This window comes from Cnephaeus nilssonii (assembly GCF_951640355.1).
Source record: "Cnephaeus nilssonii genome assembly, chromosome: 6".
Lineage (NCBI taxonomy): Eukaryota > Metazoa > Chordata > Mammalia > Chiroptera > Vespertilionidae > Cnephaeus > Cnephaeus nilssonii.
The window spans coordinates 81,199,748-81,343,926 of record NC_137077.1 but is presented as its reverse complement, the minus strand read 5'-3'; the positions used below and the strand labels follow the sequence as shown (position 1 = coordinate 81,343,926).

The 144,179-nt window shown below is 41.1% G+C and overlaps 1 protein-coding gene and 1 pseudogene across 3 annotated transcripts; one reads left to right on the top strand and one right to left on the bottom strand.

Moving 5' to 3' along the window:
- Positions 1-29,683: 29,683 nt before the first annotated feature.
- On the bottom strand, positions 29,684-40,022 carry LOC307101098 (small ribosomal subunit protein uS2-like; annotated as a pseudogene). Its single transcript has 2 exons — positions 39,948-40,022; positions 29,684-30,339 (listed from the first exon to the last, which is right to left on the bottom strand). The product of its transcript is annotated as a small ribosomal subunit protein uS2-like (transcript).
- Positions 40,023-46,310: 6,288 nt separating this feature from the next.
- KITLG (KIT ligand) lies at positions 46,311-136,396 on the top strand. 2 transcript variants are annotated; one of them, XM_079775193.1, is made up of 10 exons: positions 46,313-46,585; positions 83,738-83,851; positions 95,451-95,513; positions 109,867-110,037; positions 113,356-113,515; positions 114,234-114,317; positions 121,308-121,417; positions 122,121-122,188; positions 123,223-123,299; positions 131,882-136,395. In XM_079775193.1, the coding sequence occupies exons 1-9, from the start codon at positions 46,571-46,573 to the stop codon at positions 123,260-123,262; spliced, it is 825 nt and encodes a 274-aa protein (XP_079631319.1). In that variant the 5' UTR covers positions 46,313-46,570; the 3' UTR covers positions 123,263-123,299; positions 131,882-136,395. The 2 variants fall into 2 exon arrangements, with proteins under 2 accessions (XP_079631320.1, XP_079631319.1); XM_079775194.1 differs by lacking the exon at positions 114,234-114,317 and having other exon boundaries at positions 46,311-46,585; positions 131,882-136,396.
- Positions 136,397-144,179: the final 7,783 nt, after the last annotated feature.

Here is a 144,179-nt window from a genome sequence, read left to right as displayed (position 1 = left end):
TTTTTTGGGAGGAGGGGTGTTCCTGGATCTTTTAAAAATTTTACAGGAAAAAATATATGATCTGTTTCACAGAAAAAGACATATATGCACTTTTTTTTTTAATGTCATGGGATTTCAAGGTCTCCAGAAGCCTCTCCATCCATATGAGAGTAAAGACCCTTAAGGAAAATGAGAAGCAGCTCAAGTAGAAAGAAACAGCCAGACTGGTGGGCTTTGTAAATAACAAGAGCAAAAATTACTTCCAGAAGCTGAGCGAGTCCTCCAGCAGCTGAGCATCAGCAGTTGGGAACTGAGCAAGTGGCTGCCAGATGCTAAAAGCTTTTGGTGCTCCAAGCCAGAGGCAAATAGACATGTAGAACTACATGAAATGAGCCTGAGGAAGAGGTGACCTATTTAAATGGGATTGCCTTGGGACCGTTTCTAAGTCCATGAATGGGAATGGCTCTTCTTCTCTGACCCTCTCAGAAAGCTCTTTCAAGAGACTTTGCAGGGAGGGAGTTATAGCCAAACATAGCTCCTGTTGACAGTCTGATGAAAAGGCTAACTAGGTGGCTATATTAGTCAGGGTTCTTCAGAGAAACAGAACCAACAGAATACATATACATATACATATACATATACATATACATATACATATATACAAATATCCTATATAATAAAGAGCTAATATGCAAATGGTCATCATGCTCTCACACCCTCATGCCCTCATGCCCTCACACCAGAACTGCTCAGACACTCAACACTGGGGAGAGAGAAATGGGGACCAGCCAGACACAAATGAGCTCACGAGGGAGGAATGGGGACCAGCCAGGCTGTGGCCTGGGAGAGGGACAAGCTGCCCACCCTGAGGTCCCCTGGTCCACTGCAGCTGCGGCTGGCCTGGGTGAAGCTGGCCTGGGTCCTGGGTGCCTGCGGCCAGCCAGAGGGAGGGAAGCCCGGGTCCCAGGTGCCTGTGACTGGCTGGAGGAGGGAATCCTGGGTCCCAAGTGTGGGGTGAGGCAGAGGTGGTTAGGGGTGATCAGGACAGCAAGGGAGCAGTTAGGAGCAATCAGGCAGGCAGGCAGAGGGGTTAGGGACAATCAGGCAGGCAGGCAGGCGAGCAATTAGGAGCCAGTGGTCCTGGATTGCGAGAGGCAGTTGGACATCCCCCAAGGGTTCCCAGATTGGAGAGGGTGCAGACCAGGCTGAGGGACCCACCCCCACCCCCTGTGCACAAATTTCATGCACTGGGCCTTTAGCCTATATGTACAAAAAGCCAGTGACTGGAACACCACAACCAGAATGACTGGTCACTATGACGCCCACTGCATCCAGTGAACCTGCCCGATGGGGATTGGGGCCAGCCAGCTAACCTCCCACGGCCCTTCCCCCCAGCTCGCCCCATCCCTGATAGTCCCCCTACCTCAATAGAGGGCGGGGCCAGCCTGCCAACTTCCTGCAGCCCCTCCCCCTGCCTGGCCCCACCCCAGATCAGTCCCCCTACCCCGATCAAGGTCAGGGCCAGCCACTGACCACTGATCAGCCCCCACAACCCATTTGGAGGCTGGGCTGCCTGACCACCACCCACAGACCCTCCCTACAGCCGGCCCCACCTCCAATCAGCCCCCCACCCCAATCAGGGGAGGGACCCGCCTGCCAATTGCCCACAGCCACCCCTCCAGCCAGCCCAGCCCTGCTCAGCCCCAATGAGGGTGGGCCGGCCGGCCAACCTCTTGCCTAAAGGCTGGGCCCCAATCCATCCCAATTGGGGCTGGGCTGGCCAGACCCCACCTGTGTACGAATTCATGCACTGGGCCTCTAGTTTATTATAAGGAACTAGCTGATGCAGTTCAGAATGTGGAGAAGTCCCAAGATCTGCAGTATGCAAACTGGAGACTCAGGAGAGGCAATGAATAGTTTGGATCTGAGTGTGAAGGCTTGAGAACCATGAGAGCTGATGGTGTAAGTTCCAGTCTGAGTCCAACTCCATGGGCAGGAGAAGACTGATGTCCCAGCTCAAAATCAGTCAGAGAGAGCAAATTATATCTTACTTAAACTTTTTGTTCTATTAAGGCTTTACACAGATTAAATGAGGCCCACCCACATTGAGGAGAGCAATCTGCTTTACTCATCTATCCACTCAAATGTTAATCTTACCTAGAAAACACCCTCACAACCAGAATAGTGCTAACCAAATATCCGGGTACCCAAGACCCAGTCAAGTTGACACATCAAATTAACCAACACAAAGACCTCAAGTGAAAGGATGAGCAAGGAAACTTTTAGGAGAACCCAACCACAGTCTAACAGCAGAATAAAAAGACTTCAGATGCTGTTGCTCACTATTTAAAATGTGATTAACAAAAGCAGTCAAGAGGACATAGTGATGTAATAGCATTCCTCTCTACCATAAGCAAACTAAAACAACTTAAAAGTGTGGGTGAGCTGTTTTTTAGATCTTATCACAAAATATAAGCAAAAATGTTTTCTTTTTATATTCCATTTAAGGTAAGTATACGTTGAATGTCTATTAAGAATACACTGCAGCCCTGGCCAGTGCGGCTTAGTGTAGAGTGTTGGCCCACACACCAAAGGGTCTCAGGTTCCATTCCAGGTCAAGGGCATGTAACCAGGTTGCAGGTTCCTTCCCCGGCCAGGTGCGGGAGCCAATCTCTCTCTCTCTCTCTCTCTCTCTCTCTCTCTCTCTCTCTCTCTCTCTCTCTCTTTTCTCTCTCTCTCTCTTTCCCTTCCTTCCTTCCACTCTCTAAAAATCAATGGAAAAATTATCCTCTGATGAGGATTTTAAAGAAAGAAAAAATGGATACCCCCTACCCATAATGTCATTCTGCTCTGTACATAAAAAATAATAATAAAAATCCTATAAGACTCCATAGGCAGCAAAATAGCAGACATATGTCATAGCAATATCTTTACAGACACAGATCCTAGGGCAATGGAAACTAAGGAGAAAATAAACAAATGGGACTACATCAAAATAAAAAGCTTCTGCACAGCAAAAGAAACCATCAACAAAACAACAAGAAAGTCCACTGCATGGGAGAACATATTTGCCAATGTTATCTCCAATAAGGGTTTAACCTTTTGCACTTGGATGTCGAGTGTGACTCGACACGGTTAGCAATAGAATAAAGGAATCAAGAAAAAAGCAAGCAAGTGCAAAGGGTTAATCTCCAACATTTACAGAGAACTCATACAACTTAACAAAAGTAAGATAAACAACCCAATCAAAAAATGGGCAAAGGACTTAAATAGACACTTTTCAAAAGAGGACATACAGAAGACCCAGAAACATATGAAAACATGCTCAAAGTCACTAATCATCCAAGAGATGCAAATCAAAACAACAATGAGATACCATCTCACACCTGTCAGAATGGCTATCATCAACAAATCAACAAACGACAAGTGCTGGCCAGGATGTGGAGAAAAAGGAACCCTCTTTCACCACTGGTGGGAATGCAGACTGGTGCAGCCACTGTGGAAGACAGTATGGAGTTTCCTCAAAAAGTTAAAAATGGAATTCCCATTTGACCCAGTAATCCCACTTCTAGGACTATATCCCAAGAAACCAGAAACACCAATCAGAAAGGACATATGCACCCCTATGTTCATAGCAGCACAATTTATAATAGCTAAGATTTGGAAACAGCCTAAGTGCCCATCAGCAGATGAGTGGATTAAAAAACCTTGGTACATCTACACAATGGAATACTATGCTGCTATAAAAAGGAAGGAACTTTTACCATTTGCAACAGCATAGATGGAACTGGAGAGCATTATGCTAAGCAAAATAAGCCAGACGGAGAAAGATAAATATCATGTGAAATCACTCATATGTAGGATATAATGACCAACATAATTTGATGAACAAGAATAGATCCAGAGACAAATGGTAGGGGAGGGGGGTGGTTTAGAGAGCAACCAAAGGACTTGTATGCATGCATATTAGCATAGCCAATGGACACAGACACTGGGGCGGTGGGGGCTTGACTGGGATGGGACTGGCTGCAGGGGGTCAATTGGGGAAAAGGAGACATATGTAAAACTTTACACAATAAAAAAACAAAACAAACAAATAAACAAAATAATAATAATAATACATTGCAGCCCTGGCTGATGCCTCAGTTGGTTGGAGCATTGTCCCATATACTGAAAGGTCCAGGGTTTGATTCCTGGTCAGGTCACATACCTTGGTTGCAGGTTCAATCTCTGGTTGGGGTGCATATGGGAAGCAATCGATCAATGTTTCCCTCATATCAATGATTCTCTCTCTCTCCCTCCCTCCCCCTTCCTCTCTCTCTAAAAATCAATAAAAACATATTCTTGGGTAAAGATTTTAAAGAAAAGAATACATTGCAATGTCTGCTTTGCTGATCATGCTTTTTGCAAAAGGTTGTTTTCTTTTTATTTGTAAGTTTACTTCTGGGCCATTATGATAGTCCAGGGGGTTACACAATATTCATCTTGGCAGAGTAACCTAATTTTTGCAAAAATGTGTATGTAATACTCTAACCTACCATATCGTAAGTACAGAAAATGAGAATCTTTTGAAAGAACAATTTTTTAAAAGCTATTGCTTGGATTTTAAAATGAGATCAAGGGTGATTTTAGAAAAGTTTTGAAGGTTTGGTCATTTAAGAAGGCATCTGTCAGTGATTTTATAGTATTTAATAGTTTTCTTGTTTATCTATGAGTTTCAGACACCAAAATTTGGTCAATTGGCAGTTATCACCACTAAGGAGTAATTTCCACAACAGAAATAATCTCAAACCACAGACAATCTAAAGCATACTATATTTTATTTTAGATGTTCTGTGATTTTGAGTTTTCTTTTTCATAACAAACTTCCCTATGTTTTGCTGACACACCCCACAGCCTTCTTCACAGTCTTCTTCATGATTACATTTTAACTGCACAATGGGGGGAAGTTCAGACCCTAAAACCCTATTTATATATTACATTTAAAAGGGGCCTTAGAAAACCCTTGAAGTAAATAAATCTTTTGCACTTAATTTAAAATTGAATATATACAGTAAATCCAGCTCAAGAAAAGTGCTGGTGGTGACTTTAGTAAGCTAAGTCCCATGGGGGCAGTGGAGAGTAGAAGCATTTTCATCCCTTTTACTGCAAGTTTCCTCACCAGCATCTCTCCAATAGATTCTAATGCACTTTAGTCCACTGACACGCAAGGCTGTAATGGCAGAAGAGAGAAGGACAGGTGTTTTCCTAAATAATGATTTAAAGGTAATTTTCTGAGGCCTATCCAGGTTCTCAAGACTGGATAATGGGGAGGGGGAAGGAAATTGGATTTTCACATCTAATAATTGAATTCTTCTGTGAACTTTCATAATACATATCTTTACATATTTAGTTATTTATTGGGAATACCTCTGCTTTGAAGCCTGTTAAATTACAGAAAGTTCAGGTCTGAGAAAAGAATGAGTGTATACTTGTGCGTAGGGGAGACTCTGATATGGTCGCTAGCACATGGCTCTTTCCCAACCTCTTACTTTCCTTGTTATCTCTTTCTCGCCAATTCTCTCAGCCTGACTTTCTTTGATTTTTTTTTTTTTTTCAGCTCTGATGGTTTTCTTCCCCAGGTAACACCCATACTGTCCCTTTTTATCATGATATCCTCGAGAAATCCTTCAGCTCCCAAATTTTCTTTCTTGACACCTTGTTCCTCCTTTAAGATTCCCTTTCTGATGTCCACATCTTCTGAGGTGGTGCTCTTTCCAGTTTCTTGCCATCGGGAGCTTGTTCTTTAATTCTCTCTCATCATGCCCCCTCAGAAAGAATTCTTAAGAGCTACTTTCCACTTTTAACTACTGATAAGGTAAAATGAAGAAAGGGAGGCCAGAAATGTAAGGGAACACAAAAGCAAAAAAGACCAATTAATAGCAAGTTTATGCAATGCTGGCTGTGATCTCAGGGCGGGGGATAGGTCACAGGATCCAGAAATCACTTTGACAGCTCAACATTGGTCATGACTGAGAACCAGGCCCTGTCTGTGCCTGGCGCCAGGCCTGTGGCACCAATTTATATCTTCCTTTAAGGCCCCTGACTCCTGATATAATCACTGACGTAGGGTGTGCAGTGTCTGCCGCAATAAATACCCCAGTTCATCTTCTAATCCCAGGATCTGTACTATTGACCAATAACAGATTATTTTTCCCCAAAGATGAAAAGTAAGTATGCTTAAGGAATATTATCTATAAAACCCTCACTGTTAGGGTTGGAATGAGGCAAATGTGAATGAGATGATATTTAGCTTGATGCCAATAATTTGAGACAATTAATTTAATCTTCCCAGAAGTGTCTCTACTTATCTTTAAACTGAAAAGCTCAAGAAAGAAAGAAAAAAAATCAGACCTCTAGAATGACTATAAATTGTGAATTTTTTAGTCATGAATCACTGTTACTGAGTGTGGCTTTGTATTTCTGAAATTGAAGAGAATTTTTGGAGAATAAATCAGTGACTAAGACAAAACAGATTGCAAAGCAGGCATTATATCAATGAGGGAATTTTAGGGTGATAGTGGAAACCAACACTGTAACTGATTACAAAGTCAGATTGTTTTTCCATCAAAATTCTCCTTTATGAGATCTGTCAATCAAGTAAACTCCATCTTTTATAAGTTAGATGACCTCCAAGAGTTCAGTCTAAGTCCAACTTTACTCTTTTATTTTTTCTTTGCAATCAAATAGTGGTCATTTATATCTGGATAAAATGTAATCCCCATACATCACATAGGATATAATATTATATGATATCACTTTTAACAGGATATCCCCAAACATAAAGAAATTTTAAAAATATTAATTTACAGCATGTATAAGTATGATATTCAAAATGGATAATCTTAAATGTGTGGAATTTTGAAAATGCAACATACTATGACTAACCTGGGAGTGCTCAGGTTTGCAAGACTCCCCTTTCCTTTCTTTTTAAATATATTTTTAATATATATTTTATTGATTTCAGAGAGGAAGGGAAAGGGAGAGATAGGAACATCAATGATGAGAGAGAATCACTGATCAGCTGCCTCCTGCACACCTGCTACTGGGGATCGAGCCCATAACCGGGCATGTGCCTGACCAGGAATCAAACCTCCTGGTTCATAGGTTGACACTCAACCACTGAGCCACGCCGGCCAGGCTACCCTTTCTTTTAACACCCAAATACAAATTATTCAACTCTCCATCTTGCATAATTCCAGATGTCCATGTCCCTTTCAGATGTTCTTTCTTAATTTTACAGAGAACCTTGCAGAAAGCATGCACACACTACTAGCCAATCTTGGGTGTTGCTACTAATTTCTTGATCTTTCTTAAGACACTATCTTTGTTGCTGACCAACTTATAGAATTTAAGGACTGATGATATCACATAGAAGGATGTTATCACCTTCACATTAGCCTCAGAAGAAGAAATAGCTATACTCATATCATGAGCTCAAAACAACTGTGGTCAAAGAACCAGCTCATAACTTCCTTCAGCAAAGTTCAATTCAGGCTTCAATGATTAATAAAGCTTAATTGAAAATTTAAATGTAAATAAAGGGATGAGAACAATGAAAGAAATTCAGATGAGATATTTATTAGTGCTCCTAAAGTTCATGGGCCAGGCCCTTCCATGACAAGTTCCTTACCTGTAAGTCTCTCTCCTCTTCCACTGGTCCTCAGAGCTGAGACTTAGACATCTGCCAATCAAGGTCTTTCACTCTTGTCTCTCATCCACTCTTGTCTCTCATCATCCCTCAATGTCACTGGTTCCTATCATCCACAACCCAGAGAAAGTAGTCAGTTAGCCTAGCATTCTCTCAGAATTGCCTGCTTACCCAATGAATACTGTTTTAGGTTTTTGGTTTGATTTTGTTTTTTTCCACAATTTAGCATAGCAATTGTTTGGTCATTGTACAAATCTCTCCCATCAGACATATTCTGGACTTGGCCTTTACATAAGCAATAGTCCTGTTAAGGTGATGTTTCCAAACAAAAGGAGAGTCTCCACTCAAAACTGAATCCTGCTTACTCCAGCCTCCCTCACCACAGTGTTCATAAATAGTTGTACTTTTAAAAATGTTGTCCCAGTGCATGTATTAAATCACCATCATCTATGAAAAAGGTGCTATTGGGGCTCAAATATATTAGACATGCCAATTTTCAAAGGAGGAAGGAAGATATGAAGAGAAGAAGGGAAAATGGGAGGGCAATTGTTTTCTGGCTGGAAAAGAAAAAGGCAACATAGTAAAGAAGGGACACAATGTCTTGCAAGATACAACTTGGGACTTTGATATCCTACATACAATTAGGAAATGTCAGGGTATTGTTTGCATGTGTGTGCATGGATGTGGTTATTTTCATTGTGGTTATGATATACTAGGCTTTGCCAAGGTCAGTATTCTCCATTACAGTGAAGCCACATTTGTATGTCCTTAACAATTGTAATTTTAAACAATTGTAAGAAATTCTCATGTATTTGTGTACAGTAAAAACCAATAGTACAGTAATCTTTCTTCCTTTTTTTTTTTTTTTTAGGTTAAAAGCAGAGCCAAGGTCAGCAGAAGGGAGAATTCCTATCCAGATATTCTCCAATTGCTTGCCCCAGCTTTCTCATTAGGGTGTAACTCAAAGGCCATCTCACCAGTTAACTTATCACTGTGTTGCCCCAGACAGGGAGTCTGATCCAAAATGCCAGGTCAGAGGCAAAGCGAGCTTGCAGGAGACCCAGGTATCTAGTTACAAAGCATAGAAATGAGGTAGAGGAAGGAATCACACCTGCACTAAAGGCAGCTTAGGATTTGAACAACCTCCGTGCTAAGAAATTAAACTTTTTATGTTTATAACACTCCCCCTGTTCCTCATGCCTCCTCCGCCAACCTCATCCCCTACCCCAGCCACTTTACAGACTCATCACATCTAAATATTTACAAATTAAGAAGAAACAGAGGAACGTTTAATGACTGATATATTACCAACCTGGCAAGGGTCCTCCCATGACTGACACTCATAACCGTTAGCAGGAATGCCTGTCACAGATAAGCACCTCAGGGTTTGATAATCTTAAATTTTAAAAGTTTGAAACGATAAACATGATCTCTTTAAATGCATCTTCTTAATTGGTAGGACCAGGCACAAGCATAAACATGATAATGAGAAGGTTTGTCTCAAGGAAAGTTTCTTTTTCACAGTGCTATGTCACACTCGCAGTCATACAAATCAGAATCCTAGAGCAAATCCCAGAATCCTAGAATCCTAGAGGGAATGTTCAATTCTCACATGAGAAAGTGAGGATCAAGAAGATAAGCTATTTGTGCAAGGCCACCCAAATGGTAAGGGTTGGGACTAAAACTCTGACCCTCAGATTCCCAAGTCAGTATGCTGTTCTATGTACCAATGATCCTCCAATGTTGCTATACCCAAGAACCATCAATAGTGCTCTTTAAAAATGCAAGCTCCTAGGTCTCAGCCTCAAAGCATCCCGTTTGTTAGATCAAGAGTGGGACCTGGGAATATGTATTTCTATTAAGCGCCCCTCTGTGACTCAGATGCAAATAAACTACATCCTGGGAAAATGTACTACACCTATTTGGCTGCTGAAAAGTAAAGTCCTACCTTTATCTCTCCGCTAATCCTTCTCCTCTACTCAGAGTTACTCAGTGCCAACCATTAGATGGGTGTGCACCCTTCATATTTTTCTATTCATTTATATACAAAGATACATAAATATGTCTGTACTTTCTGACCTTTTACTTGTGGAAATTTCTGCTTATAAAATGATCTCAGCAAGTTTGTTTCATCAAATAGGTGACAGAGGATACTGTCACCAGCACAGAAGCAATCAAACTTAAATTGAGGCCACCTCAGGATGTGTGACTGCCCTGATTAGTTTAGAAATGAAGACTTCCTGGACCTTACTCACTTCAAATACATTTTGGTCAGTAAGTGATGTTTCTCAGTCATATAAAAAAAATATCTGTGAGGTTGCTAAAAAAAAAAAAAAAAGTAAATGGCTGGCAGTCACACTGTGTAAGCTTGTGGATACTATTATAGAGTTCTCATGCAAATACAAGGTGCTAAGTTAATTCAACTCATAAGCCCTGCATGACTGAGAATCTGTTTCTGTGAGAAAGGTTGTGTGGGGTGGGGCTGAGGGTGCAATCGGGTTGCTGCTACACATTCATATAAAATGTACAGCATTCATTCTGCTTTCTCACCTTTCAGACCTTGCAACCCAGCTGTCACCACAAGCACCCAACTGGAAAGGCTCTTGTTAAGGTCACCAAGGTCACCTAAGGTTCCTAATTACTGAACCTCATTCTTTTGACTTCTGCAGCTTTTTTTTTTTTTTTTTTTTTGGTTAGCTGTTCTTTCTTCTGCAAAATAACTCCCTCTCTCTTCCCTCTCCTCTGGTTTTGGTTCTGGTGAAAATGACTACTCATTCTCCATCTTTGTCAGTTTCTCTTAAATATTCACATACCTCAGGATTGCATCCTATGAGTGCTTTTATTCTTGCTCTGTATCCTCTATATGATAGAGATCATAAAATCCTATAGCCTCAGCAATTGTCATCAGAAAGGAACCAGGCCCTGAGTGGGTCTGCCTCAGGCAGGCCAGTAGTGTGTAGGTTCTTGACTTCCTGCAGGAAAGATTTCACAACATGAGTCCAGGTGATTTTGAGAGTATATTTTTTAAAGCTGGGGACAGTAAAACAAACGAAGGGCATAGGGTAAAAGGAGCAATCAGAGAAAGCCTAGGCAGTGCTCTGCGTTGGATCTCTAGAAACATTATAGGAAAGAAGTGGGCCACACTGGGCTGCGTGGACTCACTGAGAAGTAAAAGTCACAGTGAAAGAAGTGAGCTATAGTTAGCTCACTGAAAAGTCAGAGAAAAGGGGGCCTTGGAGACAGGTTCAGGGGTAAGCCCAAGATGAGCTGATACTGCTCATTGTTCCAGTGGTTAAAAGTCTCCTGGGAATCCTTAGAGTTTAGAAGAGGAAAGTAAAGATGCATGCCTGAGAGGGAAGAAAGGTATGGGTGTGCTCCAGAGAGAGCCCATGCTGAGTCTTTGTCTTGAAGGTTCTCACCTATATTCTAAAGGTGGGGATTTTAAGGGAGGTCTTAAAGGAGGATCTCAATAGAATATTCATCAGCTTTAAGCTGATGCACCAAAATGAAATTTATTGCCCTGACTTGTCCTTGAGTGTGGCTAGCACAAATGGCACTAATTGGGTTCCTGCTATCTAACTCCCTGAGTAGAGTTATTTAAGCTATTTACCCTCTGGTTGAGTAGGAGAAGTGTAAACCATTTACTCTTAAGTGTCCTTGGTTAGGGAAGATAGGATTTTATAATTTACTAGATGGCTGTAAACTGCTTGGTTATTTAACTACTAGAGGCCCGGTGCACGAAATGTGTGCATGGAGGGGGGTTGTCCCTCAGCCCAGCCTGTACCCTCTCCAATATGGGACCCCTTGAGGGATGTCCGACTGCCCCTAAACGGGCAGTCGGACATCTCTCTCACAATCCAGGACTGCTGGCTCCAAACTGCTTGCCTGCCTGCCTTCCTGATTACTCCTAACCACTTCTGCCTGCCAGCCTGATCACCCCCTAACCACTCTGCTGCCAGCCTGTTTGCCCCCAACTTCCCTCCTCTCCCGGCCTGGTCACCCCTAAATGCCCTCTCCTGCAGGGTTGATCACCTCCAACTGCCCTCCCTTGCAGGCTTGGTCCCTCTCAACTGCCCTCCCTTGCAGGCCGGGTGCCTCCCAACTGCCCTCTCCTACTGGCCCTCTTGTGGTGGCCATCTTGTGTCCACATGGGGGCAGGATCTTTGACCACATGGGGGCAGCTATATTGTGTGTTGCAGTGATGATCAATCTGCATATTACTCTTTTATTAGATAGGATAGAGGCCTGGTACAGGGGTGGGGACCAGCTGGTTTGCCCTGAAGGGTGTCCCGGATCAGGTGGGGGTTCCCTTGGGGTGTGGGATGGCCTGAGCGAGGGGCCTGTGGTGGTTTGCAGGCCGGTCACGCCCCCTGGCAATCCAAGCAGAGGCCCTGGTATCTGGAATTTATTTTCCTTCTACAATTGAAACTTTGTAGCCTGGAGCGGAGCCAAGCTTGGGGCTCCCTCTGAGGCCGGCAGCCATTTCTGTTGGGGTTATAATTGAAACTTTGTTGCCTTAAGTGGGTGGTCCCGGCCAGGGTGTGCGGAAAGCTTTGCTTCCCCTGTTGCCGGCGGCAACCCTGGCCTGCTCTCTCAAGCTCCATTCTGCCGCCATTTGTTTGAATTTGTTTACCTTCTATAATTGAAACTCTGTAGCTTGAGTGGAGGCTTAGGCCTGGCAAGGGCAGGCGGAAAGCTTGGCTTCCTCTGTTACCTAGGAAACCTTGCTCTCTGTGGCTGTAGCCATCTTGGTTTGGGTTAATTTGCATACTCGCTCTGATTGGATGGTGGGTGTGGCTTGTGGGTGTGTTGGAGGTATGGTCAATTTGCATATTTGTCTATTATTAGATAGGATCTGTTTCAGTTTCCCTATTCCACTTTTCCTGGCTTAACAACCAGTCTGACAATGACACCCAAATCTTCATCCACAGCCCCATTTTATACTAATCTCAGAGCCCACCTTCTTAATAGTGTCTGGCAACTCAAGCATTGCAGGTTTAACAGCAAACTGGTATCTCCCTCCCCATCTTTCCATGAAGCCTGTTCCCTTTACCCTGTATATTACTTATATCAGTTAGAGATAAAACCATTATCACCATTACCCATTCCTCCCTTTACCTTATTCTTCTAATCAAATCCTATAGGTTCCACCTCCATCATACCTACTTGCTTTATCGCTTCCTCACTCCCATTGCTATTACCTCAGTCCTTACCATCTCCACTTGGACCAAAGATGTGGCTCCTTTGCAGACCCCTGTATGAAATCTCTCTCCTTCCTCAGTCCCAACATTCTGCACCAAAAATGTTCATGTTTCTGAAACAAATAACATATATGTCACTTCCTGCTTAATAAACTTATGTGGTTTCCCATAACCTACAAGATACACATATCTTAAAATCCTTAAGATACTTTCTAATCTTAATCTTTAATATACTTTCCTATCCCAACCTACATTTCCAACCTCATCTCTGGTCACAGCAATTCTTGTGAAATCCCAAAAGTTCTCATCTGTGGTTTTAAACATTCAGTTCCCCTTAGCTCATAGGGAACTCTGCCAATAACTTCTTCAGTATGTAAAATAAATGCTTTCTCCTTTGTAAATTCACCTCTCCACAAACCTCCTTAAAACACTCCAACTCCCACTTTACATCTACCTGTATAAGAACACTTATTCCAGCATTCATTCACATTTTCCTTCAGCCAACATGTGAGTAAATATCCATAAAGTAGATTATAATAACACACATCATTTCTAAACCCTACCAACCCAGAACTCTGCACCAACTTCTAACAAAAGGTCCTCAATAAATTTTTGTTGTTAAATAAATGGATGAATGAATGAAGCATATATTCCCAATATGTAATAGCCTTGCATGGAAATTATTTTCACCTTATTTCTTGTGAAGCTGGCCACTAGAAAGCCCTAGCTCTGAATGCTATTGCCAGCTCTAAGCCCTATCCTGCAGAATTTGTTCATTTACTCGTTTATTTATTCATACTTTCAATAATTATCTAGTGCCTACTATTTACCAGCCATGGCTCTAGGTGCCAGGGATATAGCAGTAAGCAAAATAGAAAAAAACCCTGATGTGTCTTCCAATTCACATTCTAGTGGGGGGGAGAGACTATAGACAAATACATATGTAGAATACATGACACTGCAGTCAGTGATGAACATTAGAAAGGAAAAATAAAGCTGAAAAGGGAATAGAGAGTGCTGGGAGCATGATTAAGGGTTTGAGGAAGGGCAAGAAATGGTTTACAGTGGCATAATTCTAGTTTGTTTTCTAGAGGTAGCTTCCTACAAAACCCAGGGAAATAAGATACCAAACCTAACTTCCCAGTCACTTTTCAGGAAAATGAAATAGAGGACTAAATAGTAAACAATGGTGTGGTAAACAAAGAAACCTATAATTCTCAAAGAGGCCTACAGCATGCCACCAGGTTCTGTGGATTCATAAGGAACAGGACAGCAATGTTGTCAACCTGGGCACGCAGCTCTAAGCTCATATTTCTCTTGGTAGAGGCTCCGGACTTTATAAGAAAGAAAAAGCTTGAAGCCCCAGGGCCTTGGGGGTAACTTTAGAGGAGAGGCTCAGGTACGTTATCAGAGACAAGCTTGGACCTGAACTCTGCAATCAGGTCGAGGCAGGCTTGATAGCATGAAAAAGTAGGAGTAGCCCAGGATTAAGAGTTATGGAATGAGAAAGAAAATGGGCAGTAGGCCTGGGTAGGATGCCTTTTAAATTCAAATTTAAAATTTTTGGTTTTTTATCTTTTTCATCCTTCACAGGAGACACAGAACCCAATCACAAACTAGTTTCAATTCCATGACTTCTGATGATTTTACATAATTAATTTTACCTATACCAAATTGTGTCACCAATTTTTGTGGTGAAAGGGAAAACACTATTTCTACCGTATTTGTTTTGATTCTGAAAAGTTTATCTGGGCTTCTCTTACCTTATAACCAATTGACAGAACTTAACAATGGGAGTATCATTACTAAAACTGTACTCTATAGGTGTACCAGTTAATAATGGCGGATTTTGTAATCAAAGAAAACACAATAATTTCAAGCGAAACATCAAATGTGCTTTATTCAAAGTAATGTCCATCGCTAGCTACACATTTCCCCCATCTTTCAGGTAATTTGTGGATACTGTCCCAATAGAACTTTTCTTGTTTTGAGGCAAACCATTCAGACACAATTTTCCACTTCTTCGTACGTTTTCAAGTGCTGCTCAGAAAGTGCGTGTGCCATTGATCAGAACAAGTGGTAATCTGAAGGATCAAGGTCTGGTGAATACAGTGGGTGGGTTAATACTTCCCAGGCAAGATCTTTTAATGTGTCTTTAACTGGCTTTGAAATGTGTGATGGTGCGTCATCATGAAGCAAAATTACTTTGCCATGTCTTCTGGCACATTCTGGTCGTTTCTTGATCAAAGTGTGGTTCAAATTGATTATTTGTTGTCGGTAGCAATCAGTATTAATGGTTTCACCTGGTTTTAGAAGCTCATAATACGCCACACCTTCCTGATTCCACCAAATGCAGAGCATTGTCTTCTTTTCGAAGCGATTTGGCCTTGCAGTTGATGTTGATAGTTGATCTGGATTAACCCGTGATTTTGTGCATTTGGGATTCTCAAAATAAATCTACTTTTCATCGCCAGTCACAATTTGATGCAAAAAAGACTTTCTTTGAAGCAACATTTTACTGGTGACTTTTTGATTTTCCATTTGTCTTTCGTTCAGTTGATGTGGCACCCATTTTCCTTCCTTTAAAATCTTTCCCATTGCTTGTAAAAGATTGGAAATTGTTTGCTTAGCAATCCTATATAATAAAAGGCTAATATGCAAATTGACCGAACGGCAGAACTACCAGTTGCTATGACGTGCACTGACCACCAGGGGACAGACGCTCAATGCAGGAGCTGCCCCCTGGTGGTCAGTGCGCTCCCACACGGGGAGCGTTGCTCAGCCAGAAACCGGGCTCACGGCTGGTGAGAGCAGCAGTGGTGGCGGGGGCCTCTCCTGCCTCTGCTGTAGGCAGGTGGTAAGGAGCGAGGGGGTCCTGGACTGCGAGAGCCCTGGACTGCAAGAGGGATGTCTGACTGCTGGCTTAGGCCCGATCTCTGAGGGATCCTGGACTGCAAGAAGGTGCAGGCTGGAGTGAGGGAACCTCCCCACCGCCCCCCCCACCCCAAGTGCACGAATCTCGTGCACTGGGTCTCTAGTGTTTAATATTTCTGCGAGTTGTTTTTGAGTATGACATGCATCTTCATCCAATAATGCTTGTAATTGTTGATCTTCAAACTTTTTTGGTTGACCTGGATGTTCTTTATCTTTCACATTGAAATCATCACTTTGAAAGCATTTAAACCAGCATTCACAAGTACCTTGAGATGGAGCATGTTCACCATAAGCTTCCTGAAGTAAACGATAACTTTCAGCAGCACTTTTCTTCAAAATAAAGTAATGAATTAAAACTTGCCGCCAATGCTCTTTTTTTTTGGTACAAAATTTGACATTTTTAAGCGTAAAAATATCTATGATGTTAACACCTTCAGCAAATTTGGCATATGAAGTTTTGAAGCTTGCTGTCAATACAACAAAATAGCATACATATCAAATTGTATGTATATCAACATATGTGTAAATCCATCTATTGAAAAAATACACATTATTAACTGGTACATCTAGTAAGGCCACAGACTCTTACAAAGGAATTGAAATGTTAAGGGCACCCCCCCCCCCCCTTTTCTTTTAAGGATTCAGTAAGTGATGAAAACCACAATCATTATGTCATTTTGGTTGTAAATCTCTACTGGAAATGAAATAATATAAATTCATAGATTTAAATACTGACACTTCCCATTCTAGAATGTAAGCCAAAAATACTCTTATAATGCTATATTTGTTAATGTTGCTACTTGGAATGAAGATAGCTTGGAGCAAGACAGAACATTTATCAAGGAGAGAGAGAAGGAGAGAGAGCGAGGGAGAGAGAGGAGGCTAGAAGACTTGGGCTAGATCCGGACCCAGCCATTCCCACCCTTGTCAAGCCCTACCGGGCAAGAGGTGCAGCCTCAGGTCCCCAGGCCTGGCACCGGGATGGGGGGGCTCAGCCTCAGGTCCCCCATCAAGCCCCGCTGGGCAGGGGGCATGGCCTGAGGTCCCCTGGTCCAGGGTGAGGGGAGCAGCCTGAGGTCCCCCGGCCGGGTGCCAAGACAGGGGGCATGGCCTGAGATCCCCCTGCAAGCACTGCTGGGCGAGGGGTGCAGCCTGAGGTCCTCCAGCCTGGCGCCAGGGTGGGGGACGTGGCCTGAGGTCCCCTGTCAAGTCCCATGGGGGAGGAGGGGGCATAGCCTCAGGTCCCTGCTGATTGCTCGTTAAGGTTATGGGAACTCGGCCTCTGCTGTGGGTGCAGCCATCTTGTGTTACAGAAACCCCTCCTCAGCTGGGCACAGCCATCTTGTGTTATAGAAAACCCCCCCACCTCTGCTGTGGGCGCCACCATCTTAGTGGCGGGGTGACAGTCAATTTGCATATTCCCTCTTTATTATATAGGATGGGCCACAAAAAAACAAAAACTTCAGTTTTCATAGAAACGTAGGTTTATTTCGGCAGAGACCAGCTGAATACAAAGGGCTGAAATAAATGAGTAATCGTTAACATAAAATAATAGAACATTTTAATAAAAATTAATATTTTTTCTTGAACATTAACTTCCCAGACACTGAATAACTGCACAAATTAATAAGTGTAACACAAATAAGTCTATTTTTCTTGTTCTCCGAAAGCGAAATATTTTCTGTTGCACACACTAAACAAGTCAGTCCAAGACTAATGACATGGCAATCGGCTGCTAAAATATTCACTGCTAGTATTAGTGGAGAGAAATGGTGCACCTGAGGGTAAGGCATGTAAGAGAAATGAATGCAACATGCTTATAGTAATCAGTCATTAGCAAACATTGTAGTTTGTTATTAATAATTATGTATAACAGGATATTGTAAAAATTAAGTTATCAAATTTTTATTAAGATGTTTCTTACATACCGTTATATTGGCCGGGCCGCAAAAATATTTGTTATGGGTTGCATGCAGCCTGCGGGCCAGGAGTTTGACATGCTTGCTGTACATGTCATCCAGATGCTTTGCCTGGATCAAGAGTACTTCTCACCCAGTCTCTTTGCCTATGTCTATGATCCCTGAGCCATGACCCCACCTGAGTTATAAAATCTCTGCGGCAGTAGTGGTACATGCTGGAGCTGGCTCAAATGGCTGAAAAAGATGGACTGTTAACATTTCCAAAATGTTACAAGCCCATTGATCACACTCTGATAGCTTGATCTTGATTGGTCATGGTAGGAGTATATGCATGGGGGAAATTGGCACATTCCACATATGTCCCTCTCCTCCCCTAGCCCCCCATCACTGCTTCTAACCCACTGCCTCCTTTAACTTGGAGGACTTGCATGCTGATTCCTACTTTATCTAATTTCTACAGATGTATAGTAAGTTCTCATTTTACATCTATGTGTTCTTGGAAATACATGTGAGCTATGCATACATTTCAGAAAGATTAATATAAGCAAGTAAGAGAATGATTTTCCAATGCATTTATTTCAGTTACAGGTAGTGGTGGCCAGACCCTCTCCCAGCAGCTCAGAGTGCAAGGCCCTGGAGAGGATACTCTTCCTTTGCAGGGTGCACTCCCACACACGCACCCACACTCACTGAGACAAAGACAATTCAGACACACCAATGAATCTAACGGGCACATCTTTGGGTTGTGGGAGGGAACTGGAGTACCTAGAAAAACCCAGACATGGGAGAATGTGCATATCCACACAGACAGTGTTTTGTTTTGTTTTTATCATCAACATTATATCATCTGTTTTATCATCATGCCCACCTGATCCTTTCTGTTTGCTAAATTCTTAGTCCTGTCTCTTTTAACTTACCCTATCCTGCTTCAATTACCCCTGGTATGAGATTTCCTTCTTTCTAGGTCCTGAACATACCCCTCCCACCTCCCCCTTGGGACAATCCTGAACCTGGAAGTGGGGTTTAACTCTCTTTCTCATCCTATTCCAGTCCTCCTCTCTTACACCCGTAAGGAACTTTCTCACCTTCACTCATCTCGAACAAACACTTAACCTTACCCATTCCATCCTAAACCAGACCAATCCAGTCTCTGTCAGCATATACCACCATCCCTTTACCAATCAAGAGATGGATTCAGGCCAAAATCACTCTAGCTTATAAAAAGGAAAAGGGGAAGTCGAGGAAGATGGCTGCTGACAGGAAGGCAGGCTAAAGGATAGAGTGTGAGTGAGAGAATGAAAGGAGAGTATGTGGACGTATGGGGAGTGTCTATTTGTGAGTGAGGGACAGCTATATTCCAAGGGACTATTGGGGACTGCCAGACCAAGCTCCCCTGATCGGGCAGCCTCCACTTCTGCTGACATTTCTCCCGGAGCGACCAGCTCTGCCACAGAGACCACGCCATCTTGAAGGGGAGAGTGGCTGTGATCAGAAGCCTAGCCTTACCTTCAACCAGGCAGAATTGGTTACCTGCTGGAACCCTACACCCACAACACCCAGGGACCAGCTGTGAACCCACGAACACCAGGTCTCAAGCAGCACAAATACGCGGACTTGGACAAGCTTTGCACCTTCTCATGGAAAGGTCCGATTTCGCCCAGAGAATGGTGAGGTCTGCAATCCAGGCTGGAGGGAGAAATACATGAAGCGGAATCTAGAGGTTCAGAGGAAGTCTGTGCCCCACAAAATCCCTGGCCATTGGGGGCCAGCATAATCCGTGAATGTGGAAGGGGGTCCACAGGGCTGCTAGCATAAGGGAACTCTAGAAATCAACCCATAGCTGGGCTGGGCACAAAAAGGCAGCCTGAAGTTTCACCAGTATACCACCTGCAACGTGCCAGGGGAAAAAGACATGCACAGAGTCGTGCACAGTGCTGGGGTGAAAAAGTCGCGAGTTCACGTGCTTACTCGGGCTCTTTTTTTCTCTTTAAATCCTTGCTTTTGATTACTAAGCCCAGTACATAGGATCACCCAATTAAAAACACTCTCAGAGACTGCAAGGGAAAGTTGTTTTTGTGGAACCTGGTGATCAGAGTGGGGAGAAACAATCAGAAAACCAGCTCTGGGGCAGTCCATTCCCCCAAACCAGTATTAAGTGCGGCAGGGAAAATAAAATCTAAATACTGGGTAGAGAGGACTTATAGACCCGGATGTCAATACAGAAACACTGCCACCCAGGGGTTGAATCACAAATTGACTCTTGTGTAAATACAACTAAAGGCAGGCTAAGAAACAAAGAAATACCACCTGCTTGAAAACAGGATTGTGATTTACAACACAGAGGAGCGGTGGAAAATAGGGAACTTTAATACTGTCCTGACTACCTGACAGGAAACAGGTGTGCCAAACAGAACAATAGAGGAAGTGAATGACCTTCACTACTGCACATTTTTATTTTTTATCTTTTACTTAAGAAACTAATTTTTTTCTTTTTTTTCTCACTTGATTTTACCTTTTTAATTATTATATTTTTATTTTTAATCAATATTATTACTACTATTATTTTACCTTTTTAAAGTTTCATTTTATTTTCTCTTTATTTTATTTTATTTTATTTTGGGATTAATGTTCTACATTCTATTTTCATTTTTCCTTTAGCATCATTTTACTCTATCTCAACTTTACCTTTATGCCAACACTCTCTTCCTCACTTTTCCCCTTTTGTTGTCCTGTTTCTCTTACCCTATTCCTGCTTTAGATTTTCGCTATTCCTTCTTTTTACCCAGTGTTAAAAATTCATCCTACTTATATATCTAATTTCTGATCCTTTGCTCTAAGTCCATACACACCTCTCTCTTCTCTTTCTTCACTATCCAATTTTTTCTCTCTTCCTTTTTTTTTGTTTTTGTTTGTTGTTGTTTTTTTATGGTTTTTTGTTTTATTTTGTTTGGTTTTGCCCTTCTTTCTTTCTGTCTTATTGTTGTTGTTTGTTTGAATATTGATTAGATTGGTTTTTTTGTTTGTTTGTTTGTTTATGTGATTGTTTCTCTCTCTCTTTTTTTTCTTCTGTTTTGCCTCTCCTTGCTTGTTATTAGTTGTTATTTGTAGTTTGCATTCATCTCTGGGTGTTAGTTGTTTGCATTTTTTTGGATTAGTTGTTGTTCTATTGAGTTTTCTCCCCATATACATAGTTTTTCCCCCCTTCTTTTTTATTCTCTTTCTTTTATCTTACTTTTTTCCTTTCCTCAATATCATTTTTGCACTCACTTTTTTTTATACCCTAATTCTCTTTTCTCTGGTGGTAACCTTTATTTGGGGTTATTAGTATCGTGAATATATTTGTATTCAGTGCCTTGTGCATTGTGCATTGTTGTGTTGCATTTTGTGCCTTTAAGACAACGCAGGATACAGAGAGCTACATAACCAGACACCCGGAGAGGAGAGATCATGGGGAGACAAAGAAACAGCCTGCACCAGAAAAGGAAGTAAACAAAATGGAGGCAAACAATATGTCAGAGAAAGAATTCAAAGAAATGGTCATAAGGTCGCTGAAAAGGTTGAAAGACAAATTCCACAATATGTGTAAGAACCAAGAGTAAATGAAGAAGAACCACGAAGAAATGAAAAATGACATCACTGCAATAAAGAACTCAATAGAAAGCATCAACAGTAGACTAGAAGAAGTGGAGGACAGCATCAGTGAAATAGAAGACAAGGTAGGAAAAAATACCCAAGCAAAGCAGCATGTAGAGAAAAAACCTTAAAAAGCAGGAGGAGAGCCTAAGGGAACTTTGGGACAACACAATACAAAACAACATTCGCATAATAAGGATGCCAGAAGGAGAGGAAACTGAGCAAGGAATAGAAAACCTGTTTGAAGAAATAATGACAGAAAACTTCCCTGATATAGGGAAGAAAAACCCCACACAAATCCAAGAAGCTCAGAGTCCCAAACAAAATGAACCCCAAAAGACCGACGCCAAGGCACATTATAATTAAATTGGCAAACACCAACAACAAAGTAAGAATCTTAAAAGTGGCCAGAGAGAGACAGAAAGTTAGCTACAAAGAATCCCCCATCAGATTAGTGACTGATTTCTCAACAGAAACAGATCAGGCCAGAGGGAATGGAATGAAATATACAAAGCCATGCAAGGGAAGGGTCTGAACCCAAGAATACTGTACCCAGCAAGGCTATCAATCAAAATTGAGGGTGAAATCAGGAGCTTCACAGACAAAAAAGGACTAAGGGAGTTTATTACCACCAAACCAGCAATGCAAGAAATGCTGAAGGGTCTGCTGTAAAAAGAAGAAATAGGAAGCAAAGAAGGAACATATTACCTATCAATAATAAAGAATAAAAATGATGACAAACAAGTACCTATCAATAACAACTTTAAATGTAAATGGATAAATGGATTAAATGCCCCAATCAAAAGACATAGGGTAGCTGAGTGGATAAGAAAACACGACCCATATATCTGATGTCTACAGGAAACCCACCTCAGAAAAAAAGACGCACACAGACTGATGGTGAAGTGATGAAAAAGGTTATTCAGGCAAATGGAAATGAAAAAAAAGATGGGGTAGCAATACTTATATCTGACAAATTAGATCTCAAAGTGAAGTCAATAACAAGAGATAAGGAAGGGCACTTCATAATACTAAAGGGAGTAATTCGACAGGAAGATATAACTCTGGAAAACATATACACAGCCAATACAGGAGGACTCAAATACATAAATAAACTTCTGGAGGATATCAAGGGAGAGATTGACAGTAATACAGTCATAGTAGGGGACTTTAATATCCCCTAACACCACTGGACAAATCCTCTAAACAAAAAAATCAGCAAAGAGCCAGGACTGGTTTGGCTCAGTGGATGGAGCGTCGGCCTGTGGACTGAAAGGTCCTGGGTTCGATTCCGGTCAGGGGCATGTACCTTGGTTGTGGGCACATCCCCAGTAGGGGGTGTGCAGGAGGCAGCTGATCGATGATTCTCTCTCATCGATGTTTCTAACTCTCTATCCCTCTTTCTTCCTCTCTGTAAAAAATCAATAAAATATATTTTTTAAAAAATCAGCAAAGAAACATCAATCCTATATGACACACTAGATCAGATGGAATTAATTGACATCTTCAGAATATTTCACCCCAAAGCCACAGAATATACATTCTTCTCAAGTGCACATGGGTCATTTTCAAAGATAGACTATATATTGAAACACAGGCAAAGTCTCTTCAAATTCAAGAAGATAGGAATCATATCAAGCATCTTCTCAGATCACAATGGCATAAAACTAGAAATCAACTACAATAAAAACAATTTAAAAAATCAAACACCTGGAGGCTAAAAAGCATGCTATTAAACGATGACTGGGTTACCAAAGAGATCAAAGAAGAAATAAAAGCATCATGGCAACAAATGACAATGAAAACACAACAATCCAAATTCAATGGGACCCAGTGAAAGCAGTCTTGAGAGGGAAGTTCATAGCTCTACAGGCCTACTTCAAAAAACAAGAAACAATGGTAATAAATTATCTAACCCTGCAACTTAAAGAGTTAGAAGGAGAGCAACAAGAAAAACCCAGCATAAGCAGAAGGAAGGAAATAATAAAGATTAGAGTGGAGATAAAGGACATTGCGACCAAAAAAACAATACAAAAGATCAACAAAACCAAGAGCTGGTTCTTTGAAAGCATAAATAAGATTGATGAACCTCTAGCCAGGCTCACCAAGAAGCAAAAAGAGAGGACCCAAATTAAAAAAATCAGAAATGAAAGAGGTAAAGTAACAACAGACCCCATAGAAATACAAATGATTATGAAAAAAATACTATGAACAATTCTATTCCAACAAAATGGACAACCTAGATGAAATGGACATATTCTTAGAAAAATACAAGCTCTCAAAACTCAACCAAGAATAAGAAAACCTGAATAGGCCGATAACTATGGAAGAAATTGAAACAGCGATCAAAAATCTTCCAGCAAACAAAAGCCCTGGTCCAGACAGCTTTACAGGGGAGTTCTAGCAAGCATTCAAAGAAGAACTAAAACTTATCCTCCTCAGACTATTTCAAAAATATCAAGAGGAAGGCACACTTCCAAGCTCTTTCTATGAAGCCAGAATTACCCTAATCCCAAAACCAGATAAAGACACCACAGAAAAAGAGAACTACAGGCCAATATCCTTGATGAACATAGATGCTAAAATCCTCAACAAAATTCTAGCAAATCAGATCCAGCAATACATTAGAAAGATCATACATCATAACCAAGTGGGATTTATTCCTGGGATACAAGGATGGTACAATATCCGCAAATCAATAAATGTGATACATTGCATAAACAAACTGAGAGACAAAAATCACATAATCATATCAATAGATGCAGAAAAAGCATTTGACAAAATCCAGCACCCTTTCTTCATAAAAATTCTCAGCAAAGTGGGAATAGAGGGATCATACCTCAACATAAAAAAAGCCCTATATGACAAACCTACAGCCAATATCATACTCAATGGGCAAAAATTAAACCCATTTCCCCTAAGAACAGGAACAAGACAAGAATGCCCACTTTCACCACTCCTCTTCGACATAGTACTAGAAGTACCAGCCACAGTGATCATACAAGAAAAAGAAATAAAAGGCATCCAAATTGGAAAAGAAGAAGTAAAACTGTCCTCATTTGCAGATGACATGATACTACACATAGAAAACCCCAAAGACTCCATCAAAAAACTACTAGACCTAATAAATGAATTTGGCAATGTAGCAGGATACAAAATTAACACCCAGAAATCTATGGCCTTTTTATACACCAATAATGAACTCACAGAAAGAGAAATGAAAAAAACAATCCCACTTACCATTGCACCAGAAAAACTAAGATACCTAGGAATAAACTTAACTAAGTACGTAAAAAGACATGTACTTGGAAAACTTCAGGACATTGAAAAAAGAAAAAGAGGAAGACATAAACAAATGGAAAAACATACCATGTTCATGGATTGGTAGAATCAACATCATTAAAATGTCCATATTACCTAAAGTAATCTATAGATTCTATGCAATACCTATTAAAATACCAATGGCATATTTCAAAATATCTAGAACAAATTCTCTAAAAATTCATCTGGAATAAAAAAAAGACCCCGAATAGCCAGAGCTATCATGAGAAAGAAGAACAAAGTTGGAAGGATCGCAATACGAGACATCAAGCAATATTACCAAGCCACAGTTCTCAAAACAGCCTGTTACTGGCACAAGAACAGACATATAGACCAATAGAACAGAATAGGGAACCCAGAAATTGATGCAAGCCATTATACTCAATTAATATTTGACAAAGAAGGCAAGAGCATACAATGGAGTCAAAACAGTCTCTTTAATAAATGGTGCTGTGAAATTTGGTCAGATACATGCAAAATAATGAAACTAGATCACCAACTTACACCATACACAAAAACAAATTCAAAATGGCTAAAGGACTTGAATGTAAGACGGGAAACCATAGAAATTCTACAAGACTCCATAGGCAGCAAAATTGCAGACATATATCATAACAAGATCTTTACAGACACAGATCCTAGGGCAAGAGAGACTAAGGAGAAAATAAACAAAAGGGACTATATCAAAATAAAAAGCTTCTGCACAGCAAAAGAAACCATCAACAAAACAAGAAAGCCCACTGCATGGGAGAACATATTTGCCAATGTTATCTCCAATAAGGGTTTAATATCCAACATTTACAGAGAACTCATACAAACTTAACAAAAGGAAGATAAACAACCCAATAAAAACAATGGGCAAAGGTCCTAAATAGACACTTTTCGAAAGAGGACATTCAGAAAGCCAAGAGACCTATGAAAACATGCTCAAAGTCACTAATCATCCCAGATGCAAATCAAAACAACAATGAGGTACCACCTCACACCTGTCAGAATGGCTATCATCAACAAATCAACAAATGACAAGTGCTGGAGAGGATGCGGAGAAAAAGGAACCCTCACTGCTAGTGGAGAAAAGGAACCTTCACTGCTGGTGGGAATGCAGACTGGTGCAGCCACTGTGGAAAACAGTATGGAGTTTCCTCAAAAATTCTAAAATGAAACTGACATTTGACCCAGTAATACCACTTCTAGGAATATATCCCAAGAAAATGGAAACACCAATCAGAAAGGATATATGCACCCCTATGTTCATCGCAGCACAATTTACAATAGCTAAGATTTGGAAACAGCCTAAATGCCCATCAGCAGATGAGTGGATTAGAAAACTATGGTACATCTATACCAAGAGTCCTCAAACTTTTTAAACAGGAGGCCAGTTCACTGTCCCTCAGACCATTGGAGGGCCAGACTATAAAAAAACTATGAACAAATTCCTATGCACATTGCACATATCTTATTTTGAAGTAAAAAAACAAAACGGCAAAAACACCCGCATGTGGCCCACGGGCCGTAGTTTGAGGACGCCTGATCTACACAATGGAATACTACGCTGCTATGAAAAAGAATTAGTTCTTACCATTTGCAGCATCATGGATGGAACTGGAGAGCATTATGCTAAGTAAAATAAGCCAGTCAGTGAAAGAAAAATACTACATGATCTCACTCATTTATGGATAATAAAGAACATTATAACCTGATGAACAAAAAGGTAGATACAGAGGCAGAGAAACATCGAACAGACTGTCAAATTACAGCAGGAAGGCTGGGGAGGGTTGGGGGGTGAGGTAAGAGATCAACCGAAAGACTTGTATGCATGCACATAAGCATAACCAATAATGCAAGACACTGGGGGGGGGGGGTGTGTGTTGGGTGAGGGCATGTGTTGGGGTATAGGGGAGACTGGGGGAAGGTCAATGGGGAAAAAAATGATACATGTGTACTACTATTTGTAATACTTTAAACAATAAAAAAAGGAAAAGGAAACTATATTTCTTGAAAAGGTAGCCACCCTTCTAGGTAATTATCCTACAGTCTAGGCGAATCAAGCCTCCCTTCTTTTCCGTATCTATATTCTATCTCTTTCCGTTATCTATATTCTATCTCCTTCCTCCCTCCTGGTCTCAGGTCCTATCACTCTCCACACCCCACTAATTGCCCAAGCCCCTTTATGCTTTACAAGGTCACAGGGCAATATAACAATAGGCCATCTCTCATCATCAGCTTACAACACCACAGTTAACCTAGAACTACCAAACGGCCATTGGTCCCAATGGGTTGACTACCAGGTCTCCCCAGAAGCCAATGGTTATTTCCTATAGTCAGCCCATTTTAGTTCTTATCCAACCATCCAGGCCCCAGGCTTCAACTGCTCCTTTCCTTCCCTTTCGCTTTTCCTTTGGATAATTGCCCATTCTAGTGTTCCTGCCCACTTGCACTGCAATAGACTCTCAACCACTCACCCCTTATTGGTATCGCCATGGCGACTACCCCCTCATCTTGGAGTATGGAACCGGGTAAAGGAACCTTGTACCCTATAGTCCACCTCTTCTCTCTATACCTTCCAGCTTGTCTCCATGATCAGGGATTTTTCTTCCTCTATGGGGAAAGCACATACATCTACCTCCCAACCAACTGGACAGGACCCTGTATTCTCATCTATCTCTCACCCAATGTAGATGTAGCTGCCAATAATCAGTTTTTACCTGTCCCTGTATCCCATCATATATGACACTAAAGGGTAATTCAGATAATCTGTCTCCTCATAACCCTCGGCATCACAGCCGGTGCTGGGACTGGCATGGGGGGCTTAACCACTGCTCTATCCTATTTTGAAATCTTATCTCAGAACCTACAAGAAAGCTCTGGATGTCTAGCAAGGGCCAGAACTGGGAAAACAGGAACCTCAGCCCCAGGGTAACCTATCCTCCCCTTTCATATCACTAGTCAGGCAACTTAGATCTCTGATCTTTTCCTCCCTAAAGATGACATCTAGGCCTCAGTTGTATTTTAGCTCCAGGCCCAGAAAAGCAGCAAAACCAGACAGGTGATGCTGTGGCAGCTTCAGGACCAGCTTTTACCTCCTAAGTCACTCAACAGGACTGCTTCTGAGCCTTCATCAGGCAGTCTCTCAGGAAATCATGCTGCTGCAACCCCTTGTTCCAACCATGAGAAATCTATACAGTGTTCCAGCCAACTATTATCAAAGTTCATCCCCCTGTGATCTCAACATCCCATCTCAGCAAGAAGTAACTATGGAAGATATGGCCTTCGTCTCTATTCCATAAAACAAAAAGGCTGGAATGTTAGATCTGATCAAATAATTGAATTGATAGCCCCTCCCCTGGGAACTGAACGTTAAGTCACTTCACAATGGACATTCCACTTGATTAGACCACATTTTCTCTCCCCTCTGATCTTTCCCAGAATTCAGACCTGCTCATGGAATTCTCTGCCCAGAAAAAGCCCGCCTAGAGTACTTTAAAAACCTGTGACACCCTGTCTTTGGGGGCTGGTGCCATTTTGGGGTTCAGCCCATCTGGTATCCAGATGACCTAATAAATTTATAATCCCTTACCACTTTGGCCTCATGCGTTCCTCCTTCAGCGACCCTAACACTTTTTATGACCTATTATCAGAAGTCCCATAAGGTCCCTTCTGCTGTGTTCTATTTGTTGTGGCAGTCATAAAGGCCCACCAGGTTAGAGAAGGGGGAGGGAAGACATGGACTCCACCTCTTGACTGGGAAGTTTCAAGGGTCTGTGGGATTGAAAATGTTGTTGTAGCCATGTTTTGGAAAATACAACCCACAACAACAGAGCTGGTTTTTAAAAATATAATTTTATTGATTTTAGAGAGGAAGGGAGAGGGAGAGAGATAGAAGCATCAATGATGAGAGAGAATCGGCTGCTCCCTGCATGCCCCCTACTTGGGATCAAGGCTGCAACTCGGACATGTGCCCTTGACCGGAATCAAACCAGGACCCTTCAGTCTGCAGGCTGACATTCTATACACTGAGCCAAAATGGCTAGGGCCAACAGGGCTCTTTTTGAATGTACTTGGAATGACTTTTAACTCATAGTACAAATGCAGATATTTTAGTCTATATAAATGCATTTAAAAACCAGGTTGAATGCATTATGAAATTTTAGTTCATCTAAAAGAGAAACTTAATTAAATGCATTTTAAAAATGATTTTAGCATGGTGAAAATGTGATTTTGGTTATTCATTTGGCCACATTTAATTGGTAAATAAATACATACTTTTGGTTGTAAATGTGTGAGTGAATAAAAGGTAGATATAACCACAGTTGTCACTCTATCTATTACCCAAAAGCATCTATACTAATAAAAGAGAAAGATGCAAATTGACCGTACCTTCGAGACACCCACCAGCCAATCAGGAGTGAGTATGCAAATTAATCCAACAAAGATGGCAGGTTAATTTGCATATGCAGGCACCAAGTGGCTGGGGGTGGGGCGGAACACCTATGTCATTGCCATGGTGACGGGGCAGGCATTCTGCACCACCCCAGCCTCTCTGGGCCTCTGGGCAGCGTGGGAAGGTAGAAAGGTGGCTCCGGGCTGGAGCAAAGGCAGAAAGGCGGCTCCAGTAGGGAGCAAAGGCAGTGCCGGCAGCCAGGGGAAGGAAGGCCCATTCTTGCACGAATCTTCATGCATCTGGCCTCTAGTATAAATATATGTGTGCGTGTTTACAAACATGCTCGTGCGCACACACACATACACACACACACACACACACACACACACACAATGTACTAATTCAGGAAGCTAATTCAGGAATGTCAATTTTTAAAGAAACTGTTTTTTTCCCAGCAACCTTATTTCCCTTTTCTGTTCAAGACATTCAGTGTTGCTCCTACCCTTTCAGTGCTCTGAGCAGTGAAGGCTTCAGTCAAGTCTTTCACGGAGGGCTGAGCACTCTTCTTCAGAAGGGAACTGCTGAATAGGCACCAGGGCACCCGCAGAGGAGTTTGATGCCTCGGTTAAGTGGCAGTGAACTCGGGAGCTGCAGCAGTCCATTCACCCTGAAATTCCTCCTTGGTCGCAGCCTTTTTGGCAGTGCTCTGCTCTTCCTTTTCAATCTCTGCAGAAGCAGAGGTCAGGCATGACCTCCCATGGGTGTTCACACATGCACAGAGCCTCCCAGCCCCACATGGATGGCATCAGACCCACTGGGGAGCTCCCTATTGTTGCACAGGATGGCAATGTGCACACAGTACAGAGGGAGTCTGAGTTACACAGAGTGATGGCTGGCAGGTTAATGTAAGGCATCTGTGAGAGGCTGGTGCTCAGCCCTGGGATCAGTAGCCACCGAAGTCTCAGCTCCCAGGAGCTGCCTGGAACTGGTTTGTGAAGGTTCCAGGAGTGAGGCGTCAGCAGTGGGAGTGGCTCCAGGGGCAGCAGCAAACCTCAGCACAGCTCGCTGGCCCGTGTTCCTGGACGACATGGCACTGACATCAGTGTGGTTTTCAGGGGCAGCAATGGCAGGAGCTGGCGCAGAAGCTCCTCCAGGTTTCTTCAGATTGATGATGCAGACGCCATCCCTTTTCCTGTTGCAGCTGTACGGCTCCATTTCCAAGTCAAGGTCGGTGCCACCTAAGAGTGTTCCTGCTGCAAGGAATTTGAGGACCTCCTCCTCCTTTATAGGACATCAAGGGCTCTGGGCATTGTGAAAGTGTCTCTATTAGTGACAAGGGGAACCCAGAACAATATTCTATGATCCCTTCTTTTGGCAGTACAGAAAAGCAGGAATGTCATTTGTAATAAATAAAGAAAAGCATATCAGTAACATAGATTGTGGCCAATTTATATACAGTGAAAAATTTGAAGAAGATGCACAAAATTCTAGATATGGAAGAACTCTCAGCTCTTTGCAGCTAAAGGTCACTGCTATAGGCTGAATTGTGTCCCCTCAAAATTCATGCTGAAGCTCTAGTCCCCAGCACCTGCCATCTGACTGCATTTGGAGAGAGGGCCTTTAAAGACATAATTTAGTTAAAATGAGGCTAATAGGATGAGCCCTAATTCAATCTCACTGCTGTCCTAGTAAGAAATTCGAACACACAAAAAGACACCCAGGGCACACGTGCACAGAGGGACAACCATGTCAGGACACAGCAAGAAGGGGCCATCTGCAAGCCAAGGAGAGAGATCTCAGAAGAAATCAACCCAGCTGACACTGTGATCTTAGACTTCCAGCCTCCAGAACTGTGAGAAAATAAATTTCTGTTGTTTGAGCCACCTAGTCAGTGGTAGTTTTGTTTGGCAACTTAGAAAACTAATAGTCAGTCAATCTACTATTAAAATGCATGAATTATCTCTAATATTTTTCTAATTCCATCAAGAGTTTTCTATCTAAAACTTTAATTAGAATTGGCAAAGAAAGTCTAGTCTTCTTAAAGACTCATGTTTCCCCTGAAATTCCCTCCTATACTTGTGCTCCTCTTACAGGACCTCATACATAAGGTCCTAGTGTGCTTGTGCTTGGGATCCTTTTATTTATTTGTATATATATATATATATATATATATATATATATATATATATATATATATTAATATATTTTATTGATTATTCTACAGAGAGGAAGGGAGAGGGATAGAGAGTCAGAAACATCGATGGGAGAGAAACATCAATCAGCTGCCTCCTGCACACCTCCCACTGGGGATGTGCCCGCAACCAAGAAACATGCCTTTGACCATAATCGAACCTGGGACCCCTCAGTCCGCAGGCCAATGCTCTATCCACTGAGCCAAACCAGTTAGGGTGGGATCCTTTTATAATAAACAGTTCTGAATATCTTCAAAGCATGTTTTAACACGATTTCCTAGAAAGAACACAAATATGGTTGAAAATCAGGCGTTTTATTATGAAGACAACCTAAAGTTTAAATATCACTTAGGCAATAATTTATCTTTTTTTTAAAAAAAAAAATGAACAAACTGTAGTGTTAGGGGCAGAGCACTTGAGAATTAATTTAATAGCTAGGAAAGACTTTTGCCCTCCTTTGTGATTGTGAATGCTTTGCCCTTCTGCACAATGATAATACTACTATCACTAATCCTTATTTAAGCATAAGCTGGCAGGAGAAACAACAATAGCAACAAATACCTTTCTCTCAATTACAGAAGAAAAAATATATTCATATTTTAAAAAATAAAAGTTGCAAGTATTTGTGTTTACTTATGTAAGTAGTTTTGTTTCTGTATGTATATCCATGTTAGCATATCAAGTGAATTATTAATTAAACCACTTCTGAGCCATGTGTCTGTGGATAAATTTCTTAATCTAAGGTACTGTTCCCTCATCTATAAAATGGGGCTAATAAAATGCTATGTCCCAAGGATTTAGGTGGAGGTATTAAATAAAACGTATTGCGAAACTCTTGGCAGTGTGGCTGATACACAGCAAAATATCAATAAAAGTTAGCAACTATAAGCTTTTATTTCCATAAAGCTCATACAGTGAATTCCTCAAAGGCAGACGCCTTAGTTATCTTAGGGCCAGCATCATGCCCTGGAGAGCAGGCTCTCTATGAGCATCGTAGGCTGACTTATATTATTATAGGTTAGACTGAACTGGAATAGATAGTAAGTACATACACTTACACAATGCTTTATGTTTCTGTTACTTTTTAAAACTATTTTAATATTACAAAGGAAAAAGTGTTAAATCGTAAAATATTTAGCTGGATAAAATAAGCTATATTAAGGAATCTAAGTCAGTTTGGGCATGACTCTTATAAGTGCAATGCTTCTAAATAATATCATCTACACTAATAAAAGAGAAGCATGCAAATTAATGTCACTCCGCTACACCCAACAGCCAATGAGAGTGAGTATGCAAATTAACCTGAAAAGATGGGGGCAACCCCGCCCCCCAGCCGCTCCGGGCCTGTGGGAGTCGGAGAAGTTGGATGCCAGCGCCTGAGGCTGGCTGCAGCCAGGGAGACCAAGAAGCCACCTGCCCCATGACCCCAGGCCTCAGAAAGCAGCAGAAGCCTCATGTCTGCCTGCCCCACATCCTGGGGGAGACAGAGAAACTGGGCCCCAGCGCCTGAGGCTGGGTGCAGCCCGGGAGAAGTAGAAGCTGCCTGCCCAGTGATCCCAAGCTGCAGCCAGCTGGAGAAGCCGCCTGACCCATGTCCACACGCCCCATGTCTTGGGGGAGACAGAGAAACCGGGCCCCAGCACCTAAGGCTGGCTGCAGCCTGGGAGACAAAGAAGCATCCTGCCCCGTGATCCCAGGCTGCAGCCAGCAGCAGAAGCCTCACGTCTGCCTGCCCCACATCCTGGGGCAGATGGAGAAAATGGGCCCCAGCACCTGAGGCTGGGTGTGGCCCGGGAGACGAAGAAGCTGCCTGCCCCATGATCTCAGGCTGCAGCCAGCCAGAGAAGTCACCCACACTGCATCCCAGGGAAGATGGAGAAGCTACCCGCCTGTGGTCCAGGCACCAGCACCTGCGGCTGGCTACAGCCTGGTAGACAGAGAAGCCGCCCACCCCACAGTCCCGGGCACCAGTACCTGCGGCTGGCTGTGGCCCAGGAGACAGAGAAGCTGCCCACCCCACGGTCCTGGGTGCCAGCACTTGCGGCTTCAGCCCAGGCAAGCCACCTGCCCACCATCCCCTGCGGCTGCAGCTGGCCTGGGCGCCTATGGATGACCAGAGGGAGGGAAGCCCAGATCCCAGGTGCCTATGGTTGGCTGGAGGAGGGAATTCTGGGTCCCAGATGTGGGGCCGTGGCAGAGGTGGTTAGGGGCAATCAGGCAGGCAGGCAGAAGCAGTTAGGGGCAATCAGGCAGGCAGGCGAGCAGTTAGGAGCCAGCAGTTCTGGATTGTGAGAGGGATGTCCGACTGCTGGTTATCCCCTAAGGGGTCCCAGATTGGAGAGGGTGCAGGCCAGGCTGAGGGACACCCTTCCCCCTCCCCCTGTGCATGAATTTCATGCACCGGGCCACTAGTCCTATCTAATAAAAGAGTAATATGCAAATTGACCATCATTCCAACACACAAGATGGCTGCCCCCATGTAGTCAAAGATCCTGCCCCCATGTGGACACAAGATGGCAACCACAAGATGGCCTGCAAGGGAGGGCAGTTAGGGGTGATCAAGCAAGCAGGGGAGGGCAGTTAGGGGTGATCAAGCAAGCAGGGGAGGGCAGTTAGGGGTGATCAAGCAAGCAGGGGAGGGCAGTTAGGGGTGACAGGGCTGGCAGAGGAGGGCAGTTGGGGGAGACCAGACCTGAAGGGGAGGACAGTTGTGGGGGACCCAGGCCTGCAGGGGAGGGCAGTTAAGGGCAACCAGACCTGCAGGGGAGGTCAGTTGGGGGAGATCAGGCATGCAGGTGAGGGCAGTTGGGGGTGACCAGGCCAGCAGGGGAGAGGAGTTAGGGGCAACCAGGCTGGCAAGAGAGGGCAGTTAAAGGTTACCAGGCCAGCAGGGGATGGCAGTTGGGGGCGACCGGGCCAGCAGGGGAGGGAAGTTAGGGGTGACCAGGCCTGCAGAGGAAGACAGTTGGGGGTGACCAGGCCTTCAGGGAGGGAAGTAGGGGGGGACCAGGCCTGCAGGGGAGGGCAGTTGGGGTGACCAGGCCAGAAGGGGAGGGAAGTTAGGGGTGACCAGGCCTGCAGACGAGGGCAGTTAAGGGCAATCGGGCCAGCAGGGGAGCAGTTAGGCGTCAATCAGGCTGGCAGGGGAGTGGTTAGAGGGTGATCAGGCTGGCAGGCAGAAGCAGTTAAAGGCAATCAGGCAGGCAAGCAGGCAAGCGGTTGGGAGCCAGCAGTCCTGGATTGTGAGATGGATGTCCCAGATTGGAGAGGGTACAGGCTGGGCTGAGGGACCCCCCCCCATGCATGAATTTTGTGCACCGGGCCTCTAGTATACTATAAGTAGACATGTTTCACAGAAAATTTAATAATTTTGTTGATATTCCAATTTTCATTATTTTAATCAAAATATTTTTCTTTAGCTATTTAGAGTTGATAAATTTGATTTGTGCTCTTAAAAACATCAATTTTTCTTTCTGAAAAATGACAAAACATTTTGCTAATTTTCAACTTTCAAGAACTTAAAATCCATTCAAAGCTCAAAACTGATAGAGGCCTAGCAGGTGTGGGTCAGTGGTTGAGCATGGACCCGTGAACCAGGAGATCACAGTTTGATTCTGGTCAGGCTCCATCCCCAGTAGGAGGCATGCAGGGGGCAGCTGATGGATGATTGTCTCTCATCATGGATGTTTCTATCTCTCTCTCCTTCTCCCTTCCTCCCTGAAATCAACAAAAACGTATTTTTAAAACACCTGATAGCTGCAATAGGTCACTCAATTTAGCAAAAGTGTGTACTCTCTATTTCTAAGTGTTACAGAGAACTCATTATCTTTTTTTACATATAAAGAATGACACAATAAGCCAAGGATATCAACACATCATGAACTCTTATTTTGAGGATTTATTTCTTGCTCTTACAGTTTACCCTAAGAGAGGATTTCTAGAAAGGTATGCCAGACCAATTGGACAGTGTCAGTGTGGTATAATGGAGAGATCACGAGAACAGAATTCAGGAATCCAGATTCCAGGCCTGACTCCCCTATTTTAAAACTTATCATTTCTAGTCAATATCACTAACTTTCTCTGGATCTCAGCCTTATTTTCTGGAACACAGGAAGTATGCTGTATGTGTGTCTGTCTCTGTGAGGATATGATTATGCTTTAGGAAATGGAGAACAATTTAAAGATGAGACATTTTTGCCTCACATATTGTCTTCTCTGGCGTATAGTTTTCTCTACAAAAGCAAGTACTAAGTAAGCCAATGTCACCAACAGATCTTGAGTGAATTTCATATGTAGTTCTAATATTTACTGCATGCTTTTTGTGCCATTTATTGCCTGGCTACTATGAGCTAGGACTTGAAATACATTACTGCCTAATCTTTAGATTAGGTAGTCATTACAGAACAAAAAACACCAAAAGTGTCAGTCCTTTATGTTTTGTGCACACATGCAGGGAAAAGTTCTAGATTTGAGCCATGGAGATTTTACGGATGGAACTTCTGGTGCCCAGAGAGGTTGAGTTGCCCAAAGTTAAACACAAGGCTCATGACATATATAGGCTGAAACACTACTGGGAACTCCACTTAACACTATGGGAACTGAGGCTCAGAGAAGTTAAATAATCTGCCTTAAATTTCCCAGGCAGAAAGCGGTAGAGCCAGGATGTAAACCCAGGTCTGTTGACTGACTGCAAAGGTAATGTTCTTTACATTACGACACAGCATAAAAGGAAAGCATGTTAGATAAGCGCAATGCACCTCCTTCTTTCATTTAATTAACAGTTGTGAAATAAATCATCTAGTGTTTTACAACTTCCTTGTTCTCTCCTCCCTCCTTGGCTGTGCAGCCTCTCTGCTCTTCCACTTGAGTTAGCTGGTCTCACAAAATCAAACTTGTTCTCTTCTCTTTGAGGTAGGAAGGTTATGGAGCATTATGCTCTCTTTTCTTTTCTCTCTTCTTTTCTTTCTTTCTCTTCTTTTCTTTTGCTCTCTCTCTCTCTCTCTCTCTCTCTCTCTCTCTCTCTCTCTCTCTCTTTCTCTTTTCCAGCTTTCCTTTATATAATGCTAAAAGTTCAAGGATTATCTTCCTTAACAATGCCAGATCTTTGATACAATTGATTTAGGAGAACAGTTTCAGCATAAGGATGAACTGACAAAAACTCTTATTGAAGCAGGGAAACTTTGTTCCACTGCAAATAATCAAGATTATAGAAAACCCTCTTTGTTCGCAGTGTCCTATGGTGTCGCTATTCTTTAGTGAACCTTCTCCCTAGGAAGGCTTCCTTCTTCAAATGCCTTCTTTAGGTTCACTATCAGTGCTTTAATACCTTGACTACTTTATTTCTGCTCAATGAAAACTTTTTAGCTTCCTTTTATTTTTTTTCTAGTTAGCACCATTGGAAACCAGATGAAAGGCGGCTTCTCACTTTGCACTGATAGTTGATCAAGATAAACCTACAAACACAAAGGTTACAGAGATGATATTGTACAAGCTATCCTAAGGTCGAGTAACGAGAAACCCAATAACGGGATTAGGGGGAAATCAGCACAGATAATCTTCAGCATCCAATGTTCATGCTGAAAAGACTCAGTGCTAGCCTAACGATTTCCTTTGGTCTTCATAAAAGAACCTTGTTCAGTGTTCTGAGCCCTCCATTGTCATGAAATCAGTCATTTGAATCAAAGTCCTTAAGGACATTTTCCACGCTGAGAGTACTGCTTTGAAAGGTGTCTAATTATCTTGTAGCTACCCAGCATGCCCTATGACTTGACAGGTTATTTTCTACCTTTCAAGCACATAAGAAAACTCAGCAACATAAATACTCTTTCTAAGGAATATTTAACTCACTTCTTAGCCATAAATTCCTCTATTTAACAAGAATCATTAAGGGTTGCAGTAAAGCATCGTGGTTAGAAGGAAGGGCTTTCAGAGTCATGCAGGCACTTTCTAGTTCTGTGACCTTGAGTAGTCACCTAACTGCCCTGTGGCTTAGTTTCTTCATCTATAATACAAGGTGACTGTACCCACCACATAGGTGGATGTGATGATCTTGTTTCTCTTTCTCTAAATAATGATAATGATTAGCACCACCCTATGCATGGATAGTTTACTAAAAACCATAACAAGCAATAACAGTTGTGTAAAGAGCATTGTGAGGATTGTTGTATAGGTTATCATAAAGGTTAAATAATATATGCAAAGTACTTAGCACTTTGTAAGTGCTCCATAAACAATTATGAACTGACCTTAAGCCAATTTAACATGTACAACTTGGGTTCTTTATGATAGACCAGGGGCCCGGTGCATGAAATTTGTGCACAGGGAGGGGTTCCCTCAGCCCAGCCTGCACACTCTCCAATCGGGAACCCCTTGGGGGATGTCTGACCGCCAGATTAGGCCTGATCCCTCTTGCAATCTGGGACTGCTGCCTTCTAACTGCTCACCTGCCTGCTTGATTGCCCCTAACTGCCCTCATCTGCCAGTCTGATCTCACCCCCAAGTGCCCTCCCCTGCCTGCCTGGTTGCCCCCAACTGCCCTCCCCTGCTGGCCTGATCTCTCACCTAATGGCCCTCCCCTGCCGGCCTGATCTCATCCCCAATAGCCCTCCCCTGCTGGCCTGATGTCGCCCCTAACTGCCCACCCCTGCAAGCCTGATTGCCCCTAACGGCCTCTGCCTGCCTCATTTCCCCTAACTGCCCTCCCCTGCCAGCCTGACCTCACCCCTGACTGCCCTCCCCTGCTGGCCTGATTGCCCCTAACCCCCTGCCGGCCTGATTTTGCCCCCAACTTCCCTCCCTTGCCAGCCTGATCACCCCTAACTGCCTGTTCCTCGGCACCCACCACCATGGCTTTGTCTGAAAGGAAGTCAGATGTCCAGAAGATGGCCAGTAGACCCGGTCTAATTAGCATATTACCCTTTTAGTAGCACAGATAGATTATATAGGATAGGATTGCTTAAATTGGGGAGGGGGAAGCCTTTTTCCTTTTTCAGCAGGAGGAGATGCTCTTGGCAGACAAAACACATAATTCTTATATCTGGACTGATAGCCAGCTATATGCACTATACTGCCAAATCGGTTATTAAAAAATTGAACCACTATCTCACACCTTACACCAAACAGCTGTTGCCTTTAAAACCCCTCTTTAGCCCCCACCTTAGGTTCTGCCTTCGAAATTCACCCAGATTAGGTTCTGATTATTCAGTTTCTATTCCAGTCAGCATCAAAAGCTCTGCCATTGGCTCCTGGCACTTCACCCAGACTTGGTTCTGATTGGTCGGTTTCTATGCCAGTCAGTGTCTCTGGGCCTATCTCTGGGCCTGATCAAAGAGGCGGGGCTGATCAGCAGTCCCGAGGAGGCCCAGAGAGAAACAGAGGTGGGGCTGCTGGCAAAGCTGGGAGAGAAAGAGAGAAGCAAGTGCTGATCAACAGCTGCCATGGAGGCTGGGGATCAGACCCTGCCTCTCTCTTTGCAGGCCTCTCTCTGGGCCTGATCCATAGCCCCCTCGGCAGTCAGTGCTGGGTTGATACACTGGCACTGGCTGCAGTCAGTGCTGGGTCGCCACAGCAACCCAGCACTGACTTTCAGTGTTCGGTTGAGCCTTGGTCATTACAGACCGTGGCTCTTTATGTATATAAATTATTTAGCTTCAGATCATAATGAAAGCCAATCATAAACCAAATTCTGCAACACATATAGAACAATATACTAACAAATAGACACATTTCAGTTCATACAAACTATTCCTTAAAGTTTGATAAATTTCTAGCTCTTGGTACAGTTACCAATAAATGCTCCCATTAACATCTTGCATGAAATATTTACTCAAAACAAACTCATCATAAGAAATCTTCCCACACCAATGGCTGAAATCAATCTGTTTAGGGCTCAAGTTCAAGCATCATTCCTACTGCTAAAGGCTTCAGGTCTCCTTGAATTCTTATGCTATGTTCATGTCTATGTCTCTAAAACAATTTTAGCCAATGCACATATTCTGAAAAACTTCAGTTTTACCAAGGAGAGCTTTCTTACATTAAGGATGTTGTTCAGTAAGTTACTTTTTTTCTCCTCTAAAAAAAGTATTTTGCCATAGAGCAGTGATGGGCAACTTTTTGAGCTTGGTGTATCAAACTTCGCCAAAAAACTGAGCATAACTCGGGTAGTGTGTCACTTTGAGGAAAAAACATTATTTCGCAAATGTTTCATCCTCAGGAGCAGCAAATGTTTCATCCTCGGCATCCGGCCGCCTTAGCGGCCACGTGTCATCAGAAATGGCTACGCATGTCAGTGTTGACACGTGTGTCATAGGTTCGCCATCACTGCCTTAGAGTATGCTATTAATGGATAATACCTAACACTCTTATTTCTAACCTATTTCCAACGTCTATGAATGAGCTAGATTTGGACGGCATAGAGATGAATAATAGAAGTGCTTGCATTCCTCTCGAGCATGGAACCTCTATTGAGGAAGCTAGCTGGCAGCCCTGGCCTAAAATTCTTGAGTAGAATTCTAACAGCAGCTGGATGCACCCTCAATCAAATATCACACACCTAATGCCATGCTGCATATTTTAAGGTCAATGAAGAATATCATAGCAATAATCGCATTTAAATATGTATCATTTACAAATGACAAAGAAAATATGTATTTAAAAACCAATGGTTATGACAATGATGGCTTTATTTTCATATCGCACCTTGGGTGTGTCTTCAGGATGAGAAAGCTGGTTTCTGGGATTTGCCAGGGGAGCCTCCACAGCATGGAAAGACATCTTTGAGTGAAATTGGAATAAAGCAAAGGAAAGTGGGTAGGAGTGGCTGATGTATGTGGCTGATGGTAGCAATGTCTAGGATTTACTAGCCATTCTAAGTTTGGATCTCTAAATTTTGAAAACCAACTCTTCCCTCAAGGCCATCCCTCAAGAGTAGGTTAAAAACTGGTCAAGATCCTCATAACCTCTGAAGATGGCGTCACAGCACACAGTTCCTAGCTGAGGGAAAACATTGACAATGGGGTACATTGTGAACAAATGTCTTTTATCTAAACTTGATAAGTGGTCTGATGACGCTGAAGGAAGACACGAAAGCACAAAAAAATCTGCTACTTGTCTAAACCAGTTGCACATGCAGTAGAAAAAAAAAAGTAGCTTATTTCAGACTGTGGAACACACAATATGAAGTTATTTGGACCCTAGCTACCTTAATGTCAAATCTATTCTTTATCACCCAGTACTCCCAAGGAAAGAAAGAAAGAAAGAAAGAAAGAAAGAAAGAAAGAAAGAAAGAAAGAAAGAAAGAAAGAAAGAAAGAAAGTCCCAAATATGTGACAACTGCTATGCTGTCCTGTTTATAATTGCTGTAGAAGAGATTGTCAGGGGAGTCGCATTACCTCTGTGACAGAGCTTTTCAAAATAGCATATTTGTCTGTTTATGCACTCTTTATTAACTGTGCCATCCAAGAGCTGTACAGAACAAACATGTCAATTAGGAAATAAGCCATGGTGTAGAAATTTCTCATTTAAATGATTCATTAGAGAGCATGCATTTCAAAAGTAGAATGTAAAAAAGAACATTGCCACAGTTGAGGCCACAAATCTCTTTTAAAATCAGATAACTAAAGAGAATAACATCACTGCCGAAAACATCAACCTGAATTAATCTATTTAATACACATATATGAAAGCCATAATCAGGAAAAATATGCAAAATGTACAATTAGGTAACATATTTTTTAAATGTCATGGAGAAGAGGGAACCTTGGTCAAATATATAAAAGTTGTGTTATTTCATGTTATTTGAGCATCTAAGCTATAAATCAATAAGCCAATACCTTCTTGATTATTTGATAAACATGGAATTTAATTATCTATTTGCATTATAATTATATCCACAGAACACAAATTCTTTTTTTTGCAATCAAATTCTATATGATGTGTGATCAATATTTATTTATAACACTAAATAGAACCTTCTGAATTAATATTATGAACATTTTTAGAATTTCACAAAAAAGTAAAAAAGTATCTCTGATTAGGTATTATACAGGTTCAACTTTCTTCATGAATGGAATTATTTATTGTCGATTTTTAAATTGGACCTGTGATTAATTTTTAGGCACAGTATAAATGCAAAGTATTTAATGCAAATAATTTAAGTATTTACTATTGTTGGCACTATTTGCTAATCTTTATTCTGTAATTTAAAAACAAGTGAGCTAAACAAATGGGCTTGATAGTATTCCCTGAATACTAGAAAATTTGGGTTATTCAAAGAAAATTCTGTGAACTGATGTCTCTCATTATTTTTAGGGATGATAAAGCCACACACCTATAGGATAAAGGAAGCTTCACATTTTTGTAGCTGGGCACACAATAAGGAAGAGGTTAACTTTCGAATTAACTTGAGCAGATGAGTCCCACAGTAGATTCTGACTGGCACACCTCAGGCGATGTATCCACACCTCACCAATCAGACAACTGGCTGGACCCAGATCCAGTTGTGAGGGGAACAGAACCTTGTGAATGACAAACCCTCCTGAGAGGCATGGAATCCAGTGTGAATTCTACAAAAGAAAGTGGGGTTCTCGTAGAAGAAGAAGAAGAAGAGGAAATTGTACTGGGCAGATAAAGAGTCCTAACCATAGCCCATATGCCTGGATTATATCATGATTTTTCCACTTAATGATGGAAGAATCTTAAATAAAAAACCTTACCTTGTTGGTCCTCAGTTTTCTTATTTATCAAATAGAATAATTATCTCACTTACATAATTGTTGAGAGAAGTTAGTGACATAATATAAGCTAAGGGCCTAACCCAATACCTGACTCATGTCTGGTATCAGTAACCTAATTAGAACAATATTTAAGAGATTCACTATGTTCTGTTCACTATACAAGACACTGAAGGTAAAATTATAAGTGATAAACGTCATAGTCAATGACTTTAATCAAATTATCACACAAAGAAATGTCAAATTAGCAAATACTACAAATGAGAGGGAATTCCTACTTGTCCTATATAATAAAAGCCTAATATGCTAAGTGTCTGACTGTTCATTCAACCGGTCGACCAGTTGCTATGACACGCGCTGACCACCAGGGGGCAGATGCTCCAACCATTAGGTTAGCTTGCTGCTGGGGTCCGGTTGATTAGGACTAGGTCAGACAGGTCGGACACACCCTGGAGCCCTCCCGCGGTTCCTCCCCAGCCCCGACTGTGCACTGGTAGGGTCCCTCAACCTGGCCTGCACCCTTTTGCAATCCGGTACCCCTCGGGGGATGTTGGTGAACTGGTTTAGGCCCGATCCCCCACAGGCCAGGCCAAGGGACCCCACGGGTGCATGAATCCATGCACTGGGCCTCTAGTGTTTATAATAAGGAGTTGACAAAATCAGAGTGTTAGAGAAAGCCTGCCTGAGGAACAGAGGGAATATTGAGTTGAGATCTAAAGAATGAGAAAGTATTTACTAGGCAAAGAGCAGGGGGTTGAACAAAGTGGTCTAAGCAGAGGCAGAAGGAAGGGTATATGCAAAGGTTCTGAAATGAGAGGGAATTGTGAGGAATAGAAAGAAGGCCCTTGTCTCTTGAGCAGGGAGGCACAGCGTGAGTTGACTTGGAAGAGGCAGCGAGGGGCCAGACCCTGGAACTCTTGAAGCCTTTCCTAAGGTATTTACTTCTTTATCCCAAGAGCAATGGCAGGTTACCAGTTTTTGGCAGAGGAGTTAATACTCAACGTGTGATTTTTCTCCTTCTCTTTTTTCACCTTCCCCAAAGGTGAGAATGGATGGCCTCCCTCTGGTCTGGTCTGGCCTTGGCAGAAATACGGGCTTTAGTTTGGGGTGCCACTTTTTTAAAGAAGGGTACTGAAAACAACCTGTGTTTCTAACAGGGGCAGCCACAAAGTGGTGGAAAAAAAAAGATGTTTCATGTGCACAAAACAAGACTGAGATTTAGTTACTAAACGAAACCTGTTTCTTAACAAGAACAAATGTTAAAGCTTTTTAAAAAAAGCTATTCAACAATTAGATTGGTTAAAAAAACACCCCACCAGCATGGTAGACCAACTAGCATTGAAAGTATGCAAGGAAAGACTAGATAATCATGGAGAGACTTTCTTTCTAATGTATCAAATGTTGAACTCTCTGTACCCATTGTGAGTGTCTACTATTTCTAAAAGAAAAAATTCCCCATGCCTCTTATCCACTTGGGCCATAGCTGTGCCACTTGTTCACTTTTAAGTACCTCCTGCTTTTGTTTCTGCTAGGGACCTGGATTCTGGCCCGTGTCTCCTCTCCAAGGCACACTTTAAAGAGAAATCTCAGTCTTCCTGACCCACCTCTGACCTTGCCTACTATGGTTGATTTGCATACTAACTCTTTTTAATCCCTTTGACATGTTTTCTTTATTCTCTTGACTAGATTTCAAGTAACATGATCATATAGCAACTGTAGCACAGCACAATGAAAGAAACAAAAGATACAGAGTTATGGCTGGGCTGGTGTTGCTCAGTGGTTGAGCATCAACCTATGAACCAGGAGGTCATAGGCTCGATTCTTGGTCAGGGCACATGCCTGGGTTGTGGGCTCGATCCCCAGTGGGGGGCATGCAGGAGGCAGCCAATCAATGATTCTCTCTCATCATTGATGTTTCTATCTTTCTCATCTTTCTCTCCCTCTCTCTTACCTCTGAAATAATATATATATATACACACTAGAGGCCCAGTGCATGATTGAATCATGCACGTGTAGGGTCCCCTACACGCTTTCGCTTTTGATCACGGGGGAGCTGGGTGCCTGTCCGCTGGTGCACCAGGCCTTTCAGAAGCCTCTGGCGTGGCGGAGGCTTCTGAAAGGCCTGGTGCCTGAGCGGACAGGCACCCAGCTCCCCCGCTTTTGATGGTCCGCGGTGGGACGTGAGCTCGCTGCCCCAGAGGCCCCTTCTGTGCCGCAGCACAGCCATGGCGCAGACGCTGAGCTCGAGCCGCTGCTGGTGACACAAGCTCAGTGTCCAGCTGGCCCAGTCGGCCACCCCGGCCACCCCGAGTCCTGCCCCCCCGCACCTCCTGGCCAATCGCGGGCATAGCGAAGGTACGGTCAATTTGCATATTTGTCTATTATTAGGTAGGGTGTGTGTGTGTGTGTGTGTGTGTGTGTGTGTGTATACATATATATATATATATATATATATATATAGAGAGAGAGAGAGAGAGCAATTACTTTAAACTTTTCTTGTGGTCCTTTTTTCAAACACTGATTTTCCTAACCTTGGAGGTAGTCTTCTAGCTGGGAGCTCCAGAGCCACACGGAGTGAAGTCCTGGAAGGGTGCACAGTGACATAACTAGTCCGCATTTCCACTCCATGTTCTCCCCAAACTTATGCTGTTAAGTGTGGTAGACTGAGTAGGGGCCCTCCGAAGATGTCAACATCCTAATCCCTGGAACTTGTGAATATGTTATGTTATGTTATGTTATGTTATGTTATGTTATGTTATGTGGCAAAGATGGAATTAATATTGCTAGTCAGCTGACTAAAATAGGCAGGTTATCCTGGATTACCCAGGTGGGCCCAATGTACTCACAAGGTGCTTAGAAAAGGAGAGAGAGGCAGAAGGGAGGGTCAAAATGGTTTGAAGTGAGGAGGATTGAACTCACCATTACTGACTTTGACAATGAAGGAGGTTATGAGCCAAAGAAGCAGACAGCTTCTGGAAGCCAGAAAAGGCCAGAAAAGGCAAGAAAAGGGATTTTCTCCAATATTTAGCCCAGTGAGATTTATGGCTCCAAATGGTAAGATAATAAGTTTGTGCTGTGTTAAGCCATTACATTTATGGTTATTTGGTACAGCAGCAATAGAAAACTAACACAGTGAGCTTCAAATTTTGCCTAGTTTCTTGTTCTCTCATGGTTATACTAGTTCATTCATTTTTAACAAAGGCACACTCAACTGATGAAGGCAAACTTGGAATCCTACTCTCTAATTAAAATACCTAATTCCTACATTTATCCATTATTCTTGTTCTAACCCATTATTGATGTTAATGTCTAGTTAACATTTTCTTTTAAAAAAATTAAAATGCCTTTTTAATGGTCTCCAGTTATAACAAACATACAAAAGGGTTTTGGAGAATCAATAAAACATTTATTTTATGTAATTTTTAAAGGTTGTATAGCCAGAGCACTGGATTCAAATGAAGGTCTGCTATCTACTAGCTGTGGTTTGGGAAAACTGACCTCTGTGAGCCTCCCTTTCACCATCTATAAAATGGGAATAAAAATGAGAGGATCTATACAATAGCTTGAGGAAAAGATTTAATTATATAATCTATGTAAAGTCCTTGGCATGACGCCTAGTATGTAATTAAGTGCATCACATAATGGTGTTCCCTAATATTATCCTTACATTATCTTTCCGATTTCAAAAACTTCTCTAACAGAAAGCTGTTTCCAGAACACTTGCTGTGTCTGCAACCTGCATAGTGAATAATCTACACTTCCTTTCGATCTTAATTTCTAAAGAAGCAGCAGTGAACCCTTCTGAATGTAGCACCTCCCTTAGCAATACTTAACCCTGAATGAACAATTCGTTTGATTATTAAATATTTTTTTCACTAAAGTAATTGTTAAAAAAAAAAATTAGAGGGGTAAGACAATGGTCTAAATCCTAATTGAGCCCCTGAGGGGGACAGGGTGAATTATTTGCGAGGCTCCTGAGTCCTCTCCCCAAACACCCAGGGCCTTCGCCAAGCGGCCAAGTATTTCGCTTGTCCTGGCGGTGCCAGGTGAGCCCCCAGCCGCTGAGAGGCCGCGCTGGAACTGGCCGCGTCTGGCGCGCAGTGGCAGCCGCGGCTGCAGGTTGTTACGCTTCGCCCTTGGAGCCCGTGCGCCCTCGTGGCCTCCTGCCGATGCGCGTCCGGGGCCCGCAGGCAACGGGACGCGCGCTTAACCCGATCTGTCCAACTTCTGGGCCATTCCCGCGGCTTCTGAAGCCCTCCGGATCTCCCCACCCTCCACTCCCCCACACACCGCGCCAGGGCCCGGACTCGCTTCTCCGGGGCTCCGGAAGGGAAGGAGGCGTGTCCGGAGCAGGCGGGCGGGAGCAATATAAAAGTGCTGGCGGCGCGCCGGCCGGGGTTTCATTCGCCGCCTCGCGCCGGGACCGGGAGCGCCGCGGGAAGCACGGGCCGTGGAGAGGGCGCTGCGCTCGGGCTACCCAATGCGTGGACTATCTGCAGCCGCTGCCCGTGCAATATGCTGGAGCTCCAGAACAGCTAAACGGAGTCGCCACACCGCTGCCTGGGCTGGATCACAGCGCTGCCTTTCCTTATGAAGAAGACACAAGTGAGTAGGGCGCACCCGGGAGCTCGCCGGCTCTCCAAGAAAATCGCGCCCGGAGGCCGGCGCGTCCCGGCACTAGCTGCCTGGGCGTACCGGGCTGTGCCCGCCGGACCCGCCGAGGAGGTGCGGGGGAGGCGGGCGTGGCGTGCGAGCCCGAGCCGCCCGGGCCGGGTGAGCCCGGGAGAGGAGGAGTGGGAGTGATGAGAGGGAGCCGGTGCCAAGTTCGCAGCCTCAGCCGCTAAGTTTGGAGCTGTCAGTGCGAACCGCAGTTCCTGTAAGGAGGAAGGCTCTGCTCTTTGGTCGGAGAGTTTTAAGTTATCGCGGAAAGGCATGTCTTTGCACGGGAGACATTTTCCCTCGGATTCCGGGAGGTTACAAAACAGCTCCCCGTACGCCACACTTCGCTCGCTCGCCCTCGCACCCAGATTTCTGTGCAGTCCCCAAGTGGGCTCGGGGCTCGGGGGGATGCGGGTGCCGCCGCAGGAGCGAAGCCGACCTCGAGTTCCTTAGCAGCGCTCCGCGGGGCAAAGAACCTGCCTGGCCCACCGCGGAAACTTGGTTCCCGCAGCATTGGCGGGTGTGCAGCTCTGGGGGAGCTCTCCGGAGAGCTCTGGATGAGGTGATACCTCCACATTGCGCCCACCTTCTTTCATTACAGAATAGAAAGTTTTTCTTTTTCTTTTTTTTTTTTTTAAATGGGCACCTCTAATGATAGTTGTTGAGGGAATTCTCAGTGCTGCTAAATTGTGATTATACACTTAAACACTGGGTACAACACCGCCCAGGGGTACAATTAGATACCCCCCCCCCCCAACCCCGTTGAAGCAGATATGTGGCTTGTCATTTAGAAAGGACCCCCACGGTGCTCCTATCCACAGTTCTTTTCACCCCTGCAGTTCTTCCTTACCCCTTCCCACTTCTCCCCTTTGGGATTGTGTGTGTCTGTCCCGGGCTGGGTAAGGCTGCGCTTTCACCCCCCAGAGGTTCTAGCTGAGATTGCAATTCCTGAAATGTGTCGAAGGGGTAGAAGTGTTGGGGGATGAGGGAAACCGTCAGTGAAGAATGAAGGCATCAGTGTGGGGGAAATGCTGTATTAAAGGATGCGCTTCGTATCATATGTTAAATAGATGTCTAGGCTTGGGGGATGTACACATTCAAAAGGAATCGGGAAGAATCAAGGTCGTTGAGCCCGTGTGGAAAAGAGCAGGGGGAAGGGGCATAGCCTGGCAGAAAGGTTCCTAAGGTTTCTAGGGCAGAGGCCTAGGAGGAGGGGAAGGGAGTGCATTTCCCTTCTTGCAAGCAGGCTGGTCTACAGGCAGAGCATTGGAGGCCACACCTGGGGTCTCCACGGTGTGCTGCTGACATGCAAGTGGTCAAGGCTGGCGAGGAAAGAGAGGTTACAATGTAATTACTTGATTTGTACACGTTTTCTGCTTTGCAGGAATGATATGCACGAGAGCATAGAACCCACTCCCTGTTATAGTCGCATCTGCTCACATGAATGGTAGTGGTGAGATCTGGGTGGAGAAATCTCTATCTACCAGTTCAGAAAAAGAGCCTAAACCTCCCTATTTAAACAAGAGCACTGGAGACAGATCAGGTTAATGACCAACACTCCAAAGGAGGGCGACATACTATCATGTCACTTTGAGTGTCAGTAGGATTGATGATCCTTGCACCCTTGCTTTGCGAAACACATGTGAGCTCTGTAATCTTCTTTCTCACTCTGATTAAATGGCTGTGTAAATCTGATTACATGGAATAATTCCATTGGAAACTAGAAAGAGGTCAATCTGGCCCGAAACGCCATGGTGTTGGTGACCAGTGCTGCCAACCAGGGTCATCTGAGATAGCTAAATATTTTAGAAATGTGACCTGCTCAGACCAAGTTAAAGTGCAAGCCCTTTGGGGGAACTTGCTGATGTTAAAGGACTCGCAGGCATAGGAAGGCAGTGCCCTTGTTGAATGAAGGCATTCATTGCCTGGGATCTAATGACCTTCAAGGTTTCCTTTAAGGATACTTCTAGCAATTCCACATTCTTGCCACTGAAAAGGGGGACACTAGAAATAGTATGAAATCAATAACATAATCTGTGAAAATGAGGGGGAGAGGGATTAGATCCTCGTCAATATCACTAAATTTTCTAATCCAAAAGGTACAAGAAATTTCCTGTGCAACTCTGTATGGATGGAGAGTAGCATGAGCAAATCAAATATTAAGAAGTAAGATGAATTGCCAGCAAGGGATATCTACTAAATCAATAGTTTCAATGGTCATTTATAAAGATAGCCTCAGTAAGAGAGTTCTATTTTAAGGCAAACAGTTTTTTTCTCTCTCAGTATATATTACCCAAGATATAAAATTAGAACTTAATAAAAGCAATAATAATAGTAAACTTTAATTGCAATTATGTAGCTCTCCAAGAATCACAGGTCCACCAGATGTTCTGGCCTTTCAGTTAAGCTAAATAAGTGTGAAAATTCCATCAAGAAACAATTGGGATTCAATAAATGATTCTTTCACTTATTTAACATTTGAATGGACTTTAGCATTAAGAAAATAATTACATGGACAATAGCTATGAGGAGCAATTATAACAAATTTAACCACAAGTCTACAGAAATGAATGCATTTTTCAGATTTCTGATTGCATTTTATTTATATTGTACGGTTTTGCAGTTTGAAGGAAATTGTGGCTTAGGTTCAGAAAGAACATCTATTTCGATCAATAATCATTTATTTTAATGTAACACTCTGTATATTAAATAACAATTGGACAATATATTTTGCAAGACCATTTTAAAAAGTGCTATCAACTTAATGGGCCTGATGCCCGATTTATTGATATACTCACATTTTAGTTTTGAGATGGTTTGTGAGAGTTTTTGCTACTGCTGTCAGTTTTAAAAATATTAAGGAAAAAAATCCATCTTGCTAACAGTGTAAAAAAGGCCATTTTAGGCATACATTAGTTCTCAGAGAAGCAAATAGACTGCTTTTTAGCTTTTGTTGTTCCAAGAAAACATCCCTCTTTTGTCTGTATGAGGATGTCATTTGGGTGATAATGCAAGTTTGTAGAAAAAAAAATTATGAAAAGAGCATTTTCTCATCTTATCCTTAAAGTCACTCCATTTGGAATGTATGCTTTGAATAATTCTATTTTGTGGAGCCTTTAATTGATACATTCTGCCAAGATTTTAAAACTCAAGTGCTAAGTCAATTACATTTAACATAAAAACAAGGAAATAACCATATGGAAATCTGAAGGCCTGAGCCAAACCAATTAAAATTGCTAAATTTTATTTATGTCTAACTGCTGATTTGAACATAGCAAATTGTGAATCACATTTGTTCTTTAATGGTAGGTGATGGGCATCTTCCCATCACCAGGGGGGAAAAAAATCCCTGCCCAAATGGCTAGTCTGAATATTGGAGGTTCTATGCACAGTCTGCACTCCACGTGCCCTTCCCACCCATGTCCGGGGAGCGCCTCGATGTAGTGGACACACAATGTGTGTCATGTAGCTCTAGCTTTTGAAGACTTAGATTCTAATTCCTGGTTCACCACCGGTGAGACAAACGACCTTAGGCAAATGGTTAAACTTCTTGGGAATCCCATTTTGTTAACTGTATGATGGTTATAAAATAGCCATAAAGAGTTTTCTCACCTGGTGGTTGTAAGGATTAAAGGAGATTTTATATATATCTTTATCCCAGCACAGTGGCTTACTGTAGTTACAGTCTGAATGTATTGTTCCTGAGAATAGAATTGCCTGCTGGTTAACTTAACAACCAGAGAAAAACGGACTATTGCAGGTAAATGGTGCTTCACCAGCAAAACAGACAGACAAATCTGAATCTGTGGATTCAGTGCTGCCCATTGCAGGCGGATGTCTGTTTATAGACTGTAATGAACACAGAGCAAACTAGGAATGTATGAAAACAAAGGCTATATGTGGCATCAAGGATGTTAAATCCTTTGAAAGTAAAAATGAATGAGAGAATTAGAATTGAAAATAGAAATAGAAAATGGACATATCACCGCCATCTCTGATTCACTTCCATATTTCCACACTCTTGCTTTCTGAGTTCCCCTTGTAGGATGCTGAGGGTTTATTTTGTTAGAGACTGGAGACTTAGCTTCCTATCCCTGGTGTTCCTGCACTTGCTCTTCTGAGTGAGGCCATGCATTCATTTCTGCATGGTGTCCTTTTTGTCTTTCCCAGGCAACATGCAGTGACATTTTTATCCATTATGCAAGTTTGAGAGATTTTTGTTTTCCTTTTCTTGATTATCTTAATGTTCCCTTTTGTAAATTAGGGTAAGGCATTTGGATGTAAATCAATCTTAGGAGTGATCTTTTATCTCTTTTTCTAGTACATGAATCCAACAGCTGCAGGGGACTGCTTTTGGGTGTAAGTCACCTGTGTAGTCAGAACATTTATGAAACAAATTGAGGCAACACCAGGATGCTTTTGTAATGTATGCTGTTTTCAAGGTTAGTTTGTATAGACTTTGTCTCATAGAAACCATTGACTCTATCCTTACTGATTTTTAGATGCAGCAGAATGTGTTCTTCCTTTTTCCTTGACTATGGGCACAGGAAGAACTGTTTACAGGGGCTGGGAGTTTGAGGGAATTGTTATTATCACATCTCTATCTATTTCCTCTGTCCAGAAAAAAAAAAAAAAAGGAGGTAGTGGGGTGTGTTTTTCTTATAATTAGGCCTCATGGTTCTTTTTTTTTTTGAGATCTCAATGTGTGTCATCTAAAGGAAGACTGTTCTTTTTTTATTTTTTTTATTTTTTATTGATTTCTTACAGAGAGGAAGAGAGAGGGATAGAGAGTTAGAAACATCGATGAGAGAGAAACATCAATCAGCTGCCTCTTGCACACCCCCTACTGGCGATGTGCCCGCAACCAAGGTACATGCCCTTGACCAGAATCGAACCTGGGACCCTTGAGTCCACAGGCCGACGCTCTATCCACTGAGCCAAACCGGTTTCGGCGGAAGACTGTTCTTTATGTTGCTTACATTTTACTGTTTTCCTAGGCAGCCACATTGACTTGGATATTAGGGGATGGAGTTCTTTTATTAGGCTGGATACTAAGTTGCGTGACTTTGGAAAGAGATTTGAATCTCTTCCAACCTCAATTTCCTCAACTGTAAAACGAGAAAGTAGGACTAGGTGATTTCCAAGTGCCTTGCAGTTCTAAAATTTTGAATGTACTAGTAAAATAGAGGCTGGAACCAGATGGCATTTAAGCATCCCTTGGTTCTGAGATTTATGTAGCCATTGCTTTGGTGTGAATACAAATGATAACCATTGTTTTATGATTATGACCCAGCCAATGGGGAGAAAGAGATTTAAATTTAGACTGTTCTGCTTTTAGCCATTCCACCTGCTCCTTGGCATTTCTCTCTAACAAGAATGGTATTTACACTTTGCTATATTAGCAGTATCCATTGTTGAAGAAGATCGTTACCTTCTCTCTTGTGATCTTTAAATCCTCTAAGTAAGGAAGGATCCTAAGGCAAAGTCAGGCGACCAGAGGACATAGGCTAACAAAGGCAATGAGTGCCTCCCCGGGCCTGCTTGTCTCTTCTGCTCCTGCAGGCTCCAGTGTCTGGGTGCATGCAGTAGGCATGGAGAGAATCTGATCATGTAGCAGAAAGGCATTGGTGGGGAGCATCGGGGGAATGGGTCCTGTGCTTGGCTCTTGCTCCAGCGCCAGCAGTCACTGAGGCTTAGGCAAGTCTTGGACAAGTCCTGGGCGAGTCACTGATCTTAGTAGTATCTCTGGCCCACTCCCTAGCAGGAACCCTCAGAAGCCAGGGAACACGGGCTGGAAAAGGAGGGAGCAGGCCTGCTGCCTCAGGGAAAGATTTTTCTTGTGGAAGGCACTTGGCTGAGGATTTTCGCAGGTTCAGTACCTTCTCGGGAACACCTCTCACCTACCTCCTTTCCTGAGCTTCTCTCTAGAACTGACCGCTGAGAGTTGGGGCAAGCCCAGTAACCAGCAGCTGGTTTTCCTTAGCCACCAGGAGCCAGGACAGTCCTTTTCTCATTGTGGACAGGAGGCTATTTGAACGTCAGCTGGACCCCTCCGCCAGCCAAGAGAGCAGGGATTCTTCAGAAAACTGAGCAGTGGCAGTGACAGAAATGCTGTTCTCCTCTAAGCACAGGCAGGGTCTAGAGGGCTGCCCACTGAAACCACGTTCAGCATCGAGGCAGTGATCCAGACCCTTACAAAGGCAGCGGTAGCTCTCTATCCAGGCGCAGGAATTCAGCACTTGACTCTGCAGATGCAGCTGTTGCCTTGGTGCTCTGAGTGCTGTAGATTAGACTGTGGGCATGAAGGGGGCAGCCAGGGTGCCTTTTCTGTGTTCTGGGTGCACAGAGAGTCACTCAAAATGGGCAGTTGCCCTTCAAAGAATGCCTTTGCTCTCTAGGGTGACAATGCGAAAGGGCACAAAAGAGCAAGAGTAAAGCCATCCTCAGCTCCTCAGCGTTCACTTGAAAAAGAAAGCCTCAGCCTCCTTCACCTTTGCAGAACCTGTCCCCCCCCCACCCCACCCCTGAAAACGCGTAGTGTGGCAGGCTGCAGACCTGGGAGGACCCAGCACAGTTTGGTGGGGGGCCTTGTTTACGCATACTCTGTTGCCCTTTCAGGAGCAGGATTTCATCTTCTGAACAAAAGCACTGTGGGTGCTTAGAACTTTTGCCTCTTTTTCAACTTGACATAAAATCTCTGAAGCCAACAGTCTTTCCATTTATCTCACAACTGGCCTAGAATGTGGTCCTAAAGGGTAGTTGAGTGTTTTGAGTAAGCCGGGTCACCTCTAAGAATTACAATGTAATAGGGGCTGCCTTTTGTGAGGGACCCCTTATGCCGAGTTTTCTGCTGTTTCCTGGGAGTCCCTTTCTCAAGGCCTTTCTAGACAACTGCCTTGTGAAAGCACTCGGATTCCTCGATTCCCAAGCAGAGTGTTGCAGAGAAATGGGTTGTGTTATAAATTCCTTGCTCCTCTCCTGGCATGTGTTGTCCATATGGATGGCTGTTCAGATTTACATTAACTGCTGAACTTGAGATGAAGAGGAGGGAGGGAGGGTAAAAGTGTTTCATATAAAGTGATTTCTAATGTCATCTAGAAAACCCAAGGATTGCAAAACAAACCTCAGCAGTCACACATCATTATTTATGGTTCTATGTAAACCTACAATTTAATGCTTCTGATATAGTCAACACATTAGGGATTTCCATTTTTGATGACCAGCTAAAACCTCTGTGATTGCTTTAGTTTGGATCTCTGGCGATTTAGAAAGCTGCTCTGTTCAGCCAGGCCTACCCAGAGGTCTCTGATGCGTTCTGTTAAGCTGAGGACTGACTCTACCATGTAATTCTACTTGTTAGAGAGGGCGCATGGCTTGTGCTTTCTGCCTCCAGGTGGTCCAAAACGGGCATTGAAATGCAGAGATAATAAAGGCATTCGTTAGAAAACATTCATGAAAAATGAAAGAGAGGTTATTAGCATGTTTTTAATATTGTATGACATTAATTTTATGTACAAAAGCACTACAAAATAGGGTTTATGTTATTTCTTCATTATTTTGCAACAAATTATAACATTAAAACAATATTCTTAACCCCTGCCCAGGAAAGTATTTTTAAAACTTTAGTACATGTATTTTTTTTTTTTATATAATGTGCCATGGCTATAGTACTCTATACCTTAATAATACTTAGAAAATAGTGGATTGCCTTTTTCTCCCCTTTTGAAACTTGAATCTTTTTTATTCTTAAACAACTTTAATAGGCTTTTAAAGTCAAAACTGATTTGACCATTTATTGTTCCACTTCTGTACAAATGTCGCACATAAATGATTCAGCATGAAGGAAAGGATTTACTGTAGTGTGTGTCAAAATTTTGACATTTAAATGTGTAGCCATTTTAAAGAGTTTCTATCATTGTTTTATAAAATCAAATCTCCCTGCTAATAAGATCAACCAGAGTGGCACTCAGTAGAAAACAGTTCCAAGATTAATTAATTGGGAGAACTTTTCTTCTGGGAGGTAGGTCCGATTTTTTTTTAAAATCCCATTTCACAGATGAGGAAACTCAGATAAGGTCCTTCCCCTGCCAACTCCACGTGTTTATTGCCAAGAATAACACCCAACAAGATTTAGCTGGCACAGCACAGTGCGTTAGTGTGGCTTGTTCAGTGCCTCAGAGATACAGATTCTGTTTACAGGAACATGGAATCAAAAGCAAATGCAAGTCAGATATTAGAAACAGCTGCCAGTGATAGAATTTGGACCAAAAAATTTTTCGTAATTCCAATTGCCTAGCAGAGTGGCTCATATCAGGTACTCCTCGTGTTGTGGAAGGAGTAAATGCCTGATTTAGATTGTTAGGTGCTGATATACTTTTTTGAGGCTTTTTTCCTTTCTTTTCTTTTTTTAAACAAGGCAAATTTTTAAAAATGTTTAAATTGATTTTAGAGAGAGGAAGAGAGGGGGGAGAGAGAAAGAGAAACATTGATGTGAGAAACATCATCAATTGGCTACCACCAGTAGGTGCCCTGACTGGAGTTCCAACCCACAACCTAGGTATGTGCCCTGACTGGTAATAGAACCCTCCACTTTTTGATGTATGGGCTGACAATCCAACCAACTGAGCCACACCAGCCAGGGCAAAACAAGGTACATTTTTAACTACTGTGCTGGCTCTACTATATACACAAATGTGTTTGGTTGATGATTATAAAGGCTACTTTGTTCACCACATATAGCATTATTTTCCATGAATATGCAATATCATTTACTAAGCAAACACTGGGTTGAATTATAGATCAAATATAGTATTGGTTCTGCCATGGACTAGCTATGTGACCTTCAGTAGGTATTTTTCTCTGACCTTTACTTTCCCAATCTTTAAAATGGGTGCAGAAATAACCACCTATTAGTAGTATTGATTGAGATAGACTATCTAAGGGTACAGTGACTTGCAGTTAGTACATAATCGTTTCCTTTTCTGCTAAAATAGTGAATCATGAAATATTATAGCAAATCCAAATGCTGTAAGAAATGCATTCATTGTTAGCCATCTCTGCTTTTGCATGAATAAATAAAATAATCCTTAGAGATTAATAGCATAACTTCCTTATGTTATCTGCCTTCTTGAATACTCATAAGTACTCTTAGCAAATTAAACAAAATTTTCCTTCAATTTTATCTCCTTTACCTTTCCCCCCTTCCTGTGAAAGGAAAGTTATACAAACCAATCCAAAAGACAAGCAGATTAAAAAGAGAAAGCAGTTTATTGAATAAGGAAATAATAAGAGTAGTTGATAAGTTAATATATACTTGTTGATTACGCACCATGATGAGGTACAAACTGCACAGGTACATCTCATTTGATTCTAGCCCCCAAAAGTTATAAAGTAAATACTGTTGTTGATATCACTTTTTTAAATAAATAAGGAACCTAAAGTTCAGAGAGTTTAAGAAAACATGCCCTTACCAAAAAAAAACAAACACAAAAAAAAAACACCATGCCCAAAATTAAAAGAAGAATAAAATGCAAGTAAGCGGAAAAGCTTGGATGTGAAGCCAAGGCTGTTGAGTTGTAAAGACTCGATTCCACTTAGCCATGTTTAGGTATATTCATGCATGTTCGTGCAGTCTGTACAGTGTGAGCTTTTTTTGTTTTAATTTGTCTGTGGAGATGATAGCTTTTAGTTGTACCTGGTATAGGGAGAAGACTGAGGCAGGAAAGCTGAGCTTCTGGGTGAGGGACAGGTAGCTTCTGACCCAGCTCCTCAGTCCCACCAGGAGACAAATGGTTGTGGGAGCAACGACACTCACACAGTCAGGGCATCTGCCTCTCCCTCCTCAGTCTCCTCAGCTGTCAAATGGGTGCGTCATCTGACTGCTGTGAGGGGGGCCCTTATAAACTGTAAAAGGGCCATTTCACTTTATGGAATTGAGAATTACTGTCTAAACCTTGGTGTCTTTAAAATAAAATTGTACTTTTGTCTGCAGGTTTTAAAATATTTTAAAATGGTGTTTCGAAATACACTTTTAGTAAAAAAGATGCTCAGGAATCACTTTATTCAATCGGTCCTGATGCTATTTTCACGCTGTTTTCAAAAGCAACTCTCTAAGTGGCTGTGAGCATATTAGAAAACTATTTGATAATGATATCTTTATGCTTCTGCCTGTTTTTCAAAACTACCAGCCACTTAAGTTAGGACCTTTGCTCTGTCATTCATTTTCTGCTTTGACACTACGATTTTTTAAACAAATGACTAGGGCAGTGATGGGCAACCTTTTGAGCTTGGTGTGTCAAACTTCGCCAAAAAACTGAGCATAACTCAGGTAGTGTGTCACTTTGAGGAAAAAACGTTATTTCGCAAATGTTTCATCCTCGGCATGTGGCCGCCTCAGCGGCCGCGTGTCATCAGAAATGGCTACACGTGTCAGTGCTGACACGCGCGTCATAGGTTCGCCATCACTGGACTAGGGGAACACCCTTGTCAGCAGCATCGCTATGGGACTTACTCATCAGCTTAGTGGAAACAAAAATGTTAGCTGAAAGGTCCTGGCATCATCCGAACACAGATGGTGGAGACGGCACGGCAGAGGTATGATGGACTGGGCAGCCCGCAGCTGGACAGCCTGCTGTGGTTGGCTCAGCACGAGATCTCTGAGCCTCAGTTTCCACAGCTACAAAACATGGACAGCAAGAGTACACTTCTCAAAGATGGCCATGAAGATACAATGAAATAATCCACAGAAAAGCCTTCCGTCCAGCACTTGCACGTAGGAAATACTAAATAAACGCTTACTGTTATCCTTAGCCTTCAGCAAATGGTAAGCTTACCAGGGTGGTGACTCCTTTTCTAAGGAAAGTGCCTTTACAAGTTTCCGCTGTCTGAATGGAAGGGAAAGCTGGAGCCATTTATCCAAATAACTCGGGCTTTAAATTCACTGTAGTCCTGAATAATTTGATTGTTTTCATTCCCTATTATAACAAAACCAGAAAAAGAGCTAAATGTGTATAATTATATCTCAAGATAGTTTACCTAGAGCGAAGTTACTTCTTTCTATCATGCGCCAAGGTCACCGAGCGAATCCACACAGAGGAGCTGGCTTCCGAGCCAGGCGGCCAGCAACCAGAGCCTGCATTCCTGAACTCTGTGCTGTCCCTAGAATTGGGGGGGCCCGAACATGAGTCCTTCCCATGAATTGGTGAGTGATCTCCTGCTTTTCCCTATCCAGGAGGAGAAGTCATTTTTCACATTAACGGAAATATAGCCTCTTGTCAAGGGAGAATGGAAGGAGCATGGCTTTTGGGTCAAAAGCACCTAAGCTTTACCTCTGGCTCTTGACCCCAGCTTGCCAAGAGATCGTATGCAAATTACTTAACTCTGCTTCACCTTTTCTTAACTGAATTTCCTCTTCTGTAGGATGTCCTAATAATACTTTGCACCTCTCCTCTCTCCTTTCCTCCCCCCACTTTCCTCCCTATTCCTATCATCCCTCCCTCTTATTCTGGTCCCCTTCCTTCTTTACCCTTTTAACCTAGAAATAGTACGTTATATACCTGCCTGTGACTGTCCCTCACAGATGTTTACTATAATAAAAAAGGATTTTCCAGACCTAATCCATGTTTCCCAACGATACCGTGAATTATGTTTGCGCAGTGTTTGGCCCATTGATCGCACAGACACTTGAAGGAGCATGGACTTTGGAGTCAGACCGAAGGCGGCCTAAGTCCCAGCTCTATTATTCACCAAGACCGTGCGCCTGCTATTTGCTTTCTTTCTCTAGGCCCCAGTGCCCTCATATGTCTAATGGGGCAATAGTACGTAGAAGAATACAAAGATTCAATGAGATAGTATATGGACATTGACCCAGACCTGATGTTCAGTAAGTGGCGTCTCTAATCTTTAGGGACTGGATTATGCCAGCAGACAGATCAGACTGTCTACTCTGTCTGTTTGCTGCGTTTGTGTGATGGCTGTAGTAATGAAAAACCCGCGGCCAATGAAAAGCCCGGGGAGATTAGGGCTGACCATGGGAAATGAGATTGTGTAACGGTGAACTGAGATTAGTGAAGGGTCTGGATCTCGGTCTGCGTGGATCTTTGGAACTAAGGATGCTCACACGCGCCTTGGCTGCCTCACAAGTTGTAAGAGGCAAAGAGGTGATTGATAGAGCAGTTCTCTACAGACCAGGAGGTTCCATTCATAGGCCTAGGGTCATATTATCCTTCTAAGCCTTGAGTGACGAAAAAATCTAAACTTTGTAAATTCACGAAAGCTTTGTGTTTATTAATGTCTTCCAAAAGGAGCCTCAAAGTATTTTATGTATAGTATGTATTAACAACTTTGCAGACTCAGATCTGGAGTCACGTCTTTTGGATGACTCTAAGTCACTTAATTCTGCTAACATTCTGATTTTCTCATTTGTAAAATGAGGTTTATAATGGTGTCTAACTCCTTAGGTGTTTGTGAGGATTAAATGAGCCAATACATGAGAAGGGCTAGTACTGTGCCAGATACCCCGAAAACCTCGGTAAATGTTAGCTGCTGTCAAGCAAAATTCACTTTTACATTTACAGTCCCTTTCTTGGGGGGAGGGAGGGGTGGGGTGGTATGTGTTGAATTTAGTAAGTGTGTATGATCAACAGTTTGGGATTGTTTTCATTACGAATTCAGGGTTTATTTTCTTATGGGTGATTGTGTTTAGAGTTTAAGGGATTGATTGTCCAGGTTAATCTTTGAGTAAGTTTTGTATCCATCAAGACAGACTCGAGTTCCTTTTATCAGGCCATTACTTCAGGTAAACACACATTCCATTCTCTGACAGAACATTAAACTGTTATATTCCTTTTGATGGAGTGCTGACTTGTCCAAGCATTTGTGACAGAAAACAGCTTCTGTTTTCTGACATTGTACAACTTAAGGCTTTTTCTAGAGGTTTCTTGACTGAATCTTTGACTGTCGCTACCTCAACAATCAAGCTACCAACCCAGAAATGTGGAAATGTGTGAGTTCAGAGTAGGATCTCAGACAAAAACTTGAATCAAGACTGTAAAATCAAGAATTGAAAAATCTCTTTAAATCAGAAAAAGGAAAAAAAAAAGTTAAGTCCATTCTTTTAAGGACTAAAGTAGAATGAGACAGAGTCATTGGCCTGAATTATTTTTAAAAATTGCTTAGAAGAGCTGGATTACAAAGGGGCCTAATTTTGCATCTTTCCCTGAAAATGCATGTCCTGGCATTTGAGAGGTAATACAGGAAAGACAAGAATGTGCTGACAACACAAATCCAGCCGTGTGGTGTTGGTATATAGTTTAGTCCCTCCCAGGGTATTCATTTCATTATCCAACAAAATGAGTGGTGAATTCTGTCATTTTAAAGATTCTCTCACACATACAATCTAGAGATATGATCGAAGTCTGACCATGCATCTACCTTGGTTCAAATCCTCCAATGACGCTGCACTACCTGAAGGGTGAAGTCCAAACCCTCAACAATTATACAGGTTCTCTGGGACTTGGCTGGTGCTTATCTCTGCCACTCCCCAGATGGTAAATTTCATTCCTGTGTCACCTACCTGTGAACGGTGGTACAGCTGCGTACTCACCACTTAGTCTCAGAGGCCCTGACAGCCTCTCCCGTTGTCTAGCTGAGATGGTTCCTCCTCACACAAACCCTTCCTAATGTCTGTTTGCCCTTCTTCCCTGCCCCCATCCCCACTGTGTTTAGTGATCTTACCCTGTGCTCCTGTAGCATTAAGAAAAAGTGTGTGCTTAAAGCATACACTAATCATCATTTTACTTACCTGTCTACCTGCCTAAATTACCCCATGTGGGTACCCCCAGCTGGTGGCACAGCACCAAAATCTTGGTAAAGATTTTCTGAACCAAACTGTGAGTTAGTGAGTCATGCCAGGTGTATGTGTGACTGAATCATTTACTGTCAGCATTCTGAATGTGTATCAGCATTCTACTGATGGATGTGGGTATTTAGCAACTTTGTGCTTACTGACCTCGTTGACATGCGGTTGATAGTGAGGCGGTGACTTGTAAAGTAGGAGGAACATTAGAACTGCTGGTAGGCACTGATGACAATAGGAAGCAAACCTAACTGTGCATGCAACACTGCTCTACACAAACACACATTCTTCAAATATAATTCTGCTCGGAGGAAGAAGTAATAAATGGGCCAGTTGGGTTGTAGAAGAGAGTGGAGACCAGGATTTAAAAAAGATGAAGCTGAGGCAAGTTGCTTGGCATCTTTGAGGAAATAACACAGTAGTTGAATGGCAAGGACCAGCTGGTGCTTGCTAATTTCAGATGTTTAAAGGGTTGATGAGCCAGAAAAGATTTTAAGACATAGTGCTGTTGATGATGAAGAAGGAGATGTTGATTTTGATGCTCATTCGGTGTGTGAGGTTCCGAGCTAAGTGTGTGGGTTACACGTTTTAACTCCCCTAATTCTCTCCACCTGTGAGGGTGGTAGTGTGATTATTCCATTGTATAGAAGGGGAAGGTGGGCTTAGAGAGGTTGAGCAAGTTGCACAGTGTCTCACAATCAGACATCATTAAATCTGATCTCTGTGCTCCTCCTAATCCCTTGCTTGGTGCTGCTGTCATCTCCCCTCTTTTGCCTAGATAAGATATTTTTGATAGATAATAATAAGACTGATACCTACAGTAAATGGATTCTTCTTCCCAAACTACCACCCCCCCCTTCAAAATGCTTCCTTTCATATATTTTTCCACAGTTTGTGCTGGTTAATAGTTAGCCAGTGCAATAGACAAGAATGGTATGTTGTGTAGTTTTGCATACTGTTGTGTATTATCTCTGTCTAGAAAGTCATGAAAGACAGAAAAAGTGACAATATGAGAATTTTTAGATGGTTCCATCTGAATGGTATTTATGGATATAAAACAGATGTGGTTAAGCAATTCCAACAAAATAATGTTTTAGTACTTAAGATCAAAGATATATTTAAATGTGGAGGAAGGAAGTTGGAGGATTAACAAAAAATGATGTTTTCAAATTTCACTTGTGGTTAGAAGACACCCATTTAATCTGTGATCAGAAGTTACCAAGGCAATCACAGTACTGCCTTAAAACACAGTGCTCTATACAGTGATTTTATGTCCTTAATAGATTAATTTGCAGGATACTCTTTGGATGCCAAGTTTTCAAAGTTCTGACATTTTAAAAAAGTTACACAAACCTGTACCATGGCCTATTTTCATTTGTATGTGTGTGTTTTTAAACTTAACTCCAATGAGGTTTGTTTTGTTTTAAATATACATTTTTATTGATTTCACAGAGGAAGGAAGAGAGAGAGAGAGAGAGAGAGAGAGAGAGAGAGAGAGAAAGAGATGATGAGAGTGAATCATTGATCGACTGCATCCTGTATGTCCCCCACTGGGGATTGAGCCCACAACCCTGGCATGTGCCCTTGACTGGAATCGAACCCAGGAACCTTTAGTCCGCAGGCCTACGCTCTATCCAATGAGCCAAACTGACTAGGACTATTTGTATGTTTTTGTTAATCAGGTAATCTTGGTTTGGGGTGTACAACTGAAAGGTTAATATTCCTGGCACCCATACAGCTTTTAAAGTCTTAAATAATATCCTATCCCAGAGAGCAAAGTCTCCCTCCTGCCTCAGTTTACAAATAGAAGCTCCAAAGAGTACCATAAATGAGAAGAGGAGCTAACATACCAGAATTAAGCAATGAAGTAGATGTGCAAAATGGTTTGTGCAGATTTGGCTCCTAAATCTTCCAGCAGCTGCAATATATCTTTTAAATTTCATTGAGCTGGATCCCACAGCTCACAGGGTCCTCTCTCCATTTCCTGGGAAGTAAGTCCCCATTCTCTCCCATGTGGTGGGAGACTCTCTTTGCTTTCCAAGCAGTGCTCCTGTTTACTGTTTACATTTATGCTTCCATCTCCGTTTGATTCCTCAGCAAAGCAGCTGCTTTGAGGAGCCCACAGGATTGTGATGGTTATTTCCTACTCAACCCTCTTTTCTGCCCAAAGGGCAAAGTTCCTTTTCTTTTCTTTTTTTTCCCCAACATGATTGAAAGGACTTGAGGGTTTAAAGTATATTCTTCATTTGATTTTTACACTAGGGAGCTCAGTTGATAATCTTCCTGACTCTTCTTCAAGAAAGAATTTCAGAACATAAAATTGTTTACATTTACTTTGAAGGTTGTTAATTTGGAACTTTTTAAAAATAATAAAAGGTGTGATGCCAGTACTCACATCCTGATAGATTATAAAAAGCCTTCTTTTGTTTCTGTTATATATCTTCTTTTCTCTACTGAATTTGGAGTCTCCTCCTACATACTGGAATTGTGGAGAATGGTAAGCATAACTGCCTGGATATCATGGTGGAAAAGCAGAATAAAAGAAAACAAGTCATGTGAGAGGAGAGCAGAAATCCTATGCCCATATTACTCTGAAGAAAAGGTAGCTGATTTTATTCTTTAGTCAAACTAGGAATGGGTCTGGATGGCATAAAGGATTCAGTTCTCTGGGGTTTTTTTGGGTTGTTGTTTTGTGTTTTGTTTTTGTTTTTTTGCCTGCTGTAGTAAGGATGACAGATAGAAGACAGTTAGCCAATGCTTTGGGAAGAGATAAGATTAGCATTTGAAAGCTCAACCAGTGTTATCACTTATGAACATGTTAGCTTTCAAATGAAATCATATTCCTTGTGTATTTCCAGTGCCAAATCACCATGATTAATTTTTTTATGAATGGTTGTTTAAGAAATTTTGAGGGATTACAGCTCATTAGGGAAACAGGGAGAAATTTATAGTTGCATTTTATACTGAACTAGAGGCCCAGTGCACGAAATTTGTGCACTAGGGGGTGGGGAGGCCCTCAGCCTGGCCTGTGCCCTTTCGCAGTCTGGGAGCCCTCGGGGGATGTCCAACAGACGGTGCTGCCACAGAGGTGGGAGAGGCTCCTGCCACCGCCACTGTGCTCACCAGCCATTAGCCTGGCTTCTGGCTGAGCGGCACCCCCCTGTGAGAGTGCACTGACCAGGGACTGGGCCTAAACAGGCTCTCTGACATACCCCAAGGGACCCCAGATTGTGAAAGGGCACAGGTCAGGCCGAGGGACCCCACCAGTGCACGATCGCCGGGCTGGGGAGGGACGCAGGAGGTTGGCCAGCCAGGGAGGGACCATGGGAGGGCTCCAAGGTGTGTCCGGCTCATCTTGCTCAGTCCCAATCAGCCAGACCCCAGCAGCAAACTAACCTACAGGTCGGAGTGTCTGCCCCCTGGTGGTCAGTGCACTCATAGAGATTAGTTGACCAGTCAACTGTCTGCCCCCTGGTGGTCAGTGCATGTCATAGCAAGTGGTTGAGCGGCCTTAGAATATCATTAGCATATTATGCTTTGATTGGTTGAATGTGCGACTGGACACTTAGCATATTAGGCTTTTATTATATAGGATTCTAAGTAAACTACAGAATTGTAGACTTTTCACAGACTTTCATTGAACTTACTATAGGAAAGTACCTACATTTAAAAAAAAAAAAAATGTCCCTGCTGCCTTGGCCAGCGTGGCTCAGTTGCTTGGTTGGGCATCGTCCTGCTCATGGAAAGGTTGCCAGTTTGATTCCAGGTTGGGGCATGCCTGGGTTGTAGGCTCAATCACCAGCAAGGTGTGTGCAGGAGGCAGCTGATGTCTGCTCTCCCATCAGTGTTTCTCTCTCTTCCTCTCCTTATCTCTCTAAAAAAATGCAGTTAAATAAATAAATAAATAAATAAATAAATAAATAAATAAAGCTATGCCCCTGTTGGGTCAACTAAGGAAAGTAACTTCATATTATACTTACCTTTAGAAAGGGAGCTCTGGGGATTTTAAAGGCAGTTCAGCATTTTGGCTTATTGTCACAGTTTCTTGCCACATCTACAAGGAAAGGCATTTTCCACTGGTTGTTTACTTACTAAAAATTGTTTATTGATCTGTTTACTACCAGAAAAGCACTGCCTAGAGGCTAGAGATACAATAGTGAGCAAAACAGTTACATTGTTCCTGCTCCTCAAGGAGTTTACAGTCTATTCCTGGTTTTATATCCTAATTTTTCATTTCTCATGGAGCTAGAGAAGTATTTAAAGGTACAAAGACACACACACAAAATAAAGGTACAAAGAAAATGTTTAAAAGTTCAAACTGAGACCCATTTAGCCAATGTCATGTTTTGGATAATTAAAAGAATATTGTGACGTTACACTTGTCATCATTAGAATTTTGCAGTATTTTTAAAATTAAATCTTTATTGTTGAAAGTATTACAGCAATACTTTCTCCTCCCCTGCCCCCAGGAACCCATTGACCCCCAAATGTCTCCTTTTTCTCCCCATTGACCCTTTCTAGCCCACCCCCTTCCCCTTCCCCAGGACAAAACTCTTATGTTTATCCTTCGCTCACTTATTTAAAAAATATATTTGAGAGGCTTCTCTGTGCTCAGCACTGTTGTATGAACGAAACGGAAACTGAAAGAATCTGCCTTATGGTGCTCAAACTCAAGTGCAGGAAACGGATAATAAGCAAAACTGGTGGGTAATGTTGCAATGCCGTTGTGTGAATATGGACACCATCTGCTGAGGATTGAGTCCTGCATTATCCAGACTTGTCTGTGCCCCATTTCACATACTGAGTATATTCGCTTTTTAAACAGTTTGGATCTTGCTCCCACCGGGGTCTGCACTACATAAAAGAGATTTTGATCAGAGGAGCACTTTTGCGGCTATTTTAGAAGCAGTTTGCAATGCATGCAATCCACAGAAGTGAAGGAGCATGTATGTGAGTAGGGGTCAGTCTAAGGCACTACAGCTAAGGAGGAAGAACAAGACTAATAGAATCCTCACCCTCATGCCATTTACGTTCTTGTCAGAGGGACAAGCCATAAATGAATAAACTCATTGGGGTAGGAAGATAATTTCTGATGAAAATTTTATTGCAGTTGAAATAAAACAGTAATATGAAAGTTGAAGCTGCCAGTACTTAGGTTACCTGGAAAGGCTTATCTGAGAAGGTGATATTTGAACTGAATCCTGAATGAAAAGAAGGACTTGCCTCTTGCAGAGCCCAAGAGGGGAAAAGCTTACAGCACCAAGTGCAAAGGGCGTAAAGCAGTAATACATTTCAAGTGTTTGAGGAACGGAAAGGAGGCCAGTGTGGCTGGAGTATGGTGCGGGGAGAGGGCCTGGTAATGTGTGGGCATGGAGGCGGGCAAGGCTGCGTTACTTACCACCCTGTCGGCCTGGTCAGGAGTTCACACTTGATTGTAAATGTAATGGAAAGGCATTCAGAGAGTTTAAGCAGACAGCGGTGTTTTATATTCCCAGCAGACCACACTATTGGAAGGAAAAGTGTACAAGCAAAGAAGGCTATTTAGAGGGTGCTGTCAGTCTTCCAGGCAGGAGTTGATAGAGAGAAGGGAATGGTTCAGGATTCATTTTACTGCTAGAACTGAGAGGACCTGACAGACTGCATGTAGAAACCGAGTAATGGAGAGAATCGAGGCTGGCACCCTGATTTTTGCCTTGAACCACCATGCTCCCAGTCTGGAAATGACATTCCTGGGGATGATGGTTCTAGATACGGTTGAAAAGACATCAGTGATGATAACTGTAGTGGACATCTATGAAGGTGTGCTATTTTCAGGTACTATACTAAGTGCTTTAACACACGTAGCTCCATTTAATCCTCGACAAGGCTGTGAGGTGGGTTCTGTATTATGCACGTGTTACAGGTGGGCCAACTAAAGCACAGGACAAGGAAATAATTTTGCAAAGGCCACCAGGCTAGTCAGTGGCAGGAGATTAAAAAATTGGCAGCCTAGTTCTAGAATCACTGCCGCCCAGCCCCCTACTCTCTACTGTTCTTTTTTTTCCATGCATGGGTTAAACACACTGTTTTCTAAAACTGTCTTGGATTCCTGCTGAAGCTAAAGTTGACTTTTGAAACTCTGCAGTTTAGGTTAACATTCACCCATTGCCCAAACAACTGGGCCTCCCTTTTGCACCAGGTGGAGAGGAGCCTGCCTGCTTTGGGGGAGTTGATCCAATCCAAGCGCAGGGGGCAGTTTCACAACCTCTTTTTATCACTTTCCTGTGCTGATCTTTACTCTATGGGGAGGCAGAGCATAAGTGGGATTGGGACATTCACTGTTAGTATAGCTTTAATTCTGAAGTCAACACTGAAAGCATTAGTAAGGAAGATAAAATAATAACTATAGCATTAACAAGTCATGTCATGATCTGCATTGTGCTGTTCCTGTTGTGGGTGCTTTACATAACTGTCTTATTTAATCTTTCAAAAAGTCAAAGAAATGTGATCATCCCAAGAAAAATGAGCTTAGGAGAGTTTCCATAATCTCTTTAGGTAACAGCATGCAAGTTATGGAACCCTGATTTGCATCTAGGTCTCACTTTTGCTGATGTTGCTCTATTCTGAACATCACCTCTTTCGTAAGCAGTGAACTTGCAATTTACTGTGCTTCAGGTGGCAGATAGATATCCAGAGGAACATGTCCTGGGCGTATCAGAGGTAAATTGCTTTGTGGTGCTTCTAGTGGTAGAATTGCATTAACATTCTCATGGATTGCCAATCAAAAAGGGCTCTTCATAAAAAAAAAAATTTTATATGACTCTTATTTTACAATTTGAATTTTGAAATACGAATGGAAAATTCCCAAGGAACATCTAGACTAGCCTTTATGAGACATAAATGCTTAATAACTTGGGTTCTTTACTCCTAGTATTGCTTCAGGTTTAGTTGCAGACAGTATAATCCACTCTAATTAGTCAAAAAGAGATGGATTGAAATGTATTGGTGGCTTATAAAACCACCAGCAGGCCTAAAAGAGTATGCTTCCAGAATACTGCAGCACCGAGAACCCAGTTAAGTCCACTGCTCTGTGTAGCTGCTACAGCCAGTGCCGGAAGCTGTTACTGCTTCAGATTGCATGGTCTAGTTGCCCCAACACCACACAAGTCATCAAAATGCATGTCTAGCCCCCAACTTCTCATGTCAAGGATTTTCTTCCTATATCAAACCCTGCAGTGTGGTGCCTGATGGGCAAAACCTAACCTCACCTGCAGCTAGAGCTAAATGCAAAGGAGTCCAAGAAATACAGATTTCAGTTTTGCAACCACTAAGGTGTAGAAGGATATGCTAGGAGAGAGCTGGAATGGGAATTGAAAGAACCATCCACAGTATCCACCATACTCGCTACATTTAACTTTTCTTTTTGAGATTACTCTAAATCGGGAGCATCTGCTATGTAGCCCTTGAACCCTAGTGCCACCTTGTATATATACTTTTGAGACTTTTTGTTTGTTTTTCTTAATAATATAGCATCCAGAACAAGTACAGCCTAAATAGCCTGACTCAGACCTGAGAGAGTACCCAAGAATTACATGAAGGGCTAGTTAAAAGTGCACATTCCTGAGATACACCTTCAGAAAATTGGATACCTCACTACACCCTAAGTAAATCTGCATCCTAAGTAAATACCCTAATAATAGCACTTGGATCTAAACCTAAGGTGGTCATCTTCCCTTGTTCCATGAAAGGGGGGACATGTCAACATTTTATTCAGTTCAACCAAAGGCAATTGGTGCATCCGGCGTACATTGCGTAATTGGGAAAACTCATGCCGGGACCTTTGCAGATTGGACTTGTCTGATGTGATAAAGAAAATGATCAAGATTGTGGGTGTTTTTGAACTCATGCCCTTTAGCCCCATTGGTTTTCATGCTGTTTAGAGGTAGTTAAAGCAGGGTACAAAGATTTGATTTATTTTAATGTAGTCAGAAACCCAGGTGGGGAACAACACCTTATTGGCAGTTTCCTGAGCTGCTTCCTGACAGTGTTTTCTTCTAATTTAAAGGCCCTATGTGACCAGACTTGTCAGACTACCAGTAGCTGATCTGACAAGACATCTGAACACATTTAATTTCAACTGTAGGGAAAATACATGAGAAGTTCGAGAGAGTTCAGGCATTCAGTCCAAATTCAACACATAGGATCAGATAGCAACTGGAGCTCTGCACTTATTTTTTAGCTCTCAGTTGTTTGGAGATCAAAAGATTCTACAGATTTTGAAGAATTGCAGGGTTTTTTATTTTCCTGAGATTACAATTTCAGAAGTGAGTCACAGACTTGGAAGAGTGTGAATTATGGTTTATGTTTTTGTAGCTGTTTTTGGAAAGCTTATCATGGTGGTTCAATGTTAAGAGCAACTATTTGACATGACAGTGAGCAATGCCATCCAACAAGAACAGGTGCCCATGGAGTGCTGAAAGTCAGTATGCGGATTTAAGAACTGTCATGAATTTTTTTATTTTTTTTATTTTTGTTGTGTTCCTATACCTTGGCCAATGTTGGGGGTCTGTATCTCTTATTTCTTTGAATAGAGAATCTGAGTGGCCAGATTATTATGATCTCTGAACACATATTAATCTGCCCACTCAGTGTATATCCTATATAATAAAAGGCTAATATACAAATTGTCCCCTCGACCAGGAGTTCGACCAGCAGGCAGGCTGGCCAACCGCCCATGTCCCCTTCCCGTGGCCAGGCTGGCCAGACCCCACCCATGCACGAATTCATGCACCGGGCCTCTAATATATAATATATATATATAGTTGCCAGAATATTATGCGTTTAGAGATCATAATAATCTGGCCACTCAGTGTATATTCATATAGCAAAAATATTTGCAATGGATATGTTCATCTAGGTTCAACATTGAGCTAGCATCCACCAGTTTTCTAGACTTGTTTGGTTTGTTGCATATCATCATCCTCATAAAATTGATTAGAATTAGTCCTTGTCTAGCATCTCCCTAAAATCCATTGGGTTTATACTGTTTAAGGGGATTTTTCCCCTTTGCTTTTATTTAACTGCTAAAGACCTATATATTATTGTTGTTTCTAATGGAATCTCCACTGCTGGCACAAATCCTTATTCTATCACATGTATCTCTATCAAAAATAATAGCAAAACTTGAACACCTAGGCCCTAGATTCTAGTCTGAGCTAGAAGTCATTCGCAGTGATTGTCATGCAATGGCAAAGCCTCTGAGCTCACCTGGCTGTCATTAACCACAGAAGAGTTGTTCCTCCTGCAAGACCATGTAAGAAAGAGGAAGGCTTAGTTGATCTTTTTAGCCCCACTCTTTTAGAGCTATCTTCCCTTCTACAGACTGAAGTTAACTTTCTAGCCCTTCCAGATATTACCCACTGTCTTCCTCACTCTCTAGGCAAGCTGGTGTAGTATATCCTTGAAATTCCCCACACTCATTTATCCCTGTGGTCCATCCACTACGGCCTGACTCACTATGGAAACTGTCTTCATCAAGGTCAACTCCACTAGGTACCCCTCAGCAACTATCAGGTTGACATCTTGTAGTGCTTGCTTTATTGATCGTTCTCTCTGTTTTGTACGTTCTTTTCCATCGGCCACAGTGCCCCACAATCAACCGATCTGTCTCTCCTGTATTTGCTTCTCACCCTCTCATCTCCCACGAAGATAGTTCTTTCTCCTTATACCAGTACAGTGCTATTCTTCAGGGGTTTTGGTGATAACTTGCAGTTGCCAGCTGCCACCTCTCCTCCTAAATATCCTGGCTCAGTGAAAAGCACCACTTTTTCCTGTCACCCAAACTGGTACCTGGAAGTCATTTGAGACTCCTCTCCTTTTAACCCCCCTCACTTTCTGTAAGCCACCAAGTCCCTTCCATTCCACTTTCATATCCTATTGAACTTATCTCTCTCCATTCCAACAGCCACTCACATAGGTGGGGCTCCCCTCACTTCAACTCTGGATGACTCCAGCGACCTCCTAACTGGCCTCCTATCCCCCAGGCTTGTTGCCTCCCCTGGGCTATCCTTTATTCTGATGTCTGATAAGCCTTTCAAAAATAAATCAGATTTTTAAAAAATATATATTTTTATTGACTTCAGAGAGGAATGGAGAGATAGAAACATCAGTGATGAGAAAGAATCAGCTGCTTCCTGATCGAGCCCGAAACCCAGCATGTGCCCTGACTGGGAATCGAACCATGACCTCCTGGTCTATCGGTTGATGCCCAACCACTGAGCCACGCGGGCCAGGCAATAAATCAGATTTTGATATTCCCCTGCTTACAGTCCTTCAAGAGCTCCCAAGCAGTGCCTTTAAAATAGAAAAACAACTCGATTAGCAAAATTGGGAGGGCCTCTGCACATTTCCCTGGCCTCTTCTATTGTTGCTTATACCTTGAAACTTACTTTTCAATAGTATCATAAACCTGAAGTTCTATGAAAATGTACCTTCACTTCTCTGGGCACCTGCCACTTCTCTGTCAGGGGTCTTCACCCAGTTGCCTTTGCTCTATCTGGCTCCTTCCTACTTTCCTTTGAAGAGTGTGTCACCTCCTCCCAGGAGCTATCACTGAGCCCCTCCCTCAATTTCCACCCCCAGGCCCAAAAGTCAGGTTTATCTGTCCATCCTGGACCCTTCCCCCTCACAGTCTATGGCCCTGCTGTGGTCCCTAGCAGTTTGAACTTTCAGAGGCCAAAGTCCATATCTTGTATGTCTTTATCTTATGTACTTATCAGGTACTTAGACAAGTTTGTTGAATGAATAAGTAGCTCTTCTTAAACATCTGAAAGCACTTGATTTTGTATTTATCAGCAGAAACAACTTAACACTGTATTTCTTGGGTTTCTCCCCTCCCTCTAGCTATGTGATTTTCTTTAAACTACAGCAAAATGTAACTTGATTTACTTGTTTACCCAGCCTAATAGTAACTTGGCACTGCGGTTTCAATTAGAAACTGATTTAGATTAAGGGGCCTATGTGCCTTCCAAGGCATAGGCATTTTAAATAAAACTAAATAGTTCATTAAATGTAGATGAAATCAGCTTTATGTCTGACTGGCCCGGCAGTTTTATTTCCAGTGCTGTGTAGGTCTTCCTTTAAACTCAGTTTGGGGATTTACTATCAGAGTGGCATGAGAAAGTTACTCAGTCTCATTGAATCCTATTTTACTCACCAGCAAAATAGGATAATAACATCCACATGGTCAATGGGAGGTTATCCTAATATATAAAAACCTAGGGTCTGTAACGACCGACTGAAGGCTTGACCAAACTCTGGAAGTCAGTCCTGCAATCAGTGCTGGGTTGCCGTGGCGACCCAGCACTGACTGCCACCAATGTGGGCGCAGCGACCCAGCACTGACTGCCGAGGGGGCTGCGGATCAGGCCCAGAGAGAGAGGCCTGAAGAGAGAGGCAGGGTCTGATCCGCAGCCTCTATGGCAGCTGTTGATCAGCCGTTGCCTCTCTCTTTCTCTCCGGGCTTCACCAGGAGCCATGCCTCTGTTTCTCTCCAGGCCTCCGTGGGGGCTGTTGATCAGCCCTGCCTCTCTGATAAGGCCTGGAGATAGACCTGAAGACACTGACTGGCATAGAAACCGACCAATCAGAACCAAATCTGGGTGAACTGTGAGGAACCAATGGCTGCCTAAGAGGCAAGCTTTTGATGCTGAGGCATAGAAACTGACCAATCAGAACCAAATCTGGGTGAACTGTGAGGAGCCAATGACTGCCTAGGAGGCAGAGCTTTTGATGCTGACTGGCATTGAAACTGACCAATCAGAACCAAATTGGTTGGCAAGGGAGGGTAGTTGGGGGTGAGATCAAGCCTGCAGGGGAGGGCAGTTGGGGGCAACCAGGCTGGCAGGGGAGGGTAGTTGGGGACAACCAGGCCAGCAGGGGAGGGCAGTTGGGGGCAAGATCAGGCCAGCAGGGGAGGGCAGTTGGGGGCGAGATCAGGCCAGCAGGGGAGGGCAGTTGGGGGTAAGATCAGGCCAGCAGGGGAGGGCAGTTAGGGGTGATCAGGCAGGCAGAGGCAGTTGAGGGCTTGATGAGGCCAGCAGGGGAGAGCAGTTTGGGGGAGATCAGGCCAGCAGGGGAGGGCAGTTGGGGGGAAAATCAGGCCAGCAGGGGAGGGCAGTTGGGGGCGAGATCAGGCCAGCAGGGGGGGGCAGTTAGGGGTGATCAGGCAGGCAGAGGCAGCTGAGGGCTTGATCAGGCCAGCAGGGGAGAGCAGTTTGGGGGAGATCAGGCCAGCAGGGGAGGGCAGTTAGGGGTGATCAGGCAGGCAGAGGCAGTTGAGGGCTTGATGAGGCCAGCAGGGGAGAGCAGTTTGGGGGAGATCAGGCCAGTAGGGGAGGGCAGTTGGGGGCAAGATCAGGCCAGCAGGGGAGGGCAGTTGGGGGCGAGATCAGGCTGGCAGGGGGGAGCAGTTAGGGGTGATCAGGCAGGCAGAGGCAGCTGAGGGCTTGATCAGGCCAGCAGGGGAGAGCAGTTTGGGGGAGATCAGGCCAGCAGGGGAGGGCAGTTAGGGGCGATCAGGCAGGCAGGCAGAGGCAGTTAGGGGTGTTCTGGCAGGCAGGCAGAGGGGTTAGGGGCAATCAGGCAGGCAGGCAGAGGCAGTTAGGGGCAGGCAGGCAGGTGAGTGGTTAGGAGCCAGCAGTCCCAGATTGTGAGAGGGATGTCCGATTGGAAAGGGTGCAGGCTGTGCTGAGGGAACCCCCGCTCTGTGCACAAATTTCGTGCACTGGGCCACTAGTATGAAATAATATCAGCAAACTGCTCATCCTATGTGTGGCCCTTAGTTGGAATCAATATATGCAAGTGATTTACACTTTAATACCATTTACATTTAGAGTGAGTACTGACTATCATGGAGTGATTTTCCTGTAGATGGAATATCTTGAAATCCTTAAATTCGTCTTTCACATTAAAGCCACTTCCTGTCTGCCTTTTTATGTTAAGCAATTCCTTTCTAGGATGTTTTGTTCTTGTTATAGGGCATACGCACCACATATTTTATTGATCACCAATATTTTAAAATATTTTTACTTAACTTCCTCACAAAATGACCTACATGGAAAGAGGGTGAAGAGTATGTTCACAAGATTTCTGTGTGCCAATTTGGATTTCCAGCTGGTTTGAATTTTCACTCAGCTCTACTATCAGCATCAGCTTTCCTGATAGCAATAATGTTTAAAAAAGACACAAAGCTACTAAGTGTTCCTTTGCCCCTTTGGGATTACTGGACAGTCACGAGAGAAGAATCTGTGTGGGATGATTAGGTATTTTCTCTTAGTGTTTAATGGTAAGTTTACAAAAAAAATAAAAAATAAAAACCTGAAGGACAAGGTCATATGGAATTGAATGGTTATTCACTGAACAGGAATCTGTCATGAGTTTCCCTCAAGATCATTTTTGAAGGCTATGGTTCTTATGAACTCAGAAGACCTGAACTCGGGACTGATTACTCTACCTGTGTCTTGGTAACTTGCTTTCCTGGCTCTGGGTAGCCGAGCCAGTTGGCTCTCCTCCAAAGCACATTTGGGCCGCAAGGCAACTGCCTGCTTCACTAGCTGGCATTTGAGATTAAAGAGAAGATGGATGTTGTTTTTGGCAGCAGCTGCTGTTTTGTTCGGGGCCGTCTTAATACCATTTTGTAAGTCTGTGCATACAGAAAACGGGCTACACGGACTACTCACTACCTTTTTGACTCGGAGGAGTCTGTAATGTGGACGCTAGCAGTGCATATTTGAAAACCGCTTCTCGCACTTATAGAAAAGTCTGGGTTTTTTCCAAGTTTAGGAGATTGGAATCTTCTGGTTTCTTGAACAGCATATGTTCCCCCAATGTTCTTGGGCTGCACACATGTTCATTTCTACCGGAGGAAAGAAGTCTGCAAAGTCACCTCTGTGTTCTAACACATGTTCAGATCAAGTAAATAGTCGGCTTTAGGGACACTGCAGCTCCTTTTCCTGGCAGGCGGCGTTTTACTGTAAGGAAGGCTCTTAGGTTCAGGAAGAAGCGATAATTGAGTGAATATTCCACTGGGGTCTGATGAGATTGATTCTCAACAAAAATGAGATTTAGGCAAGACCTTTGCCTTCAGGGTCTCCAGCCTCATCTTCCTGTAACTTTTCCCCCAGGCCCCTCTAAAGTACCTTTCCAGTACGATCTGCCAGTGTTGAAACCTGCTCCCCCCAGCAGACCTGCTATCTCTGTCATTCACAATTGAGTATGAATTTTAGTCACTATTGCGTCCCTTCCCCAGGACTGTTTCTGTTGCAGTCCTAACAATGCGTACAGATTTCTCATTCGTTTTTTTTTTCATCAAGTAAATAACTTGAAGGCAAATTTTAGCAATGAAAAGGTTATTGGAATTTTGTGTGCCATGGGGAGTATATGGGAGGACACTTAACAGATGTCTCTAAATAAAAAATAAAATCTAGAACGGTCGACAATAAGATTAGTTTACTATGTCTGTGTAACGAAAGGTTATCATGAAATGAAAGGTTATCACACAATGAGCGTGACCTACAGAAAAAAAAGTTGTACGATGCTAAACAAAGTAGCCAAAGAAAAATTAATGTGCAGAAGCAGAGACTGTTAGAGAAAAACAACAACAGTGCGATGATTACGCAAACTGAAAAGATACATTTGAGAGAAGTCACAAACTCAGGGACATTTAGTTTCATCCTCCTATCTCCAAGGGTGTGTGTGCGCACACGCCCACGTGTTTAGACAACCTGTATGCCTTGTTGGAGTTTCCAGAACTTAGAGAAAGTGGAAGAGAAAGAAAACAGACATAATTACTTTTTCTGATATATTGGAACACCTCACTTAATTGGGAATCGGTAGTCTATTAACCGAAGCTACTCTACCCACAGAACCAATAAATAAATTGAGGAAAAAAAATGCATCTGAACCCAAAATGAGTGTCAAAACACCCTCCAGTAAAGGTCACACTCTTTGTTCATGGATTGACTTACCACCTCCTTTCTCTGACAGTTTCATTCCAATGGTTTTGAAGCACCTGTTTCCCTGGTTTCCTAGCACTCCCAAACCCAGAAACCACACAACAAATAATTGCACAGCACCTGTAGTTTGAAAAGTTTTGATTTGATTCCTATCAGCACTCCATGAGGTGGGTGAGGGGAAAGTTACCCTTATTCTCATTGGAGAGGCTGATAAACAGCTACTCAGAGGGATTAACTGGCTTGTTTGAGGTCCCACGATAAGCGACTGGGAGGTTTTCCTGGATACATGTTCTGTACTCTCCCATCACACCAGCGGTTTTCAAAAGCCTGTGTTTTTGTGTGTTTTTTCTTCCCTTTCTTGCCCTTGGAAACCTTTGTTCAAACAAAATCTTACCCAGAAGCATGAACAAATAAAACAGAAAAAAGGGTGAGCTGCTTTGCTTGAAGCAGGGGCGGGGGGCCCGGAACACAGACGTGGGCAGTTTATTTTTCTTACGAGGAACAGCTTGGACATTGGGCAACTACTCCGCTCATTCATTCATTCATTCGGAAAATAAGTTTATTGAGCTCTGACTTATTTTTCTGTTGCTGCTGTAACAAACCATCGCAAATTTAGTGACTTAAATAATACAAATTTATTATATTACAGTTTTGGAGATTCGGAAGTCCAAAGTGGGGTTTACTGAGCTAAAATTGAGGTGTCGGTGGGACTGTGTTCCTTGCTGAAGGCTCTTAGGGAGACCGGCCGGTTCCTTGCCCCTTTTCAGCTTCTAGAAGCCGCTTGCATTCCTGGGCTCCTGGCCCCGCCTTTCTGCTCAGTGCCAGCAAGGTCAAGTCCTTATGCCACAGCTTCCGGACCCTTCTCCCGTCCCTGCTGCTCTCTGGCCAGAGCTGAGAAAGGTTCTGTGTCTGTAAGGACCTGGCTGATTCGAAGGATGGGGCTTAGAGAACTCGGGGTAATTTCTTTATCTCAAGATCCTTGATCTAATCTCATCTGCAAAGTCCATTTTGCCAGATAAGGCCATATATTCATAAATTCCCAGAATTAGGACAGGGCCATCCTTTTGCCCTTATTCCGCCTACCACAAAACACCCACCATACGTGGGCCATGTGCCGTGTTTGCCATCAAGACTCTGTCGGCTAGAAATAGGCATTGTTAACAGGTAAACTGAGAAACAAATTGACCAAAACTAAAAGAAAAATTTTAAAACAGTCACTTAAACAAGCAGTCATTTAGAGCCACTTGGAGGATGACAGGCACAGCTTTGTAACTGCGATGCTCCCGCCCCGCTTTATGGAGGTGTGATTGACAAATAGAAGTTATAGATATTTAAGGTGTACAATATAATGTTTTAATGTATGCATACATTGTGAAATGATTACCCCAATTTAATTAGCATATCATATCCATTACCTCACAGAGTTACCGAGTACATCTGAGATCTACTCTCTTAGTGAATCAATTACAGTCGCCATGCTGTACATTAGTCTCCAGAACTTACTCGTCTTATAACGGAAAGTTTGTACCCTTTGATCAATATTTTCCCTTTCCTCTCATCCCTTCGCCTCTGGTAACCACTGTTCTATTCTGCTGTCTGTTACTGTGAGTTCAACTTTTTTTTTTTTTTAGGTTCCACATATAAGTGAGATCATGCGATATTTGTCTTTCTGTATCTGGCTTATTTCACTTAGCCTTCCCTTTATATGATGAACTTGACTCGTCGAAGAAAAGCAGTTTAATATTTCTACCCACTGTTTAAGAAATCAGGGAAGTGTTTGTACTATATATTAGAAAGGTCTCTGTATAGAATAAGTAATACTGAAAAATTACTTTTCCATATAAAGAAGTAGGCTCCGCATTTTAGCCCTCTCCCAGGAATTCTGACAAAAGAAGTAAGTTACTATGGCTCTGCAGAGTTCTCCATATATTTCTGCCTTCACTGCTTCTCCTTCCTAATGTTTACTTATGCCAGAGTGAGTTATTGAATTTTACAAAAGGTGAATATTCCTTATTGGTAGCAAAGTATATACAGAATTAAATTACAATTTGAGTTTATTTAATGCTTTAAAATAAAGTGCTTCAAGAAATATAGGTTTGTCTGGGATATTTGAGTGTATTAAGTTACAAAGTACATTGTATACAGTGAGCTAAATCCTATCTTTACAGATGTCTGTATATAGCTGCTGCAAAAAACAATATTGAAGCTGCCCTCTACTTGAGACCTAGATCTCGCCCCTTCTTGCCTTCCTAAGGACATTGCTCAACCAGTCCCCTCCTCTGACCTGCATTTCCAATTGCACCCTCCTCTGGGGTCATCCCCATAGACATAGGGACATCCTGGTATTTCTTGCCAACTGTCACCCCACTTTGTTTTCGTTTGTTTGCTCTCCTTTGAAGGACACCCTTTAAAAGACCTGTCTATATTCACTGCGTGTAATTACTCTCCTCTCATGTTCTCTTAAATCCACTCCACACTGGCTTTTTCCCATAACTACTTCAATAAAAATGTTCTTGTTAATGTCACCAATGATGTCTGTTCTGCTAAATCCAAGCGGTCAGTTCTCAGCCCTCATCTTACTTGACCTGTTGTATTTAACGAAGTTTGACAGTTTGGCCTTCGGTTCTTTATTTTTTTTCCCACTTGGCCTCCTCCTACTTTTTGGTTTCTTTTTCAGGCTCCTTTGTAAGTTCTCAATCTTTTGCCAGATCTCTTAAGGATACAGCACTTGGGACTCCATCCTTAGTTCTTTTTTCTATTCGTACTTAATACTTGATCTCATCTACTCTTTTGCTTAAAATTCTATTTCTATAGCAAGGGCTATCGTATTGATATATCCAGCCCAACCTTCCCTCCTCCTGATCCAGTAGCATCAGTGGGATATCTCAAAGACATTTCAAACTTAACACACCCAAAACTCAACTTCTGATCTGCCCTCCAAACCTTCTCTATCCTCAGCCTTTTCCATATCAGCTGATGGAAACACCACCTTTTTTCAGTTGTTCAGGCCAGAATCATTGCAGTCATCTTTGTCTCTGTCAAATCATATTCCATCTGTCAGGAAATGCTACTGGCTCAGCCTTGATGAGACATCCAGAATCTAACCACTTCTGGTCAACAAATGCACTGCTATAGTCCTTTCTTGCTTGGATGAGAGCAGCGATTTTCAATGGTATGCCTCAAGAATTTTTAAAACATGTAATGCCCAACTATTTAATCAGGAGTACTGACCTCTTTTCCCTTAAATTGTCAAATAAAAAAAGAACAACATCCAACACAACAATAGCTGTCCGGTGTGAACAAATCAAAATTATACCTAATTTTTGTCAGATTGGCAAAAATATATAGATTTTTTTTTTTTTTTGGTGTGCTGCAGAATTTTAGTAATTAGTTATGTGTGCCATGAGAGAAAAAGGGTTGAAAATTGCTGGATTAGAGCAATAACCGCTAACTAGTTTCTTTGTTTCTACTTTGTTAACCTAAATGCTCTTGCCACAGTAATCAAAGTAATCTTTTTTTTAAGACTTTATTTTTTTTTAGAGTAGTTTTAGGTTCACAGCAAAATTGGGAGGAAGGTAGAGACATTTTCTATATGCCCCCTGTCCCCACACATGCATAGCTTTCCCTTTTATCAATAGTCCCCACCAAGGTGATAAATTTGTTACAACTGATGAGCCTACATTGGCCCATCTTAGTCTCCCAAAGTTAGTTTAGGTTAGTCTTTACTCTTGGTGAACATTCTGTGATTTGGACAAATGGGTAATGACATGTATCTACTAATACAGAGCATATTTACTACCCTGAAGTTCTCCGTGTTCTGCCTGTTCATCACTGCCCCCTCCAAACCCTGGCAACCTCTGATCGTTTTACTGTCTCCATAATTTTGCCTTTTCCATAAAGTCATTGTCGTTGGAATCACAAGTATGTGGCATATTTCACTGAGTAATATGTGTTTAAGGTTACTCCATGTCTTTCATGTCTTGATAGCTCTGTTTGTTTTATCACTGAATAATAATTCCTTGTCTGGGTGTACTCCACCTGAATGGTTTATTTAGCCATTCACCTGCCGAAGGACATCATGGTTGCTTTCAAGTTTTAGCAACTATGAATAAGCTGCTACAAAGTCACCGTGCAGGTTTTTGTGTGGACACAAGTGTTCAGCATCTTGGGGTCGATACCAAGGAGTGTGATTGCTGGATCGTATGGTACAACCATGTTTAATTTAGTCAGAAACTGCCAAACAGTCTTTTTTACATATGTATATTTACATACCTATACATACATATAGATACATATACATAAGTATACATGTGCATGAATATATGAGAGGGTTGAGTTTTGTTTTGCACAGAGGTTTACACATGACGGGAGGGTCGGAGTATGACAGAAGTGGACACAGTGGGGTACCAGATGCTGTATGATCTGGCCTCTCCGTTCTCTCGGACAGTGTCTCCCACTGCCCCCATTTACTGTTGCTGCTCCGTAAACACAGCAGACACCGCTAATAGACCTTGGGGCCTTCGCACCACTTTCCTCTCTGTGGCACTCTTCCCACAGACACCCGCCTGGGTCACTCCCTCAGCTGCAGCCAAGCTGTGACAAAGCAGAGCCCTCTCAGTGAGGCACGCCGGGTATCATCCTGCTTACAATTTCAAGCCGTATCCCCACATTCTGCAGTCCTGGAAAGAAATGGGGCCTTTTCTCTAGACTCAGGGATGCCTGGGGATTTGGCCGTCTCTATCATCCTCCTTACAACAAGAACTCAAGCAATGCATAGGAATAGGGCTATACTTGAGGAGAATCCTGCTGGCATTTCTAGGTCGCAGAACAAACACCTGTATGTGCTTTATTGTTGAGATTTACTAGTGGGAGGTAGCTGTGATGGAGAATGAATGGTAGTTCATCACATGCCCCTGATGGGGCTGCTCAACTAGCAAGGTATAAGCCCCCAAAGTGGCCCTGCCCACCCGATATCATCTGTCGCTGGCATACACGGCCCAAGTACAGTGCTATGCAGACATTAGAGACTGCCTGCCAGGGTCCTGAGACTGGGCTCTGCTGGTGCTGGGCATGCTCCTGTTGTTTGCCCTGCTTCATTTTTAAAGCTTGGTGCTGAGGGAAGCCTCTGATGCCTCGTGAGTGTGATTGTCAACTTGAACCTAAGACTGCTGGTGCCAGTAGAGCAGAGTAGGCATTTTAATCCCAAATTTCTTTACCTTGATCTAATTTTTATTTTTCCATGGCATGAAACACCTTTTGACATTCTGTATAAGCTTATTATATTTTTTGGTTATTGTCTGCCTTCTCTCACTAGAAGATAAGCCTCATGAGGGCGGGGATTTTTGCCCCTTCCCCTCCTATTTTACTAATATGTCCCAAGCATCTAGAACAGTGCTTGGTACCCACTAGGTGCTCAGTAAATATTTTATGAATGAATAAGTGAACAAACAAATGTTTGTTTAGTGTTTCTTCAATGCCAGGAATAGGGCATGGTGAAGAGAAGAAACAGAGTAACAGAATTTTATTTCTTAGAGCCTAGACTATGAATATGATCATTAGTGAGACTGGCCATTTACAGAGACCCTTTGGGGGGTTTCCCAAGTCATATCACAGGTGAGATATATTATATATTATATATTATATATTATATATTATATATTATATATTATATATTATATATTATATATTATATATTATATATTATATATATACTAGGGGCCCAGTGCATGAATTCATGCACCTTGAAAGAAACTGTAGGCTGCAAGGCTGCAGTGGGCACAGGGACGGGTCTCGGCCCATCCTCTGCGTGCCTGCCTAGCCCCTCCCACCATGGCCCCTGGTCCCTTCTCTGCTGGCAGCCCCACTCCTGCCGCCACTGCTGACAGCGCTGGCCCTGCTTGCACTCACTGACAGCGCGGAGCAATTGGGGTCGGCACTGTCAACTGGTGCGAGAGGCGGCTGCTGCCCTAATTGCCCCTCAGGAGCAGGGGGAGGTGGAGAAGCCCTCAGGAGCAATTGGGGCCAGCAGCCGCCCCTCGCACCCACTGATGGTGCTGAGCGATCGGGACTGGCACCAGGCGGCTCTGGCACTGGCAGCAGGTGCGAGTGGGGCTGTCGGTGGCAGCGGGTCCGAGAGGCGGCTGCCGGCCCCAATTGTCCCTCAGGAGCAGGGGGAGGTGGAGAAGCCCTGAAGGGCGATTGGGGCCAGCAGCCACCACTCACACCTGCTGATGGTGCCGGGCACTGGCAGTGGGTGTGAGTGGTGGCTCCAGTGCCGGCAGCGGGTGCGAGCACTGGGCAGGACTGCAGTGCATGCAGGAGCAAAGAGTTTTCAGTAACCACCAGAGGCTTGCCCTGATGATGGCAGTCGGTGCCCGCCTTGGGCTGGTGCCCCCGCTCACCTGCTCTACCATCCTGCTGCAGCCAATGGCCGCCATGTTCTGCGTGCACCCTCTGGTGGTCAGTGCACATAGTGACTGGTTGTTCGGTTGTTCCGCCATTTGGTCTATTTGCATATTAGGGTTTTTATACATATATATATATATATATATATATATATATATATATATATATTAGAAGGGTTGGGTCTTAGCAATTATAATGTAAAAGAAAGCTTGAGTTTCACCAATTATACTTACATATACAAAGGAAGGCTAAGTTATTAGAAGAGATTTTATATGTTGGCATTGCCCAGTAGTAGAATCCTCCAAACAGAAATCACTTACACAACTTCCTCTTCATTTTGCTCCAAAAGGAGATGGTGCTATGAAGAGTGTGACTCTATATTGCTTTAAAATAGCCTTAAAAAAAATTAAGTAGGATTACTGCTAAAAGATCACAATAGTAAAACAATAAAAGCATTTTAATTTCGTTTACAAGCCACTATTACTTATGTAGGCAGCATTGTAGTCTTAGAAATTTTAGTAATGATAATCATCATTTGGTCCAGTGTAATAGTGTAATATCTAGTTAGCTTGCAGATGTTAATTAAAAATAATAATCTAGTTCCTTTTAACACCTGGCTAGCTACATAAAATAGGAAGGATTTCTAGCCATGTGCAGATGGGTTTTTGTGCAATTTTAAGACATCATATCTTCACATCTCCATGCCTTCACTCATGCTGTTTATTTTTCCTGGAATTATCCTCCCTTCCTTGTCAAACCCCTCCTGGTCCTCCAGAATCCAGCCAGAGTCATATTTCCTCTCTGGCTTTTCTTGGCGCTGTCTTCCTGCACAGATTCTCCCCTTAAAATTGATGGATTAATTGTTTCCTCTTTTGTTTTCCCAAAGCCTCTGAGTTTCAAGGGTGTCTCTGTCACCTTTATTTCTCTAGTGACTGGTACAGTCCCTGTCTCCGAATACATGTTCAATAAATAAATATTCAGTTTGAAGCATTAGACGATGTTTTCCTTGGTCACTGATTCATCCAACAAAATATGTATTAAGAAGTATTTATAGGCAAGGTGCTGTGTCTTATGTTGTAAAGGTACTGAAAAAAAAAATCAGATGCCCAATTTCTTAGGAACTTAAAATATAGTGTAGTAAGGAAAAAATAAGTCATGTGTAAAAGTAACTGCAATGCATGGTTTGAAGTGTTATTTTCAAAGAGAGTTGTGTGTGATTGCTTCCTGCTGGGGTTCAAGAATGTCTTCTTATTGACTAGGGAAATAGTCTTCCTTATTAAATAGCTCAAAAGCTGTGATTCAAAACTATGTTTCTTTTGATGTGTCACAAATTAGGTTAAATTTTATTCTAGATCCAAAAAATGTCTCTCTCCTTCGCTTTAACTTGGAGTATTATTGTGGACTATTAGATTAAAACACGGCTCAGGGTTATGCTGCTACTTGCCAAACAGTCCACCTTTAAAGTACAGAAAGTTTTATTTGGTGCCTTAAGGTATGAATTTAATGCATTCCCTGGTTTTTAGAGAACACCTTAAGTGATAAATCCTTTACATGTTGCTACAAGTTATTCCTAATTGCCATTAGCAATAGGCTGTAGAAAGCTTTTGACAAAAGTTAACAATAATGTCATTGAAATGAAAAATCCAAACGGCATTTAACTGAGAATTTTTAAAAACTTCAGCCAGCATAGTTTGAAAGATCAGCGCTTAATTGTAGTATTTAGGCCAATAGTATTTAAAAAATCAGCAGATTGCATTTTTCCACATTAAGGGGTAAAATGTTAATAGTGTAAGTGGTTACAGATGTTAACTGATGGTCACCAGCAGTTTTTCTCTTTTTGTTTAGACTTGGATTATCACTTGCATTTATCTTCAACTGCTCCTCTTTAATCCTCTCGTCAGAACTACAGGGATCTGCACGAACCGTGTCACTGATGATGTGAAAGACGTTACAAAATTGGTGAGTAAAGAATGCTTTCAATAGCTGTGACCCTTTTTCTTGTGCTTTTTGAAAAATATTTCATTTTTCCTTGCTCCAAATAGGCATTTTTCTAAGACAAGGAAATCATTGAGTTATCTAAAGGGCTTATAGGGAGAGCAGGTGGGAAGACACTCAAGGTCATAGAGAATCTGTTGATAAGATGGGCCCATGGCACACTGCTGTATTGACTTTGTTTTTTTGCTGGTCTTTTCATCTCATTCACAGGCTGTGAAGCGAGGTCCCTCCCTGTGTGCTGATGTGCCAGCCCTGGCTACTTCCCCATTAGCTCTTTAGTGGGTTCCTCAGCATGTCTTATTTCCCTCCACATGCCTTCCTACCTTTCTCTATCAAGCCTACCCAGTGGAGATCTGAGATGGCCATTCTCCCCTTTCCAACAGCTGGGAGACCCTGTCCCATATGGGTGTGTATTTGTTCCCTCAGTGAACATACTTGGAGGAGTGGCTAGTTGCCCAGATGTTGACCAGACTCACTTACATTTGTCAGTGGAACTCTTCCCTCAGCAAAAGCCATTTCACACTCATGCTGTTTGGCAATGCCAGCTTCATGCCATGCTTCTCTTAAAATGCAGACCACAGAGGCAGGGGGCATAATACCACATCTGGAATGCATTTTTCCCAGCTCTGACGATCTAGGGGAGATTGTACATGCTCATTTGAGTTACGGAGTGTGATTTCAGGATGAACAGCATTTGAAAGGCATTTTTGTAAATTTCTGGTTCAAAATAGTTGAGGACAGTTAGTTATTTGACTGTTGTCTAGAGAACAGAAATATGTGAGATGAAAAAAGAAATGAGAGTTGTTGTAATATGTACAAAAGAAAGAAAAGTACATTTGTGGAGATATTTATCTTTCCTACTCTAGATATACATTTTCTTGTTTATATGATTTTGGGTTCATTAAAACAGAAGTTTAATGCTATGATCAGAGTTTTGCTAGCTTAGCCTCAGTGCAGAATTAGCAACACACACCCACACCCACACCCACACCCACAGGCACACACACAAAGTGTATGAAGATAGGCTGAGCATATCCAAGATTAATATAGTACTTAAGAGGGTACAGGTTTAAAAGTATTCTTGATGCAGTACCTGAAGATGTAGTAACATGTGTTATTTGAGGGGATGGTGACCAAAGCAATGCATCATTTTCCTACCATATACCCAGCTAGGTACTGAGTATAGTGGTGGGGATAAGGGTGGAGTACATTTATTTTTATTTTGTATTAGTAGAAGACACTCATTAAATGTTTGTTGTTGAAAGAATTAAGGATATACTCCACTGAGGTGAGAATTATAGTCACCTGTGGTGCTTATTAAAGTTACAGCTGTCACGGTTCTACTGATTCGTAGGTCTGAAGGAGGGCTCAGGGTATTTACATTTTTAGGACATTTCTGAAAGGAGGTTTACTGCTCTAGATGGTCTGTTCTGTCAAATTTTAAAGACCAAAATGTCTTAACTTTTATTTAATCTCAGTTTTTTTTATGGCTAGTTTTATCGTTGTTATTTAGATTTATATGGATGTCAGATACATATGTGTCCCCAGTATATGCTAAAGGTGGTAATTCAAGGGGCTGCTGGTAGAGCTGTGAAGCTGAGAATGAGCTCGGGCGATCTGCAGGGGTCCTGGGGAGCAATTTTCAAATATGTGGGCAATGAATCATAGTTGGGAGATGATGGTGTATCTGACCACAGGCCAAGCATATCCAAGATTAACATGGTATTTAAGAAAAATTACCTGTCCAAGTTGTGTGTGTGTGTGTGTGTGTGTGTGTGTGTGTATTAATCCTTACCTGAGATATTTTTTTCATTGACTTGTAGAGGGGGTGAAAGGGAGGGAGAGAAGTGGGGAGAGAGAGAGAAACATCGATGTGAGAGACACATCCATTGGTTGCCTCCTGCATGTGCCCCGGCTGAGCAGGGGATCGAACCTGCAACCCAGGTTACATGCCCTTGACGGGGAGTCGAACCTGGGACCCTTCGAGTCTGGGAGCTGATGCAACCATGGCCAGGGTCATTAACATTATTTTTTGCTAAGTGTTTGAGGATACTACTTAGTGACCACCACTTCCTGTGAAATGTCAAATCGGTGTTTTCAAATGGCATACATTTCTATACTAATAAAAGGGTAGTATGCTAATTAGACCGGGAAACCTTCTGGACGTCCTTCTGGACAAAGCCATGGTGGTGGGGCCGAGGCAGAGGCGGTTAGGGGCGATCAGGCCAGGAGGGGAGGGCAGTTGGGAGTGATCAGGCCAGCGGAGGTGGAGAGGAGGGAAGTTGGGGGCGAGCAAGCCGGCAGGGGGGGCAGTTGGGGGCGATCAGCCTGGCAGGGGGGGTCAGTTGGGGGCAAGCAGGCTGGCAAGGGGGGTCAGTTGGGAGTGAGCAGGCCAGCAGGGGGGGTCAGTTGGGGGTGAGCAGGCCAGCAGGGGGGGCAGTTGGGGGCGATCAGCCCGGCAGAAGGGTGCAGTTGGGGGTGAGCAGGCCAGCAGGCAGAGTGGTTAGGGGTGATCATGCAGGCAGGCAGGTGAGCAGTTAGGAGCCAGCAGTCCCGGATTGCAAGAGGGATGTCCACAGGGTTCGGGCCTAAACCTGCAGTTGAACATCCCCTGAGGAGTCCCAGATTGGAGAGGGTGCAGGCCGGGCTGAGGGACCCCCCCACCCCCGCACGAATTTCATGCTCTGGGCCACTAGTATAATAATAAAAGCATAATATGCTAATTAGACTGGACGACCTTCCAGACGAAGCCAGGGCTACGAGGGAAGCCTGGGTCCCGGGTGTCAGAGGGAAGTCTGTGCTGGCAGCTGGGGGAAGGAAGGCCTACTCTGGCATGAATTTCGTGCGTCGGGCCTCTAGTAGGTATTATAAGAACCTTCCAAGATTTTCCAGTCTTGTCTTTAACAATTCGCTTATTTTCAACCTGTTACCTATCTGTTCATAAAATGGAAAATGGTAAGAAGCTAAAAAGAAAGAAGTGCCAGAAAGGGATAGTTATTAATATTGACATTAAAATATAATTCCTCCCCTCAAGGACAAGTGTGAAATCATTAAACTGGAAAGGGTTTTATCTCCCTTCTAGCAACTGACTCATGAAAAAATTTTTAATTTCAAGTATTGATCTAGTGAAATTAGCAAGTTTATTTCAGATTACTTAAAAAAATCAAGTTAATAAAAAATAGAACTCAGAAGATCACTTCTAATTGAATAAAGACCTCCATAATGCACAGCCTGTATTTCATAGAGTAGAAAACATAAAAATATAAAATAATTTCTGATATCAAAGTGGAAGATAAGCCATCTCTATGAATATATGAATGCATATCACTAACATCACAGAAACAACACAAAAATGGATGCCATTTAAAAGATTTCATGGTATAACATGGGACCCAACCTGAGTGAATACAGGGTGTCCCAAAAATATGTATACACACACTTTAACTCAATTTTGAAAATGAAATATATTTTAATGAACACTGCCTTTATAATTATTCAAAGTGTGTACACACTTTTGGGGTACACTCTATATATTGGTTAAGAGAATGGATTTTGGAATCCAGAAAACCTGAATTTTAAATATCAGTTATTTGACCTTGGACCAATTTTGTGGGTTAGATTAAATAAGAGAATGTATATACAGTAGGTCCTTGGGTTACGTCGGAGATCCGTTCCTACAGTGTGATGTAATGCGATTTTCGCTGTAAGTCGGAACCCACCTACATAAGCACCTACGTCACTCACATGGAGCACATACACAGCAGTAATGAAGTGAAACAGTAAAAAAAATTTAAAAGAAAGATAACAATTCCTGACCTTTACTTGTGGTAAATAAATAATAAAAAACATAAAGCACATATGTACATACATCGAAATGACGGAACTTTTTTTTTTATATATAAATAAATGGGAGATGGCGACGTAACCACAAAATGATGTACATCGAGTCCGAAGTAACCTGAGGACTGTCTGTATAAATCTTTACCCCAGTTATTATCCCATAACCTCCTTGTGCCTCAGTTTCCTCATCAGTATAATCTATATATATAAAAGCCTAAGCGACCCTTACGACGGAACAACCAGAACTACTGGAACGACCGGTCGCTGTGATGCGCACTGACCACCAGGGACCAGCATGCCAGGTGATCGTTATTTGCCTAGAAGTACCAGGACTGCTTAGGTCATAATACTGATAATGTTGTTTTGTGTGTTTTTTTTCATGTTTGAAAAGCTGTGTTTCCCATCCTTAAACTAAAATTCATTAATTTCGCTGAAACCGGTTTGGCTCAGTGGATAGAGCGTCGGCCTGCGGACTGGAAGGTCCCAGGTTCGATTCCGGTCAAGGGCATGTACCTTGGTTGCGGGCACATCCCCAGTAGGGGGTGTGCAGGAGGCAGCTGGTCGATGTTTCTCTCTCATCGACGTTTCTAGCTCTCTATCCCTCTCCCTTCCTCCCTGTAAAAATCAATAAAATATATTAAAAAAAAATTCATTAATTTCACTAATTCAAACAGCAACATGAGTGACTTGAGCTTTATGAACATAGATCATCGAAACCTCTCTCTAAAGAACTGTGGGGCTAAGTACCTTGACCCCAGTTACCAAGGCTGCTATCACCTAGCTGTGTGACCTGGGACAAATAGTCTTAATCTAGGATTCATCCACTTCAAACCTTTGCAAAATGGAACTCCAAATGACGCCTCTGCAGGCCCTATGTGAATTTCCGAGAAAAGGGTGCCTAGCGTTCATCTGTTTCCCTGGGAAGTTCCTGACCCCTCAAAAAGATAAGAACTACTCAGATAAACTTGGAGGCCCTTTTTAGCTTTGAAGTCCTTTTAGTACATAAGGATACTTCCTCAAAATGCATCTTTTGGAGAAATTCAGTAATGTCTTACCTAAAGGAAGTTGTATAGAATGAGAGAAATCGGTTTTTCAGGCATAACCTTGTTAAGTCCGATTTGAGGGAAAGTGAGTTGATAGTACATTTTTGCTCTGTGCCTCACAATCACTTCAACTGGAATCATTCCTTTGCAGTCTCTGCCAGTTCTGCCTTTACATTAGGTGGCAACTTGTACTGTGCCCACAAACCTTAGGTTTCTTTGCTTGGGTCATTCTCATGTCAGAGAAGCACATGACTTATGACTTGACTGTCATTTTTTTTTCGCTTCAGATTTCTTCTTGGACACTTTGTTCTTCCCCTACAGTCCCCAAGGTTTTCATTTGAAATCCTTCTGGCATGTTTACTCGGGATAATAGTTCATCTATTTACAGAACGTTTTGCTTTGTTTCTAAAAAATGTTGCAAGACTTGTTTTAAATGGCACACTCAGACCTACCTAAGGAAAGGGTCAAGTATCTGGGAAGAGGATGAATGGAACTTTAAAAGCTTACATCTTAGAGGACAGTTAGGCTCCAGCTTTTAGTGGCTGTGTTAATGGGAGGAATCCAAATATTGAAATAGTTCAAATTAGTTTCCATCTTACTTCTTCCTACTGTTGCCTTCATTCGTGATGTTTTTCCTTCATCTGGGGAATTTAATTAAATGTGACTTTGCTCTTTTAAAAACCCTTTTTATCTTTAAATATCTATTGAGTGGTTATTTGTCTTTCTCAAAATGCTTTAAGGCAGGTGGCTATCCCATCTGCATCTTGTAGACGTGAAATTACTCTGCCTTTTCAAGGTCAGGGTACAAATCAGTAGAAAGAATTGAAACTCAAGAATGCATGGTTTTCCTGGTCTTGTGGTAGCCACTTATTTTAAGTAGGTTACATTAATATTATGTAACTCTTGGAGTTTCACATAGTGGAAAATTATAAAAATTTCCTCAGATAACAAATTTTCACACTTTGAATGGACAGTTTTGGATAATTCTGGGTTTTATTCTTCTTCAAATACAATTTCTTTCAAATAGAATTACCACTGCATTAAAATGGAGGATTGGAATTTTTTGAGTCTTTCCATTTCTAGGTGAATTCTAAGCATATGTTCTCTTTAAAAGCAGAGGTCTCACATACTGTTTGACCCTTGAAAAACAATGATTCTGTAGCTGGAGTGTTTTTAAAGTTTATTTTTATTAGTTTGCAATACTTAGCATTAATTTCTGTTCCTGTGGTCAGTAGAAATGTCTTTATTTAAAAATAAAGTTAGGACTTTTAGTACTCAAAGAAAGGACAGAAGTGTACTGGAAATGATATATGTGATGGCTTGCTATATTGCCAAGCATGTCAGTTTTATGATGAAGAAAACATTGTGAGTTCTTTCTTTATGGAATAAACCACTTACATTCTATGTCTCCCACTCCTTGACTTGTTAAAGCAGTAGTTCTTGTCTGAGTACCCAGACACCATGCAAAGCACCCGGTATGGATTCTTTCCTTTAATTTTCACGACCCTAGGAGGTCATTTTTTTTTAGCACCAGTTAATTGGTTAAGAAGCTGAGGCCTACTGATAGTATGTCAGTTGACTATCCTCTCTTGTAAAGAGGAAGCTGAGTAGAGATTTGAACCCATCATTTCCTGTCTCTGTCTCTGGTCTGAAGCACAAGAACCCAGTTCTTAATTTACAAGGTCTTAATTTAAGATGTAAATCTCAACTGTACTGTAAGAATTATCATTGTAACCTATTGAGTTTTATTTTCTAGGTAGTAGTCACCTATTTTATGATTAGGAAGCCGTCATATTATAGAAGTGCAATTAGTACTACCTAACTGAAGTCATAAGGTGTGTCTGTGAAACAGAATTTGTTATCTCTTCTGTTTGAAAGAAGACAAGGGTCACCTAACTTTTTCTGTATTCTTCACTGAGAAAATATGATCCAGAAAAGTCTCGTGAAGTTGTCATCGAATTTTTTAAATAATTAATTAAGGTATTATTAAAAATAATCTGAATACCTTTGAAAACTAAAGGTAATTGACCTGGTTACTTAGATTTTTTATCAATATTAATAGAAGATGACTTATAAGGAGAATTTTAAAAAGCAAAAAGCTTTCTCCTGTTTATTTCTGAAGACTCAACAGCCAACATCACTCTAAGCTGTTGTACATGAGTGAACTATGACATTTAATTACAGGAGTACAGTTTGCTTGTTTTCCCTCTACAGCAGTGATTTGGATCTGATGAGACTCTGAAAATTGTGGACCCTTCCCCATAAAAGGGCCGCATTTGCACCACATTTTATGTACAATGTCAAAGGGGTCAGGAGCTACTACTATTGCATTTTCATTCTTACCTAGAACTTGGGAGAAACAACTGAGATAAATAAGTGTCTTGACAAGGATGTCTAAGCAAACACTGAGTTAGGGACATTTGGGGACCTCAGTGACATTTGAAGATCCAAAGGTTTTCAGATCCATGACATACAGAGGGAGTTAAATATTCTGAGTTGAATATTTCTACTGAGTCCAGATACCTGCAGGGCATGGTATGCAGCCAGTGTCTATCTGGCTTGCAATGATTTTTTTTTTTGGCTCAGTATCCAGCAGTTTTGCATGCTGTTCCTTTATACTCTACCCTCCCCCAGTGTCACTGAGTATGATCAATTCTTAACACATTTCAAAAAAGATAGTATATGAGCCCACATAGTAAAGCCAGCCCATTATCAAGTGACTTGTTTTTGCAGTTTTATGCATTTTACAGTCTGGTATAGTATTGACATCTTGGGACACCAAACTACAAAGTTCATTGGGATAATCTGGCCTTTGGTAAAATTTTCCATCAATTAGGCTCGACTTTATTTAATTTTGCCCTGAGCTTATTTTACTACAATATATTTATTTTCAAAATCTGTAGCCTTGGTTACTTATCCACTTAACCTACCAACAGGATACTTCCCTGGAGTCTAAACCACATTTCTGCTTTTTCAGCTCCCAGTCTCTATATAAATATTGAACACATGCTCAGCACTTGCCCAGTGGTCTTCTAAACTGTTTCCCATCTCTGTTCTCTCCTTGCTCCAATCCATCCTTCCAGACTGATCTTCCTAAGTTTACTATCCTGTTCCCTCTTAAACATTCAGTGCAATACTCCTGCTTACATGAGAGTTAAATCAGACTGATTTTTAGTAATTATCTAGTTCACCCTCTTCATTTTACAGACGAGAAGTAGAAGTTCCCCAGAGAGGAAGTGATGTCCCTCAGGCAGAAGTGACTTGCTGTGGGCTCTGGTGGCAGACCTGGTCCCACTGAAACTTCTCGGCCTCCCATTGGGCCTCCTTAGCCCAACATTCAGGGGCTTTCTAAGGTGGCTTCCGGTGTATTTCCTGCCCTCTCATCTGCAGAAGCCTGATTTTTCTGTCTCTGGTCTCCCAAAGACACTATGTGCTTTCCCACCGCTTTGTCTTTGCCTGTGACCCTTCCTCTGTCTAGTCTAATGCCCCATTCCCTTGTGACATACTCATTCATATGCCATGCTGGAGCACTAAGTATTTAAAATGTGGTCTTTAATTCTAAATTAGTCTTTATAAATCCACTAGTAATATTCTATTATGATTTCCATTTTACACATGTGGAAATTAAAACTAAAGTAGATTACTTGCTGAAGAGTTAGCATGTGGCAGGGCCTGGATCCAACCCGGGCTGTGTGTCCCCCAAAAACTAACTGCTTCAAAGGAACATCTTCCAGTTCCAGGCCATAGGCTCCCTCTGCTCAGAGAAGCTGAATTTATCACAGGGTTTTCTGTGCTTTTTGAATGCTGTTCAACAAACCTTAATGCTTAGAAAGTAATATAATAATTCACGAACTGACCATAAAAATCTACAACTTGACTTCCTAAATTCTCTCCCAAATGTAATTGGAAAGGAATCGGTGCACACCAAGAAAGTCACGAAGGAGAGAGAGAACTGTGCTGAGAGCAGCACACAGAGCCAGGATTTGCATCCCATCCCCACTAGGAACTCCTGGTGCCTGTGACCTCCAGGTGCCACTTAACTTCCCTGAGCCTCCAGGCCTTCATCCGTAAACTAGGTTTAATGATATACACCTCATGGGGCTGTGGTAGAGACCGTGTATAAAAACTTTTTATTAGTTGTATAGCATTTTTCAAAAGTATCATTACTTTTAAGCCCCATCAGAAATTAAATATTAAATCAGTTTAATGGAGAATTGTCTTTATTATTATCCATCCTTCAAGTGGTAAGGTATAGAGATTTTAGTGTGTTGGCCAGATAACTTTTTATGAGGTTTCTTTAACTTTCTTAAACAATTTTTTAATAGATAAATTACTAATAAAATGGAATTGGCCAGCATATTTCTTCCATTTTCTCTGCACTTTAGGTGTGTATACTCAGATCCTGAGTTTCTGAATACTGACTTGACCAGTTCTATATTTTTGGTTATGTAAGTTATATATAAAGAAGGGCCAGATTGTCAAGCAACTTGTGTTCAGAGCAGCTTGCCATGTCTCTCCATCTGGAATGGCTTTAATGTACATGGTTGGTTCATGATGAAAAAATGTTGCTGCTCAGTCTGATTCCAGCTTTTATACCTGCAAAGGCGTCAGCTGTGTCAGGGCTGACAGAACACGACTAAGTCACTTTGCTTTCCAAAGATGGGGATGAAGATCCTAAAGACAAAAGAAGTTACGGAAGTATGGTGGGAGAGGAAGAAAATTAAGTGTAAAAGGCAAGAGTGTAACTCCTAAATTAACAATTAAAAATACTGCCTCTGTGGCAGCCCAGACACATTTTCAACAAGCAGCAGGGTGCCCATTATATTATTAATTTGGTGGGGATGGCATGAGGAGAGATGATGGTGGCCTCATGAGTGGAAAATGCCCAGGACAAACAGGCAGAAAGTAGATGAAAACGTGCAGGGGAGCCAAGAGGCAAGGGAGGCCTTGCTGTCAGAGAGCTGAGTTCCAGTGCAGACTTAACACTGAATAGTGTGACCTTACTCAGGTTCCTTCACCTCTCTGAGCCTCAAGTTGTTCATTTGTGAAATACAGATAATATGTCACAGGGATCTGGGGATTGGATACAATCATGCAGCGTAAGTCCTTAATGAGCACAGTGCCTGACACCCAGTAAATATGTGGTAAATGTTAAGCTGGAGGCTGAGATGGGAGTGTGCGGAGGTACCACTGGAGGTAGAATTGTAGTGAGCACAGTGGCTCCCCCTCGACTACGTATTTTCTATCTGCAGTTGGGAATCTATGTATTTGGAAGGCTGACCTGTAGTTACACATGGATCTTCAACTTCATGGGGGTCGATGCCCCTAACCCTTGCATTGTTCCAGGGTCACCTGTACTTACTAGTATGCCTTTGCCTGGATTATTTTCTCACCAAATTGTTCTCAGATTCTAGAAGCTATTGGCAAGGCCAAGAAGAAACATGGGTTGTGTTATAGGACACCCTGACTAGGTCATCACCTGTCAGAGATGACATAGTCCAGCAAATATGTACAAGGTCCCAGCTTACTTTGGGGAACAGTAAAGATTTTAGAGACAGGATGAGAGGAAGATAAGTCTGCAAAAGCAGGGTAGATCCATTGAAGATGTAACAGTGCAAAACCACATTTTCACATTATATATTGTTTTAAGAGCCAGTGGGCTAAATCAATTGTTGGCTGTATTATTCAGATGGAAATTTTAACAAAGCTTGAAGGGTGGGGAGGCAGAGCTGGTGCTATATGTAAGAAAGGATATGAGAGAACCCAGAACTCTGTGTGCTTGGAAGTCAGTTGCCAGTATAGCTTTCAACATAGATTGAGTGTTTATGATGTGTTTGACACATTCCCTTACCTCAGTTCATGACTACTTGGCCTGAGTATCTTTATCTCCATTTTATATGTGAGAGACACCAAAGTGCAGAATTTAGATTTGTTTCAAATTCCCTGGTTCCAAATCAGGTGCTTGTTCAATTTATGCCACAATGACTGATGGCAATGTGTTAGATCTATTTTTAAAGCCTTTAAAAGAAATTAGGGAAATATTTGAGGCATCTCAGATGTTCAGCCCTAGGAAAGTGGATGAATTGGACTTTTCTAAATTATTTAAGTTATAAAGCATCTCCATCCCATAATTAGCATCCTTTAGAAGTTTTGCTGACGTTTTTCCTAAGAACAACATAGAACAGTAGTTCTCAGACTTGAGCACCCATCAGAATGGCCTGGGACTTGTGGAGTGAGAGTCTGCAGGTCTGGTGTGACCGGGAACTTGCATTCCTACCAGGTGCCCTAGTGATGTTGACATATTACTTTGTGAACTACTGATAAGGAAAACATGTTGTATTCCTGATTATAGGGAGGAATCATAGGAGAATAATCCCGGAAGGGAATTTCCAAGACCACAGATGGAAATTGCAGTTCAGATCATGTTTCCATAAGTAAATTTATAGTCCAAAGGATTTGTATTATGACTTTATTTTTTTGGAGATTGCCTTTCATTACAAAGGGAAATCAAGAATGAAAGTCATTTTATGTGTAAATATTGAAATTCTGTGTAACTTAAAAACATAACAGGTTTGTATGTGTGTTTCTCCAAACTACTAAAAATAGCATATTAATTGTTATGTATGGATTTTCTTACAGTGTTTTTTTTTTCTTTCTTTTCTTTTTTTTTGTCTCTGTAGGTGGCAAATCTTCCAAAAGACTATAAGATAGGCCTCAAGTATGTCCCCGGAATGGACGTTTTGGTATGTAAACTGTAGTTTTCAGAGTTTCATTTTGGTAGCTGAAAAATGAGATGGTATCACCTTATTAAGATAGAAAATTATCTGACATTTAGAAGTTTGCAAGTTGTCTCCTAAACCTCTACTCCCAAATTTGGAACTAACCACAAATTTCTCTTTTTCCTTTAGCCTCTCCCCAAAAAGGCTTCAGTGTAAAATTATGTAAATTTTTTCTATACTTAAAAAGGTCCTATATAAGTCTCTTTTCTATTTAATTTGAGAACACAAAATATTTTATCTTAGAATTTATTAGAACCTTACAATAGATTCTTAGAACCTTATAATAAAAATATGAGGTTATGATTATAAATACTCCTTTGTTACTGCAACCAAGAAATTTTAATGATTTTTCATTGGGAAGAAATATTTGAAGAATTCATATATGAAGAAATATTTCAAGCATAGGAAATGTAATGCCCATGTATCCATCACATAGCTTGTCAAACCTTGCACTGTGCAATATTTGCTTCAAATATGTTTTTTAATAATGAGGCATTCTACATATACTAAGTCCCCTGTATTCCCTTTTCCTATCTCCATTAGTTCCCACTTTGTCTCTTAGGGACAATTGTCTCTTATGAACAAGTATTCTGAACTGGAATATTTTATTCCAAGGCATGTTTTTAAGACTTGGCGTGAGGTAAGCCTCCCCTGGAGTTGTGTCGAGCACAATAGAACACAGTAGCCCTTGTGCTCTTATAGTTTTATTACTGCAAACTCTGCATCCATACATAATATATTGGGTTTTTTTGCATGTTTTCATATTTATGTTAATGCCATTATACTGCATGTACCACTATGCAGGTTGCTTATGATTGCAACATGCCTTTGAGATATAATGTGTTGCTCCATATTGATTCATTCTAACTAACATATTGTGTTGAGTTAATTTGAAACCATTTGGGGTACTCTACTCTGCAAGTAGACATCTTTCCTTAAATTACCAAATACTATACACCCACCTTGTGCAAATTGTCTGAGGCTTTGATTCAATCAAAATCATTACCAGTTTAAGTGTGTTAAGTACATCACTAAGGGCTTGTGCTTAAAACGTGTTTCAAAGACTATAAGGTTATCATTACAAGAGAAGGTCAAAGGCACATTTCTTTTCCTTAGTAAACCTTTTAGCATGAACTGTCTAATGTTCCTTAGAACACCTTTGAACATGTACCTTCATGCGGAACCAGTTATCCTTGAGCCTAGGTCAAAGCCTATTGGATTAGGGGGAGTTCTCTAGAGATAGGAATGTAAAACCACAGCATCCCAAAAGTTAATTAATGTCATCATTCAGTCACTCAGGCAGCAAGTATTTGTTTAGGAAAAACTATGGAAACAGCATTTCACCAGACACTTTAAGAAACAAATACATGTCAATTTAGTCTTATGTTAAAAAAACTGGGGAGAAATTACCTGGCCTTTTTCACAATGAATTCACATATTTGTCTCCTTGGATGGTTACGGAAAAAACCTGTGAGGGCAGCAGGATAGCTAAGGTGACTCCTCTTTTACAAATGACACACTGTGGTTTGCAACCCAGAAGTATTTTGCCCAGGGTTGCACAACTAGAGAGTGACCCATCTTAAAAAGAATCCTGGGGTCACGTGACTTACCCCTGGGTTACAGAATGCGGTTATCTAAATAATTACACCGGTGAGGGAAAGTGTTCTAAGTGAAGCACCTACGTGGTAAAGACACACCCTGCTCTGGGCTGGAGAAGCACTCTGGGCCTCTGATTGCCGAACTCACTCAAAGACATCAGGCGGCTCTTTGAAAAGCAAGGTTACACTGAAAATAACGGGAATAGATTATTGTGTACGGTATAATCATCGATTACTCTCAATCACACATTTTGGTACTGGCTGGTGATAGCGAGAGCCAAACTTGTAAAAATAAAGCCAGCTCTTTGCCACATGTTTTCTTTCTGTTTCTGTAATTGAGAAAAGTCCACTATTATTTGATCTTGGCACTCCATCCTGGCATAGCTGGGGAGTAACTCTGTTTTTGGCTACCACAGTTGGCAAGGAAAACAAGCCCACACATAGGGCTGTGCGCAGAAACCGGTCTTAAGCGTTCTTTTTACCTTCCTTTTAAAACCGGAGTTGCTGCCAAGATCAGAGGAGTTTCCCAGTGGACAGGCCCCTGATTATTTGTCTGTGGTCAGAGTCCCAGCTGCCTTATCTTTTGTGTTTAAACAATAAAGGGTGGAGTGGGAATCAAAATGGGCACCAAAAACTTCTCTGGGGCCAAAGCAATAAAATTCTGCCTGCAGCACCGGGCAGAAGAAAGCGCTAGAATAGAATACACATTATTATTATTATTATTATTATTATTATTATTATTATTTGCTTTTGTTTTAAAAATCAGATAAATACACCTGAGAAGGAGAGCTTGCTTTTCTAAGGGCCTTCCTAGAAAATTGCCTAGTAGGTTCTCTCTCACAAATAGCAGGGTGTGGTCAACAGTTTGATATTTAGGATAGTTACCTATTCTATTTTAAACTTCCTAAAGCTGTAATACTGCCAGGCTTAAGATGTCCTTTAAGTTCCTAACCTTAAAAGTCTTAAACATTTCCCAGCCTTTCCATTTACTAGTAATGTTACTATAGAAAGGACAAATATTAAGTCGCTGAATCTGTGCCACACATCTTCGGTCATTTTCATGTTTATAAAATGATATAGACTGTGAGTTGCTTATGGTATTTAAGTTAAAAACTCTTTATCTGTTTTCAATAAAAGTAAATTATGTATTCATCAGTTTTCTTTTAACTTTTTATTTGGGGATCACTTCAAATTTACAGAAAAGTTTGCAAGACTATTACTCAAAGAACACCCATATACTCTTTAATCCAGATTCATCAACTTTTAATATTTTCCATTATTTAATTTCCTAAATGCTTGCTTTCTTTGCACACATGTGTGTTTTATTATTTTTCTAAACCTGCTGAATAAGTTGTATACATAATGTCTGTTTACCCCTACACACTTCAGTGTATACTTCCTAAAGTAAATTATTTTCTCTTACATAACAACATTGTAAGCTGTCAACTTCAATAAGTTTAGGAATAAGTAGAATATTTCAATCCACTGGCTGTATTTCAATTTTAACAACTTTTGGGGGGGGGGCATTTCTTTTTCTCCAATACAAGAAGCGATCTAGGATTATAATTTATATTTTTATATCAAGTGTGATAGGCAGAATAATGGCTCCCCACACATGTCTCCTGCTGTGAATCTAGTATTGCCTGACAAGGCAAAAAGGACTTTGCAGATATAACTAAGTTAAGGATTTTGAGATGGGGAGAGTATTCTGGATTACCGAGGCAGGCCAAATCTAATGACTTGCATCATTATAAGAGGGAGGCAGGAGTGTCAGAGCCAGAGAGAGTGATTTGAAGATATTACATTGCTGGCTTTGAAGATGGAGGAAGGGGCCATAAGCCAAGGAATGCAGACATCCTCTAAAGCTGGAAAGGGCAAGGAAAGGGGTTATCCTGTAGAGCCTTTAAAAGAAACAGCCCCATCGAACACCTTGATTTGCACCTACTAAGACCTATTTGGACTCCTGACCTCAGGGACTATAAACTAATAAATTTTTTCAAGTGCACTAAGTTTATGGAAACGAATACATCATGTCTCATTAGTCTCCTTTAAGAGCTCCTAGCTGTTTGTATTTATGAGAGTGAAAGTTTTCAGTAATACAGCCCTCCCCAGTAGTACAGTTTCTGAATGGCTATATTCAGTTTAGGCATGGCCAGCCTCTATGTGACATAAGTGATGATGCCTCAGGTTATCACATCTAGAGGCACATATTGTCCATCTCCCCTTCCTGGTGCTCGTTGTGTGATCACCTGGTGCAGGTGTTCCACTGTTTCTGTGTATTTACTCATTGGCAACTGATAAGTAATCTTTGGGGAGACACTTTCAGATGATGTCCAATTCCTCATCAAAGTTCCTCCTGTAAGTTTAGCAGCCATTGATGATTCTTACCTGAACCAGTCTTGACTATCATGTCAATTTTTAATTAAGTTAAATTAAGCAGGGTTGAACAAGTTATTGGCAATATGTAACGTTACTCTAACCATATGCCTCCCAGCCATCTTCCCTCTGCAACACCCTTCCTCAGGTATGCATGATTTCACTTCTGGACTAGTCTCCCCTTCTTCGGCTGCTTCTGGGCTCCTCCAATCTCCCTGGCCATTTCAGAATTCATCATTGAAGGTTTCCATTTTTTTTAGTCGATACTGATTAAAAAAGAAAAATTTCAAGCGATCATTTAACTCCTCCTTCATGTACTTTGAACGGCTCTTAATTGCTCTTGGGAAACAGGAAAAGGAGCTCCTTAAACAAGGCCTCCAAGAGCTGTTTGATCTGGCACCTTTCCATATCCTGCTCCGGCCCTCATCCGCACATGTTCCCCACTGCGAGGCACCTCTGCGCATGGCTTTCTCTGTACCTGGAATCTGGTCTGTCCTCTTGTGTAGGTAACTGCTGACTCTTCCAGAGTCAATCTCACTTCTTTAAGGAAGCCTTCCCTCTCCTTGATGACACCAAATCCTCCTATTAGAAAGTTTTTCCCCAGCGCGCCTCAGAGTAGTAGTTTTCCATTTATTTGTGGAATTATTTTATCAATAATTGTCCACTTGTGAACTTCATGAGGGCAGGAATTGTATGTTTGCTTTTTAATATCCTCACTGCCTAATGGGTGATAGGCACTTAATAAATATCTGCTGAAAGAAAGTGAAGACGGAAGGAAGGAGGAAAGTTCCCCAACATGTAATCACTTGTAATTTCCCTGAGGTACAAATTTGACCTGAATAGACTTCACACGATTAATATGATGAGGTGAGGTGAATGCCTATAACAACACATAATATCTGCTCTGCAATATTACTCTTGTCTTTTTTTAGGTAGGTGTTCATTTTGTAAAAGATCTTCAGTGTGAGAGTTATATTATGCAAATTTTGAGGAATCATGGTTTCCTTGAGCCTTCTATTATACTACTTATTATTGAGTCATTTCCATATTCAAGAACTTTCTCTTTGTTCCCAGTGACTGAAGGCTGAAAGCCAAATTCCTGAATCTGATGCTTGCTCAGGACTCTCCACAATCTTGCCCCACCCTAACTACCTCACCTTAAGACCCATATTCCCCAACACAAACTCACCACCCCAGCCAGATGAGTCCCTGCCTTCTAAAATTGCTGTGCTTATTCTAAACTTCAAGACTATTGAGTGCTACTTCCCTTTGCCAGGGATGCCTTTCTCCCTCCCGTCTACCCATTCAAATTCTCCCCACAGAATCATGCAGTTATCCTGGGGCTGAAAGCATCTTAATGGTCATTTCCTCCAAGGTCAGCCTAAGATCCTTCTTTCTCACCAGGCCTTCTCACCAGGCCATTCCCTACTGTTCATATCATGCTCTTTCTTCCCTGTATCATTTGGACATCATACCTACTGTGCTTTTTCTTGGTGCTGCTACATAATACTGACATGGTTTCTCTGAATTTCTATAGAATTTTTCCAGAAACTCTTCATTTTGGGAACCTGATCATATATTGCTTACCCAACTGTTTAAAATTGCATGTGTTATATATTTGCCTCAAAGTATTGTGAAAAAAATGATGAAGACACAAAAACTGGATTTTCCTTTCTCCATTTCTGCATCTCTGCCTCATTCTATTCTGTCTGACAGAATTTGTCTCCTCTGTCCCAGTCACCTGGTAGATTGTAACTTCCCCAGCGCTCCCAAATTTTCATGTTACAGTTTCAGCCCTGCAGAGACTGGTTATTAGTTCCTATCACCACTACTAGTTTGGGGGAGGGACTTTTTGATTGGCCCATCAAGCTCAGGGTCCACCATTGTCCAATCAGCTGTGGCCACAGAGCAAGTTCACTAATTGTAAGTACAGCTCCTGAGGGTTGACCCTCAGATTTGGAGTACTTACTATAGAAAGAGAAGTCAGCCAAGTAGACACGGTAATTATCTACCTCTACCTCTCATATAATAAGTATTTTTTAAATGATTAAGTATAAATGTTAGTTAAATGAATAAAATACATCAAATAGTATTTTTAAATGGCTCTTTTGTGTATTTAATCTACAGGGTCCATCTTAATAAATAAGTGATTATACTAAGGCACTGCTCAGGACACCTATCCCATTACTGTCTGAAAGAAATATAATAGAAGCCACATATGTAATCTTAAATTGTCCAGTCATTACATTAAAAAAAAGTTACAAGGGAAAGGTGTAACTATAATAATAAATTTCATGTGGTCTAAAATATCATTTTACCTTACAATCTATATAAAATTATTAATGGAATGTTTTACATTGTTTTATATTATTCAGAACCCACCTACAGCACATTCTAGTTCAGGCACTAAGTTTTCATCAGAAATATTTAGTCCATATTTAGATTTTCATGAAAATATAGGTTCACATACCTGGCTTTTCCAAACATACTTAAAAGCTTTCTAGTCACTGAATCAGGTACTGATTTTTAAATTTAAAAAACTAAAATTAAGTGAACTTAAGATTGTAGTCACACTGGCCACATATTGAGTATTGGCCCCATTTTGGCTACCACAGATTAGACAGACCCTTTTTTCAAAGACAGAGAAACTGAAGTTCTGAATAGACTTGTCTAAAATTCCAAACTGTGTCAGCAGAGTTGGGACTGGAGTTGAGCCTGTGGGTCATCCTTGCTGCCCTCCCCTCCCCTCCTCATGCTGTTCCCTCCTCACTGTGCTATTTTGTGTCTGCCTCGGGAGCCATTTATAGACCTGCTCTGGGAAACAACACATATTTATAGTGTTTGGGCTGATTACCATCTTAATCAGATTGAGGTTTCTACATCACTCTAACTCAAACAAGAAAATGCAAAGGTACAAAGCCTAAAGTGAACTCTGAAGACCCAAATTAATTGTTTAGGGAGAGGACTAAAATAAATCCTGACAAAACCCAGCTCATCCAAAAGGGAATTAAGATTTTGGAGACTCTACACTAGAAATGGGAGCACACAGTATTTTGCAAAGTACTTTTATAGGAGTGTTCTCACTTTGCCTATCCATGGGATGTTTGAGAGTGGCAGGATGGTGTCCTGTCTGCTTTCTAGCCCTAAGAATAAAAACCAGAAGGAGAGGAAAGAAGGTTGACTCATGGCAATTGACATCTGCTATTTGGTTGTGACAGTTGCTCAGAGAAAGTTTCTTTCATCAGAATGACACTGGATTCATTGGAATGAGACAGAATGAGCCATGCCATTACCCAGAGATCTCTTAATTGAGCCTAAGGACCAGTGCACCTGATCCAGATGTGCAAGCAGAGTCCTGGTAAACCTGGCAGAAAAAATAGTTTATGTACTTTGACTGTACTCATTGATGAAAGAACTAGCAGGTGTTCTAGTCTTGGTTTCTCATATTTCTGTTTAAGTTCTTGGTGTAACCTTGGACAAACCACATCACTGGTTTTCTCATTTATGATATTGGAACAACTGGGCCACATGGTCTTTAGTATTCCTTCTGGATTTAAACTATTGTGCTTCTAATGGCATGGCTCTAGATCCGATGGATTGCTCAATTAGGGGGTAAATGCTGGAAGCATGAGAGGAAAGAAAGGGAATGCTTTGTGCCCTGGGCACTCATACCTCTAATTCTGGCAAGACTGAGGTTTGACACATATTAAAGAAAAGGAGACAAAAGCACTCAAACTGGACGGTAATGCTGGTAATTCGATTAGTTGGATTAGAAGACTGGGTGAACACCACTGTTTCTCAGAAGCCTCACAGCGTGTGAGCCAGGGCTTTTCTCCCTCAGAATCTCTAATGGGGATTTTACCTCAACTCCTTTGTGGAGGAGTCTCACCGTGTAGACACCTACCTTAGACCCACTAAGGAGGCACACAGATATCTGTAGGAACAGCTACCAAATCAGAAGTGGTGCCAGGGGCATCCACAAAGAAGTGTTATCGAGCAGGTCCTTGAATAATGTCATTTCATTTTATGCTGTTTTGTTACTAAAAATATTGATGAGATGCCATAGCAACTTAACTCTTATTAAATATAAATAGGTAAATCAATTAGCCTGTCATAAAATTGGCTTCATTATATGCCATTTTGCTTAAAGTTGTAGACCCTATGGACAAAGTTGAGGACTTACTGTTAGCACGTCTTGCCCACTTTCAGCTCCTATTTCCATAGAGCTGTGGTGACTCTGCATCTGAGCCTGGTGCTTAGTGTCATAAAGTGTCAGATTCTTTCAACTAATAAACCAGGACAGTTTCTTGGAAGAAGCAGGAAGGTGGGAAGGAGAAAGCATGCCCAAATCAGCAAGTTCCCACGATGTTTTCAAAGCACACACTGTATTTCAACTAGTTCTGAGACTGCAGAAGTGTTCTATCACATGTCTTATGAAATTCATATAATATCTATTTTAAATTTATGTGTATTTTTAGAATGTGCATGGATATTTTCTTTTTTATAAATATATTTTTATCGATTTCAGAGAGGAAGAGAGAGGGAGAGAGAGACAGAAACATCAATGAGAGAGAATCATTGATTGGCTGTTTCCTGCATGCCCCTACTGGGGATCGAGCCAACAACTCAGGAATGTGCTCTTGGCCAGAATTGAACCTGGGAACCTTTAGTCCACAGGCAGACACTCTATCCACTGAGCCAAACCAGACAGGGCTGCATCGATATTTTCTTTGTTGGTTTTAGGAAGCAGTCATATTCCTAGTTATGTTTAGAATGCCTTTATTTATAGTAGTTTTTATATCTTTAAAAAATACCATTTTGTTAAATCATTAATTTGGTGCTCATGGTACTTTAAAAATCCCTTAGGAAGCTCACCCTGGACCAGTACCTCAGTTGTTGGAGTGTGGTCCCGAAACACCAAGTTCGCAGTTCCATCCCCAGTCAGGGCGCATACAAGAATCAACCAATGAATGTATCAATAAGCAGAACAATAGCCCAGCCGGCCTGGCTCAGTAATTGAGTGTCAACCTCTGAACCAGGAGGTCACCGTTAGATTTCCAGTCAGCGCGCATGCCCGGGTTGTAGGCTCGATCCCTAGTGTGGGTCATGCAGGAGACAGCCAATCAATAATTCTCTATCTCAGTGGTCGGCAAACCATGGCTCGGGAGCCACATGCGGCTCTTTTGCCCCTTCAGTGTGGCTCTTCCACAAAATACCACGGCCTGGGCGAGTCTATTTTGAAGAAGTGGCATTAGAAGAAGTTTAAGTTTAAAAAATTTGGCTCTCAAAAGAAATTTCAATCGTTGTACTGTTGATATTTAGCTCTGTTGACTAATGAGTTTGCCGACCACTGCTCTATCTCATCATTGATGTTTCTAGCTCTCCCTCTCTCTTCCTCTCTGAAATCAATAAAATATATATATATATATTTTGAGTGGAACAATAAATTGATGTTTCTCTCTTTCTCCTCCTTTCTCCCCACTCCCCTCCAAATAAATAAATATGCATTTTTTAATTCCTTAGGAAATTCACAGTTTTTAACCAAATCTTCAGTGGTAGGGGCATGCTAGCAGTTCAAAGATATTGATTCAGTAAGCATTCTAGAATGATACATGTCATATATATATATATATATATATATATATATATATATATATAATATGTTATTTTAGTAGTCCTAGCTAGAACTGCTATAATTAACCCAGAAAATGTAAGACAGAAGCCACGAAGAAAGAAGGTAAGAAATTGAGACTATGGAGTTAGGGAAAATCCAGACATGTTTTCCCTTTCAAAGCAAAGATTATATTTCTTTTTGTATGTATATGGCTGAATAAAACTCAGTTATATGTACTTCAGGGATTTGAAGGGTAGTCTTTACATCACTGCTATGACATCCTACATGGCTTTATCAACTTTCCTAAGCCTTCACATTCTTCTACTTGTGAAAGAATGGTATTTATATCATACATTCTTCTAATGAATGCTGTGAGTTCATATTTATAAAGAACTATTTACATTTAAAATTGCCTCTGAAATATAAGAGTTACCATGATGTCTGTGATTAAGGCAAAGAAAAAATTACATCTGTGAACTTCACAACCTTTAATCACCCATTTCTTAATCATAATCTTGAAAGAGTTGAAAAATAGAAAGACCTATTTCCTCACAAATGAAATATTCAGTTGGTCATGTTTTGTTCTCTTTGCAAATCATTAACTATATTTAATTAAAAAGAAAATACGAAACTGCTTGACATTCTAGTAAAAACTGGTTACCTCTCCTGCAGGCAGACAGGTCAAAACTGGCTGATATTTAATATTATTTATTTGTCTCAGTTTTAGTTTTAATAAATCCAAGAATCTTGAAAAGCTAAAATGTAACTATTTAAACAAATCAAGGGAAAGATACAACTTTTACAACCTTTATTAGACAACCTTTTCCAATGAAATTGTGGCAAGAATTAATAATGAATGAAATACAATTGCAAAACTTTTAGAAATATATTTTTCAGCAGTATAGTCCAGAAGTTCATATCTTATCAGCTAGCAACGAATTGTTCATTACTTTAAAAGGACGGATACTGGGGTAGGAGTAGGTAGTGGGCGTTTCATGATTGAACTGCAAAAAATTACAGCTTTAGAATTGAACATTTTACTGGAAAAAGTTGATTGTTTGGACTGTTGATTAGGTATGTGAAAAATGGGAAGTGTAGTTATAGATAAATGAGAACTTGAATACAGAATGTAAACATGGAGTTCAGATGAAAAGAGAGATAAACAGAAGTGTCAGTAAGCACTGGCATTCCCCAGTGTAAAAATAAGATTCATAGATACAAAATATTTTTTACTTTAACCACAAAAACAAAACAAAAAAGACCACAGTAACAAAAGGAGGCCCTTAGATCAATTCAAAACAAGGGAACTTAATTTTGGTTCCTACATGTCAGAAGATCCAAGAGAAGGATAGGCAGAGTGTATTCAGACAGTAGAGCAAAGGAGTTTAAGATATTAATATGTGGATTTTGCTTGCCAAAAAAAAAAAAAAATTGCACAATTACAATGGAGTGAACTAATTGGTAAAGGCTGTTCTGCCATGTAAATACTATTCAAACTATACTCATAGTATGTGCTGTATTCCATATGTTAGGAATTCCAACCCTTGCTGATAGGGCTGACTATATTAAGGTAGTTGTCACTGCCTACATGGAGAGAAACTTGGAGAGCAGTTCAGCCCCAAAGGAAAGACTAACAGCTTGGAAAGTGACTTGTAAATGGTGCAAATATGAACTTGCAGATGCTTGAGATAAGCATAAGCATTGATTCAACAAAACAAAGAATCCATTCTGAACATTCTTGGAAACACATAGTCTTTAAGAACTTGGTTGATGAGTTGAATGAAACGGCCTAATTGAATTAATGCACACTGGTGGTTTGTTTATTCTACTTAAATGAAGCCAGAGACAATGATCCTAAGTTTTTATTTGTTTGTTTGTTTTGTGACAGGGGTAAGAAAGGAAAGGAGGTTGTAATCTAGCCCTAAAGCAGGCAGAACAAGGCATAGATCTGGGAGACTTTAAAATGGTAGAGCTGACAGGATTTGGAAACTGATTGCGATTAAGCTGAGATGTGATGTAGAAGAGGAAGAGTAGAGTCAGGACATGTTAAATGTGAGATTTTTTTTATTATTATTGATTTTATTGGGGTGACGCTGGTTAACAAAATCATATAGGTTTCAGGTGCACAACTCCACAACACATCTTCTGTACACTGAATTGTGTGTTCACCACCCCAGTCAAGTCTCTGTCCATCACCATTTATACCCCCTATACCCTACTCCACCTCCCCCAAATCCCCACCCCTGCAATAACCGCACTGTTATCCAAATTCATGAGCTTTTTCTCATTTTTTCTTTTTCTAATTCAATTCCTCCATCCCCCTGACCCCCCAACTTTCAACCCCCAAACTTTTAAATGACATTTAATGCTTCCAGGAATTGGAGCTTAACTATCTATAGATAAACCAGTTTCTTTTTTGTCTGCATTATATTAATTGAAATTGTTCTGTTAAATAAGTCTAAAATGGCCCCAATATCTAATTTAGAATAAATAAATTACTTGACTTTCCTCCACAGAGATACTTTGCTGGTAAATAGAAAAATAAAGGTTAGTGGTTTGATTCATTTTACATGGCTTCAGTTACTCTATATCATTCCAATACAATAGGTTCTAGAAGATATAGTAAATTATTTAGGATCTTAATAAGCCAAGTCAGTTTTAGCTATCTCCAATCATTGCCTTATTTGCCTCACTGTAATATTTTAGCAGAATTAAAAAAAGAATTCAGAGCCTCTACTTACAGAAAATGTAATCTTAAAATATGTGAAATACCTGAACTTATGATCAATTACTAATTTTAAATAACACCACATCAATTTAAGAACTATAAAAATCCATTCTAATATACTGAGAAGTTTTTCCTAATAATCTAAACCTCTAATGATCCCCAGCCATTTACAGCAACTATACCATGTAGCCCAGATCCCGTCTGCTGCTTGATTCTGCATACATAGCCAGCCAGCTGAGATTGGTTTTTATAGATGAACACTTGTGGTCTATATGATGATAGAGAATGCTGACTTTTGATCCCCAAATAAGCAAAATGTTGACCCCAAAAAGAGAATCCTATTCTTCTTGTTGGTACACCTGTATTACTCAGAAAATTAAATTAAATTATTATGCAAAAGAAGTCATATTCAATTATTACATTTTTAATTTTGTGATAATTTTTTGTGGAAATTTGTTTCCTACTGTATAAACATACCTGAATAATAGCCTTGATTTTTGCCTCTTGACATGCAGAGTCTAAAATATTAACTATCTAGCCCTTTGCAGAAGGTGTGGCCCCCTGATCCATTTTTTCTCTTTCATTTATTTTTTTAGTCATTCATGCATCAAATCAGCAAATAGTTTCTGAGCAACTCCCATATGCCAGACACTGTTCTACCCCTTGAGACACAGTTGGGAACAAGATTTGATAAAAATCCTGCCCTCATGAAACTTATATTCAAATTATATACATTATCACCTCACTACTGCCCTGTTCCATTATTCCCATTCCATATATAGGCAAATTGAGGTTCAGAAAATTTGTGTAGCTTACCTGGAGTCTCTCGGCTGAATTGAACCCAGTTATGCCTGACTCCAAGGCTTGAGCCTTTGACCAGTGGGTTGGCTGGCCTCACGGGTGGGGCTCCATGCTTGGTGTAATGTTCTTCTGTCACCATCTTAAAATTCTTAATCATTTTTTAGACAAGTTTTTGAATAATAAATAAATTTTCATTTTGCCCTTGGCCCTCAAAACTATGTAGTTGGCCCTTCCACTAAGGCAAAAGTGCTTCTCTCTCAGTTCACATTTCTACCAAACTGTTTTTCTTTTCTAAAAAAGGAACTCATCTATGAAGGAGGCTTGAAATCTATCACTCTAGGAAAATCAGCTCTTATTAGTCTACTAGAGGCCCAGTGCACAAATTCTTAAATAGGGGCGTCCCCTCAGCCCAGCTTGCACCCTCTCGCAATCCAAGACCCCTCAAGGGATGTCCAACTGCCGGTTTAGGCCCGATCCTTGGGATCGGGCCTAAACCGGCAGTTGGACATCCCTCTTGCAATCTGGGACTGCTGGCTCCTAAACGCTGGCCTGCCTGCCTTCCTCATCATCCTGAACCACTCGCCTGCCTGCCTCATTGCCTCTAACCACTCACCTGCCTGCCTGATCGCCCCTAACCGCCTCTGCCTCGGCCCCCGCCGCCGCAGCTTTGTCCAGAATGACGTCTGATAGGTCGTTCAGCTGTCCTGTCTAATTAGCATATTATGTTTTTATTATTATAGGTTGTTTTATCTTCCAGCTCACCAAAAGACTAGAAGTTCCTTAAGGACTAGGACTCTCTCATACAATAGTGTTTTGTTAAGTCCCGCTGTACCTAAAGCTCTTTTAAGAACACATTGACTACAGAATAAATATTTTTCAGTGGGGCTTCATGCTTGGTGTAATGTTAATTCCATTACTATCTGAATTTTGTCAAGGGTAAGAGTTGGCTCTGTCTCATTTTAATTCCATGAAAGAGAAAAATGTTTACCATCAACACTTTCCTCTAATCTATATACATTTGTAAATTTTGAAATAGATTTTAGATCTAAATTAAATAGAACACAAGAACTGACCTGTTCTAATATAAGGAAATCTTTTATCTGGCAGTCAATGACTGCAGCATTTATGTCTTTGAAGGATACTCCTAGTTGACTGTATTTAAACGGATGCTTTATCTTCCTCTCTTTCAATTTCTTGCAGCCAAGTCATTGCTGGATAAGTGAAATGGTGGAGCAATTGTCAGTCAGCTTGACTGATCTTCTGGACAAGTTTTCAAATATTTCTGAAGGCTTGAGTAATTATTCTATCATAGACAAACTTGTGAAAATAGTAGATGACCTTGTGGAGTGCATGGAAGGACAGCCATTGGAGGTAACCTTACATTCACTGGGATTGGTTTCTACTACTCTTCTCTAAAGCCTATATTGATGGGGGGGAGGGGGGCACGGGCGGCATCTTTGCTTGTGTGATTCTTAATGTATAAATTTGTAATTTAAAAATATTTTGAAACATGAGTACAGATATACATGTTTGTAGTTATACTGCAGTGTTGAAATGTACATTAAAACTTAAAAGTTGTCATTTAATGTAAAAGTTGATTTACACTACAGTGTAAGACCAGCCCTAATTTTATCTTTATTTCATAGGTGAATGAAATTATCGTAACTTTTCTATTAGGTTACAAATGTTCATTTACCTTTAAATGGGAAATTGTCTGTAATGAACACTTAAACTTGACCTCTTATCCATAGTGATCATGTCATTTCAAAGAAGTACATTTTAGTATCTCCAAGTCATTTTCTGACTAGTTGTTGTCAACTTCAGAATATGGGCATGTCAGTGGTTTGGGATCTAAGCATATTGAAGAGACACTAGGATTAAGTACAGTACAAGGTGTTGGAGTTCAGATCCTGACTTGGTCACTTATTAGCTCTGTGAACTTTAGTAGAGTTGACATGAGATGGTTTGTGATGAGCGCTTTAGCACTGTATCTGGCAAAATAAAGATTAATAAATATTTTTATGATGATGATATTATAACTTTGGGTCTATAATAGAATAGGATTTGGGAGACATGCTTGGGCATAGAGTTCACAAGCCCAGGTTTAGCCTACAGGCCTTTTAGAAGTTTAAACCTAAGATTTTAAATATGATTTTGTACCACAATGTTCAAATACTTCCTCCTCATCGAAATTCCAGTTACACTGTAAGGCCCAATATCAGTCCTATTTGTATTCTCCAATCTCAGAATTCTTGTCATGCTAGTAAACCTAATCACTATATTTATTCACTTCTCATTTCTGAGCCAGAATGTATTTATATATATAAAAGCATAAGTGACCGCTCAGCTGTTCTTCTGGTTGCTATGACGCATACTGACCAGTAGGGGGGCAGACACGCAATGCAGGAGCTGCCCCCTGGTGGTCAGTGTGCTCCCACAGTGGGAGTGCTGCTCAGCTGACCGATGGGCACCAGATGCCGGGCTCACAGCTGGCAAGCACAGCTGCGGGGGCATGAGCCTCTCCCGCAGACACTCCCCCTGCATTTCCCTCCCTCATCTGGACTGGATCAGGATCAGGATCGGCATTGGGACTGACTGGGCGCAAGACCGCAGCCTCTTGTCGGTCATGGGTGCGCTGGTATCACCCTAGGTCGGGCACGCAGAGACCGCAGTGGAGTGGCAGCGAGCCTACTGAGCAACAGCAATGGCAGGCGCAGAGGGGCCAGGATGTTAGGAGTGGCATGGCACCCGCCCTGGGCTCAGGCTCCTCCCTGGCCGCCTGCCACTTTGCGCACTACTGCATCCCTCGGGGGATGTCGGACTGCCGGTTTCAGCCCAATCCCTTAGGCCACGCTGAGGGATCCCACCAGTGCACAAATCCATGCACCAGCCTCTATTCCCATATAATAAAAGGCTAATATGCAAATTGTCCCCTCAACTGGTAGTTTGACCAGGGGGTGGGGCTGGCTGGCCAACTGCCTGTGGCCCCTCCCCCCAACTAGCCCCGCCCCCAGTTGGGCCCCCCCCAACCCAATCGGGGGGAGGGCTGGACAGCCAACCTCCTGCATCCCCTTCTCCCTGCTGGCCTGGCCTGATTTGCCCCAATCGGGGCAGGCCAGCAGGACCCTACCCGTGCAAGTATTCGTGCACTGGGCCTCTAGTCTTATATGACATCTTAGAGTTAACATCTCTTTTTACATCATATTAGTATCATGTGCTGATGGCATTGATAAAAAGTAGAGTATATCAGACAAGGTGTCATAAAGGAAATAATACATGCAGTGGAGCTTGAAAGATGAGTTAGGTGTTCAGTAAATGGTGATGTCAGGAAGAACATTCCAAATACCAAAGAATGTGCCTTTAATGATCATGACGCTTTGGCTGGAACCCAGGAGATTCGTACCAGGTGGTATTTCTCAGTTGTTTTGGAGATTGAGTAAACATATATAAAGCATTTAGAGAGGTACATAGTAAGTGCTACATAAGTGTTAACTTGTATTATTGCCTGGTTTTCTTTATAGATAACTAGTAGCCCATTTGCAGGAAGAATCCTGCAAGCGGCCGCTGTGCCTGCACCCACGCGCCGCTGCCACCCGCCCCGCCCCCGCTCCGCCCCGCTCCGCCCCTCCAGAGCTTTCCCTCTGGCAGCCTCCTTGCTTTCCGCTTTTCCTCCCTCTTCCTTCTAAGTTGTCTTCAGTCTTCACTCCTCCCTCCCTCAGCGTATGCAAATTAACCGCCATCTTTGTTGGGTAATTTGCATACTCGCCCTGATTGGCTGGTGGGCATGGCTTTGGCTGGTGGGCGTGGCTTGGGCGTAGCGAAGGTGTGGTCAATTTGCATATTACTATTTTATTAGGAAGGATCATGCATTTCTGAATTCCTAAAATATAGCTTTGATTTGCTTTTAGCAGGACTTTAGAACTTACTCATATTCTTTATTCTTTTGTGACTTCTTTCACTGAGCATCATGCTTAAAAGATTTACACACTTTGATGTATATAGCTGTGGTTACATTTTTACTGCTTATATAATATCCCATTGATTGAACATACCACTATTGATTAAACCACTCTTCTGTTGATTGATGTACATATTTATAGACACTGCTGGTAAGAACTTTCCTGTATGTTTCATGGTACAGAAATGCAAAAGCTTCACTAGAGGCCTTACCTAGGAGTGGAATTTCTGGGTCACAGGATTGGCACATGTCCAACTTTATCAGCTAGTATCAAACATGCCAATTTACATCATTCCATCAATGTGTAAGAGTCCCTTAGCTTCATCCATGTCCTTGCCAATATTTAGCATCAACTGTGTTATAGAGGTCTGTTATTTTTTTAGTAAGGAATAATGATTTTCATGCCTTAAATTTATGCCTTTAACTGAAGGAATAATGATTTTAATGAGCATCTTAAAAGAGCAATATCTCTCATTTGTTGTTAGGATTGTTTTATTGTTATGATGTTGAATTCACCTGCCCACCCTATTCCTTTTATCTGGAGTTGAGCCTCAGACTAAACTGGACAGGATCACTATTGTGCTGTACCTATGTGAATTATGTATATTAACAGAATTGTCTAAGAGAGTTCATTTTCCTTGAATCATTGAAGGACATAGTCTTTTACTTTGCCATCAGTTAAAATCTGTAGACTCTTTGAAAAATATAATCCTGTTTTTGTCTTCTTCTAGAATGTAAAAAAGTCATCTAACAGCCTAGAACCCAAGATGTTTACTCCTGAAGAATTCTTTAGAATTTTTAATAGATCCATCAATGCCTTCAAGGACTTGGAGATGGTGTCATCTAAAACTAGCGAATGTGTGTTTTCTTCAACATTAAGTCCTAACAATGGTAAGGCATATAAGAATTTCTAATTTAACTATAAAAACAAGCTTGATTCTCGTATGTGTAGGTAAGAATCTACCTCGGAATCAAATATATGTGTAGTTAGAGAAAGATGTATGTGTGTTTTGTCTAATATTAAAGCAAATGTCAAGCATAAAAGAAATGGTTATAGATTTGTTTTTCAAGCCAAAACAACTAATGATCGGCACATTAAAGAATTATGTGTGAGTAAACAATGAATGAGATCGTCACTCATATTTTTCTTACCTGCTATTTGCCAGTAATTTACAATTCTGTTATTCTTCACCTCCCATCTTCTTATGTCCCCTTCTCAAATCTTTTCTAAAGGATCTAACTCTGAGGCATGAATTCTGGTCTTCACTAGTTACTCTGTCTTGAGACTCTTTCTCCCCCACCCCCTTCCCTGGGGTTCCTATAATACAAAATCTTAATTACAGTGCTTTTCTTTTAAATGGCCAATTATGAACAATTTGTAATTTTACATTTATCGGCCTGTATAGGCAATGAATTTTTGTTCTATAAGGTGACTGGTGAATTTCTTAATAAAAATAGAACAGCAAGACCCAGGATGAAATAAATAGGATATGAATCATCGAGATTTGTAAATCTGAAAAATACTCTGGTATTGCACTCGACCTTTTGGGGACTCTGTAATTTATGTAAATCACCGTGCAACACTGACCCATTATTGCTTTCTATTTAGATTCCAGAGTCAGTGTCACAAAACCATTTATGTTACCCCCTGTTGCAGCCAACTCCCTTAGGAATGACAGCAGTAGCAGTAATAGTAAGTACATATATCTGATTTAATGCATGCATGGCTCCAATTAGCACCTCTGGGAGTATTGCATGGGCTTTAAAGGAAATTCTGCAATTATTGCTGTGAATACTGTTCCATTACTGTTCTTCCTATTATGGTCTTCCTGAGAATTAAGGATTAGGCTTGTAGAATTGGGTTTCCCTACAGTTTGAGATGACAATGAGAGAATTGAGCCAATAACTTTTTTGCTAAGATTATTTTAAATAAGGCATGAAATTACTTTTATAAATATGATTTAAGCTTTTTTCATTGTTGACATAAAATATATTCCGTGTAGAATTTGCCTGAGTTTTACAACAGAAAGTACAAATGCTAGTTGTGTGGAATTCCAAGGATATTTTCAGTTTTGTATATATCACTATTTACTATTGTGTGTTTGGAAATTTGATGATTTTGTTATTTCACTATAAAATTATATATTAGAAGAGAATATGCTTTCCCCCCTGCAATTCCTGTCCTCTTTGACCAAGAGCTTAGTTTCCTGGAAGTCTAATATCCTCTTTTTAAATCTAGCCAAAGATTATTAGATTTACTAAATATTTTGACCCTCAAGTCTCATGTAAGAGGAAAAACATCATCCTGTGATCTTAGCTAAGAAAGTCATTCCTTAAAATTTATTAATAGCACTGTCATATGTGTAGGGACATAGAAGACCTATCTGTAAAAAGAAGTAATCTATTAATTACAAATCCACAATAGCAATTCTACATTTCATAAATTTTTAAAAAGACCCTCTAATATCCAGTTTGTTTTGGAATTTTTGCCACCAAAACCTGACCTAAGTTGAGATGAGGCTATTTATAGTCTTTGTTCTTCTTAAAGTGACTATGCATTTCACTGTAGAAATATTAATGTGTTTGGTTGCAGGTTGCTATCCAGACCTCTCTGAGGAAATCATATAATACACAATATATGCAGGACAGAACCTTCTAAAACCTAAAATTCTGAATTACAGGATACTTCAGATCTGGAAAGTTTTGTAAAGGGATTGTATGTGTGTTAGTCAATTAAGGCCTTTCCTACTAATTATGGATTTTATTCATCTTTTCAAAGAAGCAACTTTTGGCATCTTAAATTATATTTTATATTTCATTGATTTCTAATCCTTATTATTTCCTTAATTCTGCTATGGGTTTAATTTGCTCCACTTGTTCTAGCTTCTTAACGTCTCAAGGTGGAAAAATTAGATCGCTGATGTTAAAATCATTCTTTTCTAATAGAAGCGCCTTAAAGATATAAATGTCTTTGTAAGCAGCTTTAGCTGCACCCCACACATGTTGATATGCTGTGTTTCCACTGTCATTTCTTTAACAATATTTTAATTTCTCCTTGTGATTTCCTCTTTGATTCACGTGTTGTTTGAAGTCTAAAAATGGGTTTTCTCTAGATGTCTTATTGTTACCGGTTTCTAAATTAATTCTATTATTGTTGGAGAACATACATTGTAATATTTTGAAATTTGACTTATTTTATGTCTGTTATTCAGATATGATGTGTAGCATTCTCAGATTTAATCAGAGTGGTTGATTCAGATTCAGATTAGTGTTATTCAGATTTTTTATATCATATTTTTAATCTAACTTTTTTATCATTTACTGAGAGAGGGAAATTAAAAAATCTTTCCTTTCATTGTAGATTTGACTTTTTTTTTTAAAAAAAGCATTATCTCTGGTAGACAGGATTTGGTTGGGCCTTGCTATTGTATCTAGTTTTTCTGACTTTTAATTAGAGTTTTTTTCATTAATTTATATTTGATACAATTATTGGTATGGTTGGATATGGGTTTACCATTTTGTTATTTGTTTCCTGTTTGCCCTGTTTATTGATCCGCTGTCCTTCCTTTCCAGCTCTCTTTTAGGTTAAAGCGTGTATGTATATATGTTCATTGTATTTTAATTAGTCTGTTCTGAGTAGCATTATAAAATCTCTAACTTCCTTCTTCATCCCACTGAGACATCCTGTGTCCATTCTATACATACTACCTGCCTTTTAAATCACTTAGTAGCCAGAAAATCTCTCCATTCTTGCTCTCAGAACTCCATTGTATCTGAGTGACTGTTAGGGTCTCTGATAAAGTCATAGTTTCCCAGGCATCATTCAGTGTATCAGCAGGCTCTGTGAAGTCTCTCCCTGTGCATGTGCAGCCTATTATTTGACCGATGACTTAAGCAGACTCTCCTGGAGATTTCTGGCACTCCTCTGCTCAGCTCCTTTCCTGCAACTCACCCTGCTCCACAAACTCCAGCCACATCAGCAACCCTGAACTTCAGTCTGAGTCCCTGTCTCAGTGAGAATTCTGAGTCCTACTTGGGTCCTGTCTTCCATGTCTCGGTCTAAAGGTGCCTCCCGGCCAGAAAATCAGGACCATTTGGGGTTTCATTGTGTGTGATTTTGATCTTTCTTGTGTGGCCTGTTGGCTAATGTCTGAAACAGTTGCCTGAGATAATTTTTCTAGTATAGTAATTCTTTAGCTTGGGAAGGCTAATCTGCTACCATCATGGTTGGAAGCAAAAGTCTTTCTACTTACTTTAAAAGACAAACAATGCAAAACACCCATTCAGTCCTATGCTTCTGAGTTTGAAGGTGCTTTTTAAATTGCAAAAGGAATGGCCAGTCTTTTTGTTTATTTGTTTTGCTTTCTTTTTTCTTCCTTTTTGTAAAAAGTATGGGTCTTACATAATAAGCAGCTTTTGGCTAGGTGATGTCACTCACAAATGTGGCACTTAGATCCCCATGCACAAGACCAGCTCTTAGGAAGCTTGCATTCTCATAAGAAAAACAGACATAAATGAAATACTTAGAATTTTGTCATACATATAAAATACACAGTTGACCCTTGAACAACACGGATTTGAAATGTGCAGATCCACATATAGTATACATGGATTTTTTTTTCCAATAAATACTTGTACTATTTTTGATCTGCAGTTGGGAGTTCATGGATGGGAAGGTAAACTGTATTAATTGATCTATGCCATTTTACAAAGGGGACTTGAGCATCCCCAGATTTTTGTATCCACAGGGAGTCCTAGAACCCCTCCCTGTCGACCTGTCCCCCTTGGATACCAAGGATAGTTAAGTTTTGGGGGAGTTAAAAGTTATACTCGGATTTTCGACTGCATGGGGGTTGGTTCCCCTAATCCCTGCATTCAAGGGCCAACTTTATATTATAATATATATAATAATAGACATATGCAACTGTTTTAATCATAGCATAAAGGAGGGAAGACTGTTTTGGAAACAGGCTCAGGGAAATATGAAGAAAGCTCGCTAGTTTTCAGGGATAACAACCAAAATGTGACCGTGTTAAGCAGAGGACTGGGCCATATGAAGGAGTAGTCCAGAGATGTGCGTGTCCTCTCTGTAGCTTGTAAAGGCGATCCAAGTTATCCAAAGGAGTTGTATTTTCAAAGTCATAGTAACATCTTTGTACCAGGCTAAAAGGATATCTAAAAATGTTTGAGATCCTTGCAGACAGTATTTAAGTGATGTAGAGAGATATCCTTACTTTGACATTAACGTATACATCTTCAAGAAATATAGTCTTAAGTCAGACTGCCTTGGGGTTGTATCCCAGCCCCTGCCTAGCTGTGTGACCTTGAGCAAGGTACTTAATCCCTCTGGACTCCCCAGTCAAATGGAGCATAATGCATCCTTCATAGGGTTTCTGTGAATTTCAAATGTTAGCACACATATACTTGGAGCCATGGCTGACGTGTAGTATGTGTTCATCATTAATTATCAGAACAACTGGATGCACTGAGGCTGTGGGTCAGTAATTGGGTGAGCTTTGGGTCTGAACCAAGGAGCAGCACTGAGTAGCATGTTTGCTAAGCACCAAGAGATCCCTGTTCACAGGCGTGGTACTTACAGACTCACTCTAAAAAGGAGCTCCACAAATTTGAAGCATAGTTTTTGTGTTCTGTATTTGTACAGATGTTGGGTATTATTAGTCAAACCAAACAAGTCAGTTCCCACGAATTTTGGACAGTGGAAAGTTTTTGTAATACTGAGATACAGTTAATATGTTAACAACCCAAGAATTTGGGATTACTCAAATCCTATCCAGATGAGCTCCCTGGCTCCATAAGGTTTCTTGGAGCAACCTTTACTTGAAAGCAAAGCTTTGTTACTGGCTTGGGCTTTGGCCCCAAACACCCTTATGTAGGCCTTGAGGCGCCTGATTCAAACCTTATTGATCCTTGGAAAGCACCAGGAGCAAGTGTTGGGAGTCAGGCCCTAGAAGTGCAAGCAAGCCTTTTCTGATAACATTTTTTTTCTCTCCCTGCAAGAGATATGGCAGTGTCATTAGACAGAACCAAAGGCTTGGATATTAAGCTGCTTGAATTAACAAAAGCAATAACAAAATTGAGGAAACCTTGACCTCTAGACCTATGGGAGGTGAAGTTCAGTTCCCATGGTCCCATTCCCTCTCAGTCTTCACCAGGCTGCTGCTGGAGGGATAGGCAGTTTTCGGGGCTTTGCTTGGGGCCAGAGTCCTGGGGTGGGATTTGCCAAGTGGTTAAAAAGCCACAGAACCCAGAGAGAGAAGTAAGATGTCCTTGTTAGGTTTCCTTGTTGGGGCTTTGTTTGGAACACCTCCTTTAGGGGCTTGTCCTTCTACCTGAGAAAGATTTTAAGTGGGGAATCCCAGAAGACCTCACTCTCTAGTAAGTTCCTTATGCTTTTTGGCTAGTGGGTGTGGTCTCTGCTCTGGTCTGAATGGTGCAGTTCAAGATTTGGCCTTTGGATAAAACAGGGCAAACAGGGCATTTGGCTGCCTTGATTCCAGGGCATGTGGCTGCCCAAACGTAGCTCATGGGATTCTACATAGCACCATCCTAGCTCATTGGTTTTCCATGGGGGCTGGGGGGCAAAAGTCAACAGCTTCCTTTAGACATTGGTCAGGGCTTCTCAAGGAGGTGACCTGGTCAAATTTATCAAAATTACACTCCAGCAATCCCAGTATCAAGTGTGGGTCACAGCAGGTTGACTACTAAGGAAAATTCAAACACGTTACTGGAGTACACACACAAAGAGTGTAATCATTTGTAGACAGTAAAATAAAATTCCTAAAATGGTAGGAATTGCATGTAAAATTCTGAACCCATTTTCTTTTAGGAAACACTTTTATAAAAATGGTGGTGAAATCCCAAATTAGTGCCCATAACCCTTAAAGTAGCTATTATTGTAACAATAGTAACACTTTGAATCCCATTTTTTAACTCAGACTTATTTTGGTGAGAGAATTCACGTTGAGCTCCAATTTAAGATGCCTAAACTGTATTTCCCATGGGGATTGTAGGATGTGGGCTGGACCAGAAAAACTGCTAATCAAGTCTTAAGGAAGCGATTCATTGTTTTGTGAATGGAAGACCCCACTTCCCTACCCAGTCCCACTGTCCCTTACACTGCATACCCACCACCACTCACTGCCCCCCAATATGCGCGCGCACGCACATCCTATTACCGGAGCCTCTTTGGAAACAAGGATCATAAATTTGGCAAATTTTCTACTTTCACTTTCTAAATGATGGGAAAATAGGCAATTCCTGTTCTCACTGGAGTAGTTAAGATTTGTTTCTTGCCTCTCAGGTTAAATTTATGAGTTTATTTTTTCCTAAATGTTGCTACATCTACAGTGATTGAGTTCTTTTGTATTATGTTCTATATTTAGGTACTTTATATGTTAAATAGGTGAGTGTAGGCTGACAGTAACTCAGATAACATGGTAAAATACCGTAGCGAAAGCAGTTGCTTTATCTTGGATTAGTTTACATTTTGATCAATCATTGAAACTGTACACTTTCCAAACGTATTGCATCTTTAAAAGAAAACTGAGATTTTTAACTTCCAAAATGGCACGTGTCGGTGTTTCCAAACAACAAAGCTGTTCCCTGTCAAGAAACTGAGAAAATTCTGTCAAAATGCTAAGCTTTGTGTTGGGAGGTAGAGACCCTTGTGGGAGAAGTGTTTTGTGTAAATTATGAATCATCCTGCTTCTATTGGAAGAGCAAAGCAGGAACAAGGAAGGTGTTCCATGCTAATATAGGTCTTTTCTCTCACTAAGTTATTATTTAGAGTAAGCAATGGGAGACACTGGTGCTTTCAGCCATTTGTTAATATTCAATAGTCTCAGGCTTTTCAAAATAAAAAGTCTGAGAAATCAAGCCTTAGCGGCTAGAGGTGGGGGACACCCGGCCCAAGGGCCATATAAGGCCTGCAAAATCATTTGGTCTGGCCCTGCCAAGGCATTAGGGATGAGTTAATTAAAGGTTTGACCAAATATAGCAGGCTGATTTTTAAGTTAATAAATTTATATGGCCTGTGAATCATGTTATAAATATTCAAATGGCCCTTGGCAGGAAAAGGGTTCCCCACCCCTGCTTTAGCCCATAGCACAGTGCCAATTACTTCCAGGCATTCCGTAACTGTGTGTTGAAGATGCAATGAGGAGACACCATGATTCTAAGCATAAGGTACCGAAAAGTATTCTAACACAATGCATGCAGAATGACAGTGCTTGCAGACCTTGATCTGGATTACAAAATGTCATCTTCACAAAATTGCTTGGGTAGATATCAAGAATGAGAAAGTGAAAGATATTAGAAGATAAAGCCACAGAAGATGGATTTGCTTGGTAGTATAAATCACCCTCCCACCCCCAAACCCAGGAATACATCCCGTCTGCATTCCCTATGCATCAACATTAACCACGTCAAATTTCCTTTTGTCTGTGGGTTTTTTCTCTTTTTCAATATATTTACCTTTTGGAGACTACATGGATTTATATTGCCATTCCCAAACAATACTCAGCAGAAAAATCAGTGGTTTAAATATTTTAAACAGAGATAGGTCAAGAGCGTGTTACAGAAACAGATGGGAGCTACCAGAGCGATAGAGCAGAACCTCCAGCATGGATATGCTGTGCTCACCGCTGTACTATTTAAATTACAGGGAAGGCCTTGAATTCCATTGGCGACTCCAAGCTGCAATGGGCAGCCATGACATTACCAGCATTCTTCTCTCTTTTAATTGGCTTTGGTTTTGGAGCCTTATACTGGAAGGTAAGTGTTGTTTTTATTTTCCTTGATCAGAAACTTTCTGAACTTTATATATTTATTTGTTCTTACTATATTTACATAAATGATTAACAAACAAACTGCCCTTTTCTGAGAAAGGATCTCACCAAGAAAATGATAAAATAAGTGAAGTTCAACCTTAACTTAGTTACAACAAAATTAAAATCTTAGAAAGGTTTCTTCGCATTACCTATTATGCTTAGGAGACCACTCCTCTGGCCGAGAATGCAGACTGAAGAAATGCAACTGGTTTTAATAGCTTTAACTAAATATAAAATGGAAGGAGAATATGCTGAAAATCTTATAAAGCCAAACAGAAATGTCATTTGTATTATCTGCTAATTTGGATTTCTACTCCTTTGTTCTCTTCTTATTGAAGCCTGTCTAAAAGTTTAAAATGTGCTAAATCATTGTGACTCAGCTTTTTGAAATGTCTTTTGAATTTGATTACTATTTAAATCTTTCAGTTTCTTTATTACGTTTATGCCTCCACTATTCTAAAAATGTTGAGTCGATAATACCGTGCATTTCTTATCATTTCTTAATGGAAAAATATCTTACATACTGCATGCTGAAGACAACTGTTATTGGAGTTATTGACAAAAGATAAAGGTAGAGACCACTAACCTCTGAAATAGTATATTATGCACTGATAATTTTATGATATGTATCACTGTTCTTTTTCCAGAAGAAACAACCAAATCTTACAAGGGCAGTTGAAAATATACAGATTAATGAAGAGGATAATGAGATAAGGTATTTTGTTTTACTAAATATGTGCACAAGTAAGCTTGGCATTGGCATTTCATGTACCATACACATGCTCAGAATACCGATAAGAAGTGGTTCGCTCTTATAATAGCATCCCCCAACCAGTGCCCTCCAAGGCTTTGTCCACACCTCTAACCCCTCACTCCTTCTTCAAGCCTACATCTCCATTCGGCTGTAGAATACCTTCACAACCCCCCGTGTCAGCAGTGGTCCTCTCTACTTCATTTCTTGCTCAGACTCCTGGTCATGGAGCTCGGTAGGCACGTTTACTTATTCTTCTTTTCCACACTGTTGCCAAGACATACTGATTCCTCTCTCAAATCTCTCACAAGCTTAGCTTTTCGTTTGGCCATAGGGATCATCTTCATCCAAATCTTTATTATGTTTTGGCTGAATTGCTGCCGCAGAATGTTTCTTTTTCTTAGTCCCTCTAAACTCTACATTTGTCTCATTCTTCCTTAAACTTTGGCTCATAATATCATTTCCAAGTCAAGATACTTTGTTACTTTTCTCTTGCACACTTAATATGTTTGCCATCATCCTAGTTTTTAGAGCCCTTAACTTTTCCCAACCTATTATTTTCTCCAAAGCCAAATATAAAAATTATTTTAAGATACCTTTCCATTTACTGTAGCTGACCCTGATCACTTGTTTATCTTATACCATATTGCCCAGTACTGATACTTTGATTTTATGTTCAGGTTTGATTTTCATTTGTCATGTTACTTTCTCTCAGATCATGCCTGTATATACAGATTCACATGTTAAATACATATAAGCATTTTTAGTATGTGTATATGCATAGAGAATTTAAAAATCTACTTGGGGAAACTATATTGAGGCAGATAAATTCTTCCCTCATCCTTATAGTTATACTTATGAAGGTAAGCTTCCTACTCAACTTTGCCACCTTTTGTTACTGTATTTACAGGGCGGAAAAAATCTGCCTTTTAAAATGCTTAGATCATTTCAGAATTTCTGTCCAAAAGCAAATAAGCATTTTTCTTGTTGTTTTTCAGTATGTTGCAAGAAAAAGAGAGAGAGTTTCAAGAAGTCTAATTGTGGCTTGTATCTACACTGTTACTTTCGTATATTGGTAAGTTTTTCAAATTCAAGCTGAAATATTTAACAAAAATTACACAGCCAAAATTTAGAAACAAAATGTATTGTCTTCTATTAAGCTGATATCAGTATGTTAACTCAAAAGCTCTGTTATATTTGAACTGTGCATTTCAAATCCATTGTCATTCTGAAGCTTTGAAAGGCAGAGCAGTGCTAGCCCTGACCAGTGGATTCATCTGATATGGGAGATATGTAAAAAATCAACAGATAAGTGTTTACTGTTTTTGAGGCCAGAAAATAAATTATACAAGGGAATAGAGTAAATTAGGACTAAAATAAAATATTATTAATAGAGGAAGAAAAAATAAAATCAATTTTTCAATTAGGTGTAACTACTGTAACGATAGAAAGAGCATTTCATTTGTTAGATGCTGAAAAGAGCGAAAACTAAAAACACTTCCTTGCCATTTTAAGGAGAAGGAGAAAAGGTCAAAATATCTTAGAGTCAGGAGAGGGAAACTGTCAAGGTAAAGTGCCACCTGTCACATGACTGGTGATCATTGTGCCTCATCACAGTACAGAGTGCAGGAGGCACTGAATATAAGCCAGTGACAGATACCTGCTGTGGTTGTGTAGGTCTGCAGAGGGCTTGGAGGATGGGGAAGTGAGAAAACACGTCCAGGAGGCACGGGTGTTCCAACTCCAGACACTATTGGGGAGCACCCTAAATAGCACTAACCTGGTCCAGCATGGATGGATTCATGCTCTTTTCACTTTCACTTCTGCCGACTGGCTCTTAATCTTGTTACGCCCATGGAGTCCTGAGTGCATTTATGACCGTGGGGTCTGAGTGTTCTCTCATGTCCCTTAGTTCTTCCCATACTCTCTCATGATCACTAACTCTCCTAGATGGTATAGACCAGTGATGGCGAACCTATGACACGCGTGTCAGCACTGACACGCGTAGCCATTTCTGATGACACGCGGCCGCTGAGGCGGCCGCATGCCGAGGATGAAACATTTGCTGCTCCTGAGGATGAAACATTTGCGAAATAATGTTTTTTCCTCAAAGTGACACACTACCCGAGTTATGCTCAGTTTTTTGGCGAAGTTTGACACACCAAGCTCAAAAGGTTGCCCATCCCTGGTATAGACAGTCAGTGGTGATCCTGGCCTTTTCCTTACAGGTCACTGTCCTTCCAACTTGCACTTCTGTCCCAGATCCCGACATTTAGCTCTAGATTGAAACCTCACCAGGAAAACTGGGTCACATTTGCCTCCTCCAGGTGCTCTCACTTTTATAGGTATAGAACATCATTTTCAACAATCCAAAATCACATAATACAATAATAATGATGGCCGAAACCGGTTTGGCTCAGTGGATAGAGTGTCGGTCTGCGGACTGAAGGGTCCCAGGTTCGATTCCGGTCAAGGGCATGTACATTGGTTGCGGGCACATCCCCAGTAGGGGGTGTGCAAGAGGCAGCTGGTCGATGTTTCTCTCTCATCGATGTTTCTAGCTCTCTGTCCCTCTCCTTTCCTCTCTGTAAAAAAAAAAAAAAAAATCAATAAAAAAAATAATAATAATGATGCCCCACATTTCTCTAACACTTTAACCTTCTACTGCACAGACTTCATCTTTGCCTATAAACATGCTCTTGATCACTGTGTCCAAAGCATGAATCCTAGCTTCTTCCTAGGCTCATTTTTCCTGTGATAGGATGTAAATGAATACAACCTTAGTGCAACTCTTTTTATTTTCCGGAGTCATACTCCCCAAGATGAAGTCATTGTCTTTGCCTAGAAATCTATTTCTCTGTCCCTCAACCCCAACACAAGACTCACTGTATCTTCCCTGTCTGCCGTTTCAGTCCCCTAAGCCAGACATCCCAAATCACACATTAAACAGTTAATTGAGTCGTAAAAGCGCAAGCAATGTCCTCTGCTATTTGGCTTTGGATTGCACTGCTGGGACCCTGTTCTGGCACACGGGTCTTTAGTCGTGTGTTTTTAATTGTAGCCTTTGTCCTGTGACATTTGGAGAGTTGACTATGTGATAGGAAAACCCAGGGCACTTGTTTAAGAGGAAAAAACATGGCATTTTAAAGCAATTGTAGTCAAGCAACTTTTGCATCAGTCTACTAGCCGGGGAGCCTTAAGGACAGGAACAAGCCTGTCCGGTTCTCGCTGTAGCTCCTCACTTGTTGCCAGTACATTGTAGACACTCAGTAAGTGTTTGCTGAATGAACAGCTGAGTGAATGAATAAACCCCGAGTGAAAGTTTACCAAGTAAGGAGAGGACCATGAGATCTGCTGCACATTATATCTGCAGTTAACAATGCTATAGTGTGTACATAAAATAAAAGTGTGTTAAGGGGAGATCTCACATTAGGTGTTCTTGCCTCAATAAGATAAAAAATTTTAATTGTTGACTTTGGTCACTAGAACAGTAAAATGTGCAATACTTATATGGGAAATTACTAATTTATGTTTCCTAAAATATAAACTATTATCCATGTATAAAACAAATTAAAGTTGACAGGTTAAAAACTAAGCCCTGGATTTTTTAGAAATAAACTTACTGCATATCCAGTAGTCAGTATAACATGAAGGGGTGGCATAATCCTTCATAAGGTACCTTCCTCCTCATCTCTGCCAAACTCCCTTAAGACTCAGCTCAGATACCACAAGCTCCAAAACGCTGACCACCTTCATGAAAGTAATCCCTCATGATGTCCCTCTGTGTTTTGTTACTTTCCATATGACCTTTAATACTGATATATTAGCAGTTACTTACACAGACATTTTGTGTTCTCTTCCAAAATGACAAGCTTTTAGAAGGCAGGATTTGTTTCTAAATTTCATTTTGGAATCCCACCAAACTCTCTGGGCATGTAAGTGATGAGTAAGAATTTGTTCAGTAAATAAATGGAGATATGAATGAGTATCTCAGAGTATTGCAATAATATGAGAATAAAATTGATGGAAATAAGCCCTAGAGGGTGTTGCTAAGGGGTTAGAGTGTCGGCCCAATCACCGAAGGGTTGCGGGTTCGATTTCCAGTCAAGGGCATGTGCCCTGAGTTGCAGGTTGAACCCCGGCCCTGGTAGGGGAGGCAACCAATTGATGTGTCTCTCTATTTGTCTCACATCTCCCTCTCTCTCTCTCTCTCTCTCTCTCTCTCTCTCTCCCTCTTTCCCCCTCCTTCCCTTCCCCCCTCTCCCTCCCTCCCTTTCTCCCTTTTTCTCCCTCTCCCCCTCCTTTCCTCTCTTCCACCCTCTCTAAAAAGAAAAAAAAATCAATAGAAAAAATGTACTTGGTGAGGATTAACATTAAAAAAAAATTCTGGAAATAGGAACAAAAGTAGACTTTTATATGTCAAAGTAAGTAAGTCAAATGCTGAAGATAGGAAAAAGGAAGAAAAAAGGGGCAGCTCATTATCATGAATCTGCATACTCCAAAGTCAAAATGTGTACCATTTGTAATCATTTATTGAGTACCCACTGTATAGAGGAAAGCCTTTTGCTTGCCCCTATACCAACACAAGTTTAAAACTTCCGAGGAACTTTGAGTATAATTTGGGGAAAAGGATGTGATGCAGGGAAAGGTTTGGAAGAGCAGACTATGACATGGGAGAAGAAATCTGCTGTAAACTTAGAATAACAGTAGTAAAAAATACCAAGATAGAAATTAAATGGGGAGTTATAATTATACTAAAGGCCCAGTGCACGAAATTCGTGCACGGAGTGGGGTTCCCTCAGCCCAGCCTGCACCCTCCCCAATTGGGGACCCCACAGGGATCAGGCCTAAGCTGGCAGTTGGACATCCCTCTCACAATCTGGGACTGCTGGCTCCTAACTGCTCCCTGCCTGCCTGCCTGACCGCCCCTAACTGCCTCTGCCTGCCAACATGATCACCCCTAACTGCCCTCCCCTGCCAGCCTGGTTGCCCCTAACTGCCTCTGCCTGCCTGCCTGGTTGCCCCCAACTGCCCTCCCCTGCTGGCCTGATCTCGCCCCCAACTGCCCTCCTCTGCTGGCCAATTTGGTTCTGATTGGTCGGTTTCTATGCCAGGCAGTGTCAAAAGCTCTGCCTCCTAGGCAACCATTGGTTTTTCACAGCACCCACATTTGGTTCTGATTGGTCAGTTCCTATGCCAGTCAGCGCCTCTGGGCCTATCAACGGGGCCTGATCAGAAAGGCGAGGATGATCAGCAGCCCCAGTGGAGGCCTGGAGAGAAATGGAGGTGCAGCTGCTGGCAAGACTGGGAGAGAAAGAGAGAGGCAAATGCTGATCAAAAGCTGCCATAGAGGCAACGAATTAGTCCCTGCTTCTCTCTTCAGGCCTCTCTCTGGCCCTGATTCCCCGGCCCCTCAGCTGTCAGTGCTGGGGAACCACGTCTGGAGCAGAAGCAGTCAGCACTGGATATTTTTCCATTGACTTTTTTTCTTTTTTTTAGAGAGAGAGAGTGGAAGGGAGTAGGAAAGACAGAGAGAGAGAAACATCCATCAATATGAGAGAGACACATCGATTGGTTGCCTTCTGCAGAGGGACTGGGATTGAGCCTGCAACCCCAGGCTCAGGGTGATATGGAGCCTTTGGGACTAACCAGATAGTGGTGCCCTTTCATGGAATTGAACCTGGGCCCCTTCAGTCTGTGGGCCAGTGCTCTACCCAGTGAGCCAAACCATCTAGGGCAGTGGTCGGCAAACTCATTAGTCAACCGAGCAAAATATCAACAGTACAATGATTGAAATTTCTTTTGAGAGCCGAAAACCACCTTCTGCGCATGGGCCATGAAGTTTCAATTGCACTGTATGTGCACACCCACACGTGGTATTTTGTGGAAGAGCCACACTCAAGGGGCCAAAGAGCCGCATGTGGCTCGCAAGCCGCGGTTTGCCGACCACTGATCTAGGGCAAGAGTTTGAGATTTTAAATACAAGAAAAGGAATATAAAATAATGAACTAGAAACAGGAAGTGCCTCTAAGAGAAAATATACTAAAACTGTGTTTATTTGACATCAGACATGAAAAATTAAAGAAAAATTAAAAATCCACTTGGTCAATTAGCTGATGCCAAGTATCCATATGTAACACTCCTGTATAATTTTTCATTTATTGGTTTATGTACAGCACAGTTTAAGAGAGAGAAATGGAATACATTATAGGAAGATTTTGCTCTTTGTTCTTCACTCTTTGCATTCTTCAATGCAAAGCTTAATATAACCTAGTTGTATCCTCAAATTGCTTATAGCCTACAAAAGGAAATAGGACATATGCATAATAACCTATTAGAAAAAAGTTTAAAAAGTAACTAAAGGAGCTTACAAGGAAAATGCAATAAGAGACCCGAGGTAAGGCCATTGCAAATGGTTATATAGGCTGTGCCTGCATCATAGCTCTAGATATTGGTCTGGGTGGAATCCCTTAGAATTGTACCATGCAAACCCATAGACAGTTGCTTTATTTGAAGGGAGAGAAAAATCACCAGCAATCAGAGAAAAGCTTCATTGTGCAGGTAATGGAGGTAGCATTGGTACTGAGTTAGATGTTAAATGATTGGTAAAATTTTCTTAGCACTAGGTGAGGGGTAATCTGGATGCTCCAAATGGTACAAACTAATTCCAAGAGACCAAAAGTATAGGCTGTGTTCCAGGGTCAGTTTGTCCAATTGGGCTCCAGTGGAGGTCACACATAAAGCGTTAAAGGGCTGAAACCGGTTTGGCTCAGTAGATAGAGCGTCGGCCTGCGGACTCAAGGGTCCCAGGTTCGATTCCGGTCAAGGGCATGTACCTTGGTTGCAGGCACATCCCTAGTAGGGGGTGTGCAAGAGGCAGCTGATCGATGTTTCTCTCTCATCGATGTTTCTAACTCTCTATCCCTCTCTCTTCCTCTCTGTAAAAAATCAATAAAATATATTTATTAAAAATAAAAAATAAATAAATAAATAAAAAATAAAGCGTTAAAGGACAGGAGAAAGTGTGGGGACCAGTTTGAAAAACTCCAAGCATGGGCCTTACACTCTATTGAGTAACATCAGGAGCTGTTGGAGGGCTCAGAAGAGATGTGAGTGATACAATCAAAGCAGAGTTTTAGGAAAGGAATCAGATGTAGTGAGGCCAGATAACCACGAGTGGTGAACTGGAGTCCGGGGGTCCACTTAGGAGGCCCATCTTCTAAACAGATGTGAGAGAATGATGACCTGAACTAGGGTTGGGGCCATGGAAACAGGAAAGCCTGGGCCATTTTGGAGACATTCCAGTAAAGGAATCAACAATTCCTAGTTACTAAGGCTCGACGTTACAGGGAGGACTTCAGGGTGATATGGAGCCTTTGGGACAAACCAGATAGTGGTGCCGTGAAAAGAAAATAGAAGGAGCTGACTTGTGGCCAAATACGTGAGACTGGAATTCAGAGAACAGTCAGGGCTGCATTTGGGAGTCATCTACAAAGAATTTTAATTGAGACCTTGGTAGAAGGGCTGCATAGTCACCCAGAAGGCCCAGGGTGGTTGACAGTAAATAGCACGAGTTTGTAGACACTGGGTTAGCAGTGCTTATTGACTTCCCCCAGCACGGTAAGAGCAGAAAATAGTTCTTATTATAATGAGGCAGGTAGAGAGATTTCCTAAAAGAAACCCAATCTGGAAGTTTCCTATAGATCTAAGCCAGATCCTAGAATTGGAATGCAAATGGACATGAGTTAAGCAAGCAGGGCCATTGAGCAAACAGGACCTGGGAATGTTTGGTTACCAAATGGCAAGAATAGGACTCTTCACCAGGTATTTCCTCAGAATTTCTGGAGCTTTGGAGTTTTTGTTTTTGAGCTCTCTGTCTATAGACACATTGTAATGCCGAGGATTAGAAGGGATTAGACTTGGGTTCAAGCCTTGACTCTGAAAATTTAACTAGCTGTAAGTTCCTGAATGAGTCAGTTGTCTCTTAAGCCCTAGTTTTTCACAGATAACAAGGGGATAATAATACTCACCCTGCTTATTTCATGAGGTTGTTGTAAAAAGCCAGAGTATTATTATAAAAATTGTATTTTTATTCTCTGGGAAAACAGTTGCCAGCTTTCAAGTTTCTTTTCTTTGCTAAGTAATCCAGGGACGAAATAAGAAATAGATTTGTAATCTTGCTTTTATATATTTAAGTTTATAATTTTAAATTATTCATAGCTTTTATATATATCTATATACATATATATATTCAGATATATAGATTATAGATATAGATATAGATGTAGATGTAGATATAGATGTAGATATAGATATCTTTGCTCTTCCCTCTTGCTTTTCTAACTAAACTTTGTTTTTAAAATATCTGCTGTGTATTTTAGATTTCTGAAGTTTTCTTTTAATGCCTCTTAATTTTCCTTCAGGATTTAATTCTGCATTCCTAAACACAGGTTCTCTAGTTCCTAAATTTCTCTGTTGGATAAATTGTCATATAATATGGTTTTTAGTATACTGCATTTAGGAAGACTGGGAAAAATACTGCACTTCTTATCATTCCTACTATTGAATTTCATACATAGCTTAAAACCAGTGATCTGATTCTGGGATTGATAAATAAGTACAGAGATAAGGGGGAAAGTAGTGACTAGAGAAGAAAAGAAATGCACAAATGCACATTTATTTAGGGTTGTGGTTGACGATACTGTCTATAATAAAAATAAATAAACAAAGAAGTACAAATATTTCACTCGAAAGTTGCAAAATCTGAAAGCTGTGTCCAAAGCTCAGTGGTCTAACACCAGCGCAGAAGAACTAAAACAAAGCCTGGCTTTCATGCTTGGACAAGTACAGTAAGCTGTGCCCAGGCAAATGAACCTCCCAGCGGTTTTGTCAGGATGCGGTGCCAGGGTTTCTGTCTTTCTGTTTTCTGTTTGACAGGATTGAGTGAGATCTTGCTGCTGCTGTTTCCTCCGTTGGGAGAAGCCATTGCTAGAACCTGGCGGGCAGTCCAGATACTGGCACTGCACAGTGACCAGGAGGCTGTGACTGCCTGCGCCTCTGACCAGCTTCTCCACCTGTCCCAGCTATCTCTTTCATGCTACTCCATCTCAGTCCACTTCACCTCTCTCTAAACATTGCCTTTGTCCTTCATGCCCTCTCCCCTCACCACCTGTCTGCTACCTTGCCATAGCCTTGTCTGAGAAAGTCAAGGCTACATAGGATAAGAACCCTCTTACCACAAATAATAGAGATAAACTATGGGATGCTTTGGGTATGAAAGCCACAGGATATCCATTCATCCTTTCTTACGTACAAGAAATAGTTATTGAGTATTATTTTACGTGAGGCACTGTACTAGGTATTGAAATACGGCAGTAAGTAACAAAGATAGACAAAGCTCTGTATATTCAATAGGAGCAGACAAGCAATAAACAATAAAATCATTTCAGATAATGTTCAATATCACCAGGGAGAGCATAGAGAGTGACTGATCACTGCATCTAGGAAAACATTTGTCAAGTCATTTTAGGCTGTGTAAGTGAAACATACATTGTAAACTGAAACTAATTCCCTAGTCACATGAGTTCATGTATTGAGAATGAAAAGGAGGCAGAAAGCAGATTTACCATAATCTCTCTTTTTGTCTTTTCTCTCTAGGTGGGTAACAGTTCATGTTTGCTTCATAAATGAAGCCGCTTTAAACAAATTCATATTCTGTCTGGAGTGACAGACCGCGTCTTTTCCTGTTCTTGCTACCCATGACTCTATATGGATGATTCAGAAATTGGAACAAAGTGTTTTACTGTGAAACTGGCACTGAATTAATCATCTATAAAGAAGAACTTGCATGGAGCAGGACTCTATTTTAAGGACCTGGGGGACTTGTAGTGTCATTTTAGAACCTGCAACTGATGTTGGGAGAGAAAGCACGTGTCCCAGACTGCACGCCCATTTTGCATGCCTCCAGAAATGTCTAATTGCTGAAAAGCCACCTCGCTTTATTTTTAGTTACAACCTGCAGTTTGTAGTTATCTTGGTCCCTTCAAGTAGCGTTCAAGCTGGATAGTTGCGGTAATAATTTTTCTCAAAGGGATCTAGAAGAATTTTAAAGACAAAAACTCGATAGCATCAGCCACTGCACATATTCAAAGCAGTGGAGGAAAAAGTGATTGGAGTAGGTATCATGTCAGCTTCTTAGCCGCTAATGATATGGGTCTGATCTCGGTCTCTTCCTGGTATAAACCATGCTCACCCACATCGCACGAGACAAAGGGGCATGGTTGACTGGTACCGAATTGGAACAGTGATGCCTTTGCAGAGGGGAGACTCCCCCAAAGAGTCATCGCGCGAAGAAGCTATGAACACTGAACAGCAGGGCAGTCGCCAAGGAGGACATTTGTCACCCCTGGTGAGGGCGGCCTTTTCCCTTGACCACTGTTGGGTGTATAAATCATGCTTGCAAAATATATTACAAAATGTTTATATTCTAAAACTATTACAGAGTTAGGAGAAATTGCTGAATATATGAAGGTCCTGTTTTCGATTTCCGCCATGGGAGAGAGTAAAAATAAATTATGATATTTAGTATCTAAGGTTAGAAAACCACAATACCCACATGCTGATATGGGTGTTGAAACTAGGTTACTTGGCTTTTATAAGAATGCAAGGAATCAGGAAACTCTACTTATTTATAGTATAATCACCATTATCTGTTTTAAAGGATCCATTTATTTAAAATCAGGCACTCTATATCCATTAAGGTTTATGAATTAAATAAAAAGAGAGCTTTATGTAGTTATGCATGTCAGTTTGCTATTTAAAATGTATGACAGCATTTGTCATATTAAAAGTGAATTTGGCAGGAATTCCCAAGATGGACATTGCGCTTTTAAACTAGACTTGTGAGACATCATGTGAATTTCCCTTGCCAATTTTTTTTTATGGTCAAAGAAACATCTGACTAAAGTGAAAGAATGATTTCTGATGACTTATTTTGAAGGAGGTTCTCTTACTATATCATGAACATGCACATAAAGGAATCCAAAGCTTGCCATTATAACTTACTTCTTATAACAACATTAATGCCATGTACTCCCACCATCAGATGGCCACCTTCAATGTAGTGATACAAAAGGGCATGAAAAACTGCTACTTTCCTTTGATTTTTAAAGTCTAAGAATTTCTAGTGTAGTTGGATTTTAGCTTATGTTCAAAGCTAATCCAAATACAACTTCAATACGTGGCCTTTGATCTTTTTTTTGTACCAAAGAGCCCAAATGATTTATACAATCCCTTCCGTCTTTAAAGTTCTGTGGTTCCTCAAACACTAGTCATTTTTTCTAAAATACAAGCCAGTGCTTTGGGAAGCTGCATTACCTTATTTAGGCCCTCAGATATCCCGTGGTATAATCAATTAGTAATAGAACCAGAGATCAATTTAATTGCTGAAAGGACCTGTCTCAGGCATGTGACAATGATTGTTTTGAGGAAAATAGACATAGGTGGATATGAGTTGTGTGAATAGGTCATAAGTAGATGGAGAAAACTGATAAGTAATAGTTCGACTTGTTTCACCAATGGTTTCGATTTTCTTAGGCACGTGACACTGCTGTTTAATGAGCTTGAGAGTACAATAAGTGTACTTTTGTTCTCAGCCAGTAGCTGGATTTTAACATTCAAGGACAGGGTCCTAATCAATAGAGTTAAAAAAACAAATTCAGCAACTTATGAAATCTGGCATAGTTGCGAGGGGAGCTATATTCTGCCTAATTAAATGTATTGGTTCATTGAGAGGTACATGGATTACCAATTTTTAAAACACTGAAGTTTCATAAAATTTATGAACAATAGAAAAATGCTGAACATTATTTTTAGATGCTAGCTGCTTGGGCATTAACTGTGTCATATCTGCTTTAAGGTAAGAAAAAAATATATATTATCTATATTTTTGCTTTGTCTTATCTGGTATGTGTTTGAATATCCTTCTTCATAAATCAGTGGTTTCAAAATTGCCTTTTAAAATGATCTCCGAAGTCTGCTGATTCTAAATTATACCTAAAGCTTTGCACCATTTTGGTAGAACCCAAGTTTATAAAGAATTGGCTTGCCCAGCCAGCGTGGCCCGGTGGTTGAGTGTTGACCTATGAACCAAGAGGTCATGGTTCATTCTGGGTCAGGGCACATCCCCGGGTTGCAGGCTCAATCCCCAGTGTGGGGTGTGCAGGAGGCAGCCGATCAATGATTCTCTCTCATCATTGATGTTTCTATCTCTGTCTCCCTCTCCTTTCCTCTCTGAAATCAATAAAAATATATTTTTTTTAAAAAAAAAAGAAAGAAACTGGCTCTGTGATAAACTGTTCCTGCCCAGTGATATCAAAGTATTCCTGGATTTTGTATTATTATCTAAGGTGCTCACCACACTGCCACTTTTTAAAGAGTCAGAGACAAATTTGTTGTTTTAAAATACAATAATAGAATAAGCAGCCTATCCTCTTTAGAAAGGATTAAGCATGTGAAAAACGAAAATGTATGAAAAAGTATGTGTCCATAATGAAGTGTTTGTTTTTAGTAACAAACACCTTTCATTGAGCATTAAGATACTTTGGAGAAATTTTGTGGCATATTTTGAAACTCTAGTTCAATTAAAGTTAAATTAACAAAAAAAAATTATTCAGAATTCATGGATATTTCTTAATGTTTTTCTGAAGCTAGGTTTTGGTTTCAACATATAATTCCAATATAGGCTTTTAGCCATCCCATATCTATGCTTCTTTAACTAAAAATTATTTTTCCAAAAGGTAGCTTGGCATAACAGGATAAATGTTGGGAAAAACTGTAAGAAATTCTGCTATTAATTGAAACAGGTCAATCACCTCCCTCATTGGGTCTCAGTTTTGTAATTATCTATATGACAAACTCGGAGGGCTCACATTAAGTAAGAAGCTTATAGATATATGACTGACAATGAAGGTAAAATAGAGCTGAAACTGTCCCATGAAAAATATCCAACTCTGATCTCCGTGAATAAGCAATTTGACCATAAAAAGTCATTGCTGTTCTTGTTTGTAATGTAAATAGGGTCCATTAGTAAAAGTGAAATTCAGTTTCATGTACAGTGAATTGGATAACCATTTACACAAGAGATGGCATTTGCTTTGCTTAAACAAATGTTTTTGGATCAGTTCTGAAGAATGAACAGCATTACTGCATTTTAGTCAGGAAGAGATACTATAAGATGTGTGTAACATTTGGAAATGTACCAAATTAGGCATTTAAATATTCTCATTTTCTTAAAAGCTAACAGCAGAAAATGTAAGATGCTCATAGTTTTTTGAATGCCAAAAGGTAATTTAGAATCCATTTGGAAAGAGGAAATTCATAAATTTCATTTTAAATTGGAAAGTGGGAAAATAATTTTAAAATAAGCTAGCTTGTCTTTGAAACAATATTATTTTTAAATTGGCATTAAAATATAAACATTCAGATTGAAATTCTAACTAGTTCATATATAGTATCAGCTCACACAATGTGAGGTGTTGCTGCTTTCCATGAACAAGCCTGGAAATGCCCTTGTTTGTAAAGATAAAGTAATAGTACTTTCATTTCCTAACAAGCTGTTGTTTTAGAAATAATCCATATTAAAATGGTATTCATGATCCTAAAATGTTCGCTAAGCATTATAAACTGACAACTGCCGTCTCCAACTATATCCTTATGATTTTGTTTAAATAAAATTAAGATAACTGTTTAAACTAAAAACCATAGTATTTTCAGTTACCTGATTTCTGAGCTGTAAGACTCACTAAATAACATTTTCCAATCAAAATATCTTATTCTCCTGTGTTCTAAGGGTTAATGTGTGATTATAGTGTCCCACTTGCCACAATTTTTTAAATCAGTAGACGTGAAAAGTATTCAGACATGTAGATGGATGCAAAGATATATTGCTAGTTCAGTCAGATTGGAGTTTGCATATTGTAATGTAAATGTATGTCAACACTATTCTAAATAGTTTTATTATGACTGAAGTTTAATTAAATAAAAAAGGTTGTAAAATGTGATGTGTATGTGTATATACTGTATGTGTACTTTTTAAAATAGGTATATGTCCTGACCTTTTTTATACAGGTTTGAATTTGAAATTACATTATATATACATATACTTTATTGTTCTAAATAAAGAATTTTATGCACTCTCATAAATTTGCCCTGTCATTTGCTATTTTAAGGTTACCACATATATTCACAGCATGGTTCAGTATTTAAGCTAAAATCAAAATTTTCTATGGAAACTGTCAGTAATTTAGATTTTAGTGTAATATGGACAGAAGAGAATAAGAAATCATTTTAATTCAATAATTATTTATTGGTCACTAAAATAGGTAAGTTAATCAGGGAAGATAAAGTTGAATTAACACACTGTTTGATCTCAAGAAGTTTCTAACTTAGTTCGAGAGAAGATATGAAAACCACTGTAGATATAAAGCCACATTGAAGTAACTACCTAAGTGTAAATGTGAGGTTCAATTAATATGCTTAGGGTATGCAGGAAAGAGAAATGGTCACAGAAGAGGGAAGATCATGTAGAAGTTGGTGTATAGGCTAACACAAGGATGAAACAAATTTTCATAGAGAAGGAAAATTATGCCCAGTATTCTTGAGAGCAGGAACTTCTAAAATTTCTCAGCTTATTTCCTGAAATCAAACCAATGTGTCCTGAGCCTATCCTATATAATAAAAGGCTAATATGCAAATTGTCCCCTCAGGAGTTCGACCAGGACACTGGGAGTTCGATTGCTAGCTATGACGTGTGCTGACCACCAGGGGGTGGCACGGAACATGGCGGGTGACCAGCGGTAGTGGTGGGGCGCTGAGGGAGCGAGGGATGGAGTAGGCGGGGAGGCCAGGAGGTGTGGAACCTGATTGCTGGCCAGGCCTACAGACCCTACCCATGCACGAATTTCGTGCACTGGGCCTCTAGTAGAGCATAATGAAACTTATAGAGAGATGAGACCAGAGCCTTGAATGCCATAACAAGGAGGGAAGAAATGTTTCTTAGGGGCAATGGGAAGCCGGTATATGTTTCTAAGAGGAATGGCAAGATCAAACACCATTATGGCTTATGTGATTTAGACAATAAATGATCATCCTGCTTTATCTCGGGTTGGTATTTGACTCTTTGACATCACACTGAATTCACACACCATTTTTTACAATTTTTTTGCTGATGCCCCTCCTCAGCTCACCCTTTATATTAACTCCCACCAATTAAGCCTAGCCAACTACAATAGCCTCCTAACTGATCACACGCCATGATTCAGACCTTCCTCAATCAGTTCCTCACATTAGAATGATTGTACAGAGAGTGAATGGAAACATCTAATGATATTTGTCTCTGGTTAAAACACTTCATTGGTTTCTCATTCCTTTCAGGATAAAACGCAAACTCATCCATATGGCTTCCAAAGCCCTCCTCAATCCATCTCCATAATATGTTTGGAGGATTGCTAATTTGTTTTTCCCTTTAAGTAATAAATAACATGAGAGCTAGAACCAAGGATACTTATACCACTGCATCCCCAAATTTCATACAAATATTAAGTATAGAACTGAAATAAAATTTGATTTGAATATTTTTTATTTATTTATTTATTTTCTTTATTGATTAAGGTGTTACATATGTGTCCTTATCCCTCCATAGGCCCTCCATGCCCCCCACTCATGCCCTCACCCCCCTGGTGTCTGTGTCCATTGGTTAGGCTTATATGCAAGCATACAAGTCCTTTGGTTGATCTCTTCCCCCTTAGCCCTCCCATCCCCTACCTTCCCTCTGAGGTTTGACAGTCTGATCGATGCTTCTCTCTATCTCTGGATCTGTTTTTGTTCATCAGTTTATGTTGTTCACTATATTCCACAAATGAGTGAGATCATGTGATATTTATCTTTCTCTGACTGGCTTATTTCGCTTAGTATAATGCTCTCCAGTTCCATCCATGCTGTTGCAAATGGTAAGAATTCCTTCTTTTTTACCACAGTGTAGTATTCCATTGTGTAGATGTACCATAGTTTTTAACCCACTCATCTGCTGATGGGCACTTAGGCTGTGAATAGATATTACCTATTGCAGCTTTTTATTATGGACATTTTGAAATACAGTTGACCCTTGAAGGACACAAGTTCACATATATATGTATTTTTTTCCCATAAATATACAGTCAGCCCATATTCCCAGGTTACACATCTATGGGTTCAACCAAACATGGATTCCACAGTTGGGATCGGTGGATGCTAAGGGCAGACTATATGCATTGTTCTATGCCATTTCATATAAGGGACTCAAGCATCCACAGATTTTGCTTGAGCATCCACAGATTTTGCTGGAACCAATCCCCTGAGGATTCCAAGGGACAACTGTTTATTGGGAGTTAAAGTTACATGCAGATTTTTGATTGAGTGGTGGGGGGTCAGTGCGCCTAACACCAGCATTATTCAAAGGTCACCTGTATATACCAAAATAGACAGGGCAGTGTGATGAACCCCCATGTAACCATACCTACCTATCTTCCACCTCACTCAACTCCTGAATGATCTTGTTTTACCTGTCTCCTATCTATACCCTTTACTCTCTATTTTATGACAAATACCTAAAAATATTTTATCTGTAAATACAGTATTTATATGTTTCTCTAAGTGCTGAAAACAATTATATCTCCCTAGTCTATTCACTTGTTCATTCTCATACATTATTTTTTCTCACAAACTGCCCACCTCATTCTCCATTCTCACTCCTAGCTGATCATCTTGATTGCTATTTCACCTTGGAAACTGAAAAAATAAAAGATAACTTCTAAAGACTCCTAGCCCCCAGAGGCTGATTTTCTGTGAAGCTAAAGAAGCCAAAACTCTGGGCCCCTCACTTAGAGAGGTCCTTGATAGGCCCTAGGAGGGAGTCTGGCAATATGGTCACATAGTCATATGTTTTTTAAAAAACTCACAGCTACTTCCGTTTATCATTAAGGTATTAGTAGGTGTTCTGGTGTGGGAATAGCTTCCAGCAACACCCCCATTGCCCACTGTGTCAGCTCACTAGCACACCATGACCCAAAGGTGCTTAGCCAGAGGCTGTATCACGATGCAGCGCCTATGGATCTGGCACCAGAAGTCTGTGGGTGATGGAGGAGAAACAAGGTTTGAAATAAGCGAGAATTTTGTGGAAAATTTTTAAAATCATCAGTAACCTAGTGTGCAAAATTGTAAGTGAAAGTGTCATGTATACCTGGCCAAAACAAAAAATATTTAGTAATGCAGAGTTTATAATCATAAACAAACCTTATTTTTTCTCTTAATGTTAAGGAAACAATAGAATTTAACAAACTTGCTGTTTATAGAACAACAACAAAAAATCTATATGTGAGGACACATGTTTTAGGCTTCTCGATGTATTGGTCTTGCCAAATGCATAGTGTTGTATATTCACCATTGTAGTTACATACAGAATGGTTTCATTGTCCTAAAATAAAATCCATTGTGCTTTGTGTATTCAACATGCCTCTCTCCCCCACCTCCCCTAAACCTCTGGAAAACACAGATTTTGTAATTATCTTTACAGTTGTTATCTTTTCTAGAATTTCATATAATTTAAATCCTACAGTATATAGCCTGTTTAGGCTAGCTTCTTTCACTTAGCAATATGTATTTAAGGTTCATCTATGTCTCTCATGGCTTGATAGCTCATTTCTTTTTATCAATAACTAATAATTCCATTGTATGGATGTGTCAGTTTGTTTATCCATGCACCTATTAAGGACATATTGATTGCTTCCAGTTTGGGGTGATTATGAATAAAACTGCTATAAAACACTTATTTTTCTGTGACCATAAGTTTTCAAATCAGTTGGGTAAATACCTAGGAGCACTATTCCTAGACTCTATGGTAAGACTGTGCCAAGATTTATAAGAAACTGCTAATCTGTCTTCGAAAGTGGATGTTCCATTTTGCATTCCCAGCAGCTCTGAGTAAGAGGTCTTGATGCTCCACATCCTTGCAGCAATTGTTATTGTCAGTTTTTTGGATTTTGGCCATTCTAATAGGCTGGTAATAGTATATCATTATTGCTTTAATTTGCAGTTTTCCTAATGACAAATGATATTGAGCATCTTTTCATATGCTTATTTGCCATCTGTATATCTTCTTTCCTGAGATGTGGCTATTCAAATCTTTTGTCCTTTTGAATTGTGTTGTTTTCTTATTGATGAATTTTAAGAGTTCTTTGTATATTTTAGATACAAGTCCTCTGTCAGATCTGTGTTTTGGCTCTATAAATAGAACTGTCAATTCTGTTTTATCTGTCATTTTGTTTCTTTTCAAGCAAGAACCCTTTGACTTCCTGCAATCTTGAAAATTGTTTTTAGTTTTGTTTCACCAACTAATGGATCTTTAATTTGGGGAGGCATAAAATATCACTCTTTGAAACTATACTTTGAAAGTTAATTCCAACAAAACAACTTGGCAAGAATTAGAAATCACATTTTAAAGAGAACCCAAACAAAAGTTCTCCAAGAGACTTCTTTTTTTATCCATTCAGCTATCACCGGTCCAGGCATAGTGTGGACACAAAGAATTTCAATGAATCACATACTTCCTAACACTGGAAACAGAGCAGCATGAATGAACTTCTTACACAGGAAGTGCAGGAAAGACTGGTGACGAGCAGATTTTCTGGATACAACCAGCAGCCTGGTCAGTCACCCTGTCGTGATCTTTTAAACACAAGGACAGTGATGTCATGAATTGCTATCTTGTTCTCAGTGAATACTCCAAAACCACACAATATGCAATTAAAAACACAAATCCTACCTAATAATAGACAAATATGCAAATTGACTGTACCTTCGCTATGCCTGCGATTGGCCAGGAGGCGCCGGGGGGTAGGACTCGGGGTGGCCTGGGTGGCCGATTGGGCCAGCGGGACGCTGAGCTGCGTCGCCAGCGGCGGCTGGAGCTCAGCGTCTGCGCCATGGCTGTGCTGCGGCACAGAAGGGGCCTCTGAGGCAGTGAGCTCACGTCCCACCACGGACCATCAAAAGCGGGGGAGCTGGGTGCCTGTCCGCTCAGGCACCCAGCTCCCCCACTAAACGTGCATGATTCAATCATGCACTGGGCCTCTAGTAGAAATATAAACAATCTCTTATTCTTTTAGTATTTTTGAATGGACTTTGCTCACATCAATATATTTGATATGAAATATCCCAACTAAAGCATGAAATATCAAAGCTAATGAGAACATTATCCCTTACAGACTCACGAAACCTGTAAGCATCCACTTAAATTCAAAGAAGACACGTATGCATATACATGTGCAAAGACTTCAAGGTAGCTTTTGGAAATTTGACATAAACTTTCAAAATGTTAAGAGTGGCTTTGAAAGGTCTCAATAATTTACATACCCAGCCTAAGTGCTCTTTGCCTGTCACTATACACACGCCCATTAAAAGCAGGCAAGACCTAAAAATACGAATTAGAGGTGTGTGTGTGTGTGTGTGTGTGTGTGTTTCCTTCAAAGAGTTAGGCTTTTTGCCAATGACAAATATGAGGACAATTTTCTCCATTTTTGGCAAACATCACATGTTTTCTTGAGCTGATGGAAAAATATTCCTTGGAAACCAACCACAACATTCCCTCTTATGTATAACTAAGTAGCAAACAGATTAAACATATAATAGTGCAAATGGACCAATTAAATTTAAGAGCATATGAACAGAAAGGCACTATGTGCAGCATTGATCAAATTTAAATAACTATATTTCAAATGCCATTTTTTTTAGCCCCCAATTTCAGAGGATTCTTACTTGTAACCATTTATTCTGTGGCATGAAGCTGTTTTATGCTGAAATATCTGGGGCACTCATGCTATTGAAAATATAATTCTGTCAGCACAGTTGGGTAGAAGCATTTTGAACTTGTATAGAAAATGGACAAAGCATGGATATTTCCTGTGCCAATTAGCAGTTTCACTGAGCAAGAAGGAAGTGCGTCTAAAGGTGCCTGAATGAGAACCCAGCAAGCTCAGTGTTTGAATGAGAACAACCCAGCAAGCTTTTGGCACCCACAGAGGCCACAGTTAAGAGTTCCCAGGAAGGTCATGCAATTCCAATGAGCCAGAGAGATTATGTGGGAGGGGAACCGTTATGTGGTATGTTCGCTTCAGCACAAATGTCCCGGAGGACATTTGCCAACGCCCGGCACCAAAGGGCTTATAAATATTTTCTAGCTGAACTCGTGAATACAGCTTTTCAAATGCCAGACAAATGATGCTGCAAAAGAATGAGCTCAGTGAAACCTGAGTTGTCTGACAAGTCAATAAAGTTGTGAATTTGTATTTTGAAGTAACACATGCCTCAGACATACAACTTGATTCAGATTCATGGGATGGGTTTATGGGGACGGGTTTATTTAACTCAGAATACCTATCTGATAACTTGTCTGTGCTACAGTTATATAACCATTTGAGAAATGACTACCTTTCCAATGTTTCAGCAAGATCTTAATTTTAATGGAGACATACAGCATTATAGCATAGCTGGTGTCAATTTAGATGTTTAATTAATACCCTGGATTAAGCTAGAATTTTATACTCCCTGGGATCTTAATTTGTTTAGAAATCTAGGAACAAATTATGTTTTATTTTAAAACTGTACCCTATATTTATTTACCTATGTGTAAGTTTAATTTTTTTCTCTTTTTCCCTTTCTACACTCTACCGCCTTTATCAATTTAGTGTTGCTCTTCTATGAAATTAAGCTTGATGTCACCTTTTCAGGTTTGTTTGATACATACATTTCTCTTATGCCTGATGAAGGAAATGGAACTAACTCAAAAAAATATATGATGGTCCATTAAGTCTCTCAAACACTTGCAAGACACAAGCGTATTAAGAAAAACCAAGTTGTAGCTTTTGAAATCACAGGAGGAAGAGATGCCAGAGATAAATAAAAAATAATAATAATTACATAATATGATCAGTTTCCCCAAAGTCGAATCTAAGTCCAGTGACCAGAATGAGTTGTTAAGAAAAGAAGTCAGATCCTATCGGTTCTCCTCAAATTCTTTATTCAATGGCTTATAAGATCTTGTATTATCTGACCTCAGTTTTTAATTTGACCCTTTCTCCTTCCATTTTCATCATCTCTCCCTCCTGTCCCATGACACTGGTATACTTGCTCTTCAATGATACATTAATATTAAACATGATCTGTACTCTCCAGCTTTACTCCACCACCTCAGATATTCCCCTACTTTCTTTCCTCTTTTAAAACTTTGCTCAAATTCCACCTTTTTAGTGAGACTTTCCCTGACCACCATATTGTACATTGCAGTCTCTCCTTAGAACTCCCTTTCCCATTTTCCAAGGTTTATTTATCTCCATAGTACTTTTATCCTTCCAATTCTCACCTTTTTTTTACGATGAGTTTCTCTTTCCCCATAGAATATAAGCTCTGTGAGGGCTGAGACTTTGGTCAACTTGCTTATTTCTATACTAGCGTTCCCGTTGCAGGAAAAATCCTGCAATAGGATTTCCTGCTGCACTCTACCCCGCCTCCGCTCCTCCCTTGTCGCCCGCCCTGCCTTCTCGGCCAGCCCGCCTGCTTTTCCCTTCGCCCCCGGCCCTGCCTTCACTCCTCCCTTCTCCTCCCTGCCGGCTTGCTTGCTTCTTCGAAGCTTTACTCCCTTCTGCAGCTCTTGGCTTCTTTCGAAGCTGTCTTGATATGCAAATTAGCCGCCATCTTTGTTGGGGTGATTTGCATACTCATCCTGATTGGTTGGTGGGCGTGGTTTGGGTGTGGCGAAAGTGCGGTCAATTTGCATATTTGTCTATTATTAGATAGGATTACCAGTAGCTATAAAAGAATCTGGTACATACAAAATACTCAATAAATACATATGTTGAATGAATGA

Coding starts and splice junctions, on each gene's coding strand:
- KITLG (XM_079775193.1), top strand. Junction 113,516..114,233: donor AACATTAAGTCCTAACAATG/GTAAGGCATATA, acceptor CTTTCTATTTAG/ATTCCAGAGTCAGTGTCACA. Junction 122,189..123,222: donor GAAGAGGATAATGAGATAAG/GTATTTTGTTTT, acceptor GTTGTTTTTCAG/TATGTTGCAAGAAAAAGAGA.